Source organism: Medicago sativa, chromosome 2 (assembly GCF_051527215.1).
Source record: "Medicago sativa cultivar Bolivia chromosome 2, Bolivia_mono, whole genome shotgun sequence".
Lineage (NCBI taxonomy): Eukaryota > Viridiplantae > Streptophyta > Magnoliopsida > Fabales > Fabaceae > Medicago > Medicago sativa.
In genome coordinates, this window is record NC_140750.1 from 53,280,148 (window position 1) to 53,419,297 (window position 139,150).

General features: G+C 33.6%; 10 protein-coding genes, 1 long non-coding RNA gene and 3 pseudogenes across 15 annotated transcripts in view; 4 read left to right on the forward strand and 10 right to left on the reverse strand.

Annotated features, from left to right (window-relative positions):
* Positions 1–11,417, reverse strand: part of LOC146948856 (ent-kaurene synthase-like 1) — an 11,753-nt pseudogene extending 336 nt beyond the window's left edge. The window contains exons 1-10 of the transcript XR_015028064.1: positions 11,137–11,417; positions 10,821–11,001; positions 10,084–10,301; positions 9,953–9,993; positions 4,048–4,127; positions 3,735–3,832; positions 1,797–2,019; positions 1,406–1,518; positions 595–868; positions 1–362 (exon numbers count right to left, since the gene is read on the reverse strand). The exon at positions 1–362 is cut by the window's left edge and continues 336 nt beyond it. The product of XR_015028064.1 is annotated as an ent-kaurene synthase-like 1 (transcript). The remainder of the gene's footprint in view (positions 363–594; positions 869–1,405; positions 1,519–1,796; positions 2,020–3,734; positions 3,833–4,047; positions 4,128–9,952; positions 9,994–10,083; positions 10,302–10,820; positions 11,002–11,136) is intronic.
* A 9,978-nt stretch (positions 11,418–21,395) lies between these two features.
* On the reverse strand, positions 21,396–23,713 carry LOC146948857 (hypothetical protein At1g04090-like). Its single transcript, XM_085745043.1, has 2 exons — positions 23,580–23,713; positions 21,396–23,403 (listed from the first exon to the last, which is right to left on the reverse strand). The coding sequence occupies exons 1-2, from the start codon at positions 23,671–23,673 to the stop codon at positions 21,872–21,874; spliced, it is 1,626 nt and encodes a 541-aa protein (XP_085601169.1). The 5' UTR covers positions 23,674–23,713; the 3' UTR covers positions 21,396–21,871.
* Positions 23,714–24,532: 819 nt separating this feature from the next.
* LOC146948858 (uncharacterized) lies at positions 24,533–28,591 on the reverse strand. 2 transcript variants are annotated; one of them, XR_015027055.1, is made up of 5 exons: positions 27,994–28,591; positions 27,753–27,883; positions 27,502–27,621; positions 25,357–26,199; positions 24,533–25,192 (listed from the first exon to the last, which is right to left on the reverse strand). It is a non-coding gene; the product is annotated as an uncharacterized LOC146948858 (long non-coding RNA). The 2 variants fall into 2 exon arrangements; XR_015027054.1 differs by having other exon boundaries at positions 24,533–25,227.
* A 3,565-nt stretch (positions 28,592–32,156) lies between these two features.
* Positions 32,157–33,063, reverse strand: LOC146948859 (uncharacterized). The gene has a single exon (XM_085745044.1). The coding sequence runs from the start codon at positions 33,036–33,038 to the stop codon at positions 32,157–32,159; it is 882 nt and encodes a 293-aa protein (XP_085601170.1). The 5' UTR covers positions 33,039–33,063.
* Positions 33,064–33,103: 40 nt separating this feature from the next.
* LOC146948860 (uncharacterized) lies at positions 33,104–41,403 on the reverse strand. Its single transcript, XM_085748438.1, has 15 exons — positions 41,384–41,403; positions 40,699–40,747; positions 39,968–40,435; positions 39,274–39,492; positions 38,933–39,015; positions 37,946–38,076; positions 37,769–37,858; positions 37,542–37,649; positions 37,319–37,441; positions 37,068–37,211; positions 36,932–37,000; positions 36,405–36,838; positions 35,355–36,327; positions 34,081–35,298; positions 33,104–33,816 (listed from the first exon to the last, which is right to left on the reverse strand). Exons 1-15 carry the CDS (start codon positions 41,401–41,403, stop codon positions 33,104–33,106), a joined length of 4,842 nt encoding a protein of 1,613 aa, XP_085604564.1.
* Positions 41,404–42,471: 1,068 nt separating this feature from the next.
* Positions 42,472–47,152, reverse strand: LOC146948861 (uncharacterized). Its single transcript, XM_085748439.1, has 12 exons — positions 47,056–47,152; positions 45,545–45,706; positions 44,648–44,744; positions 44,441–44,562; positions 44,231–44,315; positions 43,989–44,124; positions 43,634–43,788; positions 43,411–43,531; positions 43,114–43,317; positions 42,913–42,990; positions 42,733–42,819; positions 42,472–42,642 (listed from the first exon to the last, which is right to left on the reverse strand). Exons 1-12 carry the CDS (start codon positions 47,150–47,152, stop codon positions 42,472–42,474), a joined length of 1,515 nt encoding a protein of 504 aa, XP_085604565.1.
* Positions 47,153–50,214: 3,062 nt separating this feature from the next.
* Positions 50,215–61,137, reverse strand: ALDH5F1 (aldehyde dehydrogenase 5F1). Of its 2 annotated transcripts, XM_085745045.1 has the most exons (20): positions 60,955–61,137; positions 59,554–59,667; positions 59,243–59,342; positions 58,462–58,510; positions 57,689–57,776; positions 57,469–57,579; positions 56,728–56,790; positions 56,506–56,616; positions 55,784–55,849; positions 55,624–55,701; positions 55,368–55,445; positions 54,157–54,223; positions 53,496–53,581; positions 53,178–53,210; positions 53,036–53,068; positions 52,380–52,480; positions 51,089–51,174; positions 50,833–50,939; positions 50,670–50,747; positions 50,215–50,554 (listed from the first exon to the last, which is right to left on the reverse strand). In XM_085745045.1, the coding sequence occupies exons 1-20, from the start codon at positions 61,081–61,083 to the stop codon at positions 50,516–50,518; spliced, it is 1,617 nt and encodes a 538-aa protein (XP_085601171.1). In that variant the 5' UTR covers positions 61,084–61,137; the 3' UTR covers positions 50,215–50,515. The 2 variants fall into 2 exon arrangements, with proteins under 2 accessions (XP_085601171.1, XP_085601172.1); XM_085745046.1 differs by lacking the exon at positions 53,178–53,210.
* Positions 61,138–82,612: 21,475 nt separating this feature from the next.
* On the forward strand, positions 82,613–83,469 carry LOC146948863 (uncharacterized; annotated as a pseudogene).
* A 1,961-nt stretch (positions 83,470–85,430) lies between these two features.
* Positions 85,431–91,199, forward strand: LOC146948864 (uncharacterized). Its single transcript, XM_085748440.1, has 13 exons — positions 85,431–85,489; positions 85,942–86,101; positions 86,176–86,901; positions 87,009–87,215; positions 87,298–87,378; positions 87,475–87,561; positions 87,637–87,777; positions 87,858–87,979; positions 88,046–88,158; positions 88,358–88,421; positions 88,527–89,209; positions 89,409–89,729; positions 91,108–91,199. Exons 1-13 carry the CDS (start codon positions 85,431–85,433, stop codon positions 91,197–91,199), a joined length of 2,856 nt encoding a protein of 951 aa, XP_085604566.1.
* Positions 91,200–94,751: 3,552 nt separating this feature from the next.
* On the reverse strand, positions 94,752–96,405 carry LOC146948865 (protein FAR1-RELATED SEQUENCE 7-like). Its single transcript, XM_085748441.1, has 3 exons — positions 95,803–96,405; positions 94,856–95,695; positions 94,752–94,766 (listed from the first exon to the last, which is right to left on the reverse strand). Exons 1-3 carry the CDS (start codon positions 96,403–96,405, stop codon positions 94,752–94,754), a joined length of 1,458 nt encoding a protein of 485 aa, XP_085604567.1.
* Positions 96,406–97,763: 1,358 nt separating this feature from the next.
* On the forward strand, positions 97,764–103,533 carry LOC146948866 (ALA-interacting subunit 3-like). Its single transcript, XM_085745047.1, has 8 exons — positions 97,764–97,960; positions 99,413–99,471; positions 99,590–99,664; positions 99,758–99,871; positions 99,982–100,052; positions 101,104–101,401; positions 101,762–102,051; positions 103,306–103,533. The coding sequence occupies exons 1-8, from the start codon at positions 97,870–97,872 to the stop codon at positions 103,358–103,360; spliced, it is 1,053 nt and encodes a 350-aa protein (XP_085601173.1). The 5' UTR covers positions 97,764–97,869; the 3' UTR covers positions 103,361–103,533.
* A 4,912-nt stretch (positions 103,534–108,445) lies between these two features.
* On the forward strand, positions 108,446–114,349 carry LOC146948867 (ent-kaurene synthase-like 1). The gene is made up of 14 exons (XM_085745048.1): positions 108,446–108,523; positions 109,100–109,155; positions 109,254–109,539; positions 109,809–109,989; positions 110,319–110,536; positions 110,630–110,750; positions 110,835–110,932; positions 111,461–111,684; positions 111,772–111,884; positions 111,981–112,079; positions 112,149–112,364; positions 112,458–112,599; positions 113,283–113,528; positions 113,687–114,349. The coding sequence occupies exons 1-14, from the start codon at positions 108,475–108,477 to the stop codon at positions 114,035–114,037; spliced, it is 2,400 nt and encodes a 799-aa protein (XP_085601174.1). The 5' UTR covers positions 108,446–108,474; the 3' UTR covers positions 114,038–114,349.
* Positions 114,350–116,095: 1,746 nt separating this feature from the next.
* LOC146948868 (uncharacterized) lies at positions 116,096–119,187 on the reverse strand (annotated as a pseudogene). Its single transcript, XR_015027056.1, has 2 exons — positions 119,035–119,187; positions 116,096–117,023 (listed from the first exon to the last, which is right to left on the reverse strand). The product of XR_015027056.1 is annotated as an uncharacterized LOC146948868 (transcript).
* A 5,618-nt stretch (positions 119,188–124,805) lies between these two features.
* ZIP1 (zinc transporter 1 precursor) lies at positions 124,806–127,983 on the reverse strand. Its single transcript, XM_085745049.1, has 3 exons — positions 127,298–127,983; positions 126,895–127,044; positions 124,806–125,427 (listed from the first exon to the last, which is right to left on the reverse strand). Exons 1-3 carry the CDS (start codon positions 127,916–127,918, stop codon positions 125,122–125,124), a joined length of 1,077 nt encoding a protein of 358 aa, XP_085601175.1. The 5' UTR covers positions 127,919–127,983; the 3' UTR covers positions 124,806–125,121.
* Between the last annotated feature and the right edge of the window lie 11,167 nt (positions 127,984–139,150).

Genomic DNA, 139,150 nt, shown 5'->3' on the forward strand with positions numbered 1-139,150 from the left:
TTGAGATAGGAATCACATCCTAGAGCTTTTGATGAAGGGAGTTACTTAGAATCCCCCAACAATTCATTAAGAATAATTGGTTCTTTAATTACTGAATTAACAGTAGAGTGCATCTCTTGTGAAGAAAATTGATCAATCTTATTGTAAAATAGGTACGCCGCTCTCGTCATTTTCCAAAATACATCCTTGCAATCTCTTGGAACTAAGCTTCCCTTTTCCTGCAAAACTAATCTCAGGAGTTCCTTTCTGTTTTCCTCGATAACATCCTTCATTTTATCAATGGCGTCTTCATAAGTAACAGCTCCATTACCATGAATCATATGCAAAGCCAATGCATTCAGTTTCCCTTGCTCGTATTCTCGCTACAGAACAGCAGAGACCAAAATATTAGTCACTATGAAAGACTACAAACTAAACATAGAATTGCGAGGCTGGAATGGACTTTTTTTATAAAACAAAAATTGGGAAAGGGGAAATGGTTGTTAATCAAAGTTGCACTAATGACAATTTTACAACCATCTCTACGAGATTTAAACTCTGTCCCTTGAGGAGGTCAAACTCTTATCACCGAACCGACAAAAATGTAATTTATACCTTAAAACTTTTAATATCATTGAGAAGACGCCCACAAATGCACGCGGACTTTAAGAGATGATTCATTTCCTGATTTTCAGCAACATCATACGAAAGCTTAGGCCCAAGGAGATAGATTGCTGTAAGAATAATTGGTTCAAAGCCAAATGATACACATGCATTTTGCAAATAATCATCAATTGTTGGGATGGTCTTGGTTCTCGCCCACTCATCTTCTAGAAACATAGCCTTAATCGTATTTAACCACTGCAAAGAAAACAAAGTCAATCCATTATGTGTTCATGATACGATGAATATTTTCTTGTCATTGAAGGTAAGCTTCATACTAAAGTCTTGCTTGATTTGAGAAAACATATGCTCTTTTAATTTTAACGGTCAAATAAATTTTTATCCTTATTTAAGTCCCGGAAGAAATTCCTTCAAACTGTTGTCTCACATCTGTACATTGATATATGTGCAACCTTTAATAACGAGGTTTCAATTTATTGACGAAAAACATTTAGGAAACTTCTGTTTGAAAACAAAGCATGTCTCGACTTTTAGAAATAAAACAAAATTTGTTTGGTAATTTTGGTTATTGTTTGCACTACAAAGTATATCTAGTTGTCGATTTTAAAAAGAATTGAAAGAAAGATATACCTTTCAAGTTGTTTCATTTCTTCATTGTGTATTGATTGGCACATATTGAAGTCTTCTACTGCAAGCTTCAAACTTTCTTAGTTTGCAAGATTGCATGATCTGTTCCACACAAACAATCAAGATTTGACAAAAAAAAGAGACCAATGAAAAGAAAAGAAAAAAAAAGGCACACCTGTATGATGTTTTTAGAATCCTTGTTTCGTCTACAATGTAATGCTCCACTGCTCTCTTGCTTAATATACGCTCCAAACTTTTATGTTGTGGAAAAGTTAGAACATCATTGACCTATGGTACAGAAACATTCAATTTTTCAGGATGAATTGTAATACGGTATAGCGTATCCTGTATTGTCCATGACATATGGCGGAATATAATGGTAGACTAAAAATCTGTCATATAAACACACCATAGCGGCCTATGTCGGTCTGGTACAGCCATGGCAGAATCCCTTTACAAGTTTTCTATGGTTGCTGTCAAAAACTCCACCACGCCATGGCCGCCATTTACCAACACTAGTTGTATATACGGAGATTAAGTGAATGAAAGTTTGAGAAATAAACTACCTCATTATCAACATAAATACAAGTTTATCAGCATATAATTTGTAAGTGGAAGAATCTTGCTTCAGAAGATTTGTTGTCCATGATCTTTGATTAACCAAAACTGATTCATCGGGATGTATAATGAATTGTGAAGCCTTATGTAGCTCTAAAACAGCACTAACATCTTTCAAATACCCTTTCAAAGAATTGCCAAATTTATCTTCTGAATATTGATAAAATGGATCTTACCAGACTTATTTAATGAAGGATATGAGATCTTACCAGACTCTAACAGGTTAGACATCAGAGAGGAGGACCGAAACTATAACTATTATCGTCGGATTCAGGAGCACGAGGTGAAAGAAGCGTTGAAAAGGATGAGTAATGGCAAGGCAGTTGGGCCGGACAACATACCTATCGAAGTGTGGAAAAGTCTTGGCGATAGAGGAATTGGGTGGCTGACAAAACTTTTCAACGAGATTATGAGGACGAAGAAAATGCCGGACGAGTGGAGAAGAAGCACCTTAATTCCAATCTATAAGAACAAGGGGGATATACAAGATCGCGCGAATTATAGGGGAATTAAGCTAATGAGTCATACCATGAAGTTATGGGAAAGGGTAATTGAGCGAAGACTAAGAAAAGAGACTCACGTTACGGATAACCAATTTGGTTTTATGCCTGGGAGGTCGACTATGGAAGCGATCTACTTACTTCGACGCGTGATGGAGCGATATCGGACGGATAAAAAAGACTTGCACTTAGTTTTCATTGATTTGGAGAAGGCGTATGATAGAGTACCTAGAGAGATTTTGTGGAAAGCCCTGGAGAAGAAAGGGGTGAGGATTGCCTATATTAGAGCTATCCAGGATATGTATGAGGGGGCTTCGACTAGTGTGAGGACGCAGGATGGGGATACCGGAGATTTTCCCATAACAATAGGACTGCACCAAGGGTCAACCCTAAGTCCTTATCTTTTTACTTTAGTTTTGGATGTACTGACGGAACACATCCAAGAGTTAGCACCGAGATGTATGCTTTTTGCAGATGATGTAGTCTTGCTTGGTGAGTCGAGGGAGGAGTTAAACGGGAGGCTAGAGACTTGGAGGCAAGCCTTAGAAGCGTACGGTTTCCGCCTGAGTAGAAACAAGACGGAATATATGGAATGTAACTTCAGTAAAAGGAGAAGTGGGTCTACCTTAGAGGTGAAAGTTGGAGATCATATCATACCCCAAGTTACACGGTTTAGATATCTTGGGTCCATAGTACAAAATGACGGAGAAATAGAAGCTGATGTACATCATCGTATTCAAGCTGGGTGGTTGAAATGGAGAAGAGCCTCAGGTGTTTTGTGCGATAAGAAAGTACCACTTAAGCTGAAAGGAAAGTTCTATCGGACAACAGTCAGACCGGCAATGTTGTATGGTACGGAGTGTTGGGCGGTTAAGAGCCAACACGAGAGTAAAGTAAGCGTAGCGGAGATGAGGATGTTGCGTTGGATGAGTGGTAAGACTAGACATGATAGGATTAGGAATGACATCATTAGAGAGAGAGTGGGGGTAGCACCTATAGTAGAAAAGTTGGTAGAAAATAGGCTTAGATGGTTTGGACATGTAGAGAGAAGGCCCGTAGACGCCGTGGTAAGAAGAGTAGATCAAATGGAGGAGAGTCAGGTTAAAAGAGGTAGAGGAAGACCTAAGAAAACTATTAGAGAAACCATTAGAAAAGATTTAGAGGTCAATGAGTTGGATCCAAATATGGTCTTTGATAGAACATTATGGCGGCATTTGATCCATGTAGCCGACCCCACTTAGTGGGATAAGGCGTTGTTGTTGTTGTTGTTGTAATATTGATAAAATGGATCTGCAATCACAACATACAAATCAGATTCTTTGTTTTTTTTCCCTTCTAAATAAAAGAAATTCTAAACATGCACTTAAATGTTACAAATGATCCAACCTGAAGATACATCATAACCCTTGGAACGCAACATTCGAAATGCCATTGCACAAGTTGTTGGGTCTAGAAAAATATCTTCTTCTCCTTGTAGCCAATATCTGTTTTGTCACAAATTAAATATGTGGATAAATCCAATTGAAAGAAGTCCGAATCTCATATGAAACAATTGTAAAATGATCATTGGGGCCACCATTATTAATAATAATTTCTCATTCCTCAAATTTGTTTTTAATGTGACGAGAGATCCAATCGATGAAAATGAAAAGTTTACGTGCATGTACATATATTTGAGTGTCTAAAATGTCATTATTACCTGTATGTTTCAACCAATACACCTTGAATTTCCTCTTCAAAATGACGATCGATTCCCAAACTTTTAAGACTATCAATCATACAGAGACGTGTTGGAACAAAATGTGTTTAACAATGAACCTCAAAGAGTTTTGATGATAACAAGGTATTAAAAATTGTAAATTGGACTAGCTAATATTTGTTCAAGTGTACAGGACCACAGTTAAAAATTTACTTCGTTAATTGGTTCTGAATGAGCAAATAAAGAGCAAAAGAAAATGAAGCTTAGATGATTCTAAAGGCAATACGCTCCTGAAAGTAAAAGCGCTCCTGAAGTCAAGCTGCTCCTGAAGAATAGTGCTCCTGAAGACAAGAGGTCCAGAAGCCACATTATCAGAAGCTGCATCATAAGAAGCTGCATCATCAGAAGCTGCACCTGCAGAAGCTGCATCATCAGAAGCTGCCTCATCAGAAGTCATTTCACCAGAAGCTGAAGATCAACTGGATTTGCAAAAGATTCAAAGATTGAAGAATCTACATTGCAAAAGCTGTCTATTGGATTCGAAAACATAGCAGAAAACTAGTGGAACATTGCAACGGTCACTTCAAAGGTGTTTGAAGGCATGTGCTTGCAATTTTGGACGAAAGCGTTGACATTGTACCACTGTACGAACTGTACAACCACCTTGCAATTCTGAATAGTTGAATTAGTGGAAACGTTGGAAGTTACTTTTTAAAAGTAACTTCTGGCCCACTAACTTGGTAGTTACTCTGTGAACTTCTTACGTGGCCTGTATGTGTTGGTGTATAACTAAAAGGGCAATGATGATTTAATAGCTTTGAAAGTACTTTTCACGCGCCCCCAATTTTGTCATTAATGTTATGTTTGTTTGTCTCTTTTGAATTGCAAACGTTTTTACTCTTAAACACTTTTTCAATTCACACACTACTCACTCACAACAAACACATTTTGCTCTCAAACCTCTTGCGAAGTAAGCGCAAAAACCTTAGAACCCTATATTCTCTAAATCTTCTTCAATCATCATCAAATAGCATCATCAAGCTCAAAAGTTTCAGAATCTACGTCAAGCAAGCAAGGCGCATTAGGATCTGGGTCAGTCTACAAAGAAAAGACTATGGATATTCCATGGAAATCCGTAATTGTCCAAGTAGAATCGCCAGTGGACTTCGCTTCACTTAAGAAGTACGAAGTGGACATGGAAGGTTATGTAGAAACTCAGAAGCTGTCCAGATACTTCAAGATGCTTAATGGGCCAACTTATGTGAACTTGGTCAAAGATTTCTGGTTGAGAGCTGAAATCGTAAATGGAAAGCCTGTGAAGGTAGCAGGGAAACAAGATGGGTCGAAGAATAAAAAGATGGAGATAGAGCTGAATCCCACTTCCTTCAGTAGCCTTGAGATAAGGTCTGAAGTGATGGGTATTCCTGTAATCATCACAGAGGAGATTATCGCTAAAGCATGCAGAGTGGATGCAGAAGGAAGATTCCAAGAAATAGTAAAGGCGGAAGATATCCTTCTGAAAAGCTACTGCAACTTGCTCTTGGGTGGGAATTCAAAAGCCAAGACATCAGAGATGGAGATTCGCCACAGAATGTTGGTGAAGTTTTGCACTGATTGTTTCTTTCAGAGAGGAGGAGGATCTGATCAACCAAATTTCCAACAGAAACTAGCTATCTACTTCATGGCAATTCAGAACAAGATCAACTTCCCAAGATATGTCATGGATCATCTCTGTTGGGCAATCAATGAAGGCACTATCAAAGGAAGAAAGCAAGTACCCTATGGAAGATTATTGTCTGAAATCTTCCACCAAGGAGGAGTACTGAAGGTTCTAAAGAAATCAAGGGATGCATCTGACAAATGCTTCAAGGCCTCTACTGCTGAGAAGATTATCAGTAGCATGACCTTGCATTCCATGCATTATTTTAAGACAGCCCCTAAAGATGAAAAGTGGTTGGAAATGACTACAGCTGAATCTGAGATTATCAGGGACTTTCCTTCCATCATTAAGGAAAGCAATCCTGAGATCTTAGCTAAATCAGCAGCTGAGTATGTCTTGGAGGAAGAGGAAAGTCCTCAGGAGGAGGCTGCTCCTACTAAAGGAAAGAGGGCCAGAACCAGTACTGAGTCAGAAGCTGCTGTTGCTAAAACCAAAAAGCAAAAAGTTGCTAAGTATGAAGCTGAATCTGTTTCTGCCAAGGATAAAGGAAAGAGGCAGAAGGTTGGTGCTGCTTCTATTCCTCAGAAAAGAAGAAAGGGTAAGGCAGATCTGGTAATCACCGAAAAGCAGCTGGAGGAAGCTCTTGAAGAAATAGAAAAAGAAGAAGCAAAGCCTAAGCTGAAAAGAAAGAAGGCTCCACTTGACAAGAAAAGCTCCATGGTTCAAGTGACTCTAGCCATGAAGAGAATGGCTAAGGAACATTCTGATGACTTTTTAGCAAATAGGCGAGAAGTGAAAGCCATGAAAGAACTTGAAAGAGAACAGGAAGGAGAAAGAATACTAATCGTGGATGAAGCTGATGATGAAAATGTAGAGCAAGTTCAGAATCTTGGAACTTCAGAAGCAGTAGATAACTCAGTAATGTTATCTAAGGTACCTCAAGTTTCTCACACATCTTGTACCACATCCTCTATTCCTTCTGAAGACACTTCTTTTTTAGATCACCTAGAAAGTCATTATCTAGGTGAACTACCCCAATCTAGCTTTAACTCAACCTCAGAAAAAGCCTCTGAGACAACTCCAGAAGCATCCGCTGCATCACCATAAAAAGCCTTTTCACCCCCTCAATCTGCACCTACAACTTCATCACCCCCACAACAACAACCAATTGTTCCTGAACCATCTGTTCCTGAGCAACCAATTCCTCAAAAGACCGTTCCTGAACATATTGTTCCTGAACAACCAGTTACTCAACCCATTCCTGAACCTGCACCTGAAACTGCCGCTCCTGAACACATTGTTCCTGAGATAACCTCTGCTTCCATAACTCCTTCACCAGTACAAGTTATCAAGATCACTCATCATACTGGTGTATGTGATATGGACACAGACTCTGAGGATGATCAAGATGATCATGCCTCTGATATGGTAGTTGACCCCACTCCTGACCAACCATCAACTAGCCAATCGTTAACTACAAATGACCAATCATCATCAAACCTACCCATTGTACACTTAGCCCCTCCAAAACCCTCTAAACAACCTTCACCTCCCACCATTTACCTGGACTCTCAAGTACTACAAGATGTGTGGGAAGATATTGCTTCTGAAGTTCTCAGACTGATAGCGGGAAGAAATGACTTGGGTCATCAAGTTAGCTATCAGAAGCAATGGAGAAGGATCAAAGAAAGGGTCGTCAACCTGATTTCAGCTTTGCATGATTCCTGCATTGAGGCTCAAGAGCAAGCCAAGCAGAAGCTGGAAGATTGGTTGAATGGAATAGAAGAGAATACTAGAGATGTTGAAGTTCTTGGTACTTGGGTGAAGAATCCACTCAGTATGAGAGGTAAAGAACCTGATGAATTTCTGCCTAAGGAGCTGCATCTGATTATTCCTTCTGAGATCCTGGAGAAGATTGATGCACCTAACCTGGCTCTAGCTCAGGAGAACAAGGTGCTCAAAGAAGAAAATGACAGGCTTGAAACAGAGCTACTAGAGCAGAAGCTGAAGATATCAAAATTGGAAGCTGATATGCAAGAAGCCAAGATCAGAGAAGACAACTACAGAAAAGATATGGACAAGAAGTATGCTGATGTTCAAGAGCTTCTGAAGAAGATTTTAGAGAAATAAGCCAAACCCATAGTTGCACACTTTTAGCTTATTTTTTTTGTCTCTTTAGGCTTTTAATATTCTTTGATCATCTCTGCTTCTGATTTAGTTCTTTTCGCTTCTGATATTATAAGCTTCTGAATTCTTCCTGCTTCTGAAAATCTTTAACTGTGTATACCTTGTGTGTTATTATTTGCTTTGATAATAATGCTTGTTATGCTTGTTTATTTAATCTTTGAAGATGGTTAATATGCTTTAAAATAATTTGAATTATGCTCTGAACCTTTAATCTTATGTTTTTCTCATCTCTTCTTTTTGTTTATGTCTTTTTGCTAATGACAAAAGGGGGAGTATATGTGATAGTATTTAAAGGCTCTGAGCCCCATTAATAATATTTGATAATTTTGAAAAATTTCTATCTTTTTGTTTTACCTTAAAACGGTGTATCAAAAAGGGGGAGTATCAAATTTCAAATAAAAATTAATTGAACCATTCTTCTTATCTATAAGTCAATTCTTTCAATTTTTTTAAGCTCTGATATTATTGTGCGAAAAATGAATTTAATTAACCTGGGTAGAACTTACAAACCTCAGACTCTGAGCTTACAAACCTCAGACTGAGCTTACAAACCTCAGAAACCCCAAAGTCAACTCGTTAATTAGATTAACAACATTTGACCAATTTTAAATACTATTGTTTGTCATCATCAAAAAGGGGGAGATTGTTGGAACAAAATGTGTTTAACAATGAACCTCAAAGAGTTTTGATGATAACAAGGTATTAAAAATTGTAAATTGGACTAGCTAATATTTGTTCAAGTGTACAGGACCACAGTTAAAAAGTTACTTCATTAATTGGTTCTGAATGAGCAAATAAAGAGCAAAAGAAAATGAAGCTTAGATGATTCTGAAGGCAATACGCTCCTGAAAGTAAAAGCGCTCCTGAAGTCAAGCTGCTCCTGAAGAAATAGTGCTCCTGAAGAATAGTGCTTCTGAAGACAAGAGGTCCAGAAGCCACATTATCAGAAGCTGCATCATCAGAAGCTGCACCTGCAGAAGCTGCATCATCAGAAGCTGCCTCATCAGAAGTCATTTCACCAGAAGCTGAAGATCAACTGGATTTGCAAAAGATTCAAAGATTGAAGAATCTACATTGCAAAAGCTGTCTATTGGATTCGAAAACATAGCAGAAAACTAGTGGAACATTGCAACGGTCACTTCAAAGGTGTTTGAAGGCATGTGCTTGCAATTTTGGACGAAAGCGTTGACATTGTACCTCTGTACGAACTGTACAACCACCTTCTCCACTACTCTGTTTTGTGTCCACGCTACAAGACAAGAAAACAGCTTCAGAATACGGCTTCGCCTGCAAAGATGTTCCTTTGGATAAGGAATGGATTTCAAATTTGTTCTTCATAGGACAACAACCAAATCAGGAAAAATATCATTGGTGAAAGATCAAGCTTCAACAACGACTCTTTGGTGTGCTGGCAATTTCACAACGTCTCTTTCACACCTCTATATAAAGGAGTGAAGACCTAGAGATTTGGTAATGCTGAACGAAAGACTCACAACATTATTACAAGTGCCAAACCTCTGCTGAAATTGTTCTGCATTCACTTAGAATTTCTGTGTCTCAAAGTCATTTCTTAGAAATTCTTAAGTCCATTGAGTCTGTATCTGATTTGTATTGTGAGCACCTCTGATTGTATATCAAGTGTTCAACCTTAAACAATTTTCTGTGTAATTTTGTTTAGTTAGGAAGTCTCTCGCAGTTGTGCTTGAGCAGGAAGTCTCTTGATTGTGTTCTTGAGCAAAGGAAGTCTCTAGCTTGTGTGCTTGAGCAAAGGAAGTCTCTTGCTTGTGTGCTTGAGCAACTGTAATCAGATATTACTCTTAGTGAAATCTCCTTGGAAGTGCAAGGGGGACTGGACTACTTCCGGATTGTGGAAGGAACCAGTATAATTGTTTTGTGTCGTTCTTCTTCTCTCTCTCTGTTTTATTCCGCTGCATTTAGATGCTGATCATCACTTCAGAAGCTGTCTCACTTAGCTTCTGATCAGTGTGTTCAGTTTTTAGGAGAAACGAAGAATTTTTCAAAACACAATTCAACCCCCCTTCTTGTGTTTTTCTCACCTTCAAGACGGGCATATATATCCAGAGGATAAACCGTTGGAACTGAATTTTTGAAAAGAGAAAACATAAATTAATGCACAAAAAGGTTAGTAACTATGATAAATTTGGAGAAACATAAGTCTAAAAATTTACCTGCATTCCCAAACTTTTGTAATACTGATTTGAGGTAACTAAGACAGTCAGCATTGTTTAAGTGCTGAAAAACAGCTGCTGTTGTAGCAGGTGAATTAAAGAAAGATCCATTCTTTCTTTGATACTTCATTACTGTATTCAAGTTCAATGAGTTCAACATTCCTTCTGATACATATGCTAGATATGCTCTCCACCCTTCTGAGTTACTTTCAAAGCCTCTATATTAAATCAAATGCACCAGAAATAGGTCAGTTTGGTGATTTTCTATTATATATTTTAAACCTCTAACCCATTTGAGGTTGGCCTAGTGGTTGTCTTGGAATCTTGTAGTTTGCTCCTCTCAAGGTCTCAGGCTCGATTCCCCCTGGTGCCAATTTTGGTGAGCAAGTCCATAAATGGGGCCCCCGCATGTGGGAGGTGGGATTGGTCCCCTCAGATTAGTCAGTTATTGGATCGGATACCTAGTTTTTTTTAAAAAAAAAAAAATTAAACCTCTAATTCCTAGGCGAAAACGGGCTCCAGCAATCCGTCTAGGAGGTAAATCAAGTTTGAGCAACGATTGCTCCAGCAAAGATTCAAACTAGGGTACTCTCGATCGATTAGTCATTAACTAAACCTCATTAACAACTTGTAGTCAACCTCTTTGAAGAATTTAGGCTTAAAGAAAAATAAGATCTCTCTACTTTTAAAAGGAGAAAAACTTGAAACATATACTCTAGAGAAAATGAAAATACTACCTTTGCAGCTCTTTGTCCCGCTTTTGGATCATTGCTTCCACACTTGTAGCTCCAGTAGCAATGTTAATGCCCAAATTTTGTGCATATTCAATCAATGAAGGAAAAAGTATATCAAATCCTATGGGATGGTGTTGTTTGTCATCATTGATTGAAGTCAAGTTTGACTCAATAAATTTAAGTCCTGCAAAAGCGGACAAGAGAGTATATATTAAACAAAACACCGTAGCGAAAAGCAGACAGACGGACACGTTAGTTTTTGTATTTCTAAAAGCTTTTCTAACATCAAATGAAGATAAATGGGAGAAGATTAAAGTACCCTTATTCATCTTATCTTCACCAATACCCCATTGCTTTAATGCTAGGATACATGCTAAGGTAGACAAGAGAGCATCATTGGTCAACAATGGATGGCGATCGGGAAGACCCCAGGAGCCATCGACAAGTTGATTATCCAGTAACCAATTCAAGCACTGAGGGAAAAACGGGGCATGAAGCGACGTTGAAGAAGGAATCATTGCCACCAAGGCTGTATCATATGATGAAACTGAAAGTTCAACCTTGTTGAACATGTTCTTGATTCTTTCTTTACAGTCGTCAAAACACTACGTACAACAACAAAAATGATATATATCTTCTTTCCTTGCTAGTCCTCCAAGAAAGAAAAAATATTTATGTTTATGTTTATGAAAAAAACTTAAATATGCATGTCATACCAAAGCTGAAGTATTGTTCTTCTTCTTCTTCTCTAGTAGAGTTGATGTAAGCATAGAAGAATCTATATATGAGTAAAAAAAAAAAAAATTATACACAAATAACCAGGGCTGGCCCAACAGATTAGGAGGCCAAAAGCAAAAATTTTAATGTGGCCTTTAAAAATATTTTTTTTAAACAAAATATTTATATAAAATCAATTTTGTGGACACCAAAATTTGAATTCATGACCAAAAGTAATTGATGTCTTTTTAGTAAAATCAGTTAAGCTATGCAAATGTCTGTAATTTATCAGTCATATAACATACTTATAACGAAATTAATTTTTTAGAGGCCTTTTTTTTCACCCAAAATTTTGAGGCCTAAAGCCCTTGCTTGGGTTGCTTGGTCTTTAGGCCGGCCCTGCAAATAACGCTTAATAAAATATGAGTAAAAAATAAATGTTGAAAGAATATATATGTGTAAATATTGAAAGTTTAAGGTGTGCAGCGCAAATTCACACTCTTACTAATATGTGGACCCGCTCAAGCTACTAAAGCAAATATTGACGGCCTTTTTTTTTTTTTGTGTATGTTAACTTTTGATTTTTTTTTTTTAAGAAATGGTCTTGATAATCTGGAGTTCGACGGAGAGGTAAGTAAAACACAGTAAAATATTGTTTCACCTAAAAATTTTGATTAAATTCTATTGAGTTGAAGTTTGATTGTGAGTCGGGCGTTGATGGTAGTCGATCAATTGAAAGACCCAAAAAGATTTATGGGGCTAGGTTTTTAATTTCAATAATTTTTTTTTATATAAGGTTTTTCAAGAAAATTGTTTAGTTTGGTTTAGTCTAGTGACAATTTGTGTGTGCCAACATGTTTGAGTGTTATTGTCTAAAAGGAAAATGTTTCCACGAAAATACCAAAATATATTTTACTAAACAAAATAAGTCCCTCCACATAAGGTGTGTGAGAGCCCAACGAAATTTACATAATTATATTACAAAGTACTATCTCCGTTCTAAATTATGTCACTTTACAATATCAAGGAATTACTAATGTTTATTTTCTTATTATGTCTCTTATTATTTTTTGCTTTATCTTTTTTCAATTCTTTTAATTTATGTTTTTCATACAATTAATGAAGGATGTTTTTGTAAAACAAGTCACAATTACTCTTTTCTATACAGCATTAACTACATTTCTTAATCTATGTGAAATTGTTAAAGGAGAGATGCTATTTCTCCCGAGAAAAAATCAGCGAAATGGTCCCGAATGCATTGCAGCCGTTGGATCTCTCACTTGAGTAACATATATATGAGCTGATGAAAATTAACAGGGCCTACCACCCATACAAATTTGCACGTCGTGATACTCTCGGGATAAAGTTTCTCGCGATATGTATCTTTTTCCTTGTTAAAGTGATATATAATTTGAAATGGATAAAGTACAACCAAGAAACATCAGTCGGGGAATGGGGTTAAGCCTCCAATAGTAGTAATCAAAATTAAAAATGAAGTATTTCGATTTTAACCACCAAAAATAGTGAAAAATAGTGAAGCTGATCTTTTTTAAAAAAAATATGAGTATTTAAAAAGTCATCTTTACACTTCGTATATTTACCAAAAAAATTAGTCTTCAAGGTTTTTACCGTAGGAGTCATATTTAAAATATTCAATTCTAAATAAAATAAAAAAAGTAGTGTAAAAGCCATCTTTATAGTTCATATTTTTTCTTCTCTTTTACAATGTTTGCGAGTTGGATTTTAAAATGCCAGTTTTATATTTTAATATATATTTGGTTTTTAAAAAAAATTAAAAGAAAAACATTATAAATGATAGTGTAATACTTCTTTTTTTATATAATTGATCGTGTAATACTTCAATTATACTTAATATATTTTTTAAAAACATTGTGTTCTTATAATTTAAAATAGAAAAGTGTTTCCTTCTACTCGGAAATTCAACCGGCAAAGAGAGTCTAAGTTTATAAATAAATAGTGTAGTAGCACTCTAACAATTGTTCAATGTAGCAGCTTCACCAAACTCTCAACATTAACACAAAATTAAGAAAATACAAATATTTCCATCTAAATAGTAAAAAATAACATGGCCCTTTAGCACACAAAAATAGTAATTAAAAAGAGTAAAACTCAAGAGAGAGCTCTACCTGAAGTTGAAGAAGTGCAAGAGAGAGGAGTGATGAAGCGTGAAAGAGACATAACTGAGTTAGAGAATATGGAATCAATAGTTAGAGTTAAACCTCATTTGGTACGGACCTAGGTATTTATAACTTTGAAACTTCATACATAACTCTAAATTGAGTACTGTATAGATGTAGTATTAAAACAAAAAGAGGTATATATATGTTATCTTTATATATGTCATCAAACTTTCACATAGTTGTGAGGTCTCAGATTTGGATATCCAACTTAAAAATATCGACATTAAACTATCATTACGGACATTACGGACATTAGCTATGTCATTTAATAGCATATGTAGAATATTGACATGTGTCTCTGTAAACTTAATTCAATTGATAGAGATAATGCATTGTTATATACAGGGATGAACAATGCAGGGGTGAGGGCTCAAACTCACACTTCTAGTACCCTACGTGACCAAAAATAATAATAATAATATTGATGCATGTACAATAAGGCCAAATGCTATTAAGTTCACGATACTATATTTAGATAAGACCCAAAATCCTGCAAGCTGCATATTAGGAATTAATTAGCATATGCTATATGCTATGTAATATTGTAAAACAAAATGAAATCAAAGCAAGTGGAGTTAGTTATTAGTATATTTTTGAAGCAAGTGGCGTAAACATAACCGTCTTTTCCGCTAAATATCCTTTTTTTTTTCTTTTGTCAATAACTAAATAATAGCAATAATTGATTATAGCCACTTACGACATATGGTGAATTTGTTTTTTTGGTTGTCGTCCTATTAATAGCATCTGCTGAACAGTCGTCTACGTAAGATTAGAGAATCTTTGTCACAAAAGATAATTGTAAAACTGGGAATAGCAAACAAGATAAAACATCCTTCCTCCGTCCCATAATACTTGACATGGTTGACCTTATTACGCATGTCAATGCCTAATTTTGAGCTTAAATATCTTGAATAATATATTAGAAAAAATTATGAAAGTTTGATAGTTTGAAAATACTCGTCGAGACAAATCTAACGATATCTTATATGATATTATTTATCTTTGTATATTAGTAGGAAAATATGATCAAAGTAAGTTAGGTCAAAATTACAGATTTTCAAATGGTCATCTATTACAGGACGGAAGGGGTAATTGATTACATCTAAGTATCCAAATTGAAGTGTCTGGTGATGGTGATATAGAATACATAAACCGCTAACGATTAGAAAGAAAGAAAAAAATCGAAGGATACAAAGACATAAATCTGAAAACATAGTAACTAAAGGATCGGCTAATTATTGCTTTCATGAATCAAGTTAAGTTTTTTTTTTTTTTTTTTTTTACGTTCACAAGTTAAGTTAAGACCTAAAAGGGATATTAAAACATAAGCTTGGTGTTGAAAAAATAAGGGCCAAATACCTATTTTGATAATCTCAGGTTAGTTAGTTTGCTAAAAAAAAATCTCAGGTTAGTTTTAATTTTTTAAGGTTTTAAATAAGTCTTTATTACCTTTTTAAGAATTTATTTGAAACTAAAAACAATTTAAAGGATTTATTTGCAACTTAACAAACTTAAAAGAACTGTCCCGATACTTTTGTCAAACTTAGAGGATCAAAAGTGGTATTTTGCCAAAAATAAATTTTCAAGCTTTCAAAATTTTGGTTATCATGTGTGTGGTGATTTGGTGTGAAAGAAATGCTCAGATTTTTCGTTAAAAAGATGAATCGTTACAACAATTTCTCAACAAAATTAAGTTACAATCTTATTGATCAATGAACACAACTATTGTCGGAGTATCATAATGATGCAAGGTTTTCTCTGCAGCATCCAAAAGGTTCGTTCTCACCATTCCAGAATCATCAAGGGACAAGTAAAAAGAGAATGTAATGTATCTTCAATATCGTCGCCACACATAACACATTCAGAGGGGCATGTTACACCTCTTCCAAGAAGGCGTGTGTGAGTTGGAAAGCAATCAAGACATGCACTACAAACAAGATTTTTCACCTTTAGCGGCGCTTTGATCTTCCATATATAATTCCAATGTTCCGGCCTTCGTAAGTGTGTCGTATCTCGAATGGATTATGTACATATCCGATACACACTTCGAATAGAAGACCGGACATTCTTTTCTCCCTTACACAGCAAAGTATCAACAGTAAGTTGCAGAGAAAGAGGAATATTTAGGATTAAATTTGTAGTATGTTGATCGAATAAAGGAGAAACAAGATAGGTTTTTCGTGTCTTGGACGACAAACCAATCAGTTCATTAACATAAATTAAGCAAAATTATGTGTTACTTGTCTGTGTTGGCGAGATGCTATCACATGTTATTAGCAAAGGATGGTCCATCTATAGAATCTGTGTACAAGTACCTATACACATCTGGCACCTTGCTTCACCACATCCTTGGTGCTAAAGATACTTCGTCAAACATAACTTGGGCTTGTTCCAATTTCACCTTTGCCTATGCAAACCTTTAAAATCAGAAAATAAAGTTAACCCAAGATAAAACTTTTGTGGTTTGAAGTGAAAACAGAAAACATTGTCTTTAAGTAAACATCCCATAACATTTCATTACATTAAGAACATAAGGTCCTTGACAAGTTCATGTAGGGAAAATATTTATCTTTAGAAATTTTCTTTTATTTGGGAGACATAGACGCCAAACGATTCACATTTCATATTCACTTAATTAAGAGGAATATATGATACCAATATCACTTGATTTTATTGGAAAGCAAAATAGAAGAAGCAGAAAGATGAAAAAACATCTCACAATCTTGATAAGATTGTCTTTTATATTGCGCCCTTTCTGCTTGACAGGTTTTTCTTCAATCTAAGATATTGTGTTACAAATTGCAAAAAATATTATTTTTACTGCCTCAGAACAATAAACAGGACTGACATCTACTTCCCACCTGCAGTTGTATTTCCACGGTATTACTATTTGTTCAGAAAATTTTGAGAAAGAAATTGAGATGGCACGACATTAACTACTGAGACTAGGAATATACTTCTCCATCAGTTGAATAAGGTTCACTTGCTCTTATTCAGAACTTCCAACATCAAAGAAATCATCAACAACTGTTGTGAGCAACGCATTTTTAGCCCAAGATATGCGACCATCAAAAAGTTCAGGTGAAAAAAGAGTTGCTACACTGGAGAAGTAACAACATGCCAGCTTCTGCCTTGGAAATTTTAGTTTGTCTAGTTTGCTTTCAACAATTCACCTGCATAGTTCAAGTAATTGCATGATCCTTCTGCAGAATTTTGAACATGAGTCCATGACATTATTTATGACACGTATTTGGATAAATTTTCTAGAAAGCATAGGAAACTAGTTGCCTCAACAATTTAAGGTTATGATTATAATTTTTCTATTTGGATCTATAGCAAGACATACACATCTGAAATTTTTAAAAGATTCAAAAGAAATATATACCTCGCTATTTGTTTCAACTCTTTATTGTGTATTGACTGGCAGAGATTTAAGTCTTCTACTGCTAGCTTCATAATTTCTTGGTTTGCAGGATTGCAAAATCTGTGTCATACTAAAAATCAAGAATTTGACCCCAAAAAAATTAGAGGAATGAAAATTAGGAATCTCTCATAGGAACATACCTGTATGATATTTTTTAAATTCTTGTTTCATTTGGATTTTTAATTTTTTTTTTAAAATTCTTGTTTCATTTGCATCTTACGGTTTTGGCTGGGTGCGTTTTAGGAAAAATGCACGACCGTGCGTTTGTAACGCACAACCGTGTACAGACCCTTGTAGCATGAAACTTCAATTTTACGTTTTTTTTAAGGTATCCAAGGCATGTGTTTAGGTCTTAAGCCCCTAAACTTGATTAATAGGAGTATAATTTGGCATGGTAGGAGTATTTCCCTAAGCTTATGATGGAAGTAAATGTAGCAATTAGAATGGCTATTATTGAACTTGTGATTTCACTATAATTGAATTATGAAATGATTGTGAACTTATTAGATGATTAATGAAGTATACTTGATAAGTAGAATGATGTGTTACGAATATATGTTGGTGATTTCCAAAATAATGGAATTACTTTAGAACCAAAAGTTATAACTCTTCACCAAGAGTTGTAACTCTTCATGAGAACCTTTCATATACATTAGAACCTTTGGCAAAGGGGTGCTTCATGAACCTTAGCATTGATTCAAGTGTATATGATCATAACCTTTGACAAAAGGGTGCTTAATGAACCATAACATTGATTCAAGTCAAAATGGTGCTTTCTCTCATGTGAAGAGTCATATAATGCACTATAAATACTTGGCATTTGGGCATTAATTTGACACACACAGAACATGAATTTTGTTGCATTAACAACATAATTCTCCCTCATTCTCTTACTCTAAATCATCCATCAATTCTCTAATGCATGAGTGAATTGTTGGAACCATAAATCTGTAAAATAATGTTAGGAGATACGCTTGGTGTGGTTGTGCAATACAAGTCAATGAACTCATAGTATCCTGATGGGGATTCACCGGTCATTCCTATTGCATCCAATATCTAGTTATTGGTAGGGGCAAATCAAACCTAAAGGTTAGTGTGGCAACCCCATGCGCTTTGAGTTTTACATGCATAACCATTAAACTTTGGCTTAAACACACTTTTGGCCCCCGAACTTTGCACTAGTTACGATTTTGGCCCCCTAATGAAAAAAAAACCACATTCCAGCCCCCTAAGTTTCCCTTCTGTTGCAACTTTTAATTTTTATCATTCAAAATCAACCATTCAAGACATTAAAAACAGATGGGGTATTTTGTTGAGCAAGTTTCAGATTTACAACACAAAGAATATGGCTTGGAACTGGTTTCTTGATCTTCTATTGTCGTTAGTGGTTGATTTTGAATGATCAAAATTGAAAGTTGCAAAAGGGAGGAAACTTAGGGGGCAGGAATGTGGTTTTCTTTAATAGGGGGCCAAAATCGCAACTAGTGCAAAGTTAGGGTGTCAAAAGTGTGTTTAAGCCTTAAACTTTTCAGGTTTCAAGTGCAGCAGCATCTTTCCAACAATCAAGATATATAACAATATACAATGATGGTGATGTGAATATGTGATAATGTGAAGACATATTGATATGCTTAATGAGATTAGGTGAATAAATGATATAATGACATTGATTGATGATGATATAATGATGATGATATGATGATGATGTTGATATGATGATGGCGAGTATATGATATGACGATGTTGTTGATGTTAATGGTCGAGTCATATGAATTTATGAATTGTCGAGTCATGTTCATGCATTCATGATCAGTCAAAGCGATGATGAAAAAGGATGATGTAGCGACGGTGGGATCACTCAGAAACATACCTCTGGATCCAAAAATGGTATCAAATGCATATAGAGTCGAGTTAGGAACATGACATACATGTGAGTCTATGTGGAAGATGTGTACTTGACTATGTGTAACTATGTGAAAGATGTGTGATTTGACGATGGTGATGAGGTGTGAATGTTATGTATTCAACTTGATGATTATTTGATGATGTGACTACTTGTTTATATTATTGTGATGATGTTTGAAGTTGTTATCTCCAATTAACAATTGAATCAGAATACATGTGAATATTGTATGCTTAAGATGAATATGTATATATGATATGTTGTTGATTATCCTGAATCTATACATACATTCATATTATCCTTGTGTTGAATATTTCTCACCCTACTTGTTGCGGGTTGGATGCTTATGCCCTTGTGGTGTAGACTTGCAGGTTGAGGACACATAGTTGCCGTGAGTTTTCTGAGGAAGGCTTTTGGAGCCTACTCGTCTTTTACCGCTTCTTTTGGAGTCTTGTCTAGTGATGCTTTGATAAGGATAGTTTGGGGTTTTTATGTTATTATCGGATTATTGATGGAATTTTTATGTTCATTTTGATGATGTGTCTTGAGATATGATAATTGACTCTATGTTGTTGAGATTTTATTTTCGACTGCGATGTGTTATTTACATGATGAACTATGTATGTATTGAATTAACGAAGAGTAACACCTTAAAGTATTTGATATATGTTGCATTTTATATTTAAATGCTATATGTGGGGTTTAGGGTGTTACAACCAACACCTAAAACCATAAATTCTCATGATGAAAAAGTTGTATTCATTTTTCTTAAGCTCTTGATAAGATTGAATAATCCTCAAACTCTATATATGAAATATCCATCTACAGATAAACTTATCTAATCATCCTTTTAGTAGTCAGTTAGTGTTTAAGATCAAGAAGAGTTTTTTATTTGGATGTCACAAGAGAATGAAATTCAAAGAGAAATGAAAGTTCAAAGTAGAATGAATGAGTGAGGGTTTATAAGAAAATTTGAAAAAATAATGTGCATGGTTTAGATCACATTAGTAGGTTCATTCAAATCAACATTTGCTTAGATGATTTGAATGATAGCTTTCTTACGAGTTCTTATACATGAACCACTTTAGGTGGCATACACCCTTTTATAACCACACACATTTATGACATGTGGCAGAAACATTGAAAGAAAAGATGAAAAGGGGTGATGATGTGATGTGAAATTACTAAAATACCCCTGACACGTGGGGTGTACATGAGAGGTGTATAAAAAAGGATGTATACCTATCTTTTTCCCTTTCTTATTGACATTCAGTATCCAAAAAAATTTAGATGATTCGAATCACATAGTTAATTGCTTCAAATAAGTGCTAATTGATTGGTATCCTGGAACAAAAAGGCTTATGCAACTCACCATTAAGCATGATTCGAACCTACATTTTATATCAAATTTTAGTCTCTTCAAAATGAATGTTTTTTTTATTTATCATTTTTACATCGTACCTTTTAGAAAAATGAATGTTTTAGTTCATACAAGTCTGGATACTCCAAACATGTAGATGTACTTGTATTGAATATTTATCTGATTCTGATACTTTGCAGATACGTACCAAAAAATATCAGAATTTATTTTTTCAAATTTTAAGGAATACATGTTTGATCCACGTTAAAAATATTGAAATTATTTAACACATACGGCCATTTTAAAGAACTAAGCCATCAAACAACAATAAATGGACCCCAATCAAATGACTTGCATCTTTCTCCATTGTCCTTCGAGAAAGACTTGTGTGGATCAGGACCACACAATTGGGTTTGGTCACAGACATAGTTTTTTTCTTTCTTTCTTTACTTTTTCCATTTTCTCTCTCTTCTCTCTTCTCTCTTCTCTCTCTTCTCTCCCATTTCTTTGGTTGTGACCACACAATGAGGTTTGGTCCATGGTCCACACAAGTATTTTCCTTGTCCTTCAATGTTTCATAACAGATATACACATCCTCAAACTACCCTTTACATCCACAAGTCCTTTTACTAATTCTTTTCCATTTTCCTAAACTTTACCGACAGATCACAAAATGTTACTTCAAAAAAAGATCACAAAATGTTTTCCAAGGAAATTATTGAACAAATTCGATGCACAATTGTAAATTTCTAAACTTATGCATTGATTCTTAATTAAATTAATAAAATGGTATACGCTTGCACCTATAACTTTGGAGGAAAACAATCACATGGTTGTTAACGTTAACAAGAACAAGCTGGCATACAAATACAACAAATGCAAACTTTGTCAATATCATTATAGTACTAACACTTGTTTCAATATCAATCAGAAAATAATGTGGATAGTGTTCATCACAGATACTAATATTAAATACACACAACAACCCAAAGTCTTCTTTTTAATTGATTGGTCCTAATAATGCCACTTGACACGCCATGGTTTTAAATTTGCCAACCACGATGAGAGCATTTTACAAAAAAATTAGAGATATTTGCAACGTGCAAACATATCAAATAATTGTAGACACATTTGTCACTAATTTATTATAACACAAAATAAAAAATTATATTACAACTACAATCACAATTATTACTCAAAAAACAAAACCTACAATCACAATTTAAAATCATGTATCACACGAGACACAACCAATTATTTCAATAAAATTGTTTTTCCCACCTAAAAAGTTACTTAAAAACACATCGAAATAACTAAAAGATTTAACGGTCGTTAACTACAGCTCACTTCAAAAGAGAAAAGGGAGTTGTATTTAACTATCGTTATGATTTTTTTTGTTATTATGTGTTTTTAATCAACTTCTTACGTGAAAAAAGCAATGTTCTTATTTCAAATTTCATCACCAAACCAATTTCTCTTCTGCTTAGGTCCAGTGGGCCCTTCTTCACCTATCAACTCATTGGGCAATTTCAAGCCAGGAACCACCTTTTCCAACTTCTCCAACTCATCACCTAAATTATAAGTAATTTTAGGACCCCATTGTCTAAAAAAATTCACCCAACCTGGCTCAACAATTTGATTCCCCAAATACTCCCCAGAAACAATTTCAAAATTAACTCCAAAATCAATACCCAAGTCACTTTTCTTAGTTTCATTCTTTATTCCAATCTCACTAGTACCTTGAAGAACCAATCCAGGTTTTGGATAAATAGCATGACCATTTAATGAAGAATAAGCCACTGGTTTATTTCCACTTTGAAATTCAACTTCTGAAGCATCAACCCATTGACCATTACTATGTTGTGAAAAATAAACACTTTTTAACTCTCCATTGAAATTACTTACCCTTAAAGTTACATGCTCCCAATCACCAATATGTTCACCAATCTTACCAAGTGAAATATTATCTATAAGCCCAACTTTTAATGTGCCAGGCCCATTAAAAGGGTAAAAAATCCACATGGCTAAATCAGTAAATGTTCCACCAAACATTGGTTTTACATGAAAATAACCTTGACAATTTTTGAAATCACCTTTTTTGACTCTTTCTCTATTAGCTTTATCTTTTGGAAGATCCAACCAATAAGCACCATCATTGCCTCCACCTTGAGGAAGATTTGAGCCTAATGGATCAATTTCCATTGGATTTGATTCTTCTCCTTTCTTATAAAGTAATGCCCCATTTGTGAAATACCACTTAATTGAACATGGTTGAAACTTTTCATTAGGATGCAAGTACATGAAAGGAGAATAAGCTTGTGCTAAAGCCTTAATTTGGGGTAAATTAGGCATTGATGAAAAATTCATAAAGTTGAGATTTTTCAAACAAGAAATAGGAAGAGGGCTATTTGTAATTTCACCAACATGTGCTAAAAAAGTTCCAACAAGAACACTAGGAGCTTGAATACCTCTATTGATTGGTCTAACATAATGAACATTGAAACCTTTTTCATCAATTTTTTTATCTTTACCCCAAATCCATGAATTAATCTCACATTGGTCAGTAAGATCTGATCTCACACATTGGATTCTATCAAGTGAAGGCTTTTCAGGTGTGGTTGTGACAATATGCCCTAAAGGGCTATAACCATTAGGTGCTATTGGTAACCAAATGTAACCATCTTTATCTTGTTTGATTTTTTCTGACTTGCTACTCCAAACAAGTGTGTAATCAATTGGTTTTTTCAATGCTCCATTTGACTCATCTTTGGCAACTAGAACCCAACCAAAGAGAGGTTTGTTGTTTGGTTGACTATAGTGACCTAATGTGAAGAAACCTTGAGGTATTCCTGTTGGTTCAAAGAAAGTTGCTCCTAAGTCATCTTGTCCACCTTCTAAGGTTGTCCAGATTTCGTTGAATGTTGATATTTGTGACACTTTTAGGCCACCTAGATCAATGATTCCATTACCAAATCCACCACCTATACAAACACATATGTAAAGTTATCATTAAGAAAAATATATTAGAAATTAGAATGACACAATTATCACTACTAGAACAAGAGAATTATCGACAGATGTTTATCTTTTCTGTCGATAATTTCTTGTCGGAATTTGGTGACAACACTATCAAGAAGGAAGTGAAAGAGATGAGTACCTTGTGGCAAAGTTGGTATGTTAGCTGGAAGCTTAAATGTGGTGTCAATGGGAAGAGGCTTTTTCTGGTTAGAAGAAGATGAATTGTTCCCCATTATTGAGCTTACTTTAGATAAGAGATTGAATGCTGTGTGTGGGGCAAGTGTGTGACTAATTGGTCGTTATATATAGAGAAACAGCGAATGCAAGAAGCATATACCCTTCACAGTCATTTTGGCGTGTTAAAATAGTATATGATATTTTTATATGAATTTTTTTTTTGTGAATAGTTTTTCTTTGATATTAAATATGCAAAGTCTGTAACCAAAAAAAAAAAAAAATAAGCAAAGTCCTAGCAAAATGTACAAAATAATTTGGAAATAAAATTTAATACTTGTGACTTTTTTAAAGGCAAATTGAATTTAAGATGTAGAGTACAAGAAGATACTCTTGATGACTAGGTAAGATAAACACAAATAAAAGAGTGGCACGAGGATATGAGAGTTCGTTTGATAGTTAAGATAAAATAGACATGATAAACATTTATATCATATTTAATTTAATCCATTCTTTGATGAATTAATAGTAGATAGATGGCAAAAAAACATGTACTTAAATCATATTTAATTTAACCCACTCCTTGATGAATTAATAGCAGAGATGGAAAAAAAAAACATGTACCCTCGATATACCCATGGATAAAATCTACCATGAGTATTGGCGGGTAAGTTGTTTAATTAGGAGTACTTGCAGATAAAACAAAATAACTAGAACTTGTACCCGTGCTACCGCCCGGGTCATAAATAATGGAGAAGCTAATATATTTATAATAATTTCTCATGTCTACAAATTTCACAAAATTGCTTTAAACACTATGATTTTAATATTTATACAATAAGAAAAATTGTTCAAACTTTTTAACTCAACATTAAATAAAATTAGTATATTGTAAACAAAAAAAAAATATAGTTGCAATTTTGGTCTCCCTAATCGGCAAGACACTCAAAAATCAATTGCGGATAAAGTTAATAAGGCAAAATACAAATAAGGTGTCGTATATAGACGGATCACCGGACAAAATCAAACAAACCTCCCAACACCCCAAAGAAAAAGCTGCCAAAAAATCCAAGCAAAACAGCAACCCAGCCAAAGCCAAAATAACATTATGATGTGGTATAAATGAGAACAAAAGGCCAAACATGACAACAACTATATAGTCATCAAAACAATAGCATACCCACGAATACTCATGCATCACAGTCATCACTATAGCAGAAAGAACATGGAGGCATAGCAGAACCGATAGGGAGATTTCAGCACCAAAAGGAAAGCCAAAGGCAGCCACCACAGCTGCTGAAACTGCAGCAGCACCTAAACCCAAACACGCCAACCAACATCACCCACCAATCCACATACACAATAGCCTCTCTTAAAATATTGTTCTGTCTAAAAAAGAGGTTTGATTGAAGGATTTCCTATAGGTGTGACTAATCTAGTTCACAGACCAAATCGTAGGGCAGTCCTCACATGTATGACATTGTTATTAGATGCTTCCAAACTTGATAGACAATCCTTCAAAGAACCTTCGTACTTTGCAAAAATTAGCCCACTCTCCAAAAATTGTGCAAGTCATATCTGAATCATGGAGAAACTTCAATACACATTTCCATCTTAGCCAAAGTAAACCACCAAATCAGTTATGTCTCATTATTTAGCAGAGCAGTTCGACAAAATCCAAACCAAGTTTAAGTTTATTTTCATATTACAAATTAAAAAGAAACTTGAAACTAAGTGCATACCAGAATTCTAGAAGTTACATCAGTCATCAGATGCAGTCAATTAGTTGTTGGTAACTTTGTGAGTCATCTTATATTACTCACTCAAGCCATGCCATGCCAATCATCCTTGAAGTATAATTTACCATTAGTCTTTTCAACCATTACCTAAGTTTCAATTTCATTTGAATCCGCAATGTTACATATGTAGCATAAGCAATTTACAACTGAAACTCTCTTGCAAAGCATGCCGATAACTTCGCTTTTCTCTATTTATGATTTAAACAAAAAAGTTTTACCACCAGATCGCATACCATACATTAATTTTTAGAACCAAATCATAGTAGCATAAAATCTTAATATTAAAAAAAACAGCACCATAAAATATTTTTCTCTTGCATATTTTAATATCACCATATATTTCAGAGTGCACAACACAATTTGTAGCAGTCTACAGTAACATGAAAAGACAATGCGAAAACATGGGTATATGGACACTTGTTAGTCTCCAACAAATATTGAAATTTTAAATGTGGAAAGAAAATGACATTCAACCTGCCTTTTTTATTCATTTGATTTGCTAATCAAACCACATTTCACGTCATACGTAGAATTAGAAACTTTGTCAACCGATGTTCAAATGATTACCGAATTTGCACGTTCAAGTAATGTGTATTGTACCATATTACATATATCGAAATCTTCAAATAGAAAATCCAAAAATCAGAAATTGAACAAAAAAGAAACAATGTCAAGGCTTGTGTAAAATTAAACCTTTGTCTCATGGTTGCTTAATGGATTGACCATCTCAGATCCAGAATTTAATGTTGCATGATGCCTTTCACATCAAAAACTTGGTCCATAAATCTGAATAACAAAAAAACAGTGTCTTCATAAGAAGTTTCACAAATCCTATTAAACCATGTAAATGACCAACTTATCAACATTTAAGAAAGAGATAAGATGTATACATGTGAAAACAACTCTAATAGGTACTACTGTCATACCAGGAACATTATCATATTTCCATAGCAGTCATTCTTCATTCAAGGTTCTACCCTCATCACTTTGTATTAGTTTCATACATTAAACTTGTAGAAGATGATAAACAAACAGAGATTAAACTATTATAACTTAATGTCTACTATAGCATTCTTTAAAACTAATCACAACATGTATAGGTAGTTTAAAACTAATCACACTGTGAGTTGTGACATATCACAAATCCAATTTGACCGGATGAATTTAATCAATCCACTCCAGGTATTTATGCTCAATAAATCTATACCAAAGCAAGTAAGCAAACGATGAAGATGCCCAAGTTCTTAAATAGAGATGTAAAACTCATTGTAATTAAGTATATCATGTTATAGAATGACAAAAAATTACAAAACTTTTCCAAAGAAACCATGTTAGCAGATGGATCAGTATAGTATGAAATTTTTGCAAGAGAAATAAAAACACTTCATATTCATTCCTAAAAATCAAATGTCAATTAACTGACTGTAAATTTCAAAACTGCACATTTAATTTTTGTGTCGAACTTGTTGGAATTTAGTTAAATATGGGCTAAATAAACATAAGCTCTTCATAGTCGGTTATAGTTTTTTTGCTTACCGGAAACCATTAAAAAGTTTGTAGAAAGAAAGAAGAAAACTATCTAAAAAATCCATTTTCATACAAAGTCATGTAACATAGCAACAAACACATTGGCATCAAGTAAGCCGTCTCGGCTATAGAGATATATTTTGTCAAACAACACTTGATTCTAAAGCTCGTGTTTCATGGTCTCCATTATTAAAACAAAACCAAAATAATCGTCATAAGTAACAAAAACAAAGTAAAATACAAAGCAAACAAAACATCATGAGCAAACACACAAATAAGATGTCATCTCATAATAGAAATTATATTAAACAGAAACTCACAAACTCATTTAGTTCTTCAACTATTTTTAACTAAAGCTAGAAACTTTTCAAAACAAAAATTAAGAAACAACCAATCTAACAAATGGTATTGCTCAAAATGTTACAAATGAATAGAGAAACCAACGATTTTGAGTTGAAAAGTTCACAGTTTTCTTCTACAAACTTAAAAATAACAACTTTCATGCAGATAGTTAGGTTAAAAAATCACAACTGAATTTTTTTTTATAAAAAACTCCACTACCTGGAAACACCAATTACTCTATCTTTGTTTTTTTCTTTCCAAACAGCTGCATTTCTTGCCAAAGGAAAGCTCTGATGTAGAATCCATTTTGACAGAACCATGAGTAAGATAAATTCTGACCTAATAGAAGAGGTATTGAAGATTCAATGGAGAGAAAAAGAAAATGTTTTGCAAAGATAAAGTGGTGGTAGAGATTTCTAAACCTTAACAAATTGATAGAAATTAATTAAAAAAAGTGAGAGAGGGAGTACCTAAAACTGATGCAAAATATTCAATCTGAACCATCGTACTCCAATCATCACACTCTGATACTTACAATTTCACCGAATTCCAATTGAAATATCACCAATTTACTCTAGAAATTTATCCAGAAATTAAAATCCTAAAAAAAACAACACAATGCCAAAAATATCAAGATTCCACAGTTACAGAAATTTTGTTGGCAACGAAATCAGAAAAGTGCAATGCGAAGAAGAAATGGATGGAGCGAACCTTGAATTGAAGATGATGATTAGATTGACGATCGTTATAGAAGATGGTGCGATTACCAAAGAGGCTTGACTCGGCGGATTCGAACCGTTCGAGATGAAGGAATGCTTTGGTTCGTTGTGAAAACTTGAATCGATCGAAGAGAGAAAGAATGAAGAAGATGAAGGTTACAATTTTGGTTTGAATTTAACCGTACATTGTTTGTTTTACGGTTACAGTTTTTGGTTATTGTTTGACCATTCCAAGGAGTAGTAGGTTCACTGCACTATGTGTTGGAATAGAAAATAGTCTTTGGAAACAATATTGGAAATTTAATACAGTTAAATGCTACCTCCACGTTGAGGAGTGTGTTGTTATTATGGCCTTGGAAACCAACTCACTTTAGTTGAAAGTCTTCATAGGGGAACTGATAGCAATTAAATAAGGGTAAGGCACTTTGAATGAAGTAATAAATTACAGGGAGCAGCTCAATAGCTTGGAAATCAACCGTTGAGATGTGTTTGGTGCCTAAATCAACGGTCAACAATCATTCCCGCCCAAAACATTAGGTTTAGGGTTTTGCAATGTTATTAGCTATGTTAACAAAGATTAGAAATAAGTTAGATAACAAATGTTAGTATATTAATTGTGAGTGGGGTTGAACCCACAACCTCTCTTCTCAATCCACTCGTTAACCCTCCATTATCCTAGTCAATATTCAGTGCACGAATATCATATTTATCTAATGACATGGGTAGTAAATAACTACTACTATCGGTACTCAAGAATATCCATCATCATCCCTAGTTAATATGATATGATAAGTAAATCATGTCACTTTATTATATCGCGTTTATGCTAGTGTATACTTTATACTAAGATGATAGTTGAGATGAAAAGGATATAGGATAAGAAATTACGAGAGGGTGTCGACTAGCGTGAGGTTACAAGGTGAAGACACCGCATATTTTCTATTAAATCCAAGCTGAGTGGTTGAAATGGAGGAGTGTCTCATGTGTTTTGTGTGATACGAAAGCACCACTAAAGTTGAAGGGCAAATTTTATTAGACAGTTGTAAGACTGACGATGTTGTAAGGGACAGAGTATTGGACAGTAAAGAACCAACACGAACATAAATTAAGTGTAGCACAGATGAGAATGTTGCGTTAGATGTTGGTAAGACTAAAACTTAACGGATAATTGTTATGGATTTTCTATGACCGATAGAATAACCTGTCAACTAAAAAAAGACCAGATAGGATAACATAGTGACAAGTTATATATGGTAATCATCAATCGTCATACTTAAATTTATTTGAGCATTCATATGTATATGTTTTGATAAATAAAATATCGATCATCAACCTTTGCTAATTTTATATCTTATGTCTTTGGTCCATGATCAACTTGATATAGTATAATAATGAATGATAAACGTGTAGATCAAAGTTTGTTTTCCCATACGATAAGAAATTTCTCGTTGACAAAGGTAGCTTGTCCCACCCTTCCTAAACCTAAAAGCATATATCTGTGAAATGAACGCGTCTCTCTCTTTCAATTATTTTCTGTGGTTGTTGTTCGTTATTTATGTTATGAATAACTCACGTTGCATCATAAATATATTAAACTTGTAGATCTAGCTGCCAATGTTGACTAAGCAAAACAAAGCATGAATTATATGATCAATTGAACGTGTCAAGTACAATCAAACAACTACCAAATTGTAACATTTTACTGGTACATGTTTTGCTAGGTTTACTTTTTTTTTTTTGAAGTAATGTTTTGCTAGGTTTACTATTTCATAGATAATTATGTTATGAGAAATGATGACTTATGTCTTCAAGGTATAAGTTAAAAAAACTCAAAATGAAAATTCTATTTTTGAAATTCTTCTAATTTATTTCTCAAAAAATTTGAAATTAACATCTTTCAATAAATAATTACTATTTATGTAATCTTTAACATCTATCTTAAGAGCATATGTTAGGATGATCCTTTTTTTATTATTCAACAATACATAAGTGCAACAATGTTATTATGGTTACGAGATTTATAATTATATATTATAGATTATTATTGATACTATATATGCAGACAGACTTATCCCATGAAAAATCAATCATTTGGTTGTTATATGGGTCTGTTTGTTTAATATTCTTACAAAATTCATTTTTCATGTTTGATTAGAGATTTTTTTAAATAAATTATGATTTTTTTGTTTAAATATATAAAAAAAACATTTTGGTATATACACGCGCATTGAAAAGAAGCGGTTAATGAGCTTCATCGAGAACAAATCGTTTTGGAGAATCCTAGTTCGATTTTTATGTGAAATTTTTTTGTCAACTCATCTTTACATCACTGCCAAACTTTGGTTACATCACTGCCAAACTTTGGATCACCAAAGCCCTTTTCATCTGAAAACCAGAATTAACGAAAAAATATTATAAAAGCATATTTAATATATTTGAGAAGAAGTGGAAGTTTCCAATATCATAGGAGTTTCACACACCCATACACACGGTTTAAAGTTAAATAATCGTCACATGATGCAAAACGCGCCTAAATGTTTTTTCACATATGATGGTAAAGTGGAAACTTATTAAAAAAGATGAAAAACAAGCAAGTATAATGAGCAGAAACTAAGGAACATGCCTAGAAAAAGATGTCACAAGCATGTCTTGCACAATGATTAAACCAAGTAGAGGACAAAACCTTGTCGAATAGTCCAGCTGAACCCATCATGGCCAGTTGGCAAAAAAGGTATCATCTATTTTATTTTGTTTTTATATTCTAATAACATGGTATGTTTTTATTTTGGCAAAATAACATGGTATCATTTCATTTTTTCCTATTCTTTAAAATAAAAATTCATTTTTCCTATTATATGCTTCTCTCGATCAGAATCAGATCCTACATTTGATCGCACAATCTTTTTAGATGAATTTTCTGTTTGAGTTTTAGATGTATTGTATTGGATTAGGAGTGCACATGATCAGAGTGTGGTAGATGAGAATAATTCAAACTGGTTAGTGGTTAACAATTGTTTGCTATACATTAATATATAGGTAGTTAAAATTGATTATAATTGCAACATTATGATACATTTATCAAATCTCGTGTTAGTTCGCTTAGAGGATCAAATCTCGCCTAGTGAACCGTCTTTGGCTTTTCTCCCTGGGAACTCTCTGATTCAGGGACGAATCAATTCATAGGCTATGTGTGGCTAAAACTACACATCCAACTTCCCTATAAAAAATAACAGTAATTTGACACTTATCGTTGTCTCACTATGATACTCATGCAATAGTAGACCTCCAATCAACTATGCAGTAGGCATGGTGAGGAGATACATGTGTGATCCTAAGAAATATCATTTGATTGTAATAAAAAGGATCATGAGATACATCAAAGGCACATTGGCTTACGGATTGGTGTTTCCTAAGACATATTTTGGAACAATATGTTGATGGGATACTCAAATGTAGACTGGTGGGGTGGGGGGGATATGGCCGATAGAAAGAGTCTGTGGATAGACCCACTCTTGTCTTGAAGGACATGAAAATTGAAGTGCATAAATCTTTGCATTTGCAGATTGATAACAAATATGATTGTCTCACCCCAATCCTTTTATTTATTTTACAGATCAGCAGGTTGCTCGTAGAAAGAGGAGGCATATATACAGCTGAATGAGTTATTGTCAAATGCCTGTTTCATTAGATTATTTCTTCATGTATTCAAAAATGTATCAAACTAGTATTTCCACCCGTGCAACGCACGGGCTGACAATTTTTTGTGGAGTTAACAATTATATTTATGAACATACCACCAAAATACAAATTTATAATGCAGTGGTTAGACAAAATCGGGCTATGTTGATCTAAATAAAATCAAAGATGTCATCTATCAAAAATTAGTTCAATTAAGTTAGAATCAAATACATATCATTAACAAATAACAATGAAGCCTACTTGTTATATGTAACACAAAATAGTAGGCCATACTTTAAAGCGCAATCAATCCAAAAAACATAACCCTTATTGTAGATAGATGCATCAACTATACTTAGCTCCAAAGTTATCTACAAAAATAAACAAAGGTTTTTGCATGTTAGCAATGTACTTTCAATAAAAAAAATTGACAATCAAGCTTAAATATAGACAGATTCATACCTCATAAGATACTTTCTACAAATTAGAAAAGACCTCCGGATAAACAACATTTAGAGTTGAGGTGCATGGATTGCCATCTTCATCCAAAATCAACATTTTCAGCCCCTTCTTCGTGGTTACCCTAGAAACAGCTACATACAATTGCCCATGTGTAAAAACAGGTCGAGGTAGATACAATCCAACCTTCGACAATGATTGTCCCTGGCTCTTGTTTATTGTCATAGCAAAGCACAATGAGATCGGAAATTGTCTTCTTGAAAATTTAAATGGAAATCCTGAATCTGTAGGAACCAAATCCATCCTTGGGATTAATACCTTTTGTCCAATACCCTTGCCAGTAATGACGGTCGCAGTAATGATATTTTTCCCAAGGTGATTGACTTGTAGTCGTGTTCCATTACATAAGCCACTGGCTTGATCAATGTTTCTTAGCAGCATGATGGGAACTCCGGTCTTTAGAATCAACCTGTGGTTTGGTATTCCAGAACACTTTATGTCATTCAAAAATTCTGTAGTGCACCAATCCCCTTGAATATCATAGTCTTCATCAGATTTGCAAGTTGTATCCGAACTTAAGTACTCTGTTGCTTCCCCTTCAATTAGTGACAAAACATACTCATTGACTTGTTCAACAGCATCAAGAGTAGGAGCAAGTATCGCTTTCTCTTCAAAGATCCTTCGATTGTCAATGCTATGAACAATACCTGGATAAACAAAATCAACCAATGCTTGTAGAGGATTGTTGCACGGAGGAATGCACAAATCCTCTGGAATATCAATGATGCTCTCTCCATCTTCATCTGCAACCATATCACCATTTCCAATTTTCAAAATCCATTTTGCAAAATCTCTGATCTCATTTGCATTATCACTTGTGCCATCACCAATTAACCTCATGTTTTTTGTGAGCTTTAAGACCTTACAACTATGCCAAATATTAGAAGAATTAACAGAGGACTTCATTATATCACGTTTAGTGCTTTCCTAATGACAGGTAAAATTTGCCTGAAATCACCACCAAGAATAACAACTTTCCCTCCAAAAGGTTTTTTCAAATTATCCTCATCTACAACCCTCATTATATCACGCATAGTACGGTCAAATGCTTCAAAACAGAATTTGTGCATCATAGGGGCCTCATCCCATATTATAAGACTTGCCTCTCTAAGCAACTTGGCTCTAGGATCTTGTTGTTTCACATTGCAAGTCGATTTTTCATTGATTTTCAATGGTATACAAAAAGTAGAATGCGCAGTCTTGCCTCCAGGCAACAACAAAGATGCAATTCCGCTCGATGCAACATTAATGACAATCTTACCTTGTGATCTGATGGCTGCGGATAGTGTCTTCCACATAAAGGTCTTTTCGGTTCCACCATATCCATACAAAAAGTAAAACTGCCCATCCTGTGCCTCAACAGATTTCATGATTGTGGAATAAACACCATACTGCTCATCAGTGAGTTTTTCAAGAAGGGATTTATGTAGCTGACCTTGCTTATCTTTGTCATAGTTCAATTCATCGGCAATGAATTTATTTGCTTGGGCAAGCAACTCATCGAACACTGGGTAAGGCAAAGTTTTGTGATCTTTCAATGACTTCCCATTACACATCAACAACTTCTCAATCACAATAAGGCAAAGATTTTGCAAATCACTATCAGGAATGCACAAATCTGCATAATTTATTTTACATCAAACAATAATTATGGTCCAATATTATAACATATATAATGATGTCGTGTCAGACATGTTATGAATAACTTTGCTAATTTTTTTTTATAGTGTTCATAACGACATGTAGGTGTTATTGTCTAATACAAATATAAGCAAATTTAATATAAAAACAATCAAGTTAACCATATGTAAAGTATAATTCCATTTTAATGTAATATTTGTTAAGTACATTGTTGAGTAAGGTTAAAATAAAGATTACAAACCTGGAATATTGAGCATCCTTCGTCTTGTATAGAGAATTCCATCAGCTAATAACTTCCAAGTAGCTTTCCATACATTATCAGGCTTGTGCATTGTATTCATGATTAAAAGTCTAACAAACAAAACACGGAGCATCTGACCACTCTGTGATCTAGAAGCTTCAATAATTCCATCTATGAACTCTTTGTCATCGGACAATAACCCAAGTGCATAGCATGCATCTTGAAAAGTGTCGTAGAGCTTGCCATTAACAGTCTTAATACAATTGAACCCCTTACAACCCTTTTGAAAGGTCAACAAAATCCGCATGTAGTAAAGTTCACCTGAGCCTACAGGAATGTAAGAAAGCCTCCCAATCTGAAAACCCTTTTTCCTTGGAAGCCATATCCTCTTGTCAGGAAGATAAGTAAATTTTGACGGAAATTCAGCATATGTAAGATGTCTACCCTCACTGTACTCTTGGTTTGCAACAAACCAAGCAAGAAACATAGTTGGAACTGACTGATGATACTTCACAACATTTTGAAGCTTTTGATTTTCCTTGAACCTAACACATTGCTGACCCTCTAGGTGTAAAGCTAATCTCATAACAGATGGCCATTTCTCATGGATATCAAACATGAAAATTCTCCAACATGCTTCACATGGTGACACATAGCGACAATCATAGTAACGCTTAATTTCATCAATCGGCCCTTCTTCATCTTTGTCTCCTGCTTGTTTTTTAATATGGAGGTTTGCTCTATCAGGACCTTTGTTCACATATTTGAATAGATACTTGATTGCATTTGACTTGTTGCAATATTCAGTATTAACATGTGCTTGATATCTCATCAGGAGTGTTGGATTGTAAGGAACAACATACCTATTGTCCAAAGGAGTTCCATTTTTGATCACACTAACACCATTATCTTTTCTTTTATATACCGGAAAACCATCTTCATCAATAGCAGTGGCCTCTAAAAACTTCTTTGGAAAGTATTTTGAGCATCTTTTTCCCTTCATGCAAGGTGAATTCAAGTTCGCACCTCCGCATGGTCCATGCATCATGTATGTTGAAACGACCGAGTGCAACTTTAGATATAGATGTGGATGAGGAATCTCTGCTGATATAACCCTATCTATTTCCTTAGTTGTATGCAGTTTGTTGACACCTTCTAACCATAAAAGAATGTGTGCATGTGGTAGCCCCCTCTTTTGAAACTCTACCGTATACATACCTATGATATATTGAAACAGTTTAATAAAAGATTTAAAAACTATATCGTAAACATACCTGCTTGCACTTTCCCAAACATTTCATTCTTCTTAAAGTCTGTCATCAATTGATCAAGCTTCATCTTGAAAACTCTACAAATTATATCGGGTCTGTCGGATGCACTAAGGCCTCTCTGTGAAACAAAGTCCTTGATTTCTTTCCAATTTTGGTTGCAAGTTATTGTGATGAATAGGTCCGGGTAGCCAAATCTCTTACAAATTGCCATTGCATCTTGGCAATTATTGAACATGTACCTTGGTGAACCTGTAAATGAATCAGGAAGTATAACACGCTGTCCAGCTTTTCGCGGGTCATTGTCTCCCAATTCAACTTCTTCCTGTAATCCATTCAACAAATCTGAATGAATATTTCCCTGATTATTCCGAATATAAGATAGCCTTTGAGCTTCAATCATGGTGTAACAATCAACGGAAAACTGCTGAAGCAATCTTCTTCCAAGAAGAATATTTCCAAACTCACAATCCCTATCTTGCAAGCGAAATGCAATGTACTCTCTAATGGCAACTCTTTCCCTTGAACCTCTTGATTTTTTTTCTTCATCTTCAAATTCCCTATAAGGGATATCTTCCTCATAACCATAATCACCCTTAGGAAATACTAAAGGATATTGAAGTGGCATGTATAAGCGATGTGTCTCGTGTATCCTTCGTAAGCCTTTCCTTACATCATCCACTATAATATCTCTTCCCTGTTCGGTCTCATCATAATCACCTATTATCAACCCAGCTACTTCATCTACCGTAGGTAAATTGTGCATCCTTGAGTCTTTATCCGTCTTTCGAAACAATCTTAAAGCCATCTTGGGAGGTGGACTCTGTTCAAACATATCACGGATCTTTCTAAATGATTTGCACAAAGGGTTACAATCATCCAACATGTTTTTTAGATCTTCCACCAATGAGATGTCAAATCCACCCTCACCATCACTTGCACTGCAACCCAATGTAACAATACCGATCACAATAAACATCTAATGAGAACATAATCAACATTTAATGATAACAATAAACAATCAAGGGTAGGAAAAAGTAGTACTTACTCAAAAACTTTGGTTCTATTTTGAATTTCATTTTGAGTGTCATAGATGTATAGTTGCGCAAATTTTGGAGCACTTCCAGGCTCAGGCAGCAGACTTCCAATTCTATGATAATTCTGTCCGCTTAAGATGAATTGAGGTGGTCCATTTCCATTGTTGAGCTTTGTGAACACTTTGCCTCCAAGGGATGTAAAGGCAAACATACTGTTGTATGCTCTGATGTTGGCTTGATAATGCTTGCTTCTAGGTTCACTTCCATCCAACAATGATGACAGTAATTTAGGCGGTTCCTCTACAAATGGAATATCAACATATCCCTTTTGACAACATAACGAAAACTCTACATCTATGGTCGGTGGTCTAGACTTTGTTGCCCTCTCTTCTATCCAAAGTTTAGCTTTGCACCATTTGCATGTGATATCTGGAGATCCAAAATCAAGGGATCCTATGGATGGTTTTTTAATATATATTAGATATCAAAAATATCATTAAGTGGTTAAAGTATATTTAGTTACACAAATAAAAGTTCTAGACGAACCTTTTCTCTCAGCATCACCATATATATCAACTTTGAAGGCATCCAGAATGATATTTTCTTGATTAACCACTGTTAGAAAATGTGTTAATTTAACTACTTTTTGTGTAATATAGAAAATTTAATATTCAACACTTACCATTGGCTGATGAGTTTGATGATGGACCACCTTGTTCAAATACTGAATCAAAATTAAGTCTTGTAACAGGAAGCTCTTTAAATCTCCTTCTCCTTTGAACTCTAGTTTTTTGTCCCTTTTTGCTTGTATTTAGAACTTGCGGCACTGCATATGTGCATTTGTGTGTGTTGATGATGCCAACAGATTAATGATATGACCCAAGTAAGTTAGATGCTTTAATTTATTAGCAAAACAATATTTTAATGTCTTACTGCCAAAAGGAACACATTCAATGTTGGTAATGTTGGATAGTGGACTTCTTTGTGAGGTTATAGGTTGAGATGATTCTGCCACCTTCCTCTTAGACAAAATGCTATGACTTAGTGTTGATGGAACTGTTAAAATATGATCATAGTATGTCAATGGTTAAAATATGTAACTGTGAGACCAATCTTGAGGAATAAGAATATTGATTCAAACATATAAATAACTCACATGAATTCATAGAAGATAGAGACGGGTTAATTGTTGATTCAGATGATCTCATCATTTTTGACGTTGAATCATTTGCTTGCTCGATAGTTGACAATGCTTCACTTGAATCTACATGGTACCAATTTCAATTATGTCACATCATAAAAAAACCTTTGATAGAGTTTGACCATACTACAACTTGGAAGACTATTAAATTTTGTAGGCAAAATCACAATCTATATAAATACCATTTATCAATGGTGATATAGGATTCCAGTGTGCCTCCTTTGATAGCCTCTTTTTATTATATCTTAAAGCATAGTCCGAATCCTCATTCTCTGCAATTTAATGTGTCAAGCATACTTTGATGTTATTCACATTCCTTCGGTAATTTATAAATTATAAACATTTTATACCAAACATACCTTTATCATTTCTTTTTTCTTTAGACCCTCTTCGCAACATTGCATGTTTTCTCTTCATCCTTGCATGTGAGGAATCGGAATTACCAATGGATGGAGGACTTATTGATTGAGATGGAGATGCATTGGTATATCTAAAAATTAATGTCAAATAAATTTGAGAACCCTAATTGCAAACTTCAAATGTTTGTGGTACAAACATAAAATAAGAACACTTGGGAATATTTTATGGTGGGATGTGATATGTCAAAAATAAAAATTATGCAAAACTAAATAAGTAGATAGATAATATTACCATTCATCAATGGAGAAAGAGGACTTCTAAAAGGCTCCCTGGACAACTTGTTAACTTGATTCATTGTTGGTTTAGTGGAAGACATATTCTCTACAATGGTATTAAAGAAACATAGTTATCTTGATTGGAAATTCTATTATACATTCTCAAGCAATATATATTTGACATGGTGATTAACATTTGGACATACCTTTGTTGATACAACTACTTTGTGTAACCATTAATTTTTTCTTCATCCTTCTACTTGATGGATCATTTGGTTCCATTGTTGAAGGAATTTGTGTTAGAGAATAACCTTGAGTTGGTGATTTTTACACGGATAGGTTTGTGTTTGATTAAAGGATAGAGGACATATTGTGTTGGAAAAATGAAACACCTTTTTGGCCTATACACTATGTGACAAAATTAAAGCTTTGCCAAAACATTGATATGTCATTGTCAATGAATTTTTCTCTATAGACAAACACAAAAATGAAATATCCAAATCAATTGTCTTCTTTGTAGGTATATTATGGCCCACACTAAAGCAACCAAAGACATGCTTTAACGTGAATGTCATTGTTTAATGTCTCAATAAAAGACAAAGTCCATATACCAAGTTGTAAGCATTATCATGAAAAAGAATGCCTTTGCTTTTAGTTTTTTCATACATGATATAATATCAACTACCAATTAAAGCTGCATCAGACATGTACATGGGCATAAGTAATATATAATTAGCTTTGAGCATGACATTGGAATTAACATCATCAAGTTTGTCATATAATACAAATGAAAGCTACATCACACATGCACATGTGACCCAATTGCCAAAAGCATACATCAATTAACATTACATACCAAAAAGTTGGATTTTAACATCCAAACCAAGTGTCATATACATTGTCAAAGTCATATTTTACATAATAAAACATCCATATCCACCCCCAAAATGAGAAGCCATTTTCAAAATCCCTAGTCCAAAAAACAGATTCCAAGATATTTAAACTACCCATCAAGCAATATTATGCCTCCTAACCACTTGAACAAACAATACCGTAGGAGGCCGATCCAACTCAAAGCAAAGTATGTCACCTTCTTTTAGGCGACGGTCTCTGACAAATTTCAACCATTCTCTTCCTAATGCTTTTTCGAATTTGTTTCGTTCAGCCGTGTTGAGCCGGCACTTGTACTCTTTGAGTGTTTCCATATCAACCAAGAGAATCCACTTCCTTGGAGCAGTCAATATCTCTCTAGAAACACGGTTGGGAAAATGCTATACCAAAAGTGACAAAAACACCTTAGTAAATTGCACATAACAATTTTAGTCATATGTACATCGTGGAATTTATGTATTCAAAAAAAATAAACAACCGAATATGTCGCATATTGTTGTAACTTGTAAAACTACTGAATGTATATCTAAGTTATTCTACAATCTCCATACTTATTATATCAGAGTTAAAATAATAACCTTCATATGGATCATGGAACAACATAACTTGACATGTGAAATTTTTAATTCATATAATCCTGATCTTAATTCAAATTTTCTCTTAAAAGGATTTTGCATATTTGAGTAGTACAATATATATTATTCAAAAACTAACATAATGTAAAAATAGAATTAAAAGTGTGAGGAATAATAGAAATATAGACATTGGTTGACCATATACAGACTGAGCCATAGTAGCATCATGTGAAAATAGAATTGTAATTATAAAGAGAAGGTTTTTTATTGTATAACTTACCATTGGTTGACCATATACAGACTGAGCCATAGTAGCAGACACAACTTGCTCAAAACAGTAGGGATCTTCCTCTTGTTGCTCACCTTCATCTTGCTCTTCGTCTGAACTAATATCGATGACTTCTTGATGGGGATCTTCAATGTCAACAACCTCCTGCACGACTTGTTGATTTTCATCAGCATCTTGCACTAACTCCACATTGTTTGCAACTTGTGGATTAGCATCAGCCAAGCGGGTAACAAAAAACATGTTCAAGGGACCTAGATATTCAAATTTGGCAATAGTAGGAATGTTGAAGCCAAACTTCCGAGCGATTGAGGCACCGTTCTTCATTGAAATTCCAGATTGATCCATATCAAAACGGATAACAATGCCTCTGTCATCTTGATCCCTAACAAATCCTTGCTTGTTAACTTGAAGTGTGTCTTGATTTCTTAGGTAGAATTGAAAATCCACAGGTACTTTCTCCTTAGAACAACAAATATAAAGGGTTCAAAAATTCATATAAAATACGTCATATTTTAAAAATAACATGCTTTGAAAATAATTATAATTCAACCAAACTAATAAAGACATTGTTTCCTTACATTCATCTGAACATCATCATGATAAGTAAAGAGAAAAAAGGCATACTACATATATATATTTATGTTTTAATCGACATAACCAAACTGTAACACTTGAACTACATATTAAATATTATGAGTCAAGATCAACAATATGTTACATACCTCTTCTGGGTTGACCTCGCTTATGAAAAAATCCCTTTGCCGCCCATTGCTGCGAAAATCAATGAAATGAGCACATCATATACATGTGACTTGAATCGACTAATTTCCTGAGTAGTGATTGAGCTTCAATATACATGTGACTTGTATCAAAAATAATATTTCCCTCTATTTATCAATGTAAAATACACAATATTCCTTTAGTCATAAAATTAAATGAAAGTTTAATGTAATATACAAAATTTTTCCCACTTAATTTTATATATAGAAAAAAATGAATATTTGTTTAAACCTTTTTAAGGTAAATTGTGCATGACCACCCAAAATACTTTGGTTACTGATATTACCAAAAAACGATAATGCATGACCACACAATATATTCTATCATGCACTTTTATTCCTTTTATAGTTGATTCTGAATAAATGTGAAAATAAAACAATCATAAACCAGATCTAGGGCAAACTATAGATGCAATATATACAACAAAAAAATTGCAGAACCAAGATGAAGGTTTGACTATTAATCATCATTGAAAAAAAAGCAACAGAAATTGATATATAAGCTTAAAGGCCATCGATTGGGAAGGGGACAGTTGCATGTTTCTGTCCGAAATTGAAGGGAAAATAGCCGATATGAGACAAAAAGGGATTACGAATTGAGACAAAAAGGGATTAAGAAAATTTGTACCCTTGGTTTGCCGCAGCCATCGTTGTCGGTGGTCCCCTGTACGCACGTACGAAACAGAAATTGGAGGAAGGAGTAGTAACGTGTTTCTTTGTTGAATGGGATCTGTGTTGCTAACCCTTTATATGATACAAAGTTCCTCCTTTTACAGCAATATTGGGCTTTATTGGGCTCCTGATTTCCTAGTTTTCTCTGCTCCAAACTGTTGCCTAATAATTTGCTATTTAAACACCTCTTTTTTAAAATATCATTTAAAAACAATTCTGGATCCATGGTTTTTGTATTCATGATGAGAAGTGTCATATAATTCTTAGTTGTATATATTTTAAAGAACTATAGTTGTATAATTCATGATGAGAAGTGTTAATTAGTTTTAATTCATATTATTTAATAAACACCTCATTTTCCTGTTTTGAGCAGGTACCCTAATTCTTGTTTTTTAGGTTGGGTGAATTATACTTAAGGTTTTTCGTTAACAGAGAAGTGTACTAATTAATATTCATAAAGAAATAGAGAAGCAAGTAAAGTATAAGGAATAAACCATTGTATTTATTAAATAATATTCTTGTAATATACAGCTGATGAATACAAAGCTATTTGTCTAATTTACACATTCACTAATGGATGCAACTAAGAGCAATTTAACTTGTATGTAATTGACTATATTAATGATCCTTTGCTGTGCACATGGGACTATAAGTGAAATTTCCATTATTGAAATCTGTCTCGAAACCTGCACTTAAAAAAAAATTGTTATTAAACTTCTGAAATTGCAGAATATAACTCAAAATATATATCATAATTAAAAATAGGTTACTCAAATTATTTTTGTAACCCACATAGTAACAAAAATTGTAAAGGGCAATAAATGTAGATTAATACTAATAAATATTAAAACAGGGGAATGCAATTGTCAAAGTTAATATTACAACCCAACTAATGTACCAAAATAACTTAGAGTTAAGTACCAAATTATTACAACTTATACAAAAATCATAGAGTAAACATCACATTAGATGGATTAAAACTTAATAAGCTCTATGATTCAAAAAACTGATGCTCATAAGAGGTTCAGCCAAATCCCTCTTGCACTAATTCTTCTCAATTTTGATTCTCCTCTTCATGATCTTAAGTGGAACATCCATATCATCCTCATCATTGCTGGGAGATGCCATTTTGCTGGTAGCAGTTGCAGAAACTGTGGGAGTGATAACTTGGCAATCAGATTCAGAATCAGCTCCTCCAAACTTAGGCAACAAATCCTGCATTTGTGCATAAGCATATAAGAAACTGTAAGCAAACAGAATATGTGCAAAAGATAACATATAATTTATGAATGTATAACATATAACCTGTTTAACAACATCAGGCACAGATTCAGCAACCTTAGCAAGCTTGGCCTGAATCTTCTCAAGAGGTTCAGATAAGGGGATTAGCTCCTAAAAACATAAGACATTTACACTGTGTCAATGCAGCCACTTAATTGAACATGAATGCAGCACTTAATTGAATTTCTGATGTAAAGTTATTACCTGGGATTCCAAACTGGATTCTCCAATATGCATAGGGCCTTTGCCCTTGTCCATCAACACGCTTAGAGAAGCACTCTCCTAATAAAAACCAAAAAATACACATTAGCTTCAAGTTGAGGTAAATCCACACTTTACAATATTTATATAAACACTACAACTAATTTTTCAAAATAAAAATCTCCTATTTATGAATTAGCATACATTAGTGAGCTTGGAGAATGAAGCCTCTTCCTTGTCCCACTTAGACATAAATTCTTTGATGATAGAAGGGTCATGACATATCTTCATAACACGGAAAGACTGCTCAAATCTGGGATTGAATTCTGCCTTTGTTTCCACTTTGAAGAGATAAGTTTTTCCAATAAGTTCAGCAAGTTCAGGTGCCATTTGTCCCTCATGGATAGCCTACACAAATTTCATATAAAAGGGTTATAAACAGTTCAAATTAAGAGATGCAAAATATTTTCATTATCCATGAAATAAAAACTAAAGATTTACCATTCCATGCTCAGCAAGGAGATCAGCACAACTCTTATTAAAGATAGAAGTACAATCTCTGTCAAAGATGACCAGTGTTGCACAATCACTTTGGTCAATTGCTCTTACCTTCAAGCAATACCTAAGACATTGGATTTTAAAAGGATATTAGATTATAGATAGATAATGCATGTATAACTACCCAAAATATTTACACAAACAATAGCATTGATAAGTAAATTACCTAGGAAACACCTTCCTAACGTGCTTATCGCACTTTTCACAGAAAAACATGGCTGAATCAGGTATGACAGCCTTGGAACACATACAGGCAGTGTACCAAAAATTCTCCTTGTTAACAATCCTCTTTATGGTGCCAACAACAACAAACACAGAATCCTACAATACATAACCAATACTTAATAATTTCATTTTAAAAAACTAATTGACTTTAAACTAATAGTGGACATATATCATTAAACTAATCCTGTATCTAGATCAAAATTCATGGAAATGAAACTATAATTTCTATTGAGGTGGATTTAAACTGAAAGAATAAATAATCAAGCTGTTTTGCACGAAATTTATACATCACTTACAGTTGAGGCATCCTTAAGTCCCTGCATAGTAGTCCTAGGTGTGTTGTACAAAAACTCCTCCTTTGGGTCAACTTTGGTTTCAGGTTGCAGCTGTGTTATAGTCAGTGGTGAAGGTGAATCATCACTTTCAGTCATCCTAAGAAACAACAATAAAATCTATTAAAACCAACATCCAAATACATTGATTGAAATAAATTTCCTATTTGAATGAATCAAAATAAAAAGTCAACCAAAATGGGTACCTGCTCCTCATGCTAAGACCATCAGCACATGTTGGGTTGAAAAGCACACGTGTGCAGTTCAAGCAATTCTGAACATGCAGCTTTTCTACATTAAACAAACATAAGGATCTTAGAATACATTTCAACCATATAGTAAATGGTACATAAGAACAAATATAAAATACAATCATGACTTTAATACTTGAAGTTGTTAAATATTGTATTGCTCACCTTGGTAAATTTTTGCTTTAGCAAGCTGAATGATCACAATGGCATTCTGAATGTCTCCAGTTGCAATGAAATTGTTCAAATCTTCCACATAGCTTCCAAAAAGAGTACATTGAACCTTATGCCTTAAATAAAAATAAAAATTTGTAAGATACTTAACTATAACTACAAAAGAAAAACTAAACCACAAAATAAGGATTAGATACTTACCCTCCAGACTCCAACTCAATCACATTCAGCTTGCTTGTGATACCCTTCCTTTGAATTTCTCTTTCAATACCAACACCACTCAATACTCCAATAAGGTCTGAAATTAACATCAAACCACAACTACTTCAATGAACATAACAAAAAATCTCAAAATGATTTAAACACATGAAAAAACTTTAAAAACAACTTAAAACACAGAGAAAAATACCAGGCAAGTAATCAGTATCGTAGGACCCTCCAACAATTTCAGAAATAGAATGAAGTTGTATGGTGACTTAGTGATTTTGAGATTTGGTATATAACCAACCTTGCTGCTAAACTGAAAGTTCAGCTTAAAGGAGTGTCTAGTAGTCCTATAATTACCCCCATTGTTAGCCACCCCCATGTTTTCAAAAGTGTAGCATTTTCCTTCAAAAATGTCATTTTTGAACTTATAGAGCAAAGTTTTCTTAATGGTAGCATGAATCCTGTTGCCAGCTTCATCCATCAAAACCATTTCAGTCGAGAATGGCAAGGTGTTTCTGCTAAAGTCAGGAACTTGCCATAATCGAATTACCTTTGCCTTGATGTTCCAAAAAGTTTTTTCAGTAGAAATTTCAGAAATTGGAGAGAACTCAGGAAGGTTAGCCATTTTTCTTGTTAAGAAATTTTTTTGATGTTTAGTAATTAAAAGTTTAAAGACCCCAACACTAAACTAAAATGAAAGTTCAAATTAAAATGAGGGAGAAAGAAAGCAGTGCAATGTTAACACTTTGCAATGCTGGGGCAAGTCTGAACAGACACACACTACACCCTTTTATACTAAAAACCTAGGGTTAGGGTTGAATTAAAAAACTATAAAATTTGGGATTGATTTTGGGGGGAAAATTCGAAATTGGAATGGGTGAAATTTTTTACCTCTTGATTTGAATTTAACCTCATCCTTATCTTCAATCCCATCCTCCAATACTGATTTTCGCAGATTGCTTTGAAAAAAATCTGATTTCCCTTGGGTTGAAATAGCTGTTAATGGAAAATATAGATTGAGGGTTAGAAGCGACGGTGACGGGTTGGAGATTCCTTCATGGATTGGGAAATAAAATAGCTGGGCTAAACAGAGGGGTTTTGATGGTGTTTGTCTCTTAGCATCTGATTTTTTTCATTTTGTAGAGTAAGGGTTTGTGTATCGGCGGAGAAGAAGGGAAAGGGGACTCTCTTTTCAGACTTTGCATTTAATGACCCTGTAAAAGGCTGACCCGGGTTGGACTTTTCACTGGGCCGGGTTTGCAATGGGCTGGTATTCAATTTGGATTTTTGTTGTTTTGCTGAAAATAGGCCCGATAACACATGTTTCTTGGAGGGAAATCTACTAATTCAAATTTTACTACCATAAAATGCATTTTGATTATTTTTAAATTGTGGAAAAATTGTGATTACATAGTTTTCTGCTCCAACTTGCTATTATAGATCATAAATTGAGCTTATAAGAATTATTAAAAAATTTGAGGTGGCTTAGAATTGTGACACATTGGATTGGAAGAAATTTTTTTGCTATTTGTTGTTCCATGTTTGTATATTATTAAGATACATGTATATGACAGTTAGAACAAATGTCTGAGAGCTTAATAGGACGTAGGAAGAATGAAGCGTATGAAGACCAGAGGCGGACCTCTTCAAGGCACAGTGTGGCAAGTGCCACACCAGCCTAGGTCCCCCCTTTTTCTTTTTCTTTTTTTTAATTTTTTTTACCGGTTTATTGTATAATTTTATTCGTATATTAATACAAACTTAATTTTTTTATGTTTATACATATGCCTATATTTCAACTTATATATTAATATGAAGATATATTTTTTTTTGTAATTTATACATGTGTCTATATTTTTACTCGTATATTAATAAGATGACCTATTTTTTTAATTTATACATGTGTCTATATTTTAACTTATATATTTACATGAGGACCAATTTTTTTTTTAATTTATACACATGTCTATAATTTTACTCATATTTAATACGGAAATAAATTTTTGTACAATTTGTACACATGTCTATATTTTTATAATTTTTACGCAATTGCGACTTGCTTTTAAAAAAAAAAAAGCGCAACACACTCACCCGTCCGTATGCACGTGTATCATGCAAGAGCATTCGATTCATCTCTTGTAACCTATATAGAATGAGATGTTCTTAGAACAATTAGTAATGATATAATTTTAGTTCATTTTCAACAAATGGAAAATAAATTATTTTCTTTCTAATTTTGATTGCTACAACTATTTTTAAAATAACTTCTTACTAAATACAATATTATTTAATTATTTCACAAAAAAAAAAAGTTGCCCCACTAATATTTTGAGTCCAGATCCGCCCCTGATGAAGACGAGTCAAGATGTCAGAACTCAGGACAAGTAATGATGTGGAAGTACTCAACGTCAAATGGTGGCTGATAAACTGTGAAGTTGAAGATGAATATTTTTCCAGTAACGCAGAGGAAATGACAAGATTAGGATGGAGTACCCCCATATTATTGGACACGTGGTTGATTGGTACTTCCCAAGTGGAAAAGTAAGAGACCCTGGAATATAATAGGATTAACCTCGAACCTTTAATGGTAGTTGTAGTTGAGAGGCAGATAAGATGCAAAGTAAAGCTGCAGTCCTGAGCGCAGATTCAAGGTTGCAGAATAGAAATAGAAACTTGGAATGAGGTGGTCATCACACGATTGATGAAATCAGTAAGCTCTCAGAAACAGTAGAGTATGTAAGAAACGAAGGACTTGAACGCTCGAAACGAACGAGGTTTTGATGTCTGGGTTGTTAAATGAATCAGCTGAGAAATAAGTAAATTCTTAAGGAACAAACGAAGTTAACTTCTCAACGTAGTTATTGGGCGGACAACGTAAACTAGATAAACCATATCGATACTTTCCGCAAGGATGGCCCGCAAGACGACAAGATACAATATGTTTAAGTCGTGTCTTTTGTTATCCACACTAGTGGGATACGGGAGGTTCACGCTAGTGGGACGGGATACTTTCCGTAAAGAGGGCCCGCACGACGACAAGAGGAGTCCGATGTCAGCCTCAGATAGGAATTTCACCGGTTATGTATGGGCGTTACATTTTGTATATTAACTTAGCTAAGAATTCGGTTTTCCATGCCAAAAATAGACATGTAGAGACTAGATTCCACTTTTTTCGTGAACAAGTAACTGGTGGAAATTGAAGGTGATTCAATGTCCAATTGAAACTCAAGGTGATCATTTTCTCAAAGGCAGTAAAGGCTTACAAGATTGAGAAATTAAGAGTTGGATTGGAAGTAACGTTGTTGAAGAAGCAATTGTTTGAATTATGGGAAGATGTTGAGAATAATTCAAATTCAAACTAATGCATTAGGATCAGTTAGGTAGTTAACAAATGATTCCACTATATAGTTAGTTAAAACTGACTATATGGCACTATAAAAGTGCAACGTTGTAAATTTATTCCATTCCACAATTCAATAAAATCCCCATTATACTTCTTATTCTCTCATACTGGTGTGTAATCGTTTTGTTGAGGGGATCTTCTTCAACTTTTGTTCAATTATTTTAAAATCTTATACTTCATTTATGGTCAAAGAAAATGAAAACGATTTGTGTTAATAAAACACAAATTGATTAAAATAAGTAACGTAGGGATAATGTTTTGCTTAAAGCGTGCACAAATCCATCACCTGAATTAGTCAATATTTAGCAAAAGCAATTAAACAAAGAAAGTATAAACAATAATCAGTTTACTAGTAAATGTGGTGAAATACGCAATTTACAAAAGTTGATACATAGAAGAGAGAAAAATAAAAACACAAATAAAATTATGGGTTAAATATGTTTTTGGTCCCTATAAATATGTCAACTTTTCGTTTTAGTCCCTCTAAAATTTTCCTTCAACCTTTAGTCCCTATAAAATTTTCAATCTTCACTTTTTGTCCCTCTTTTAAAGTAAACTCATATGTAGAATTCATATTTTTTAATAAAATTTTCCAGAAAAATTCAAAATATTATAAGAATCACTCCAAAAAAAATTTAGAATTTTTTAACAAAACATGAATTTAATATGAATTTTTATATTTTTTACGGTTAAAAATTCATATTTAATTTGTGTTTTGTTAAAAAATTATAATTTTTTTTCAGAAAATTGTTTTTGAATATTTTACACATTTCTGCACAATTTCATTAAAAAATACATAAATTAAGTTGAAAATAGGGACCGAAAGTAGTGATTGAAAATTTTATAGGGACCAAAAGTTGAAGGAAAATTTTAGAGGGACTAAAACGAAAAGTTGACATATTTATAGGGACCAAAAACATATTTAACCCTAAAATTATATTGTATTGAAAAGAGTAATCACGATGCTAACATAGATCACCCTACGCAAGCAAGATAGAAGAAACTTTAAAACACTTACATTACAGCTTGGATACATAATACAAGTGCACATCAAACTAAGGATGTCGATAATCATCATATTTTCACGAATTTATAATGTTTTCTTACTTTTTTATAATATTTTTGTAGATGCTACTTCAAGTAACATTTAGAAGTAACATTTAAAGTTATAATTTATAGTTTTTATTTTCAATTTTACCTTCATTATCTTAAATTCTTAAGTGACGGTTATCCTAGAATCTCATGGTTGAAAATCAACCCTTAATGGCCTAGGTTCAATAATCTGGCACATAAAAAATAAAAATAAAAAATCTTACGTGAAAAAAGTAAATACTATTTTAGAATAACATTTTTTTTTTTTTTTACATAATGGATAACATATGATGTATTGTCTTATTGTGATATCTATCTATCAGGGGTTACCTAATAAAAGGGATTTGGATTTCCTAAATTCAAACTCCCTCAATTTCCCAGCATTTAGGTCATTGACAGAGGTTTTGTTTTACCTTACGATATCCAACACATTAGACTCTAATATCTCTATCGACAAAATTTATATCAACCTTAAAAACTGAAGTTAAATTCAACAATACAGAATTGTGGTCTAAGGAAATGAAAGAGAGAAAAAAAAATGAACCAGGGAAATGGAAGCTAATATGTTTGTAAGCCTGCAAATGTAGGGGAGAGTCGACATGTATATCTACTAGGCCGGTTTGGGTTGACATATTTAAGCTTATCTACTGACATAAGTTTTGTGAGACTATCTGGGAGAACTTATGAAAGCAGCTTGTGACAGTTTTCACAAGCTTTTTGTGGCTAATTTTCATAAAATCTCCAATAAAGTTTATGAAGACAGCATATAACATATACAAAAATAATTTTATTTAATTTTATCTTTTTCGATAAAAATAGCTTATGTAAGCTTATGCATTAGCACATATAATGATAAATGTTTGTGTTAAAAATTGTTTATCCAAACAAGCCCAGTGTCCCATAATGACTTTTCTAAATTGTGTTGGTGGATGAAGTTGGTAGTCATTTCATTAACATAAGTGAATTTCCTTTTTAAATACAAAATGTATTTTAAAAATACAAGTTGTGTTAGTGGATGAATTTGAGTGGATTTAGTCCTTTTTTGCTTTCAATTTTAGAATAATAATTTTTAAGGCTCAATGTTTTAGCATAGTATTTTCATTAACATATAACTTATTCAATGATTTTGATTGATGTTTTCAATCAAGGGACTATTTTTATTTTTACAAAATTGAGAAACTAAAATGCTACTTTACTCGATTTATTTAGTTGGCCCCTGCCGTGATGCAAGTCTCCCTCGGTCTGCATGCATCTGCTGCAATTGATAAACAGAAGGTAACCCCTCCAACTTCCAACCATCCAAACACATTTAATCAGCAGCCGAGTACCGTATAAGCTTAGCATCACCTTATACATGAACTCATACTTCAATCTTTGTTCATGTTTCCCAGACAGACATACTTGATCTGAAAAAGTGATAAGGATGGATTTCAATCGTGTCAGAAATTGAAGAATTTACTTCTAAAAAATTACAAATAATGGGGGAAACTAGAGCAGTGAACAATTTAAATTTGTTCTTACCTCCAAATATTCATCCATTCCATATTTAGAACCTTCTCTTCCGAGGCCAGACTGTTTAACTCCACCAAATGGAGCCACCTGCATCATCGCACACACATAGATAAATCCACCAAAAAAATATCCTATTTCTGCTTAATCTCATTTGATAAGGAATGAGATTCACCTCTGTTGAAATTACTCCTTCATTAATACCCACAAGTCCATATTCAAGAGCCTCAGCCACACGCCATGATCGTGGAATACTGTTTGTAAATACGTATGAACCCAAGCCTTCATATGTACCGGTATCGTTCCATATTTATAAACATTAAACCAAGAAACATCAGATATGCCAAAGTTAGTAAGATTAGAGAAGAAAAAGAACTTGTCTTCCAGGCTACACAAAGAACCAAATTAGAAAATAGAGCTGCAAAAACTACCTGCATTAGTGTCGTTAGCAATTCTGATAGCATCCTCTTCAGTTTTGAATCTCAAAAGGGGTGCGACAGGTCCAAATGCTTCCTGTCTAGAGTATCACAAATATGTGAATCAACAGAAACAGTCCTCAAAAAATTAACGATAAAGTTCCAGCTGATTAATTCAATACAATGAGAAGAAAAAAAATCAATATTTCAATAAATGTATAATATAGGCTTTGTGCATCACACCCCTGGAAAGCTATCATGGTTTAAAATTCATATCACTATACTCAGACGAGCACTACCTTTTTAAAAGAATAAGTTTGCATAAGAGTGTTGCACAGTTGTGCATGCATGCATGCATGCATGCATGCATGCATGTATGTATGTATGTATGTATGTATGTCCCGATTACAACCTGTTTATTATCATAAAACTTTAAAACACAGTAAAATGAGATCTTTTTCAATTTCCATAGTCACAAACCACAATCCATAAAACAATTGTTTTTAATGGTTAATGTTTATATAGTTAGTATTATGTTGGGGGCAAGGATCCACTCCTCTCCCTACTTATTGTACTCCTTAACTTCTTCAACCCAACCACCAAGTCAACCTTATATGAAGATTCAGAAAACAATCATGAAAGTGTTTACCCAAAAATCAATAGTGATCAGTTGGGGAGTGAGGAATGCAAGAATTACACTAATGAATACGCCGTTAATATTTCTCAAGTGTCTAGCTTGGAACAATTGACATTGACACGTATTATTTTCATCCTACAGCCATTTCACTGTATCTCCATCTCTGTGTCTCTCTTTGATTCTGTAACGAAACCTTCTATCTCTTTCTAATTTTCCAACAGGATCTACCACTACCAGTACACTATTCTAATAATCTGATTGAGAATGGCCTCAACTGTAATGTTATGACCAACTTTTTCATTTAGTACAATTAAAATCAAGAAAACACAGGAAACAACGTTCATAAGTTTGTGCATATCTATTATCAAACTGTAATTCTTCAATACCAATCATCATGTTAATATTATACATATCTAAGAATTTTTTTTGACAGTGGACTATCTAAGAAGTTGTTAGTTTAAATTCACTAATATAATGCAAGGGCATGAAATATCAAATGTGTAGCAAAAGCTTCCATTTTAGAAGTCCGGATATCACCCATGATTTAGGTATGGTCATTATGTCTACATCAGTTAGTCTAGAAATTACATAAAATATCATGTGAAAGTTGCTGGTTGTATAACGTAAGATACAAGCCAGAAACACTAGATAACATCTTAAAAGCTTTACCTTGATATATCCATCTCATTGTCGACATCAGTGATGACTGTTGGCTCATAAAAAGTTGATCCAAGGCTATGTCTTTTACCCCCAAGAATAACTTTTGCCCCCTTCAAATAAAAGCAATTGAATCATCAGAACTATTACCTTTTGTTATTTGACTTGCTTATCCATCGTTCTATAGTTTCTAAAGAGAAGATTAATGGTATACCTTATATGTACATCTGAGCAAACAAAAAACCAATTTAAATTTATATTCTTCTGCTCAAGTATACATTCCAGGTATAGAATAACAAAGAAAGATTGGGGAGAAATCATTAAAAACAAATTGGCATTGTTTGACTGATGTAACGAACCTTGCCTAGTGAGATAACTAAGGTGTTGTTCAAATATAATTAAGAGTAGAAGAAAAAAATCATCACAAAAACGTTGAAGAAACCTAGAATTTCCCTCTTGCAGGGATTAAACATTTTGAATGGACGCATAAGTTGCACTACTAATAAACAATAGTGATCTATAAGGGGATCTCAGATAGATGGTGTAAATAAATTTGTAGATTCAACTCTTAGCTTCATCATATAGACTTCGAGAGATCAAGATGCCATATAAATGTCTGGGAGGATGAAGTGGAGAATCAGACTGGTAGAATAGAAAAGATGGCAAACCTTTGATTTAGCATCGTGAATCAAGGATTCCACCTGTAAGGAAAATCATAAGCAAACCAAGAGGCATATAAGTTTCCACGAGTTGGAGGAGAATCCCTGTAACGGTGCATATAGAAAATCAATTACTAACAGAAACACAAACCTTTTTTACAGCAGCTTCATTGATCAGAGGGCCCTGTTTAGAGATGAATATAAAATATAGTTACAGGGTGGTCTCATAAAGCTTTAACTCTCATATATTTCTATCAAATTTGAGAGATAGCTCTAGAAAAATAGGGACAGTAAAAACAGATTGCTACAGGAATATAATAAAAGAATTATCATATCCAAAAGTACTCTCTATTATTAATTTGTGAAAATCACATACTGAGTGAGAAAAATGGTGATGCAATGCAATTTAGGCAATTTCCATTGTTGGCATAAAGGAAATATGGATTATTAAATTTAAAAATAGACCTACCTGAGCTACACCTTCACTAAAACCATCTCCAACTTTCATACTCTGAACAGCATCGAGCAATGCATTGGCAAATTTGTCATATATACCTTCACAGGAATTGGTTAAATAAAAAAATGCAAATGTCTTAAACACTGAAACAAATAATGTATCTAAATGGAAATTGAATTAGTGTGAGATAGAAGGAGCCAAATAATCAATAGGACTACACTAACACTACTAATAAAGAAAATCTCTTATAAGAATGTTAGTTCAATTTCCTTAGTCTTTATCTTCTGTTTCCTTGTTTGCAATTTTTTTTTTTTTTAATTCAAAACAATTCTGGATTACATGTCATAATTAAGTGACAATTAAATAAGCAAACCCATGCTGAAATCCCAACCATTAAAATTGGGGTAATAGAGGGCTACAAAATGCTATGCAAGAGTCCTGAAAATATTTCTTAATGTTAACTTATAAGGCACATTATACGAACCAGCTAGTATGTGTTGCGACACATTCCTACATTTTAACACCAATTAGGAGAAGGAACTTAGAACAACAAGTTTCAAGTCTCCAATTAGTATTTATAAATTGGGGAATCATTGACAAACAGTCAAACAGAGTTTGGGGATGGCAGATCAGAAAAATGCATTACAATAGTTTGATATCATTTTCATCTAACCTTCTTGCACAAGAATTCTATTTGCACAAACACATGTTTGTCCGCTATTACGGAACTTTGCTGCAAGCTGCACACACAGGAATTCATCATTACTAGTTGACCAAAGCAGAAGGCCTGAGAGAATCCTAAATTCACAACATGCACCTCAACTTTCAATTTTACCAAAAAACCCAAATTCAATTTTTATTGCATTATTCATCATAGGGAGTTGTTAGCATCCCATGCTGAATTGTCCCAACCACATATCTACACATTCAACCCTCTATATTGAAAATCAAAACATTTGACTAATAAAACAACTAATCATCAATCATGATGACTTTTCAAGAGAAAAGATCTACAAATTGGAAAGAAAAGAAAATAACAAAAGGTTACCAAAAGGTAGTTCAATTATAACTTCAACTCTGCAAGATAGATAAGAATTTGAAGCTAAGATAGTAATCATATACTTATACTTCAACAGTTTACAATTATATCGAGTGAAATCCAACTGAAGATGCTACATAATGTCTAAACGAACACAACAGAAGTTTGACTAGTTAAAAGGTATTTATTTAAGAGTTGGGCTGATTGACACTGTTATTCTAGGAAGTAGAAATCAAAGATAAAATTAAAAATAAACAAATATGCCCGGGAACCAGAACATTCACTGTTATTCTAGGTATGTACTCAGTGACTTGAAATATATTTAGCTACTTTTACCCCTCAGACAAAACCAGCAGCTGCGATTAAATTTGAAACTAGGACGTGCGGAACCAGAACATTCACTTCTAAAATTGTAACTTCCTAGCCCAGCAAGCCCAGCAAACAAGCTAACACCAATATCTATTGTTTTGTGTTAACCCTCACATTGATACCAACACATAGACATAAACTTCCATTTCTGGTAGATTTGCTACAAGAACTGCTTGGGGTTTCTAAATCTGCAATTTACTCGTCCTTGCAGAAGAAAAACATGGAGTAGACATCTCATTTCCAGAAAAAAGATTTACATACTACCCTCATCCACTTTTCAGCATTGGATTAATTAGATGCATTTCTATGATTTTCATATAATTATTTGGAGGAAAAAAAGTGAGAATACGAGTATTATCCACAATGGAGTTATCATAAAAAATCCAGGTCACTACAAATGCACACACCCTGTATAATAACAGCTTACAGAAACACATCATTACAGTCAACATGTGTCGTCATTCTTTGTAACTTACTGTTCCTTTCACTGCAACATCCAGGTCAGCATCGTCAAAAACTATGCATGGAGCGTTGCCGCCAAGTTCCAGAGATACCTAGAATTTTAAAAAACGCATATATAAGGGATAAAAATCCATATGAATATAATGATTTTTAGATCTGCATTGAGAAAAAATCAACATAGGAAATCTATGGTGACTATGAAAGCCTACAAAATAAATAATGAGGAAACAAATACCAAATGTGGTTACAATTAAGAGCATCTAATCGTACTTTTTTAACCGTCTCAGCAGAACCTGCCATCAATTTCTTTCCAACAGCCGTTGAGCCAGTGAATGTAATCTTCCTTACCTATAGAAGGTTATAATTTCTTTCTTAGATGTTCAGTTGCATTTAAAGGGTAATTGCTTCTTAATTCAACTGCTGATAGAACCTGTGGACTTGCGATTAAAGCGTCTCCAATATCAGGAGCATTTCCCATAACCACATTCACAACACCCTACATCATCAAATAATAAACTTCAGGCTCAAAATTTCAGTAAGATTTATGCAATATAGTTGAAGAAAGTCAAAACTTATCCTAAGAATCCAACTTAGTATTTCTCTTCGACAGATCCACTTCAGATTTACATTATGTATGCTCCATGAACGTTAAATGCATTCTACAATAATAAACTACAAAGACTTGTGTATTTGAAATGGGACCACAATGTTACAGTATACTACAGTATGAAAGTTAGTAAGAGATACAATCAAGGAAACTACAATAATAGCACATAACCAATGTAGTTATCACATGAAGACATAGCAAACTAGATGCCAAAATATCATAATTTTTATATAATCCTCACAAGTAAGCTCCAGATGTACATTTTCAAGCTTGGATGAATATTTTCAATTAATATAATTGCTAAATTACCAATCACCATAACAGAAAATTATTATGTAGCACCGGCACTACTGATTGAAGGCAAGTCTCGTGTCTGACACGAAACTGACACATGGTCACATTCATTCACTTCCATATTCTTAAATTATTACCGAAAGCTACGTGTAGTGTTGTGTCTGTGTTTGTATCGGTACTTCATAGGGACCAGTAAGCCAAAAATGCAATGGCTACTTGTTACAGTCATAAATGTTGGTTTAAGAAACTACCGCAGGTATTCCAGCTTGAATAGAGAGTTCAGCTGCAGCTAAAGCAGTCAGAGGCGTAAGTTCAGAGGGCTTTATGACCACAGTACATCCACATGCAAGGGCTGGGCCAACCTAATGTAAGGAAAGACAAATTTTGAAACGATTGTTATTTACTTACTCCTGAAACAATATCAAGTGAAAATGGATATTATTTGGATAGTGAAGACCTGAAACTAAACACACCTTTCGGGTAATCATAGCAAGAGGAAAGTTCCAAGGTGTAATTGCACCTACAACCCCTATAGGCTGCAAACACCAAGAAGAGGTAAAAAAGAGTTCTGTAGTCAAATGTCAGGATTTATGAAACAGAAATTGATTATTAAACATTAGAAAATATTTCATCTAGAACATACATTATAAAAGGCAATTGAAAGCATGCTTTCTTACAGCTTTCACAGACTATATTATTGGAAGTCAGGACAAGTTACTCAAGATACACAAATATATAGCTACAGTTCGCTATAACCTAATCCCATTTTCTTTTAACAAAACAAGAATATACTTTTCATTTGCTGAAAAAAATGCCTCCTTGGACTCTACTTGACACATGACCTCAAAATAGAACACTTGGCACTACTCAGACAGTGCCATGTTTTGGCTACAATTATTAGCTATGTTTCAACAACAAATCTTACACCCATGGTATCCACGATTTCCATTGAATTGCTAGTAAGTGAGCCTACATTCAAAATGCCAAAGCAAATCTTACACTCATGAACTATCCTTTTTAATCACACATTCCTAACAATGTGCAACGCTAAGACTTTGACATGATTTGTAACGCTAAATACCATGCACCATTTACATCCCATAAACAAATATAATGAAAAGAATTGATGTACCATAACTATAAAGTTTCTCTACGAAATTTCTTCATATTATGAAATATAAAATTTAAGACAACAAATAAACCTTGAAACTTACCTGCTTTAAAACAAATAACCTCCGATCAGATAGAGGTGCAGGAATTATATCCCCATATATACGTTTTGCCTCCTCTGATGCAAACTCAATAAAGGCAGCACCATAACCTATCTGCAAACAGTAACTTTAATAACATAAATCCTACTTGAGAAAGAACATACAAAGAAAAGGAACGATAATTGGAAAAGTACTCAATAACAAAAATTCAACCGTCTTGTACCTCACCCAGAGACTCTTTAAGAGGCTTTCCTTGCTCCAAAGTTATAAGTTGTGCTAACTCTTCTTTGTGTGCCATTAGTAAATCATACCTTGAAATAGATTAAGAGAAAATTAGTCTTTTACCGTGAGACACTACTTATCTTAATGCTTGATAATACAAAGTCATACAAATTGTGGCAAATCCTATATTTCGTGAACATAGCAAACATACAAAGGTGGACTAGGATTATATGAGAGAAGCCTTAGCCAACCAAGTTATCTTTCTTTTTCACATTTTTACTTCTCCTCAAGTGGTTGATATCTTAACCAGGGCCATGATTAGAAAGTAGCATCAGTTTCTTGTCGACAAATTATTGATGGTTAACCAACTAGCATCAATTTGAGGACCAATGTTAATGTAATAATCCAGGATGTGGATATGTTTAAGACTTTCATATTTATCACGTGTCTTTTAGGCTATCATAACTATTATTTCATCCATATGTTACAACTGTATTATTTTATATAGACCTAATCTTAGGAATTTATTTCCTATCCTGTGAATATGCGGTAAATATCTGTTACATTGCTGGAAGAAAAAAAAATCTTGTAAAGATGCTGAATGACTATTTAATGGGGATGGCCCCAGTCTTTTCCAAACAGAATCCCAGATTATTTTATATGTTTTTGTTATTTTCCGACACGCAAAGGCTTAAATAAAATACACGACAGCAGCTAAGTCAAATATTTCCATCGAAGCAGGTTGCTCATGAAATGAGTAGACAACAATCATACCATTTCCTCAAAAGTTTACTCCGCTCAGAAGCAGTGGTTTTGCTCCATGCTACACAGAAGAAATCTTAGTTATTATAGTATTGTGAATAATCAAATGATACCAACAGCAGAATTTTTTAGTTATTCATCATTTGTTCCAAGTAAAAACGATGCATATGTATGAACATAATTCTAGAACCAATGGAACATCAATCCATCAACAATAAGAAATTGGGAAAGGGTACAACTAACATGGTAAATCCAACTAAACTAGGGCAATACTTTCCGTTGAGTGTAAGATTGATCGAAATATGTATAACTTGCAATTTATGCTAGTCACTCTAATAAACCATACTACAAAAAAGAGTTGAATGTTACAAACTGAACTCTGGCTTATTCACTTTCAAAGTTGTAAATCTTTTAAAGCATACTGCGCGTAATATCTAACCTAATTTGAATTAGCCAAAGCTAATGCTTTGACTTACAGCAAGAGATGTTATTCCTGATAGGTCTCCAAGTTCATAAGAAAAGAAAACAAAAAAATAACCTGAGATTATCCAATTCTTACACTGAACTTTCTATTGTGCAACACAACAATCTCAGACATAACCAAATTCACTCCAGATGTTATAAATAAATAAATAAATGGACAAAGAAAAAAAGAAAAAAAAATCAGTACCTACATAAGCTATTTGATAAGTATACACTAAGTATCTTACACAAAAACATGTTAACCCTCTCTTATTTCTGCTTCTAGTCCAAAATACATGATATTATAGCATGAAAATGTGAAGTTTCTTACATCTATATGCATCAAAAGCAGAGGAAATTGCATCATTTGTTTCCCTTCCACCCATGCATGCTACATCTGCTATAGATTCACCAGTTGCTGGATTATAAACCTACAATAGCATTGCATTTATTATGTCTGGCAGACAGTACTACCATGCAACTTATAGCGATAAAAGAAGAAAAGAAGAATAAGCAGCAGCGAACAGACTATGACCAACATTACTAACTGAAAGCAAATCAGCACATCCCCCTCTTTAAACTTTGCAAAAAAAACCAATTGAAGAAGAAAAGGAGTCAAAAATAACAGCAGCTATGGCATACCTTTATGGTTTTTCCATCATAAGCATCCCTCCATTTCCCTCCAATGAGGCCTTGAGTTCTCAACAGCCCAGAAGTGTTAAGCTGGGAGGCAATACTATATGCATCCGTGCTCATCTGTCATTCAAAAAAGACCCTAAACTCATGCACAGATAACAAGAACATCCCAGAATAATAGTTATAATGATGATGATGAGTAGACACTCATTTTTATAAAGGTACAAAGTTGTATCCCAACGTTTTAGTTACATAGCAATCCTTATTCTTGAAGAAAACTATGAACAAGTGCAACCAACGAGGGCATTGCAGAAAGTTATGATCAAATGAAACCGATTTGTTCACAATTACAGTCACAATATGGTTGCAGAAAGCACAAAAGTTTGATATTGCTTGCAGACAGAATTTAGTTGTTCATTTTAAAACTTTGAAAAGTCGTTTCTTTGGTCATTTTGTGGTCTCGACCCTCTGGTTCCCAACAGAAGCGCCCTGATCATCCGAAGTTTGGACGGGAGGTAAGTAAAGATTGGCCAACAATTGTAACAACTTCGAAATCAGGTCTCCAAAAATTTGTTTTTAACTCGAATTCATTCATTAACCACTTGAGTCCTAGCATTGACACAGACACGAACACCACATTGATATTGACACCGGTAATAGTTTGAGAAAATGAATTAATTGATCGTAATGACATGTGTCGGACACCAGACATGCCTTTTGATATCAAATTGGTTCACATTAATAATACTATCAAACACAAAAATCAGCAAGATCCAATTCAAAATTCTCGCTCTTGAAACAGACAAAAGGTTTACATTTTGAATCAAGACAGGAATATCATCAAACAAAAATAATTAAAAAAAAAATTATTGTTATATACATCTTTGGATTAGTGGCAAGTTTTTTTGTTTTCTTAGTACAACTCTAAATTAAAGTTTTTGTCGAAATCACTGTCAATGCACATAAATGTACAATATGATTTTTTTGTTTAGGAAATAAATGTACAATATGATTGTGATGTACCATGAAGCACATATACTCCTTGGATTAGACGTATCCTAGTGTCAGATACATATTGTGTCCAACACAACACCAACATCAATGATTACATTGAATTATGTCATTTTTCTCAATTTAGTACCAGTGGCAACGTGTCCGTGTCGTATCCGGTATTGGTGTCTGTGATTCATAAGTGATGACAGTTATATAGTGAAGTCACATTTATCAATCTAATCTAATATAATAATAATAATAATGTGAAGAATTGCATATAAATGATATTGACAGTGACATGAAAAGAAAAAGGAAAAACATCAAAAATTACGATGAGAGAAAGAAAACATAAAATTCAGTGAACACATGTGCGTAACTTCATTTCAGAGAGAGAGAGATAGAGAGAGATCGTACCTTGCGAGTGAGAGGAATTTGCATGAGAAAATTGGCAGAGAGAAGATGAGAAGAACGATAGAGAAGAAGCGCCTTTGATGATGATCGGAGTGCGTTCCTCATGCTGCCACCAAACTTCATTGCTGCCATCACCACTGCAATCGTGTCGCTTCCAAATTATCTTTGTTGTTTGTTGTTGTTTATAGAAACGAATAACAATAACAATTCTATTCTATTCGTTTTTACACTTAAAAAAGAAAGAATGTCATGTATTCTTACATCACTCGTGTAATCGTGTCATTCAAAGAATTAAATATCTTAACAAGATATAATATACTCCCTCCGTTTTAAAATGAGTGTCGCTTTAGTCAAAAAAATTTGTTTTAAATGAGTGTCGCTTTCAGTTTCCAATGTAATAATAACTTTTTCTTTTCAATTGTACCCTCCAATTAATACTCTGCACACTACTTCCAAAGTATTACTTTTAAAACTAACCAATAGTTAATAAGGATAATTTGGTAAAATAATCATTCTCTTTCTTTTAATCATTGCATTTCTTAATATGTGTGTCAACACCTAAAACGACACTCATTTTGAAACGGAGGGAGTAGTTTTCTTTCTTTTTGGTACAACAAGATATAATATAGTTATCCTAGTATATTTATTTTTGGGTTAAATATGTTTTTAGTCCTTACATTTTGCGCTCATTTGAAGAATAGTCTCTACATGTCATTAAATATTTTTAAAATCGTCACATTTTATCTCCGTTATGAAAATTAGTTTGTGTTGTTAATTCTCTAATGGAATGCTGATGTGGCAGTTAGCAGGTCCTGATTATTTTAGGGTTAAACATGTTTTTGATCCCTACATTTTGCATGACTTTGAAGAATGGTCCTTATTATTTTAGAGATTCTAAAAACATTTATTGAAATGCAATACTATTTCTCAAAGTCATGCAAAATATAAGGACCAAAAACATATTTAACTTTAAAATAATTGGGACCCATTAACTGCCACATCAACATTCCGTTAAAGAATTAACAACAGGGACTAATTTTGATAACAGAGATAAAATGTGATGATTTTAAAAACATTTAATGAAATATGTAGGGACTGTTCTTCAAAGGGGCGCAAAATGTAAGGACTAAAAACATATTTAACCCATTATTTTATGGAGAATGTTAACCAGTGTCCCCGGGGCATTGGTTAAGCACCAAATAAACTAAGTTTTTATTAAAAAGTAATGTAATTATTACTTAATAAAAAGTGACAGTTTATATTTCCAATACAGAAAATTCTATTTATAGATTCCTTAACCAGTGCCCCGGGGCACCGGTTAACAAGACCCTTATTTTATATGTCCATGAAACGTGGATCTGAATGTTTTATTATGTGTTTGAGACTTTTTTTTTTGTCTAGTCTAGTAGATAGAAATTCACCACCTGACGTAAATAAGTGGGGAATCTGAGATTTAAACTTTGACCTCCTACGTATTACAATGTTTCTACCAATTGCGTTATATGCTCACGAGAACAAAACTAATTTAATTAGTCTTTTTGATTGTTACTAAAAAACTAAAGGGAATCGGGTTTTGACATTGGATACTAACGGGAGGAGGATGAGTTAGAGGCGGAGGAGGTGCAGGAGTTACATTCTTGATTTTAATTAATCATTTATCTTATCCTCTTCTTCATGTGTGTCCCTATTTTTCAAAAGAAAAAATCAATTCTTAGCACACCGTAATTTCTATGCAGGTTAGTGTTTAGGGTCGTCAATCTTGTAGGGAGATGCACCTTCGTGCGTAGAGGTATGTGGGATTCTTACTCTCTCAAAGGTATTTGAAGCAATGACTTAAATTTGGGTTCCTAAATTCTCAATGGTCATAAAGGTTCCCTCATCTATTGAATCTTAGAAGGACACATCAACATGTTCTCCCTCTCGGTAGTTCTACAAACGGGCAGTCGTATCTCGTCTACCTTACTAAGGATGAAAGAAGAATAAAGTTACTATGCTGATGTAATTCCCTGAAGTTACTATGTTTTCCTAATTATCGTGATATGTTATCTTAGTTACTTCCTGATTTCGGTATGTTTGCACCAATATTAGGTATGTCATCTTCGTAAGTACCGTTGTCTAAGGGTTGATTCGCTATAGAATAAAAAAATCTTATGCTTTAGTAAAATTAAATAGTATTCATAAAATAAATGAATAAAGAACTTAAATTAAATAATCCAACAAATAAAATAGATGTTCATCTTAGAACCCTCCTCTAATAAGGTTTAGTTACTCATGGTAACTAATGACATATTACAAAAGAAATAAAACATATCATAGAGACGTAGAGTGAAGAGAGACTCCTCCCTTGAAGCTCCTGGTGCTTGACTTCCTCATGAACCGCTTTGTTCTGGATGAGAAAATGCGAATGAGAGGAGTTTGCATTTATAGGCAAGTTTTCAACTAGGTCAAGGTAATCAGAACCGGACCGGTCTTTAAACCGGCGTACTTATGGGTTTGAGGTTTTAGGGTTGGACCGGGGTTCAACCGGGGTCGGACCGGTATTAAGTAAATATACATTTTAAATTTTAGATAAATAAAAAAATACAAAAATGATATAATATTCATATTTTTGTACAAATTATTTATATAAATTAATACATTTTTGGGAATAAATTAATTTTTTTAAAAGGTAATATAAATCAATATTTATAGTTTATATGCATTGATACGTATACATTTTAATTTAAAGCTCATACATATATATAAACAAATTAGTAAACTTTTTTTTTGTGGTAAAAAACAAATTATCAAAATTTTAGTCATGGTAAACGATGCTCAAACCAACATCTTCTACTTTTTTTTAGTGGGTCATGTAGGTTGGTTAGGCCCAAACCACTAATATAAAAGCCGTAAGTTGTAGCCCTAATTCAGTTTATCTACTTCTTTTCCCAGTGTGAGCCGCACATCCTCTCCCCATTTCCCAGTGTGAGCCGCACATCCTCTCACCATTATCAGTTTATCACTGTTCACTTGCTATTGCCTCACTCACTACATCTCTTGTCTCTCCAAATGATCTTCTTCTTTCTGTATCTACGTGACCCAACCGTATCCACACCAGTTCCAGCAACTCATGATCTATTTTTAATTTTTTAAGATGTGAAAACGGAAAACCGACCTGACCTGCAAAATCGATCGAACCGGCGGTTTTTCGGTTTTTTCCGGTTTTCAACCGGTTTTCCAGTCTGCTATCTGGTTCTATAAACTAACGGTTTACGGTGCTAACGAACCGGACATTGATCTGGTTCACGGTTCAACCGATTGAACCGGTCGGTCCGGTTCGGTCTTGATTACCATGCTAAAAAAACAGGGCTTTTCCACTTAAAATTCGGAAAAAGTTGTTCTGACCAGTGCCACAGCATGCCAAAAGCGCATGCTGAGGCGCATGAGTGCAAAAACCATGCCCCAGGCGCATGAGTGCAAAAACCATGCCCCAGGCGCATGGCAGCATGTCTGGGACACATCATTGTAATTTCCTGCGTGTTATCGTCTTTTCTTCATCTTTTTTGGATCTTTCCTTTCATATAAGATGTCTTGGGACCTGGGAACGAAATTTCTCTCTTTAAAATGTCTTCTGAGGCCAATTGAATCTCCATTCATGGTCTTCCCAATATCTTCACAAGTCGATTTTCATGATTTCTTCTTTAATTACATCAAAACACCCTAGAATTGTTATGTTTCAGGAAAAGCTAGAATTACATGATTCAAATAGAAAATATTACAAAATGTCCTGAAAACCATAGGCAATTGTTCTAATACTCCTTTATATTAGAGAAGAATACATATCCATTTGCAATTGAATGGTTTCTTTCAACCCCATTGGTTAAGACGTCAGGTAGAGACCAACACTCCTCACTTGTGTTTTTTCTTCCACCACAATAACATGACACCCAGTCTCCATTTCAACCAACTTCTTCTCACATTCATTTGCTTACTCAACAAGATCACCGCACTGAACTTCAAATTTATCAAATGAATCTAGATTTTGTTGGAACAAAATAAGTTTAACAATGCCTCTTAAGTTTTGATGATAGTAAGGTATTAAAAGTTCAATTGGATATGCTAATATTTGTTCAAATGTGCATCACCATGGACTAAAATTTATAAGTTTTAGAGCAAAGTATTTGTTCTGGAAGAATAAATGAGAGCAAAGGAATTTTCAAAGTTGCAAGTCACAGTCGGAAGACCATCCAGAAGTTGACTGTCAGAGTCTGAAGTTCACCCAGAGTTTGAAGTTCATCAGAGTCTGAAGTGAAGAACCTAAAGTTAGTTATTATGGATATTTGAAGACACAAATATGTAGAAGGAATAGAAGACTGGTGTAACACTCTAAACCCTTAAAGCGATAAATTACGCAAATAATATAAATCATACAAGGATCTAGATGTTACTTCTACAATAAGTTCAACATGCCTCAATATTTTTTCTCATAACATCACAGCGGAATAATAATATCATCTCATCAACAACTAAATAAAACATCTACAAGCAACCAGGTCACATAATCATACTACATCACCAATTATAAATTCTCAACTCAACACACTGAGTGAATAAAAATCTCCACAAGACATAATAAAATAAACAGACAGACGCTCTAAATTAGAGCCCGACTCTAAAGACTCCAAAAGCAAAACGAGGTAGCTCCAAAGCTAACCTCCAGCAACTCACCAAGCTAAATCAAACTAATCATGCATGTCGTCTACCCATCCATACGAATAAGGTAGACGATCAACCAAACGGGCACTGGGGGTTAGTTCATAGTTCATAATTAAACATAATCAAATGAAATAACATATTTCAATTTCACATGATTAATAAACTCAACATAGTTTTATCTTGGTTTTCGGGTGTCAAACATTGATTACGTTTGAACCTTTTTAACCGGTGATATCTTATTTTTTCTTGGGAAGGGAAAAAGTAAGCAAAACCCTTGAGAATCGAGGTCTGGGAGTTGATTTCGCTATGGGAAGGTGTTAGGCACCCATAACGACTATAGTAACCTATAGGAACCATCTTTAATTTCTACGCGCGCGCCTTATTTTTAAATGCTATTTGAAAGTGTTTGTTTAAACCTAAGAGTTTTCTAAGTGAAGAATTGGAGGGAGAAGAAGATGTTTGAATTTTTATTTTATTTGAATTGAAGGAATTTTGATTCCTTGCCTACGTACCCGTTTAAGGGATCAAATCCACCGTAGTTCTCTTCCAAAAATGTTTTTTTGTTTTTGTTGGTTGATTTTAAGTTTGAAAATTGGAGTTTGAAGAATGGAGATTGAGAGGCCTCAAGGGCATAAGATTGGAAAAAATGTGAGGCGGGATTAGTTATTTTGCAAAATGAAAGTCAAAGTATGATTAAGATTCATTGAAATTTGATTAAGAAAATGAAAGGGAAAATTACAATGGGATTTTGATCCCAGGGTTTATTTAGAAAATGGTTTGAATGATATTGTTCATGTTTTTTTGAAAAGAGGTTTTTCTAAGGGTAAATCCTAAGCATTCATCTAAACATACAATCCTAAACATACATCTAAACATGCATACCCTAGCCATATACCTAAAGTGATGTGTGTGCATGTGTCGGTGCTTGTGTCGGTGTACATCATTAGAGTCCATTGTCTTTTACATCATTGGCCTAGATACATTCTATGGTCTTGCAAGAAATTAAAAGCATAAGAAAAATATTACAAAATTCCTAAGTTTTACATTCTAATTTTTGCATGAAATTAAATTGCAAGAAAATAAAGACTAAAAATATAAGAAGGAGATGAAATGCTCATGGATGAATGAAACATGAAGTAAAATGGTTAGTAGCATAAGGCATGAAAATGATGAGATTATAAGCAAAGAGAATGGTATAGGAAGGTAGTGAAAGTTAGAAGTAAAAATAGCACAAAAAGGACCTAAAAAGGCTAATGATACTAGAACCAAGATCATGACCTATGATTGTTCAAGTCGTGCTTGTTTTCAAATAGCTTTAGGTACTGTAGCAACTTGAACAATTATAGGTCAAGATCACACTAAAAAAGGTATGAAAACACATAGATATCATCCACACATTTATTCACACATTTACAAAATGAAATGTAACTTGTAATGCAAGAAAACAAAGGATACTAACACAAACAGTGACCTAAGCATGTCACCATGTAAAGAATGCATCACAAAATCATATATCAACGGTCAACTTCATGTATCAAATTGCTAAAGATCAAAACATACCAAAGAGAATACAAGTTGTACAAAAGTAGCAAAATATTCACAAGAAATTCACATGTATTTTTCATCTATTTTTAACACATGGAAATATCATGAAAACAACGAGGAAAATATCAAAGTTATGTAGAAAAAATTAACTAGAGATTTAATGAAAAATTTTAACCGGCAAGAGGTGCAGGAAGCAACATTTGCGTGGAAAATAGCAAAAAAAGGACAGAAATTAGGCCCAGTAACAAGAAGCAGCCCAAGCCCAAGCACGCATGGGTCTGGATCATCCAAATGCCTCAGAGGCGTTGGATCAATCCAGACCTAGATCTGAAGGTCAAAAACGAAAGGGAACCGAACCAGAAACAAACCGGACCGGTTCAACGCCTTTATATAAGGTGTGAGACCGGTCCAGTCTCATTTCTAACACACCTCTCTCTCTCTTCTCTCGTTCTCTCCTCTCTCTAGCTTCACTGGTTGTCTTCCCCGGCGGGTTTGACCACCGCCGATGAAGTTTCCGGCGACGAAACCCTAATTCTACCCAGAAACTCGAATCAAACACATCCAGATGTTCGTAATTCTATCCTAAGCATGAATCTGCAACTTGATTTCATAAAAGAAGCCTAGAACGGCGTAGATCGGATCTATAACCTTTCGGTTTTGAAAAATATTTTGAGTTTTCATGATCCTTTGAAAGAACATGTTCGATCTACTCCGATCTACACCGTTTGAGGACTTAGAACACACATGCAAGGTATAAACAACACGAATTTGAAATGGCAAGGCGAAGTATTCGAAGAGCTTGAGATTTTACCTCGTTGAAGCTTTGAACGAAGGATGAGGAATTTCGTCAGAATATCCTTGCGAAGTGCTTCGTCTCTTGCTTTCTTAGAAATCTTCGATCTGGAAACCCTAACCGTTACGCTTTGGTTTGCAGGTTCAGTGACTTCTTCGTTTTCGAGCTTCTGGTTCGATATACGATCTGAAACCCTAGGGTTTTGGATTGATGTGAACTGGATCTTGATTTCAGAGACTCGTGTGATTTTCTGGATTCGGTTTTGATTTCTGTTTGATTCTTCTTCTTCTCTTCTTCGAACTTATTTTCGCGATCGTATTGGCTCTCGTATTTCGCAATTGAGCCGGTGCTCGAATTGCGAAAGAAAATGCTCGATGATGAAGATCTTCGATCTCTGAGAGCTTGATTTTTCAAAGAAAAGATTCTGTTGCTTTTTCTGCCTATGTATTCATGTTAATTGACACAGGAATGGTGGATTTGGATGATGAATTCAAGTTTCTGGTGATTTAGGGTTTCGGTTAGGGATGAATGTTTTTGAAGTTTTTCTGGAATTTTTGTGTTTGATCTTGATTTTGCTGAAAGAGAAACTGGATTTATGTTTGTGATGTGGCGTTGATTCTGTGGCCAATTCTGACACTGTGCACTATTTATAACCTGCCATGTGTACTTGAGACCCATTGAAATGGTGACATGTGTCCTGGACCTTAACTGATTCGGCCTGGGCTGATTTTTGGACTTGAGGGCTTTTCTGCAAAAAAATAGAAGTTGTGGACTACACTGCAAATAATAAAAAAGGACTTAAAATAAAAAAAAGACTTGAGGACTGGACTGAAAATAAAATGGAAAATGGACTTCTTTGCAAAAATTGACAAATTTGGGACTTGACTAGAAATTTTAAAAGTAAAAGGACCAAAAATAAAAATATAAAAGTGGACTTAAAATGTAAAAAAAAACTTGAGGACTAAAGTTAAAATAATAAAATTGGGTAAAATTGGTAATTTTGATTAAACGTAAAGTGAAACGAATAAAAATAACAAAACGGACTAAAACGAACCAACTACTTAAATGAGGTACTTTAAAGTAACCTCTCTTTGTCGAAATTTCGTGTGAAAAGACCAAAATGCCCCTAGGGACTAAAACGACTCAAAATGAGTCAGATGCAATTTAAAATGGATTTTTTAACAGGAAATTAAAGCAAGAGCTTATACAAGCAAAATTAAAAGACTCAGAGACAATTTTTTGGAAATTAAACAGAGTTTTAACACATGAAAAGACTAAAATGCCCCTAGGGGCTAAACTGACTCAGAATGACTTCAAATGCAATTTTTAAAATGGATTTTGACATGCAATTGAAATAAAAACTTATTCAAACAATTGAAAAGACTCAATCAGTTTTTTAAAGGACTAAAATGAGCTTGGACACAGGAAATGACTAAAATACCCTTTTATGTGAATTTTGCAAGTAATGGTGAAATGAAATGTGGAGAAAGATGTAATTGATCAAAGACAGTTCAAATGACTTGAAATGCAAGAAAAGAAGAATGAAGCTAGTATTTTTTAGGTCCAAAATTAGGGTATAACAAACATCATCATAAATAACAAGTATACAAGCACAATCAAGTAATGCATACAATTCACCTCGTTCAAGTATTCACAACAATCCCAAAGATTCACCAAATGCTCATATACACCGATTCAAGTATTCAAATATGATTCGACTCATCAATCAATGTATGCATGCAATGTTTTAGACTCAATATATGTATGTGAGGAAAAGGAATGGTTTAATTTTGGGGTTGTGATGACATGTTGTCATTGCGTAATATTTAGGACTTTTTATTGACATTTTGAAAGAGTTATGAGGCAACATGAGCTATCCAGGGGTGTGAAAAGCAGAAATTCTGGAATTCAAGAAAGTAAGAAATCGTGTCACGATTTGTCATAATGTGGCACGATTATGGGTCCATAAAGAAGGTTTGATTCTGCCAAAGAAATTGTGACACAATTTTTGGTGGCGTGACACGATATTAAAGAAGGACCTTGAAGGAATCTAGGGTTAAGTAAGAAATTGTGACACAATTTCTTGCACTGTGGCGCGATTTTCAACACGGTAAAAATTTCCTATTTAAGTTGAAGCCAGCTCCAGAAACAAGGGTTACGATTTTTAAAGAGAAAAGTGCGATTTTGAGACCTGAAGACTGCAAAGGGGGCGATTTCATCATCTCTTAACCAGTTCATGTATGTTTTAATTCTTCCATTGATTATGCTATTTGTAAACTCAATTATGAGTACTAAAAACTATCGAAGTAATAAAATTAATTTTGTATCCACGAGGACTGTGTTAATCTCAATTTAGCAATAATGTTAATATCTAGGATGAGTAAATTATTTTAGTGCCCGAGGCAGTAGGTTTGTGTACATAAAAAGTAAATAAACAGAAAATAAAGATTGATTTAAAAAAATAGAGAGAGATGAGACTAAGTCTTTCGAATCATCTGAGTTCCCCTAATTGATACATTGCACCTATTTCTCATGAATATTTCTCTAGTTTCACGATGGCCAACTAAAGTAGCTTTAATCAACCCCTTTACGTAGGACCCTCTTCTCATATTACAGTCCCTAATACCTTATGTGATCTAATATTCTTTGAAGGTTTTAAGAACGTAAACCTAATATCACAAATAAACGATTATCCATTCCTATACTAACCCTGTTTATTTGAACAATTCAATTAGGTCTAAGTTGAAAGCTATGGTCAGTAGTAATTCATTCTCACGAATTCATGTTATATGTGATCAGTATATAAAAAGCATTAGGAACAATTCAATTGAATAAAACTAGATTGATATTCACAATAAATAGAGTTTCACAACAATATGTTTCAATTAGGGTTACATCAGAATCATCTCAGACCTAATCTCTAAGAGATTTACCTACTCATAAGTGAGTTTACAAATAGCATAATCAATGGAAGAATTAAAACATACATGAACTGGTTAAGAGATGATGAAATCGCCCCCATTTGCAGTCTTCAGGTCTCAAAATCGCACTTTTCTCTCTAAAAATCGTAACTCTTTGTTTTAGAAACTGGCTTAAGCTTAAATAGGCAATTTTTCTATGCTGAAAATCGTGTCACGATGCCAAAAATCGTGCCACGATTCCTTCATTAAATTCAAATTCCTATTCTGGTGTTGTCAAAATCATGTCACGATTTTATAGGCATTGACAAACTCCAACTTTTTGTAATTTCTTGCTTTTTGCACCTCCAGGTTGTCCAAAAATGCTCCAGACTCAATAAAAACATCAAAACAGCTGCTAAAAACATGTAATGACAACACGTCATCACAACCTCAAACTTGAATCATTCAATTTACGTGTAAAATTGACAAATGACAATAAAATAACAATTTAACTAACCAAGTGATAATACCAAAAGTTCATCTCCCTGCTAGCCAATTGATGGGCTAGTTTGACTTGCTTGCATCCACAATTCACAACTCCACGCAACAATTTGATAAGGGTTCACGTAGTCAATGTGCAGGTCTACATATTACCTTACGCTTGAAAAATTTGTAAACGTCAATCAAAGTCCATGTCATTACACACTTTAAGGTCTTTGAGGGTTATAACGGAGCTTAGGTAAAGGTGGGGTAATATTTGGATAAGTAGGCTACATAAAATTTGAGTTAGACACTTCTACGAAAATTTAAACACAGATTTAATCCCCTCATTCACCCTTGAAACAATAATTTTCAAAGGTACTAAAGAACATTTGTAACTTATCAGGACAATTGAGTTTGTAAATATTCGGATTTTTCATTGTCTGTCCCTTTTGCTTTTCATTTTTTTAATACACTTAATTGTGTGCATTTTTCATGATTTCAACTTCTATAAAGTTCTTAGTTCTCGAGTACCCTCACCCAAACTTAGTTGGTTGCAAATTCAAATAGCAACCCCAAACTTATTGTTTACAAACACCCTACTTAGCCTAACTCAAAAATAAATCTTTGGGTCAATTCCTAAAAGTCTCTAGGTTTATGTGTAGTTTATTACCGAACAAAAAGATCTAAACCTAAAATGGATAACTTCAAATAAAAAATCAGGGTAGACTTTAAAGGTTCACCCAGACACTTTGTTTTAGTGTGTATATGACAAGGATCAATCAACAGTAAAGAAACAATGCAAATTTTAGAAATGTAGTTGCATGGAACACTCTATATCAGTAAATTGAAAAAAAATGGCTATGAACCTTACAGTTATGGTATCTGGGAGTATTGACTACCTATCACACATGTCGTACACTTCGTCTTTGAGATTCAAGTCATTACCTCCATATGAACTTTTGGAATACCACTTGATCACACAATTGATACTAAACTGGAAAAAGTCAACTAAACAAACAAATTCGTCAATAATAAACAAGTGCAGAATTCATTACAAAATAGGAGTACAACTGAGTTATTCAAACACATTGACAATTGTTTGACTCAACAATAGAAATAAAATACTAAAACAAAAACATTTGAAAAAGGATGGGTTGCCTCCCATCAAACGCTTTCTTTTACGTCATTGAGCTTGATGCTTCAACCAATGTTAAGGTGGCAAAAATGACAGAAAAATATATCCTCCTTCCTCTTCCTCTTGTTTGGTAGGAATTCCATGAATTTGGCACAAAAAATTAGATGCTCCCATGCACCCACTGATAAACATTTGGAATTTGAGTTCTCCCACCTTAGAGAATGACATGTATCCATTTGCGCATGAGTTGTTTCTTTCAACCCCATTTATTGAGACTTATGGTAAAGACCAACATTCCTCACTTTTAGATTTTCTTCCACCACAATAGCCTGAAACCCAGTCTCCATGTCAACCAACTTCTCATGAGACTCGTATGCTTTCTCAACAAGATCACTACACTGAACTTCAAATTTCACAAATGAAACTTGATTTAATCTCAAGAAATCATCTAAAATATTTTGAAGCTGGGTATTGTAATCGAAGTTGATCGGCTCTTTCAACCCTTCACAATCCTTACCCTGATGACTCGCCTCATAAAAATCACATCTCACATTTAATTTTGAGATCTTATCATCCTAATGTTTTATCTTGCGAGATAGCAGATATTTTATTTTTCGTACAACAGGGTAACTACCTCTCCAGTATCATAAAGGCATAATCTGTCTAACATTCCTACAAAACTTGGATAAACTTTTTAGCAGCAAAGTACAATGAGATAAACATGAAGAGCATAAATCATAATTTTTTTTCTTCAAAATTCTTCAATATACAAACAAAGACGTAAATGACAGAAATCCTAAATAATAACCAAATTGCCTCATTGAAATGATTCAACAGTCCCCGGCAACGGCGCCAAAAACTTCATAGACTTTTAGCAAGTGTACTAAAAACTATCGAAGTAATAAAATTAAGTTTGTATCCACGAGAACTGTGTTAATCTCAATTTAGCAATAATGTTAATATCTAGGATGAGTAAATTATTTTAGTGCCTGAGGCAGTATGTTTGTGTGTATAAAAAGTAAATAAACATAAAATAAAGATTGATTTGAAAAGACAGAGAGACATGAGATAGGTCTTTCGAATCCTCTGAGTTCCCCTAATTGGTACACTGCACCTATTTCTCTTGAATATTTATCTAGTTTCACAATGGTCAAGTAAAATAGCCCTAATCAACCCCCTTGACTTAGGACCCTCTTCTTAGATTACAGTCCCTAATACCTTAGGTGATCTAATATTCTTTGAAGGTTATAAGAACGTTAAGTTAATATCACAATAAAACGATCATCCATTCCTAGACTAACCCTGTTTTTTTCAAGGTTGGTTACCTTTGTGTCCTGATATATGTTACAAAGCATGTTCAAACCAACCTTTACCTCCACGCCTTCTCCATTGTTGCATACTGAATCTCATTCTCAAGAGGCTCCTGCCATTGATGTTGGATAGAAAATTCATGCTAAAGATGCAGAAAGTTCTAGTCATAATGTTGAATTGGTTGGACCAGCTAATACTGTTGAACCTGAAGGGGATCGACCGAGGGATGATCTACCTTCTCTTCCTTTCGTATTAGTACTTACGGTCTATTACGTCTGTTGAATAATAGTAGATGTCTTGGATCCGTATCTGGAAAATATGTTTATGTTGGTTAAAATTTTCAAAGCATTTGTTGGTGTGTTATGTTTTTGCCTATTATTTGTATAATTATGTGTGGTAACAAGTTCATTGTGTCTGTGAATATATGTGTTTGATTGTTGGTAACTATGGACAAGGATGATATATGTTTTTGACATTGAATCTTTAGTGCTTGGTTCTCTTTTGTTATGTTTAAAACAAAAGGCATGATGTAATCTATTTGGATGCATTGTCCTACAACATATAATCAAATGTAATGTGCAACATATTTGTCATTGTACCAAAATTCCCAAGTTTTGCCCTCTTTCGTATGCTTTTTATCTTTCAACAGTGATAATTGGTGTCCTTTGTATCTGGTATGTGATGGAACGTGCCATTGTAGGTTGTGGTTCAACTTCTATACATCTGAATACCCGATAGGGTTACTCATTATGTACTGCCAGGGTCTTTTTAAGCTTATTATGTAATGGTCAGCAACTTATGTATGTATTAATAATGGAAATTGGAATACAGAAAAGGGATGTGTTCATGTTGTAGAACGCCAAGCAGTTTTCATCAGCAAAATAATTATTGACCTTGTTGTATTCCCTATGTATCTCCTTCAAATTAGAATTTAAAAATAAAAAATTAGTGTTTTTCATATTCACAATAGTGTCATCTGCACTTTCACATGACATACTTATTAAAATTATCAGTGTTTTCAGTTTGCAAACCGTAAGTTTAATTACTATATATATATATATATCAAAGAATATAAAATGGCCAAAGTATTATATAATACAATTTTGGAGTTTTAAAAAATTCAAAATAGTGTCAACTGCACTTCCACTTGACCTCCTTATTAAAGTCATCAGTGTTTTCAGTTTGCAAACCGTAAGTTTAATTACTATATATCAAGGAATATAAAATGACCAAACTATCATATAATACAATTTTAGAGTTTTAAAAATTGTTTGTGAAAGAAAAACAAGTTACTTCCCACTATGTTTTCTACTCTTCAAAATACCATCAATTTAGATCATTCTTCTCAACTTAACTTCATAATGCGACTCATATCAACTTTCTCACATATTACGACTTTCTTTTAGCCGAGTTAGTGTCGAAGTAACACATTGGTGATAAAGTCAAGGCAGATCACAAAATATAATTTCATTTCGTTAATATGCTAAGGGGACATTTTGATCATGTTAGGGATCAATGTCAAACTTCATTTCATTGTTCTATTGGTTTGGATGTTTAACTATATACATGAAAGGCGATTTATCAAAAAATATTAATATGTGAATATGTATTTGGGTATACTATATATTGGGTCTTACAAACGTAGACCAATCTAGATTGGTTATTTCAATCTGCTTTGGGGTTCAATTTATTTGTTTAAACCTCAATTCACATATGACGTATAATAGATTGGTGGATTTTGTATGTATTGTTGCAGAATACCATGGTTTACTGTTTGAGTTGTGCCCAAAGTCGTAGTGTCTGTTAAACGTAATGTCGTTGTAGATAAATAGTGATATATTATTTATAAAGCGTGGTTCAATTTGTCGACAAGAGTGTCTTTCAATATTCAAGAGTGTGGTTCAATATTTAATTGTCAGGTAGTAGCTAATAAAAAATGGAAAATAATATTTTAAGTAAGGTTTAATGGTCGTAGGTTGGTCCATATCCTATGGTTTTATGTTTGACAATGACATAGTTATGCTAATTGGGGTCTATGCAATACTAACTAAAAGAATTGATGCTACAACACGATAACAAATTCATGCACCAGCAGTTTCTTGTGTAAGACAACAAGTATCATATCCTGCTAGTTCCTTCTTTTGTGTTTTCACTTCATCTTTTTTCCTTCTTTCTCGTCAGCAAGTTAACAACTGTAATGGCACATTAAGACATGCATGCCATATTTATTTGCAATTCACAAGATAGTTTGACTTTTTACCCAATCCAACTTTCCTTTTTTGAGAGAAAGAATGAGATAACAAAGAGAAGCAATTTCCTATCCAATGTCAAGTCCAACCAAAATTTGATACTGTAAAACTGCAAGCTGCTACGGTGCACAGTTCTGGAACACTAAAAAAATTAGGAAACAAAAGCAATGATAATATTAAAAGACAACGTCTCTTCTTATATGTGTATGGTTAATGATGTGTTACTTTGTATTTTTTTGTTGAATGTATCAATATATCAATAAAGACAGTAGTATTTGCCCAAACTACAAACCAAATTCTTTGAAGGTTTGAAGTCCTTTTTGGGCGGCACTTTTTGTAATATTTGTCATTTATTGATATTCTTAAGGTGAGAGTATCGTACCAACTAAAAAGAGACTGCCAAAAACTGAATTTATTGTCTAGGTCCTAACAAAAAAAATTATCCTTTTTATTTGAAGTTCATATAGTCCTCATTATATGTTTCTACGTAAAATATTTCTATTCCATTCTAGCATTTGGTTTGGACTCTTCTTTATTCATATATAGAGCCATACTTATTTAACTTTCTTTTGAAAATTATAGTGTGAAGATGTCTAAAACTTTTGTACACATAGTATAGCACTATATAATACAAGAAAACTGGTCTATGAAGATTGATACGATTCAAAGAACTATGAATCAAAGCAACAAGGCAAGATACAAGACCAGAGGAAACGAGTGATACAAATCAAACTAATTTGATTTGATTCATGAATGATATGATTCATCAATTCATGAATCAATTCAAAATGCACAAGACATAAGGAAAAATGGTAGAAACATTTCATGATATGATTCAAAACATTTTGAATCGAATCAAACAACTTGAAAAATGGGTTGACTATGCAGAATGAAGAGTTCTATATATAAATAACACTTTAGACAACAAGCAACCATAGGACATAATGAGGCAAAAATTGCTAGGTGCTTTAACATGATTTTAGACTATAACTGCCAATATTTAAACATCATCAAATAAAGTTATCTAATGAACATCATCAAAACACAAACCTATAACCACACATAACTTCATCACCCATGCACCTCGTTCATAATGAATAATAGTATCATTCTACCATGGTCTAATGTCATACAAAAATTCAAAGAAATCAGCCACTTTATTAAACAAAGTCATCACATCCACCTATCCATTACGGTGCAAAAATACATTATCCTTTCCAAAGAGATGATACGAAAATCCAAAAGACCATCATCCAAAAAAGTCTGTTGTAACATTGGGATACAATGATCATTGGTAAAAAAAAAATCTATCATCCGATCTTACTTCAAGAACATCCTCAATCAAAACTTGTGGAACACCCGCCCCAGACACCGAACCACTCCTACCTCCGTAACCTTTGCCAAAACAGACCATCCATCTCCCTTAATTTTTGTCCCCTTTTCCCTTTCCTTCTCACTCTGAATAGCTTCCTCTGTCACCCCCGCCAATTCTTTTTTCCTCCTCATCTCCTTCCCCACCTCTCCTTATTATATCTCCCTCAATTTTTTTCTTTCCCCATAACTTTTCTTTTTTCCTCCCTCCCCTTGAATAATTTTTTCTCCCCCACCCTTACTAAAACCACCTCCGTCATTACAAACAAAACTATCAAATTTAGCCACATTTGAAAAACGATGATCCCAAAAATACACATTATTAATAACTTTTTTGAGTTTATCAACATCCCATTTTTTTATAAATTTTGTAAAGCCAAATATCCATCATCTAGAATTCCGGTTCTTAGAAACATAAACACTTGCACACGTCGAAACCCTTTCTCAACTCATGAAACTGAAGATGTTATATATATATATATATATATATATATATATATATGGGGCTGCTAACTTGCACCCACCTAAAAACACTAAGGTGCAAGTCAACAAGTTACACCCACTTGTTTTTTTACTAAAAAAACCAACACTATCCTTTTACCAACTACTCAAATATGGGGTATTCATGTGATTTGATATATATAGATTTAGTTTTTGTATTTATCTCTTCTGCTTTAATTATCTTCTTCCCCAACAATGTTTGTCTCCTTTTTTCTTCTTCTTATTCTAGAACAAATTGCACATAAATGCTTCCGTCATAATTATGAAAGAAAGAGCTTGAATATCAATAATATAAAAATGTGATGATTTAGAAAATCCATAAATCATTCATGATTGATAATTCAGTAAAGTATTTTAAAACATTATTCAATTTATATAGATTAGAAAATTAACAAAAAAAATAATTTTTTTTACGAACGTACAGTGATTGTTACGACAAGGTACCAGTCAGGGAAAAGATAAACATTTGCTAGGGAAAAAATAAAGACAACATTTGCAAAAAATTAAGAAAACAATTATCTGGAACAAAAGGAAAAGAAAATAGGTATTTATGTTTAAAGATAAATTTACACAACTACCTTTAGTTTATACTAGTTCAAAAATAGTGGATAATGGGTTTTTAGTAAAAAAAACAACTGGGTGTAACTTGCTAACTTGTACCTTAGTGTTTTTAGGTGGGTGCAAGTTAGTAGCCCCCAATATATATATATGGGTTATGTTACAAGCCACCCTTTGGTGGTGTCTTTTATCAAGTCGCACCTTAAGGTGTGATTTTCACTTTTTAGTTATAACTTTGATAAAAGACACCTTCCTAAAAGTAAGTTGGTATCTTTTCGCAAATGCTCGTAGAGTAACTTGATAAAAGACTCCTTCAGGTGTCTTCTATCATAACCCTATATATATATATATATATATATATATATATATATATATATATATATATATATATACCTATTATTATTTTTTAATTTATACACGTGTCTATAGTTTTACTTATTTATCAACACGAGTACTTAATTTTTATTTAATTTATACATGTATATTTTTACTCTTTTTTTTTTTACGTTATGTATATTTTTACTTATGTGTGAAGGAAATGTGATCACAAGTGAGTGCGTAAATTGCGTTATACTCATTGTATGTGAACTATCTTTGGAGGTAGAGTTTAGAATGCACAAATGCAATATTTGTGCACCAAACACAACTTGTGCATGTAAGGTCTGACAGCTATTGTGAGCCATTGATATATTAGTATTATATTCAAACAGATCCTGACCATTGGAAAAATGAGAGAGGCAACCTGCTGCCATCAAGTTGCTTTTGTGCAGGTGGGACCCACACGTGGAATAAATTTGATTATTTTAATGGTTTTTTGGCAAGAGTTGTGTTGGACCAATTTAATGGGCCGATTTTGTTGGTGATGATGAATATTGGGCTGATTTTGGTCCTATACAAAAAATTAATATTGGCACACACTAAATAAAAAACCTTAATAATGTATTAGTATTGTCAAAATAACATATGATAAAATACATTTGTATTACAATTGGAAATTTCTTTTAGGATTTTTACAACTGACATATTATAGAATATGGAGAGAATATATTATATGAATAACTAATAATCAATTATATCCCTTTTTCTCTAAAAATAAAATCAACGGTATCCCGTAAAAAATAATTAATTATAGTAGCGTTATATAATTTTATTTTCTAAACAAGATAATTTACTTCTTTTTATTGCCATATTCTCTCCTTGACAGCTTCCACAAACCAATAACGCGTATTTTTTGTTGTTTGGATTAGGAGCAATTTTTAAAGCACAAAGTCTATCCTTCAAGGTGTTTAGGTTTAATAATCAGTTTAGGTTTAATAATCATGCCTTCCAACGAAAATAAAATTGGTAGGATTTTAATGGCACACACTAAAATCAGTAATTTACTTAATATGACTGGTTGAATATTTTTTATGGTTGCATATATTATATATTGTCTCTACCTACTGAGCTAAGTTCGTAGGGACAAAGATTGATCGAATATAATCCTAAAAAGATATAGCAATTTTCCTTTAATCATAATATAAATTAACTATACAATAAATCATATTTATAAATTAGAGATACAATAGATCGAAAATGAATAAAAAATTAGGAGAAGTTGTCAATAGGGTTATAGTTGTCATTAGGGTTAGAGTTGTAATCTTGGTTAGTTGATAATATGAGTTTGATTAGTAATTGCACGTTAATACAAGTACTTTGACTCCAAAACTCTTTCAGTTTGGGAAAGAGCTGTGAGTTTGATCAGTCGTTTTGAAATCTTTGAAGTTGGTTAGGTCAAAGAATCTTGTCATTAGGGTGATAGTTGTGAGCTTAATTAGTCAATAAAGAGTTTGATTACTCAGTGAACGTTCATTAAAGTACTTTGACTCCAAGATTCTTTTAGTTAGGGCAAGAGTTGTGAGTTTGATTATTCGAAAACGGAATATTTGTATTAGGTTAGGTCGAAGAATGTTGTCCTTAGGGTTGTAGTTGTAAGCTTGTTTAGTCGATAACAATAGTTTTATTACTCAGTGAACGTCCATTTAAGTGCTTTGACCCCCAAGATTCTTTCAGTTAGGGCAAGAGTTGTGAGTTTGATCAGTCGTGTTGAGATATTTGTATTAGTTTAGGTCGAAGAATGTTGTCATTAGGTTTATAGTTGTCATTAGGTTGTGGTTGTAAGCTTGTTTAGTCGATAAAAGAGTTTGATTAGTCAGTGAACGTCCACACAAGTACTTAGACTCCAAAATTCTTTCAATTAGGGCAAGAGTTGTGAGTTTGATCAGTCGAGATGAGATATTTGTATTAGTTTAGGTCGAATAATGTTGTCATTAGGTTTATAGTCATCATTAGGGTTGTGGTTGTAAGCTTGTTTAGTCGATAAAAGAGTTTGATTACTCAGTGAACGTTCATTCAAGTGCTTTGACCCCAAGATTCTTTCAGTTAGGGCAAGAGTTATGAGTTTGATCAGTCGTGTTGAGATATTTGTATTAGTTTAGGTCGAAGAATGTTGTCATTAGGTTTATAGTTGCCATTAGGATTGTGGTTGTAAGCTTGTTTAGTCGATAAAAGAGTTTGATTAGTCAGTGAACGTCCACACAAGTACTTAGACTCCAAGATTCTTTCAATTAGGGCAAGAGTTGTGAGTTTGATCAGTCGTGATGAGATATTTGTATTAGTTTAGGTCGAAGAATGTTGTCATTAGGTTTATAGTCGTCATTAGGGTTGTGGTTGTAAGCTTGTTTAGTCGATAAAAGAGTTTGATTACTCAGTGAACGTTCATTCAAGTGCTTTGACCCCAAGATTCTTTCAGTTAGGGCAAGAGTTGTGAGTTTGATCAGTCGTGTTGAGATATTTGTATTACTTTAGGTCGAAGAATGTTGTCATTAGGTTTATAGTCGTCATTAGGGTTATAGTTGTAAGCTTGTTTAGTCCTTAAAAGAGTTTGATTAGTCAGTGAACGTCCACACAATTACTTTGACTCCAAGATTCTTTCAGTTAGGGCAAAAGTTGTGAGTTTGATCAGTCGTGTTGAGATATTTGTATTAATTTAGGTCGAATAATGTTGTCATTAGGTTTATAGTCGTCATTAGGGTTGTGGTTGTAAGCTTGTTTAGTTGATAAAAGAGTTTGATTACTCAGTGAACGTCCATTCAAGTGCTTTGACCCCAAGATTCTTTCAGTTAGGGCAAGGGTTGTGTGTTTGATCAGTCGTGTTGAGATATTTGTATTAGTTTAGGTCGAAGAATGTTGTCATTAGGTTTATAGTTGTCATTAGGGTTGTGGTCGATAAAAGAGTTTGATTAGTTAGAATATTAATATTTTTAGTATATAAATATATTTACTTCTATCCAATTTCTATTCAACCAAACAATTTTTGTAAACAAACATACCATATAAATCTTATTTCCATCTAACTTTAGGTACTACCAAACAAGTATTTAATGATTTTTTCTCTCTCTTTTAGAGAAATTTATTTCCATTCCTAATAACTTTCCAATCCAAACAGATGAGAAGGGTTGCCATTAGTGGTTGATATAAGAATTGTTGATCTCTCAATCCTTCCATTTCAGTTACGTTTTTGAGCTACCATCTTCCATAAAATTCATCTTCCACGCGAGGTTCACCATCTTCCACGCGAGCTTCACAATTTTCTTCTCTTCATCCAAACTTTTGCTTCACATCGGTATGTTTCATTTACCTTGTTTCATCACTGTTTCTATCTTCAATTCCTTTAGGATTTACTTATAATTTCGATTTTGAATTTGGTTTTGTAATTGGAATTTTCAAACTCTTCGATCTTCTTCTTCACCGTTTCTATCTTCTTCTTCAATTTGTATGTTCTTGTTTTGTAATTTGGATTTTGAATATTATGTTGTTTTGTAATGAACGTGAGGTTTTGTCATGAAGTTCTTTAATTTAATTATTTTTTTTGAAATTGAATTATTTTTTTGAAATTGTGTTGTTTTATAATTTGTGAAATTGAATTATTTTTTGAGTTGGTAATTAATTTAAGTTGTTTTGAAACCTATATTTTGGTCATGGGGTTTTGTAATTAATTTAAGTTGTTTTGAAACCTATAATTTGAAATTGAGTTGGTTTGTTATGCTGATAAGTGATAATGTGATTTTATCAGTGAACCATGAATGTATCAAAGGCCTCATGAAGCAAAAAATGAGGTTGGATCAGATATGCCAAGAAGTATTGCTTCTGTCAAAATGTAGCTGCGATTAAGGTCGCAATGACTGTGGAGAATCCTAATCAGTTGTTTTACCGTTGCAAGCACGAAGAGCCAGAAAAAAATGTGGATATTGGCAATGGTGTGAATCTGTTCGATGTGAAACAGAAACTACACAGCAGTTGGACATTAACATGATGGATTTTGATGATGAATTAGATGGTGCACTAGTTGATCAAGCTTTGAAGTTTGATGCTATGAAAAAAGAGCTTGAAGGTAAGTTGGCTGAGATGAAAAAAGTAATGGAGGAAGAGATCGAGACTGTGAAGAAGGAATCTGAGGTGGAGATATCAAAGTTGAAAAAAATGATAGAAACTCAAGTGCAGTTGGTCCAAGAGGGAAACAAAGAACATGTGGTTGAAGTGAAAAAACATGTGGAAGTGGAAATTGATAATTTTAATAAGATAGTCATGGAGGAGATGGTTTCAGAAGAAAAAAAAGTCGATACGATGAGTTATCTTTGCTGAAGGGAGAGCTAGGAAGGTCAAAAAGCTCATTGTGCAAGGTGAAATGGGTTGTGGTTATGATGATGGTCATGGTTGTTTGGCTGGGTTTCTTGAAGAAATGAGTGTTGGCACGGTCGTGCACCATATTCACACGGTCGTGCTATGGAAATAGGAAGAAGATAGGGATGACACCAGTGAAGTGAGACACGGTCGTGTGCAATTGGTACACGATCGTGCGTTCTGCTAGAACAAAAAATGCTTGCATCCAGTGCAGATGTGCGCGGTCATGTCTATAGGATGCACGGTTGTGTGTGATGTTCAGGTCACTATTATGAATTTTATTTAGAATTTCTTTTAGGTTGTGAGTTAATTAAGTGATTTGCTAATTATTAGTTTAGTATTTGTCCACTGGTAATTATAAATTAATTATGGAATTAGTGAAATATTTTGGTTATGAAATTAATTAAATATATTTGATTTTTCCACTGGATATTGTTTGATTTGGTTATTGAACTTGTGAAAATTTAAAATGAAAGAGGGTGGGAAGAGTCAAAAATTTCAACAGCTTAAAATTTTTTAGGATTTCAAAATCAAAATTGTAGAGGGAATGGAAAAAAATCTGTAGTGGTCAAACATTTAAAAGTACAGGATGAAGTGTTATATCTGCTGGATAATAGCATTGCATCTGATACTTTGACAACAACATAGTAGTAGGTAGCTGTGATGTGTCTCAGATTTAGGGAATCAAATGTACTTTTGGTTGGTATTTTGGGCAAATGTGACATATTTAAGTTAAAAAAAGACAAAAGTTGGTTTTGGAGGTACATTTTTTATCAGAAATTGAGTTAAAAGTTGTTCAAAAATCTGTAAAAGGAGATAGTGTTGTATAGTTGGGCAAAGAAAAAGCTGTTTTTATTTTGCTTTTCTTATAACATTAAATTTATAACATTAAATTTGACAGATTTTTGGATAAGAACACAAAATAATTAATATTTATCAGAATTTGTTGGTTACATATTAATTACTCATTTATGTTACACACCAATAATTTTTTGTAACACTATATATACAAGCACAATCTCACAATTTTGCCTAATCTAAGTCTGAAAAATTGAATTTGCATAATATAATTTCTTGTCAATTCATTTATTTTTTAAAAAATTAATGTTCTTATCATGATTTAGGTTCAAGGGTTGCTGAAGCTATTGGATATCATCAATAAAAGGAAGCATGGATTTTGAATAATAGGAGTTCGTCATCAACATGAACAAATGGTATGAAAACTAAATCTTATTATTTGGTTTTCCTATTTTAGTTGTTTTTTAGTTATTTATTTGTAATTTATTTAATGCCTTATCTTAGATTTTTTTTTTTTTAGTTTTGAAGATTTATATAAATATTCGAGCATAATATATTTTTTTGAATTCATGAACACACGACGTAATTTTTCAAAACACGATAAATTGAAAATAGAGTAATATAACATTAAACGGACGATTACATGAAGTTAAAATTACAATTGCTAACATTAATTAAAAATACGAAACATTAAGATAGATGACAAGAATCGATAAAAGCTACTAGTCGAATATCTGACTTGTAACATACAAGTACAACGGGTCTCCCCCGTTTGTCCTCCATTGAAACATGTCTTGAACATCAGAGTCGCTTTCAAGACTCTCAAAACGATAACTTAATTTCCAGTCGTTATGGACAGCTTCCAACGAGTAATATTGTGTTATGACAGAGATTTTCCTCACCTTACGGGTAGGTTCTTGATATCTAGTGAAATACTCGTTGAAATAGCCAGTTAGCTCCGATAGCGTATCGACCGGAACTAAGTACCAAGAGTCAAACTGTTTAGCAATATGCTCAAATATGACGGTGCAACGTATTGCAATAGGCGGCGGTGGTGACATGTTGAAAATGAAAACTGAATAAGTTTAGTGTGTGAGCAATGTGTGAGGGTATGTATGTATGTATTTATAGGGAAAAAAATAATATTTAAACTAATACTTATTAAAAAATATTTGGAAATTATTTAAGTAGTCGGTAGTAAAAGTGGTTTAGGAAAAAACGTGGGGCCCTAGGGGAAAGGTGATTTTCAATGTTTTAGAATAATAAAATAAAAGAATGTCAACCTAGTACCTAGGGGAAAGGTGATTTTCCATAACACCTTTTGAGTAAGGTTACCACCCAACCTGCCGTCAACCCTCATACTCAAAAACCTAAAGTTAGTGAAACTCAAAAAACTCAAAAACTTGAACCTCTCTACAATGGAAGAAAGTAATCCTGATGTCAACCCTCAACAACCTGAACTTCCTTCTGCATTGCCGTGAGTTACCCTCTTATTTCAAGTATTTTGTGCATTCATGAAGTTTCATGTTTCTTGATGGTTTTTTTCCTTCATCTATTTAGTTTTTTTTATGAAATGATAGATATTTGGAAAAAAAGGAATAAAATTTCATGTCTTGAGCTTTTGGTTGATGTTGCCATGTATGAAGTTTGATATAGATTGATTTTTTTTTTCAACTTGTTAGTATATTGATGAAGTTGAAATAAATCTTCAAGTTTTGATAATTTGTTTGATGATGTCATGTATGAAGTTTCATGTTTCTTGATGATTTTTTTCTTTAACTTTTTAGTTTTTTAATGAAGTGATAGATCATAGATATTTGAAAAAAAAGAATAAACTTGAGCTTTTGGTTGATGTTGCCATGTATGAAGTTTGATATATATTGATTTTTTTTCAACTTTTTAAAATGAGAGCTATTTCATATTATGTAGTCATGTGACAATAGAAGTAGATGATGCCACTTTTGGTTGTATTGCCAACAAGGAAGTTGTCGGTGATAAAGTACTTGGTCTACAAGATGTAGTGCAAGAGATTACCTCATTGAAAGTCTTGCTCACCGAAGTGTCGAAGAAACAAGAAACTCTTGAAACGGTATAACATTTTGTTCTTGTAAGTACCTTTCATGCGACTGTTACTATAGTCCTAACGTATTTACGGTATAATAGGCATTAACCAAGGAAGTACACTTATTGCGGACTAACGTTGTGGCGATTCAAACCTCTATTGAGGTTTTTGAAGTGTTAGAAACTTCTAAATGTGTTTGTAATGGTCACGGTTCATCAACAAGCTCCGACAAGGAAGAATTTAAGGAACCACCTGAGCCAACCGAACAAGACCGTTTTGAGAAGGAGCTAGTTGAATTAGGGCTGAGTCATGAATCTGAGAAAGTTGATGAATCTTTCGGCAAATATATTCATCAAGGTTTTGTCCGAGAAGATTTTGCTGAGGGAACATATAAACACAAAGTGTTTAATGGTGGGAGCAGTAGTGCTTTTGGTGGAATGGAAACATTTGACAATTATGATGTTGATGTCAACGTTGCAAAGACTAATTTTTCAAAAAGTGTTGGAAAAGCTTTCGTACCGGACCATTGGCTGGAGGAAGAGACACCGGCCAAAGGTAGGACGAGTGCTAAACAAAGTACTCTCATCACAAAGAGCGACTACAAAAGAAAGTATCAACATTTTAGCCAAAATGCACCAACCATGGTCCCTCAAAGTGGTGTGAACAAGAGATTGAAATTTCACACCCCTTCGCCTACACTGAAGCCAACAGAAAGTCGTTCTTCGAAAAAGAGTGCCAAATCTAAGAGATCGCCGAAGAATTTCAAAGGACAATTGGAAGAAGCTACTCCAAGAACTGTGAAGAAGAAAGGTGGAGTTACAACTAAGGTAAAAATAAATAATATTCAACTAATGCTTTTATTGATTATGTAATATGATAACTATATATGACTGGTGTTTAGCATGCATATAACAATCCAATGTTTACACTGCAGGGAAAGGAAATTGCTGTTGACACCAACAATGTTGCTCTTGACGAAAGAACAAAACAAGCTCTTAGGAATGCTAATGTTTGCGCCTTCCTTTTCGACAAATCACCTGAAGTTAATTTGACTAACGAGACACTTGTGTTGACCATGGGTCTAACAGCTATAAGGTCTGAACTTCAGTGTCTCCTACCTGCTGTACATGTAACTGAATTGGTAAGAACACGGATGACCTTGTATTTGAATTTCAGTTATTTTGGCAAGATTTGGTCAATTTATAAAATGTATACATTGCCAGGTCATTGCATTGGCAGCGGCAAGGGTAATAGGTATACACACCTTGAGGCAGTCTTTTTGGTGCCTCCCTCCATCATTTGCGGTTTGCCTATACTTTTTCTGCAATGTTAAATTTTGTATAAGTTATTTCAAAATCAAAGCAGTAGCATAACAGGGGAATTATTTTGTTTACAAATAGTTTGATTTCGAGGAGGGATTAAAGTTACCAGAAATAAGAGCGAAGTACTGTGGAGACTGGATGGTACCTTTCGCTAAAGTGCAGTTTGTAAGTATACAAATCAAAGCTCTTAAAAGATTACTCGTTGTGAATCTAATACTTTTGCATCATTTTGTATTACAGATATATATCCCATTGAGGGGTGCGGAGGGTCATTGGTTTTTGATGGTGGTACATGTTCCAAGCCGAATCACGTATCACCTTGATTCTAACTGTCCAGCTGGATTAACCAATCACCAACGGCATTACAAGATTAAAAGAATGGTAAATAACATATAAACTATTTTAAATAGATACTTACTATTACTTCTAAAACATTGACATTGTAGTCCACTTTATATTAGGGATTGTTGTTACATCGCCTTGTGGATTGTAATGAATACTCCACGCTCTTCCCCAAGAAGCTTAATGAGTTTGAAAAGTTTGAAATTGTGCGGCCTAGTGTAATGCCTAATGCCTGTACTAGGTAAGATATTGTAATTTCCAAAATTAATGAATCAATTATTTTATTTAGTTATGCGATATAATATAGTTGTTATCACTACATCACCGAAAACTCTGGAGCATGGGTGTTGCACTGGTTAAGTATGAAACATTACTATAGGCCGAAAAATTTTCTTACCATCGGAAAATTTTCTTACCACCGTAAGTTTTTTTTGTGGCAATTCATGTTTGTATATGAATTAGTTATTTTATTCGTTTGCAATTACAATTTACCCATAACCCTAATCAAAAGAGAAGAGGATTTTTTATTGTTGTTACTAATACTGCTATCATGGAAAATGAAATGTTAGTAAAATGAAATGTTAGTAGGACTGTGGGAGTGGTTTGTCTTTATTTGTAGTGTATGATTTTTCAATTAGGATAATAACGTATAAGGGTATGTGTTTGTGTAAGCTTTCATGCGAGTATGCATTTAAGATTGATTAATAACATTTTTTTTTTGGTTTGCGACAGAAAATCACAACTTGAAAAACGACTTCTAAGAGAAAGGCAATTGATGCTGCTGGCAGTTCCAACGGCAAGAAGAAGAAGGGTAGCGCTAATGAGCTGAGAATTATCCTGAGCACCAAATCTGAAAAGACGAGGTTTAACAAGCTTGCACACAGAGAAATACAACCAAATAGGTATCTCGATCCAGATGCTTTAGATGCATTAGGTATAGAAGCCGATGTTATGACACTAATTAATAACATAGGCTGGATTGAATTCGTAGGAAAAACACACTATACCTATGAAACCATCACTCGTGAATTCCTGAGTGCCTTAAGTTTTGTTCAGGATAGAGACAATGTGACAGACCCGGAACACAGGGTTTCATTTAGTCTGGTTAACGTTGAGTTCAGCATGTCACTAAAAGAATTCTATGACAAAATGGGTTTCGCTAGTGCGGAGCTCATTCATGGTTCTCACAATGAGGCTACTAAGCCTCATAATTATGATCAACGGGAGTTTTGGTTAAAGATTAGTGGCCAGGACCATTATGAATCTAAAAGTGCAAAGGCTAGTATGATACACAACCCCGTTTTTCGCTACCTGCACAGAATTAAGTCTTGCATCATTTTCGGTAGGGCTGAAATGGGAACGGTGAGGGATGATGAGCTTTTTATCTTATGGGCTATGGTTAACAAGTGTGCTGTTAGCACTGGCTACTACCTTTTGAGCCATATGGCATCTGTGGCGGGGGCACATAAAGGTAAGATAGTGGTGGGGGGGGGGGGTGATTAGTTTCATTACTTACAAATTGGGGTTGCTTTTTCCAGATGAAAATGCAAACGTTGCGAACTATGCAATTGATATTGATTTTTGTAAAAATATACATATGGTTAGGGATCTAGGGAATAAAAAGAATTTTTAATTGTTGATATTCGGTAAAGATTCAATTGTACTGCCAGATCCATCGAGAACTGACATCACAAACGTAGAAAATTGGCTTTATCATGATGTAGCACCACAGATAACACAAGAGCAGCATACGCAAGATGAACCTCAAGAGCAGCATGCGCAAGATGAACCTCAAGAGCAGCATCATCCAGATGAAGAAATGGGTGTTGACCACGAAGTACAACAACCGGTCGGAGGCATGGAAGATGAAGAGGATTGGCGTCGAAGGGTGGAGGCAAAGATCAACAACCAAGGACAAATGCTTCTTGCAATAATGCAACACTTGAACATCTTCCTCAACCTGGTCCAGAATGAACACGTTGCACCACTCGGTTATTTTAATGTTATTTTTTTTATTTTGAAAATGCTCCTTTCAGACTTGTGACCCTTATTGGAATATGTTGTGAACAATAAATCCAAGTTCCATTTTGTTGTAATTTGTCTAGCTCTAAACTTGTTTGCTAAATTTGTTCCATCTTGAAAATTAATTTGTTCTTGGTCTGTACAAGTGATGTAGGATTTCTACATGTCATATAACTATGTACACGTGAGTATATATAGGATCGTTTTCCACAGGGAGTTGCGTTAATCATAAGCATTTTCACAATCTTTCACATTAAGGTATCGTTTATAAAATGTTTGTTTGTAACACTATATCCAAAAATGACATAAAAGTAAAAACGAGAGAGGAACGAACTATTTCGCTTGCGGTATAAGATAACACGCAAGCATAACAACGGCAATCTCTCGATCGATTAACAGACTCTAGCTTTATAACCAATATTATTACAATCATTTCTACAACATCCTTCGTGTCCAAAGCGACATCGTTATTTCTAAGTTAGCGTTTAAACATTCGTGTCCAAATCCCTTAAACGATAACAAAGTCGATCGGATAACTTAATCGACCGTGTCCAGCCTGATTAAGTATCCGAAAGCATTAAATTCTTGATTAAAAGTAATTATCAAAGGTTTACAAACTTGTCAAGAGTGTTATAACATAAGATAGATTGTTATTCTAGTTCTAGATTCAAGAGTTTGTGTCCAAATCATCTTGAATCTCATTGAAAGCATTAAACATAAGAATAACAACAATATTGAATCATTAAGCTAGAACCTTATACATTAAAAGATCAAAAGATTACATAATAGCTTGTTTGTTACCTCAATACTACAAAGAAGATGATAGCTACACATAGACATGTATACTATACAAGGGATGAAGGAAAGATGAAGATTCCATGTCAAGATCCTTCGTGTCCAAAGTGATCTTGAGTTGAATCTACTCCTAAACCACTTGCTTTGTGTTTCTCTCTTGGAAATAGCTCTGACCTCTCTCTTAGAATGTATAAAAATATCTAATGGAATAGTGAATGACCTAAAAGAGAGGTAAAAATGCTATTTAAAGGGCCTGTGTTTTTGTACCTGCGCTAATAGCGCAACTCACGCTAATAGCGTGGTAAGTTGGCCTATAATCTGGCCAATTGGAGTGTGCCATGTTGGTACATTTTGCCCTGCTTCGCTTAACCCACTCTAATGGCGTAGCTTTCTGGAGTATTTACGCTTATAGCGTAGATTACGCTAATAGCGTGTTTCTTGGACAGCTTCTCCTTTGCTTCGCTCCAGGTACGCTATTAGCGTATCTTTCTGGAGTGATTACGCTAATAGCATATCTTACGCTAATAGCGTGTTTCTTCACATGTGCTTCAGATCCACTCTCCTGGTGCGCCATTGGCGTATCCTTCTGGCCTTTGGCATTTCTTGATCACGCTAGTAGCGTAGAACACGCTAATAGCGTATGACATTGAACTTTGACGTTTCTTGCTCCTTGCTTGTATTTTCCTGCACAAAAAGGGTAGAATAAGGTTCAAAAGCATAAATGACATATTTGCATAATATTTGGAGTTTTCCATGGAGAATCTTGCAAAACAAGTCACTAAAATGCCTAAACTCCCATATGAAATATATCACTTTTAAACACTTATCAACAAGGAATGTATGCACTATTTTATGATGAATGGCATGTCATAAGCTAGTTGTTGCATCAAGGAACAAAAATCCTTATTTTTCTTGATTGTGAAACCCTTATTATGTCATAAGCTAGTTTCTTGGTTTGTATAAAGACTTACAAGGAATGTATGCACTATTTTCTTGGTTTTTACATCCCTTATTGCATGAAGGAACAAAAATCCTAGTTATGTTATTTCTAAGATATATATAAACTAAATTGATATTTCATAACCAAATGTCTTTCCACACGACTGTGATATGCATACACACGACCGTGCGTTACAATACTCCAAATTCTAATCAGGACCAGTACCTTCCCACACAACCGTGTTCTATATACACACGACCGTGTGCTTTAGACTAAGATATAAAGGTTGATTCTTCGTACACGACCGTGTTCGACAAACACACGACCGTGTGCTTTAAACTAAGATAAAATGGCAGGGTCTTCCTACACGACCGTGTTCGAAGTGCACACGACCGTGTGCTTTAAATTAACATAAATATTCCATTTAAGCCCACCATTCACTCATTCTCAACAGTTTCAACAAACTTCACTCATTCCATTTAAGCCAACACTATTCACGACCTTCTTCTCCAAAAATTCATCATAACCACCTAAGTCTTTCAAGACAAAAGCACCAAATCAATCCAAGTCTTCCTTCTTCTCCCATACTTCCTTATCTCTCCAGATCTTCCTTGTAAGTGACTATAAGTCTTATTCTTCATCTTTATTTCTACAAATCTTCCTTGTTAATAAATTTGGGTTTTTTTTTTTTGGTGTGTTAAAAAAATAACATGATTCTCAATTCTCATTATTTATTTATTTATTTAACTATTGAATGATATGGGTGTATTTGAAAGTTTGGGCAATAGAATTGGAATTTATTCTTTTACTCACTAAAGAAAATGATTTGATTTTATACATGCATTTTTTTATTATGAATCAGTTTTGTGCATGCATGTTATCACTAAAAGCCACACATTTCAAAGTTCAATTGTTTGATCTAGCAGTTAAAATTGTAAGTGTGTCTATGAATATATGCATATGAATTTGGTTTTTTTTTATTTGGGTATGAATTTATTTTTTTTATTATCAGAAAATGTTAATAATCTTGTGTTTGTGTTTGTATATAAATTTAATCATAACCCTAACCCTAATCAAAATATAAGGACCCTTTTGATTGTTGTTACTAATACATCTATAATGGAAAATTAAATGCCACCGTGGGAATGTGGTAGTGGTTTCTCCTTAAGATTGATTTATAACTGGTTTTTTACTTTGCGACAGGAACAAAAGTGTTGAAAAATGGCTTCTAAGGGAAAGGGAAAGGGAGTTGATGTTGGTGGCACTTCTTACGGCACTAAGAAAAAGGGTATACATAATGAGAGGGGAATTATTCTGACCTCCGCATCTGAACGGGAAAGGTACAACATGCTTTCGAACAGAGAAATTTGTGTGAATAGGTATCCCGATTATCGTGCTTTAGAGGCATTCGAGATAAAAGCCAATGTTATGACACTCCTTGATAACATAGGTTGGACTGATTTTGTAGGAGAACCACATTACACCTTTGTAACATCTACACTTGAATTTATGAGTACCATTTGTTTTGTTTCGGATAGAGAAAATTCCACCGTTTCATTTAGTTGGGTAACGTAGAGTACAACATGTCACTTTCTGAATTTTGTGACAGAATGGGCTTCGCAAGCACGGGGCTCATTCATGTCTTTCGTAACCCCATTTATAGGCCTCAAAATTATGACCAACACGAATTTTGGTCACAAATAACTACTGGGCGGGGCCATTTTGAATCTAAAACCGCCAAGGCTAGTATGATCCAAAACCCTGTTTTCCGCTATTTACATAGAGTTATGGCCTGCATCATATTCGGTAGGCCAGAAACAGTAACGGTGAGGGCTGATGAGCTATTCATTCTATGGGCTATGGTTCACAACCGTGCTGTAAACACTGGCTACTACCTTCTTAACCATTTGGCATATGTGGCGGCTCAAACCAAAGGTAAGATGACAGCGGGGGATTGATTAGTTTCATCGCTTGGAAGTTGGGAGCGAAATTGGCAACTGATGAAATTGGCATTGAGGGGAAATACACCATTGATATTGATTTTTGTAAAACTATACATATGGTTAGGGACATAGATGGTGAAGGCAGGAATTTTAGATTGTTGGTATCCGACGAAGATTCAATTTTGTTGCCGGATCCATTGAGAACTGACACAACAAATCTTGCAAACTGGCTTTATAATGATTTAGATCCACAGGTACCTCCAGGGCAGCCTGCGCAAGATGAAGAAATGGGTGAGGGACAACAACAACAACCTATGGAAGGAAGGGAAAATGACGATGATTGGCGTCGAAGGATGGAGGCTAAGGCTGACAGGACGTATGAGGAGGTTACACTCATCAGACAAATGCTTGCAGAAACGATGCAGCGACTCAACATGCAATATCCTCCAGCCGGTCCACAATAATCGACTTGCACCTATTGTACCTTATTTAGCTTTGAACTTCTGAAAAATTATCATGTTTTTGTAATTTGTTGTAATTTATTTAGCTCTTAACTTATTTACCTCGTACACATCCATGATGGATACTCTCGTATGTTGTCTAAATATATAATGTTAATGATTGTTGGTTCAATTGGATATGTGCACTTGTTAGTACAAAAAAAGTTCAATATAGACATGTTCAAATACTAGATTGTCACACACGACCGTGCCAAATGCACACACGGTCGTGTGTTTAATGCAGACACACTACATACACTATCAGATTATCACACACGACCGTGTCAAATGTATGCGCGGTAGTGTGCACCTGCCATTACAAAATAAATGAAACAACCAATGAGTGAACACACGACCGTGTCAACTGCACACACGGTCGTGTGGGTTCCCATATTAAAAAAAAAAACCCTTTTTTACTTTCTTTATATGCACCTTTTTCAATTTTTTCCGCACATTTTCCCGATTTTGTTATGCGAATTCTGGTACTGCTTAATTATTATAAGATGATGTTCCATATTTGTAGATTTATAGTGCTTAAAAACATCGACATAATATTGAGTACATACCAAGCCACATACAAAATAGTCATAACTTCAAGATAACTACTTTTGAGTTTCAGGGAACTCAAACAACAAAACACACAACGACATAACTTTAAATTTAATACAAATTCGAAACTTTAAGTCTCAGCACACACAAACCTACAAACACGATTTTAACAAACTACATAAAACAATCAAATTCTTCGATTCATGAACATTTCCACTTTAACAACATTCTTCAAAGTTCAGTCTCCTCCATCACTTATCACACTTAATTCAAGTCCTCCTACATTGTCAAAAAATATTTAATTAGTTTAAAACTTTGATAAGAATATGGACATTTCTAAGATAATACAATAACAACTTCATACATACCATAGGAACTTTCCAATCCTCGTTGTCATCATAGAATTTCTGTTCATAATGAGTTTCTGAGCCTATAGTTGCTCCGTGACGGAACCGACATGACACGCAGTTGTGACCCTTTCCTCCACATACTCCACATTTAGGCGTGTTTCGTTTTTTGTTCGCAATTGCATTTCGAGTTGAAGAATCGGCTGTTGCTCCACCTCTTTTCCTACGCCGCTGCGGATTACCTAAACTTCTTGCTGTCTCTGGACCCACACCAAACACCTCATCAACTTGACCCATGTTGAATGATTCCAATGTCTCAGTGTGTTTTTCAACCATTTCCATGGTTTTGTGTATATAATCTGGATTGCCACACTTTAACACGGTGTTTGCCATCCTATTGCAACGCTCCACAAACATAACATATGTAGTTACAAAAGCAGGATCCCGGTGACTTGAACTATTAGCATTTTGTGCATTGATTATATCTTTAGCACGTTTGGTCCATCGTTCCATCACAACAGTTTCCGGCAATTTTCTTATGTTCATATGCACTAAAACACCTACGACATGTTCACAAGGAATACCAAATGTCTCCAATCTCTTGCACGAGCATTCAAATTTTAATCGTTCTTGGCAATATGAAACAGTCCAATGAATGTCATCTCTAGGGTATTTGAAAACATTATAATTATAAATCGAACCATTGCACACAGTTTCTTCGATTTTACAACGACAAGCTCTCTCCAATACAGGCCTAAAGATCTTGAAAGCAGACCTTATGTAGATTTTTGCAGCTGACTTCTCTAAACATTTAAGTTGAGTTTGCAAAACGATTTCACCAAAGGAAGATGCATAATCTGCCTCTATTTATCTGTATCTCACATAATTAAGCCACCGGAGAAAATGATTTAAAAAATCCACCAGATTTGACAACACACTAACATATTTTCCAAATTCAGAATGAAGACCTTCACATCTTGTGGTTGTTCTAAAACCAGCATAGAATGTACCCGAATGTGGGCAGTTGACCATTGATTCCGCTTCTCACACAGCTCATGAATCCACTTGTTATTTTCTAACCCAAATTCACCGACCAAATTCTCCCACCTACTTTCAAATTCTTCGATATCAAAATCACCGAACATACATCGTTTGAACTTCGGGACAAATTGTGGATTTTTGATATTGCTTGCAGCATTTCTTGCCAAGTGCCAGGCACACAAACGATGATGAGCATTTGGAAATACTATTCTAATAGCATTTCTCATGGATAAATTTCCGTCAGTTATAATCGACACAGGTGCCTTTCCGTCCATTGCCTCAAGAAATCGTTGCAAGAGAGACACATAAGTTTCCTCAGTTTCATCACTAACAATTGCACTGCCAAATATTACACTTTGATTGTGATGATTTACTCCAGAAAAAATAACCAACGGTGTGTTATATTTAATTTTTTTATAAGTAGCATCAAAAGCCAAAACATCTCCAAACACGTCCATTCGGCTAACACCATCGCACCAAAATAAATGTCTAAGTGATCCATCTTCCTTAACAGTGTGTTTCCAGTACATCATATCGTCCGTACTAGACAACCCATGCAAGTAAACGATCCGGAAAATGGTACATCATAATGTCATCAGAACTTAATTCATTGAAATTAATTTTGTCAAAGTCAGTCATGCAATCAACTGCAAATTCATCATCAAAACTGCACCCATACATCGAATTGTACGTGTCTTCCATATCATCATCCGAGGAACGCACGACACTTTCCGAAGAAGAGCCACTGTCCAAGTCCTGTAGAATATAACATGCTAAATAACTCAGTAATTGCAAAACCTACAAGCGTAATTACCGTACGCTTTTTGCTAATATATGCAACTTCTATAATATTTTAGACAACAATGTAATCACTTGAACATACCTCTGAACCTTCCACACCTATGTTGCCTTCCCCCATTATGTTGCTCACATTTGAAACTTGAAAAATTTCAAGAATTTCACTCATATACATTTTGATGTTCCTAATGCATACATAAATTGAATTAGACACAATCACTTTTATAGCCAACGACAGGAAAACTAGGTTGGATATACTATTAGAAGAAAAAAAAAACTTATTCAATGACAGTAACTCACACACGACCGTGCCACAAATCTACACGGTCGTGTGTCTGCTTCAGTACAGATCCTACTAATAACCAGTGAGTTTACACACGACCGTGTGTTTAATCCACACGACCGTGCATTACTGCATAAAAGTAAATCTACAATTCGAAAATGAAGAACACTCAAGAACAACAACTTCAATGGTGACCATCTTGTTCAAAATGCATTTCTGGTATAAAAACTAGTGCTAGTATTCAACAAACATACTTCATCATATCTACTAAGCTTATACGTACCTTCAAGTTTAAAGATTTTAGAATTCTACCAACACCTTCAATGAATCCAGATATACAAACCAAACTAAGATCCAATCTCCAAACTTCAATAGAAAAATGAACTGATATTGAACAATATTGTTGATGGGTAGGTTGGTTGATGATGAGTGAATATTGTTGATGGATACTATGAAGATCATGATGGAGGAGAAGAGAATCAAGAAGGAAACCGTAAAAAAAAAAAAATAACAAATGTGAGAAACTAATTTGGTGATGTGTTGTTGTGAAATTACTACTCTCAATGTTCAAGTTTTGGGGGTGTATACAGAAAAAACAATAAAACCAATATTTCCCAATATAATATGTTTCTTTTTATTAATTATTTATTTTTAGCAGGTCATTGGACCCCACCAAAACCGTCAGCTGTCGATAAATGCACAAGTTGTGTTTTGTGCACAAATATTGCATTTGTCCATTCTAAATGCCACCATCTTTGGAGGTGTCGCCTTCCACTTTACACCAAACTGCCCAAGTCAACTTTATTCAATCACACACTCTCTCTCACTAACTATCCCCAATTCTCTTCATTTTCTAGGGTTTCGATTTCCAATTTTCAATCTGAGATCGATTAAATTCGATTCCGATTCATAAATGGCGTCTTCCAGCGCAGCAGCAGCAGCAGCAGAAGCTCCTGGATCTGCCGATTCCACTGCTCCAAGAAGAAACACAAAACGACCCAAGTGTAATGTTCTCTTAATCTCTACGATCCTTCTACTTTTTGGCTTTTTCAGCTCATTTTTCAGTGACCCATTTTTGTTTTTTGTTGAAAGTTTTCATTTTTAATGGAATTTATGCGTTTCTTTAAAAAGGGGTATTGGGAATGTTGATGATCTTTTGTGATTTGTGTGTATGATGTGATTCTTTGATAGTTTTGATTTAATCCAGGTGTTTCTTTAGAGTTAAATTGAGTGGATGTTGTGAAGAAAAGGGATATTGTGCTTCTTGATGTTCTCTTGTGATGTGTCTGTATCACTGTGATTTGATACTTTGATAGTCTGTATATGGAGTGAATAATAATGGGTATGTTCCTGCCAGAATTAGCCAGGGGTATATAGGTTTAACCGCTTCTCGAATGCAGAGAGGCGGATGGGGATTCGGGTTGTATTAGAGTCGCCTCCTATATATATATATATATATATATATATACAGGCCTGGTTAGCACCGAAAGGTCTAGGCTGGTGGGCAGGGTCCCATGGTCTCGGATTTCTGCCCACACGATTAGTCCCGCAGTATCTGAGCACTGATTGCTCTGGCCGAGTCAGCAATGACACTGACCAGAGCTGTACATGACTAGGAGGGCCGCTAGGACTTGAGAGTGAGCATACTATGCTCGGATGCAGGTCATGTAGTTTGGATATATGCCTTAATGCGTAGGGGAATTGGGTCGAGTCATGGTCCAAAATCCATACCAGTACATGGTAAATAGTCCTTTTGGTCCTTAAATGTGTGAGTGGTTGCGGCAAAAGTCCTTGATTGTATTAAAATTACATCAGTTTAACATTTCTTTTTTTAGTCATTTTGTTCATTGAATGTGTCTGTAGTTAGCTAATTTAGTCATCAAATGTGTTCTTTGTTATTTGATCCATGTATTCCACCCCACTTAGTGGGATATGGCTTGGTTGCGGTTAATGTTTAATGTGTTTTTCGTTTGTCAATTTGGTCCATAAAGTTAGGGACTATTCTGATGGTGCCTCACATATTTAGGGACCAAAATGATGATATGCCCGAATAATAATACTTGCATAGAAGCACCTGTTTGTGTGGTTTAGCTCTATACTGGGAATACTTGTATTGGTGGCTAGAGTTTGTCAAAATCGCAGTGTGATGCTGATTTTGGCAAAAGCTACACTTTAGAGTTTTAACAAAATCATAGTGTTTCTTTAAAAAAAATAAAAAATCATACTTTATGTAGCGAATTTCCACCCCATTTTCATTCTATTTTGATTTTGTAGTTCGTATTTGTTTTAAAAAGTGTTTGGGGTGCATATTGGTTGTTTATTGACCAGATGGAGAGATGTATGCCGATGGATAGTATGTGCTCATTTACCAATAATTACTGTTTTATTTCTTATTTTGGGTATGAAGAGTAATCTGAACTGACATGGAGTTTATCTCAAAATTTAATATCTTCTAGATTCAAAGTTTACTCAGCAAGAACTTCCAGCTTGCAAGCCTATTCTTACTCCTCGAGCGGTAACACTACTAGATACCTTTTTGAATTCATTGCTCATGGTTATATATTCGACTAGTGTCTTCAAATTGTTATTGATGCAGTGGTAAATTTGTACTTAATTTAAGTGTCTCCCTGCAGGTTATTTCGGCATTCTTGCTTGTCAGTGTTGTGTTCATTCCTATCGGAGTTGCTTCGCTAATGGCTTCAAGAAAGGTAAGCACAAGTGCTATAATGAATTGAATTTATGTGTACAGTTACAGATACATGTAAGGCTGAGTATGCCTTTCACTTTCTTGTACCTATCAGGTTGTTGAAATTGTTTATGGGTATGAGTCAGACTGCTTACCGGATGGCACTAAAGACGAGGTAGCATTCATTCAGAGTCCTGAAACAGATAAAACGTGCAACATAACACTGAATGTAAGTCTCCTTGGCACCAGTCTAGCTATGTCCCATAATTCATGAAGTTCAATGAAGTTCACATTGCGGCAATCTTATAATCTTTTCTTGAACTGTGTTCTTATGAAAAGGTGACCAAGCACATGAAATCACCTATTTATGTATACTATCAGCTTGACAACTTTTACCAGAATCATCGCCGGTATGCAATATCTTTTCTTTGGCACATATCAGACATTCTTTTTTATTTTTCAAGCGTTAACTTGTTAATTCAATTAAAGTATTTGTCAAGCATATACTCTATTTAAACATCCTAATGAAATTTCATATAGCCTATCATGTAAGACTGGAATCCCAGATAGTGGCCCAGAGCAAGCAACCCAAAAATGAATAGTGGTGCATTGGATAGTTGAATGAGTGCTACAACAAAATAGCAGATACAGAACATATTATCTTTAAGACTTTAACACTAACAAAATAGCAGCACTAACATACAGATGCTTAAAGAAAATACTTAAAACGTATTCATAATTAAAAACATCTATTGAGTTCAACTTTCTTATAAAATTGGTTATTATAGTTTAATGAATACAATTTATTTTAAAGTCTTGGGTAGATGTAAACACAAGCTTAGTTTTTTTTGTTATTTTAGACAGTATATAAGGATTTATCATACTCAATTCACTTTATCACATTTATTTATGTCAAGTAATTTGGTGGAGTTGAACAAGTGGCCTGGAGGGAAATGTACCAAAGGTCTGTGCAGGAGCAGTAGGTCTCATATGCCTAACTATCTTTGGACAGAATTGTGAAATTAAATGAGCATTAAAAAAGGATGAGAGGGAGTGGTTTGATTATAAAGAATTAATTGAGTAAATAGATAGGTTATTAGATAACCTACTAACTCAGTAGAGATGAACACATGGCCTGGAGCATGGTATGTAAGGTGCTGTGCACGAACACCAAGTCCCACATACCTAACGTTTTTTTGAGGGAGTTGTAGAATTAGAGGGGAGATGAAAGGATAGGAGGAATTACAAGAAGTTGAGTGTGAAGAATCTGTATAATCTCCCTCCTTTCCCCTTCTTTGGGATCTATCTTATTCCTCTCTGGACTCCATTTCTCTTTGCATTTCCATGCATTCATCTTGTATTTGCAGTAGTCTATTTTCACCCTTTATATATTTGTAATAATTGATCCATCATGCATGATTTTTCATATACATATAATCATAGTTATCTTCTATAATTTAGGTATGTTAAAAGTCGAAGTGATGAGCAATTGAGGAGTCCTAAGGGAGAGAACTCAGTAAGTGCTTGTAAGCCTGAAGATACTGCAAATAACAGGTCAATTGTACCTTGTGGTCTCATAGCTTGGAGTTTATTCAATGACACATACAGCTTCTCCGTCAACAATACAAATTTGACGGTGAACAAGAAAGGCATCTCCTGGAAGAGTGATAGGGAGCACAAATTTGGAAAAGATGTTTTTCCCAAAAACTTCCAGAATGGTTCTATAATAGGTGGCGCACATCTTAATGAATCGATACCGGTAAGTAGCTTCATGATGTCTTGTTTTGATGAGTTAGTTTCTATTTTCATGTATACTTATCTCTCTTCACAAGACTCAGCTATAATGTTTTAACCTCTATAACACTGACACTTCAAAATGAAGGTGTGTCTAGTGTCTGACATGACACTGACATGTTATTACATTTAATTAATTCATTTTCTCAGATTATTACCAGTGTCAGTGTTTCATATTTTATGGGTATTACTCATATTGTACATATAGAAATGACTTTTCACATGGAAATTTATGTGCCAAACACCTTTTTCATCTTAAACTTTCAATAACTTCCAATATTTATTTTGTTCACCATGCTCACCTTTTGAATATTTTATGGAACAGTTGAATGAGCAGGAGGATCTTATTGTCTGGATGAGAACCGCTGCCTTACCAACTTTTAGGAAGTTATATGGAAAGATAGAGGTGGATTTGAATCAAGGTGACCTCATAGATGTAACACTTGAAAATAACTATAACACATACAGTTTCAATGGCAAGAAAAAGCTCGTACTGTCTACTACTAGTTGGCTTGGTGGGAAGAATGATTTCCTTGGCATTGCTTATCTCACTGTTGGAGGATTATGCTTCTTTTTATCGTTGGCTTTTACCATTGTATATTTTGTCAAGCCAAGGTACGTACTTGCATTCTCTATTTGCTTTTAGACTATACAAGTTCCTTTTGAAACAGCGCAAATTCATGTGCTTCTACATTTTTTTTGCTTGATCAGTGTTGAATGCATTTCTTTGTTGCATAAATTAGCACATGGAACATTGTATATTAGGCCTAACATTTAAAATTTCAATCCATTCACCCGTTTTAACCCTGAAATTGGCATTTATTATATTTGTCAATTTGATTAGAATCTAAATATTAGAGTGACTTTTATTTTATGTAGCCGATTGGCTGATTCTGAAATTAAATTACTAATACCTTTCTTTATAAGCTCCCTTTAGTGAGTCTGCAGTCTGCACATAGTTTAGAGATTAATGATAAAAAAAAAAAAAAAAAAAAAAACTGTGGCTTGAAGTTGCTGTGAGGCCTATGTTGCATAGGTATGGGTACGGTACCCAGTACGATATGGGTACCGGTACGAGAATACGGTAATTTTTAAAAATGAAGAGCACGGGTACGTCAATAAAATCATGAGTTTTGTTATATAATACAACATGAGAAAGCTAAATTCTTCAACTTACAACAAAATCATCACGATAAAAGTTTAAAAAGTCGAAAAAGTATAGTTGGTTACAACAACAAAAAAACTCACATGCACATATAATACTACATTAACATGTTAATATATAAGAGAAAGCCACAATTTTCACCCACAATAGAATGATGAGCAAAAATGCATACCCGGTACGGGTACTTCATATTTTTACAAGTACCCATGCTTCAGAGTGTGAGGTTCTTGTGTTAACAAGATTTATTGAGCTCAGATACTATCCTGCATCAGCAGACAGATGCAGCCGAGAGATCAATGCTCTCGGCCGTTGTATGAATCCAATGGCCGACCTCTGGCTGCATTGGCAGTCAAGGCAAGAGAGGATCTTGATACACATTATGCATTTTTTCTAATATGTCCATTGTATAATTTAAATTTTATTGATATTTTTTATTTTATTTTTTAAAATAGGAGAATGCTGTTGTATTAGTTGTTATGTTGGGGATATATATTTTCCTTCACCGGGGTTTGAACCCGGTCCTTTAACTCTTTCAACTCCTTTAAATCTCAGAACAGTTTGTTTCAGACTTTCAGTGCTTTTCTCGTTAGCTAAAAACGATTTCTGGAAATCAAATTCTCTGTTTCTTCAACAGCCACTTGAAGTGGTTGTTTTGAATTGTTATTGTTAGTTCCTAATCCTAACCTATTTTTCATTCTTTGTAGGCAACTTGGAGATCCATCATATTTGTCATGGAATAGGAACCAAGGAGGGCAGTAAACAAAAATGCATATTGTGCTATGTTTGTTATTTCCCATTTTCAATATTACAAGGCTTGGTTATTCTACAGTGGCAGGTTTAGCTTTTGTACATCTACTTAACTACTTACTGGTAACACTTGTGTATTTTAGGTGTTTTATCACCCTAAAAAGAAAAAACAACAATTATCTTTCTTTCTTTTTGCATTATGCATCAGAATTTAAATACACTGGTATGTTATAATCTCGTGGAGTACCTGAAACAAATGCTCCCTCTCTCCATGTGTATACTCAATCATCTCTGCTTTCCTCTTTCCTTGATGTTTTTAGCATTTCAATTTTGTTCTCAAACTATTGATGTTTTAAGAACTCAGTACCCAACTAATATTTCTTTTCAATTTTATATTTATTGATTTAGGCCTATCTAAAAAGAAAAATTCATTGATTTAGAGAGGTGATGATTATTCACTCTTATGCACAACCAGTGTGTATGTGTAAAATATGAATTAATGATTTCTTATCTTAACTTTATATATTAAAAGAAAAAGTAACGGTGTTCATCAGCTTGGATAAAACCAAACCAAACTGTGATCCTAAAAAAATCGAAAGTAACGTTGTTCGCAGGCTGGTTTGGTTCGATTTTGAGTGATTTTGTTGCTCAAACCGATCAAAATTTACACTCACCTGAGTCTTTCACACCAATTGTACCATAATGCAACGTCAAAACATCAAAACTTCGAAAATAAAACACTTAAAAGTGTGTTGCCATTTCTTCATCTCCCTGTGACTTTGAGAACGAAATTTTATTAACTTAATATTAACTAATGTAAGTATATAATAGGTAAAATCTTAATAAAAATTCCGAATTAGACATGTGAGTGACCGAGTAATTTTTTTTTTTTTTTTTAAATATGTTGCCTGAACCAACCATGACTGTGTTTGAAGAATGGAAAATGTTAACTAGTGCTCTCGGGATGCTAGTTAAAAAATTTAAATGTTAACTTTTTATGAAAGTTAGGGTAATAAAGTGCATTGAAAATTGACAACTTAGACATTTTAAAAAATAATTACTTAATTTAAAATATATTTAAATATCTACATCAATGAATATGACACATCACATGGAATTCGATCACTCGTCAACCTCCAACGATGCATGGTCTGCTTTACTTTCTGGAAATTCATCATCGTTAGAAAATAGCAATAAATTCTTGTTGTTGTGCACTCTTCTTCCTGCTGAGTTTAGAAAAATATAGCATTGGTGATGTTCATGAGACATCCCTCGTCCCATCATCATAATCATACATATTTATTACCTTAAACACGATTTAGAGGTGGCCAAAAAGTATTAAAAATACTCTCTGGTAAAAATATCAACAACTACAACTAATGTATAAATAAATAAAGACTATCCTTCAAAAAAAATAAAATAAAGACTAAACTATAAGAAAAAAGATAAAATAAAAGATGAATATAGTAATTTTTGCATAAAAATGTTATATGTTTAATCACTATTTATTATCATGTTGTAATACTGTTTTCTAAAATTTGTTTGCACTGCGACAACATAATGAAACGTGACTAGATGTCTATGTAAAATTATTTACTAGCGTGTATAAATTAAATCACAGAGATTAATAACAGGGGAAAATACATTCACCTCCCTTTGAGGTTTATTAAAATAACACTGACATCCCCTTTAGTTTTAAAACTTACACTGATCTCCTTTAAGTTCCCATCAAATTGATAAATACCTCCATTCTTTGTTAACACCATTAACTCTCCGTTAACAAATTTTTAAAATGCCGGAATGCGAACAATGAAAATGACGATGTGAACGACAAGAGCATATTGTTTCTTATTGCTGAAACAGAACGTTCTAACATACATATGTTTTTAGTTTTCCAGAAATCAACCTAACACATGAATGAAATTAATAGACCATTAGACCATCTAATAACATACATAAATTTTTATTTTCAAGAAATCATCAAAGAAAAATCTTTAATGGAATTTTAGCACATTTAAATCTCCAAAACCTTATATTCCAACAAAATTAGACATACGATTCAAATAAGTTCACTCGATTAATTCCATTAAAGAAAATTTCAAACAATTCAAGAACATCATGCGACATGCGACAAAATATCAAAAGTATCACCATATCTTTTTCACTTTTTGACACTTACATTTACCCTGTTATTTATGCATGCGCATTTTTAATGGAATTGTTGTTATTAAACTCATTTCATGTGTTGTTCATTTATGAGAAGCTAAAAACATATGTATGTTCTCTTTCAACAATCATGAAGAATATGTTCTTGCTGTTTGTGTTGCCAATTTCATTGTTCACGTCGTTGTTCTTCAAACCAAAAAAAGATAACGGAAAATTAACGATGTTGATAGATAAGGGAGGTTGTTTATTTGATAAAAACTTACGGGATGTTCGTGTAAGTTTTAAAATTAGAGGGAATGTCAGTGACATTTTAATAAACCTCAAGGAAGATGAATGTAATTTCCCCGTAATAATAATAATACTAGTTCCTCTAAAATAAAATACAGTAGTTATTCAAAATGAAGTTGTATTAAGTAATAAGTTTAAACTAATTGCATCTACAATGTAATAAGTTTATTTTTGATAGAAGAAAGTTGAGTGGGAAAATGTTACTCGCCCGCAAGGTTGTGAGTTTAATTTTTGCTACTAGCTTTTAAACCTCTTTGGTTAGTGATCTGTAAATACTTTTGTTAGCGTTTGTTGAACCTGCAGGCCTGCTCCGACTCTAGTTAGCCTTTAGAGTCCAACTCACCATACTTGCTAAAACATGACTAAAAACATGGTGACAACTTGCAATAGCTGCTCTAATCAGGAAATGAGCCGATACGTTTGCTTGTCGCCTGTATATTGAACTAGGTAACTGGACTTAAAATTGAGAAGCCGTCGACACATGCGTATATTCACACCGTACTCTGTAAGACCTTTTGAAACAGCACTAATAAAACCAACAACCAATTTCATTTTCAACAGCTTTTTGATATGATGAACTAAAATAGAGATTTTTCGTTAAACTTGAAACTGTCAAAAATCATGTCGATAAATATCTTAGAGTTATTTTCTACTATAAGATTATCAAAATGCTCCCGGCAAGCCATGTCTATGCCCAAATACAACCCCAAACAATATTATAATATATTTTTTTTAATAATATTATTTTTGAAAAATCTCCAAAAAAATAAGATATAATGAAATGTTCACATAAAACTATTTTATATTGTTAGTATATAAAATTAAATGCTTAATACATTTATTATACTGATGATAATTTGATTGAAGAGGAATGCTAGCAATACATATTTTAACACGCACTTTTGAACACACTCTCTTTGATCGATTAAAAGTGTGTTGAGTGAAGTTATTATTGGGTTAAAGATAAATTTCCAACTACTAGACTATTTGGACAAGAAAAAAAAAAGTTATTATTCACTCCGTCCTACGATGAGTGTCACATTTCCTTTGTTTATAATAAATTAAAGAAAAATATAAATATATGAAAGAAATTTAATAACTTGTTAATGATGTATTTATATTAATCTAATATTCATTAGAGGGTACAGTTGAACAAATATAATATACATTGTGAATCAAAAACAAAAAATGCCATAATTTTAGGACAAACTTGTTTAGCTAATGCTATTAGAAAAGTGCATGTGGGCATACAGTAAAACCAAAACCCAAATAAATTTCCAAAGATTCCAAATGGAGGAGAAACAATTGGAAATTGCTCTTCTTCCTTTTGTTTTTGTTTATTCACATATGCCTATGTGAGTTAACTCACATTGAAAAATGTCGATATAATTAAGAGAATGAGCAAGTTTGAAAAGGAGAAGAGCAATTCTCGGGACAATTTGGCAGATACATTCGTGAAGTCCACCTAGAACAATTTTTTAAGGCCAATATTTTTTTTCCTTTTTAGAGGCGAATGTTAGTATTTTTCTCTTTGAGAGGACTTGAAACTTGAAATTTGAATTGCCTCTTTATAAATTAGCTCAAATGGTCAAACCTGTTAAACTATCTCGACCAATGTATTGTTCACTTGTTAGAATATACCTTATTGAATTGAAAGACCACCTTCTTACTAGATTCCATATCAAGGTCTCCAAATTCTTTTATATTTTTTACAATTCCAATTCTGTATATTTATATCATTAATTTTTACTATACTATAAATATAAAATATTTTTTTTTTTAGAAAATGAAACAACCTCTATATATGTATATATTAAAAAAATTACACTGACAATAATACAAATTAATCCTACAAGACCATCACGACAATTTCTTAAAGGGCTTCTACCGTAAGATCAAATCTAGTAGCTCTATCTTTTCATATGATCAAAAAATGGCATATCACATATACTCCTTTGATCCGAAAGCAGCTTTTTTGCTGTAACAACATGAAGTTGTAAGGCATGTGAGCCGTCCGATCAAAGATAAGTGGCTGAGATTAAACTGTGTGAAAACTAACTGAATAATCTGAACCGTTGGATCAATGTTCAATGACTGAGATCGACCACTGCGCGAAACTGCATGAAGCAGTTACAACAAGGGACCCGTGTCCCTTTGATCCATCTTCTCAACTTAATCAACACTTTGTTCATAGTAGAGATTAGAAGAGTTCGATTTATTTTGTGTCGAGAGAAGCTAATTATCATGCTCTTGGTCAATGTGGACACTCAACACCTTTTTTTCTTACTATTTTTAATTATGTTTCCGCTTATTTGCCGCATATTGTAATAAGTGATGTTTGCGGAGTTCATCCACATCAATTAAGTTAATAAATTAGCCTCTTCTATATATATAAAAAAAAATATTCTCCTTTATTATTTCATTTTAAAGTCGATTTTCAATAAAAATAATTTTTGTCCCTCAAAATTTTTTATTTTTTTTTTTGAAAACCAATTCAATCAAAAATCAAATTTAGTCGCCCTTAATTTTCTCAGCTTACCAACTTTTTCACAAAAATGAAAAAGTGCTGACATGGCAGAATCTAGTATTATTTATTACACGTTCGAAGGTATAAAGAGCACTTGATATTGAAACACCAACAGTTGATTCCATGCTGTCTCATTCTCATCATCATGTCTCTTTCACGATTCATCATTCCTCTCTCTTGCATTTCAACTTCAGGTCTCTCTCTTCTCTTTGTCTCTTTGTTTTCCTCTCAATTTTCAAACTTTTCTATGTTCTTTGTGCTAAAGGGCCATGCAAATTTCTACTTTTTAGAGGGAATATTTTTTGTTGTTTTATTTATTTTTTTTGTTTTTAAGAATTTGGTGAAGCTGCTACATTGAACAATACTGGGAAAATTTTGGTGTTTGCTGTGATGATAAAATTACACAATTGAAATTTTTGATTTTCAACTGTTAACTCCAAAATGAGATATTTATTTCTTGATTAACGGTATCTAGGAGTTGAATTTACTTTTACAGCTAGTTATTGATAAAAAAATCATAATCATAAGTCCAGAACATATGTATTGAATGTGTGTCCGGTGTTTGACACGTGTCATTGTCAATCACTGCCACGACACTGACAAACGACATTAACACGCGTACTTACGTTCAATTATACCATTTTTGAAACTATTACCGTGTAACTAACTAGTTGGTGTCCGTGTCTGTTTCAGTGCTTTGTAATGATGTGCATATGAAACATGCATTTATCGTTATATGAAGGGTTTTGATAGTTTTTCCTTCTTAACAGATTCTTCGATGATAACATCAACTGCGAAGAAGAATAAGAACGCTACTACAGCTTTGGTATGAAATGCAAAATTTGAAGTTTTTTCTTAAATATTCTTTTATTTTCTGCGAGAATTAGTGTAAGGAAATAATAAAATAAGTGTTATTGCTTGTAGTGTTTTGAAGACACTAATCAAAGAATCAAGAACATGTTCAACAAGGTTGAACTTTCAATTTCTTCATATGATACAGCTTTTGTGGCAATGATTCCTTCTTCAACGTCGCCTCACGCGCCGTTTTTCCCTCAGTGCTTGAATTGGTTACTGGATAATCAACTCGTTGATGGCTCTTGGGGTCTTCCCGATCGCCATCCGTTGTTGATCAATGATGCTCTCTTGTCTACCTTAGCGTGTATCCTTGCGTTAAAGCAATGGGGTATTGGTGAAGATAAGATGAATAAGGGTACTTTACTCTTCTCCCAGTTAACTTTATTGGCTTTTTCTATTGTGCTTCGTTGGATATATATTTGATTATGTTTTATTGGATAATACTCCCTTTAATTTGATTATGTTGCTTCAGTTTTATAATATCTATGACTTTATCTACATTTCAAATTCGATACTCATGTTGTATGTTTTAAATTTGAATTTGGAAAAAATTGTGTTGTTAAGGGTAGATTTGTACATGAAAGGTCCTACCTAAATTGATTTTGGAATTCCGTAATTTTACAGGACTTCAATTTATCGAGTCAAACTTGACATCAATCAATGATGACAAACAACACCATCCCATAGGATTTGATATAATTTTTCCGTCATTGATTGAATATGCACAAAATTTGGGCATTAACCTTCCAATTGGAGCCGCAAGCTTGGAAGCAATGATCCAGAAGAGAGACAGAGAGCTCCAAAGGTAGTATTTTTGTTTTCTCTTGTAATACGTTTCAAGATTTTTCAAGCATATGGATGCAATGATTCTTTTAATAACTTCCAGATACTTTAAAGTCAAAAGTAGAGAGATTTTATTTTTCATTTTGCCTAAATTCTTCAAATGGTTGGGCTGAACTAGTTAACGAGCTTCAGTTAAGGTCAAATTTATTGGTAGTATATAAGTTCACACCCCGACTGGAACAATCCTTGTTCAGACCTTACTTACCTCCCGACCGAATATCAAATTACCAGGACCCCTAAGAAAACAAAATTCCAAACTGACCTATTTCTGGTGCATTTGAATTAATATAGAGGCTTTCAAAGCGATTCAGAAGGGTGGAAAGCATATCTAGCATATGTATCAGAAGGAATGTTGAACTCATTGGACTTGAATGCAGTCTTGAAGTATCAAAGAAAGAATGGATCTTTATTTAATTCACCTGCCACAACAGCAGCCGCTTTTCAGCACTTAAAGAATGCCGACTGTCTTAGTTACCTTCAATCAGTGTTAGAAAAGTTTGGGAATGCTGGTATGATTTCAAACTTACATTTCTGGATACTTATTTTAGCTACTAATATTTTGTGCATTAATTTAACCTTTTTTTCCTTTTTATGATATTCAGTTCCGACGGTTTATCCTCTGGATATCTATGCCCGTCTCTATATGATTGACAGCCTTGAAAGGTTGGGTATTAATCATCATTTCAAAGATGAAATTCATAGTGTATTGGAAGAAACATACAGGTGAGATGCATGCACCTGTTGCATTGAAACTTTTTATTTTCATGTATCGGAACTATCCCCACATTTAATTTGTGAAAAAAACAGATATTGGCTACAAGGAGCAGAAGATATATTTTTAGATCCTACAACCTGTGCAATGGCATTTCGAATGTTGCGTCTCAACGGCTATGATGTCTCTTCAGGTTCGATCGTAACATTTAAGTGCATGTTTGGTTTGTAGTTGGCAAGTTATGTTTAGAGTAAATATGTACTTTTGTAAAACAAAATGGACTTTGAACTTTATGTTTGGTAAACCCTTTAATCTTCAAGTCCATTAGCCAAACCAAGTTTGGCTTCAAGCTATGTTTGCTTGGAAGCAAGATTCATGTTACTTTTCATTCTCATTTTTCCGATTGAGCGGTTTCGTTTACCATATTACCCTATATCTCTTATACTATCTGTTTGGTAATTATACACTAAAAAGTACTTTTGATAAGTATCATCCAAACAAAATATATTTTTCCATACTTCCATTTGAGAAAAGTTACCCAAACATAAATCACATTTGAGCAAACTCAGTTTCACCGAACTTTGTGCCAAATGAGGTTTAACGAAAAGTAAATTTGTAAACTTCAATCCAAACATGTGCTAAGTAGTTTAAAATTTCTGTATTTTTTTTTTTTTTTAAGATAAAAACACCAAAGAAACTGATCTTTATGTTGTTTTTGTAGATCCATTTTATGAATATTCAGAAGATAAATTTGCCAATTCCTTGAAAGGGTACTTGAAGGATGTTAATGCTGTTTTAGAGCTATATAGAGCTTCACAAGTCAATTTACATCCGAATGAATCAATTTTGGTAGAACAAAATTCTTGGACAAAAAATCTTCTGAAGCAGGACTCTTCTTTTAACCAATTATACGCTGATAAAATTCGCATTTATGTTGATAATGAGGTAGTTTATTATCTCAATCTTTCATTCAATTTAACGACATGTATACAATATTACAATCCATCTTGAAAACGAAACGTTTTTGAACAGGTCAATGGTGTTCTTAAGTTTCCATATCATGCGAATTTAGAGCGTTTGTTAAACAGGAGATCAGTGGAGCATTACAATGCAGATGAAACAAGGATTTTAAAAACATCCTACAGGTTGGCCTCCGCAAATTTGTTTCCCATCTTAGGTTCATTTTTTTTTTCATTCCTCTCTTTTTTGTGGTCAGATTCTTGATTGTTTGTATGCCACAGATCTTGCAATCTTGCAAACCAAGAAACTCTGAAGCTGGCTGTAGCAGATTTCAATCTCTGCCAATCAATACACAATAAAGAGTTGAAACAACTTTCAAGGTATATCTTTCTTTTGGTTCTTTTTAAAATTTCAGATATCTAGATATAACTATTGTCTATCATCTGCAGGTGGATTGTTGAAAGCAAACTGGATAAACTAGACTTTGCGAGGCAGAAACTGGCATATTGTTACTTCTCCAGTGCAGCTACTCTTTATTCCCCCGAACTTTCTGATGCTCGCATATCTTGGGCGAAAAATGGGGTGCTCACAACGGTTGTTGATGATTTTTTTGATGTTGGGAGTTCTGAAGAAGAGCAAGTGAACCTTATTCAACTGATGGAGAAGTATATTCCTAGTCTTAGTTAATGCCGTGCCATCTCAAATTCTTTTTCAAAATTTTCTGCACAATTAGTAATATTGTGAAAATGGAACTGCAGGTGGGATGTAGATGTCAATAGTGTTGGTTGTTCTGAGGCGGTAAAGATAATATTTTCTGCAGTTCGTAACACAATTTGCGAGATTGGAGAGAAATCTGTTGAGCGGCAAGGACGCAATGTGAAATACAATGTTATCAAAATTGTAAGATGTTTTTTCATCTTTCTGCTTATATTTTTAGACTAATGCTAAATATTGTCCCTGCAAGACCTTGAGAAGGACCTCATGTTCTGAATGTAATGAAATGTTATGGCATGGCATGTTTACTCAAAGAAAATGTTCATTTTTCACTTGAAATTGAAAAAGTGTATATTGTTTTTACTTTATTTCCTGATTTCAAAGGTTTGTATAGCAAAAACTGAAATTATTTTTTATTGTTTTCACATTTTCTTTTTACAGATCTTTGAAATGTAAAAGAAAAATTAAAACTAGGAGGTGTTTTGTTATTAAAACTAAAAACAGATTATGTTTTCTCAACTTGGGGCCTGCCTGTTTGGATTGGCTTATTTGTGCTTATCTACTGACATAGCTTATCTGTTCTTATCTGCTGACATAAACACGTGAAACTGTTTGGTAGGACTTATAGAAACAACTGATGACATGTACATAAGCTGTTTTTAGCTTAATTCCATAAACTCTCCATGACCGTGTTGACTTTGTTTTACATTTTATTATTGAAATAGCTTATACATAAGCACTTAGTTAAGTTGTTTATCCTAACAGGGCCTTGCTTCAATGACATGAAAATATACGTTGTAACATAAAGACATAATGGAGTTTTCCCTTTTACGAATTTTCTTAATGGATTGAATTTATTCTCTTTGCAGTGGTTAGATTTGATGCGCTCTATGTTTACAGAAGCTGAGTGGTTGAGAACCAAGACCATCCCAACAATTGATGATTACATGCAAAATGCATATGTATCATTTGCCTTAGGACCAATTGTCCTTCCAGCACTCTATCTTGTTGGACCTAAGCTTTCAGACGATGTATCCGAAAATCAGGAACTGGATCATCTCTTCAAGACCATGAGTACTTCCGGGCGTCTTCTTAATGATATTCAAGGTTTTAAGGTATACAGTTCATTCCTTCTCCGTTTATGATGTGTTGGCTCAGTGCTAAGAGTCTGACCTTATAACCTTTCGGATAATGTCCATCACTGCTATGTGGTTCTATTTTTGGTTTTGAGTCTTCCGAGGTGACTAATATTTTTGTTATTGCTGTGCTGTAGAGAGAATCTGAGGAAGGGAAACTGAATGCAGTGAGTTTGCATATGGTTCATGGTAATGGAGTTGTTACTTACGATGACGCCATTGATAAGCTGAAGGGTGTTATTGAGGAAAAGAGAAGAGAGCTCCTGAGATTAGTTTTGCTGGAAAAAGGAAGCTTAGTTCCAAGAGATTGCAAGGATTTGTTTTGGAAAATGATGAAAGTGTTGAACCTATTTTACATGAAGGATGATGGATTTACTTCAAATGAGATGCACTCTACTGTTAATGCGGTACTTAAGGATCCGATTATTCTTGATGAATTGTTGGTAGATTCTAAGAAACACCCTCTGCCAAAGGCAGTAGAGGTGTGATGCCTTAGTTCATTAGTGAAAGATATAATAAGCTAGAGCTGCAATTGCTTTTGGCAAAGAAATAAAGTAAAAGGGAAGTCTCTTTTTTTTGTGTTTTGTTTCATTATAGAATTATTCCATTTCTTTTAGATATTGATAGATTTGATTTTGAAGAGTTTTTTCTGGTTCTGCGAATTTTAGAGTTTCTCATGTTTAGACGGAAGGTAAAACTTGTACAAATAAGTTTGCCTCTTTAGAATCAGAATACATAGTTTGATATACTGGGATTGGCAATAGATTTGATCTTATACATGAGTTCGGTTTATGCTCTCATATGCTTTTTGTTTTTTTTTTACATGTTTTTATATTTTCTTTAGTATTCAGTTAAAAAATTATATTTTTGGTGTGATGCACATTATTGGTAGGCTCTATAGCACCAACACTTTTGATTGAAAACATGTCTGGTGTCTGGCACGTGTCCAACACCGATACATTTGATTACATTCAGTTATGTTATTTTCTTAAACTAATGCTTGTGTCAATGTAATGTACGTGTTTGTGTCGATGCTTCATAGTTGTTAGGGGCGAGTTGCTTCAAAAAATTTAGAAGCATTGGCTTTTAAAGAATTGATTTTAAAAAAGTTGATTTCTATGTCGTGATGATATTTTAAAAGTGGAATGAAAAGAATTGATATTGTTTGGATGATAATATATAATCACACTTTAATAATTTTGCAGTCTTTACATCCAAGTTTAATTTTTATTCAAAATAAAAGTTAGAATGTTTGTTTCCATCAGAATCAGTTTTGCTTTTGTCACCCAAGAATCAATTTCAGGGAAAAACTTTCCCCACTCTCCAACATGTTTGAAAGCATATATCTGGAAAGACAAGATTTTGAACATAAATTATGTGAAGCCTGAAGAAGGCTGAAAGGCTAAGGATGAAATATTCATTTGACTGTTGAAGCTACCAACCTAAGAGTGTTGATGATTAAAATCTGAAGTTGTTAAACTTCCATTGATAGTTTATGATCTCACTAATAATCTTGCCAAATACATTGAAAATTTGAACAAACTCTTAAATGTCTAAACATATACATGCACAAAAACAAAGATGTGACACGACAAAGGTAGAACTTAAGAGAAGCAGGGGACTCTGCTGATAATGTTAGCATCGAAGGTTCCTCAGATACCAAGGGATGTGAACAGGTCACAAAGGAGCTAGAGTGTTCAGCAGAAGGTGCATTTTTGGTCGCGATGCAACAAATCAACACATAAAGATTGCATAGTTGCAGTGTCCCAATCTACGACCATGCCCTGCAGTTCGAAGAATTAGAACTATGCATTTGGATCTGGACAAGTCTGAGAGGCAAGCATCGTAGACAAATGCAGAAGAGGCCATCATAAAAGGAACTATATTAGTGACTGATACAGTTTGTATGTCTCTAATGAAAATAACTAACAAGAGTACCAATTTTAAAATGGTTTGTTCCTACCACCCCGAACGGAGTGTCTTTCAGATAAATACATTCATGAGACCATCTAAACAACACCTATTGACATCCTTCCAATAGGTGTTGTTTATAAACTCAAACTAAAAGTTTCATAAATCTGCAGGAACCTAGTGAGCAGATGCAAGATTTACCATTGGAGATGTTGAACTAGAGGAGCAAAATTTATTGAACAGTATGAACTGCAAACATATTCAAAATTTAAAAATGTAAAGACAGATTCAAAAGCTGGAAACAAGGTGAACTTCAAAACAGCTTTGTCCGTCTTCTTAACAGATCACTATCTTTTTCTGTAATACAATAACAGATTTTTTTTTTGTTGTCTCTTCATGTTTTGATGCATCAACTAAAATATAGAGCACACTGTAATAAGTTACAGAAAATGGTGTTTAATACTTTGGTTGATGCCTTTCATGTAAGGTCCAACTAGTAAGGTTCTCTGGTTCAAATATTTTAAGCACCATAGGTGGAAAGCACCTCAAAATTCAATTGATAAAAAGAATGAAGTCTACAAAACACTTATTTGCTTGTAAAAAGTAATGTCACTGAAATTGTGTGCAAATTCCTATAAGTATCAATACACTTTTATTACATCCAGAGGGAAATGAAGGATATTGTTTCATAGCAGCAAAAAATGAGCAAAGCTTAGATGACAACACTACAAAATTTTGCAGTATTCTCATGCAACAATACAAAAATTTGTAAAATTTCAGATAAGTTATGAATATTGGAAGAAACATCGCTCTAAGAAACGCAATACATTACTTCACTCCAAAACAACATTAGCACCAAGTGCTTTCATTTTCTCTATTATCTGTTCTCCTTCTTCCTTTGAAACACCTTTCTTTATAATAGACGGTGTTTTTTCGACAATATCCTTTGCCTCCTTCAAACCTAAATCGGTAAAGCCCCGCACCTCCTTGATGACTTTAATTTTGGAAGCTGCTTCATACGACAACAGTTTCAATTCAAATACAGTTTTTTCTGGTTTTACCTCCTCTTGGGCTGCAGTTGTGGCTTTTGTTGCCATTCCGGCCAAATTTGCAGACCCTGCTTTCATATATCCCACATTGGGCATTTCTTTTATCCCCATTTTCTTCATCAAAATGAGACCCAATTCCGCACCTTCAGCTAGCGTTAGAGACGCCACTTCATCAACAAGCCTGAAAACTTTCTCTGATGGAGGGCCACGATTGTTATTGGGATCAAATGTTGCAGGATCAAAATCAGCTGGGAGACTTCTTTGATCAATTTCCACTTCCTCTACGTCTTCCTCCTCCTCTTTTCTTGCAACTTGACCAAAGTTTCTCAAAAATACATTTAATTTCCTAGCATTAAGCCCTAATACGCTTTCATAAACTGGTTGTCTATACAAACCATTGTGTAAACGATGCCTTATTCTCAACAGCAAGCTCATTCTTAGCTTGTAAAGATTTCTCCAAATTGGCAAATCAGCTCATTCAACATACATTGCGAACTTTATTCAAGCACACAGCCTGAAAGCAGAATGCAGCAGAACATTTGTTTAAATATTATTATACAAAACTTATTGAACTGTTGAATATTTTATATGGATTTAATAGTGCAGAGTCATCAAACATTGCATAATGTTGAGACTATGAGTAAATAAAAAAATAATGAAGATGGACCCGCACCGTGCATATTCTCATGTTATGGATGATTTAGAAACTACTCAAAGTCAACAGCATAGCAAAATGGAAATACAAGAATGACGACCAACCAGACAGGAAACAAATGAAACCACAAATCACATGCAAAACACAAACACAGGCAATAGGGCTAGCTGACAGTGCTTTTTGCTTTTCAAAACCTGGTAAGGAGTCTAACAATAATAAATTTGGAATGTTCTCATTTGTGAAAGAATAAATTATTTTTTTTAATGGGAAAGAATAGAATTGATTCAGATGTTACTCACTTTAAGTTCTTTGCTTTATATTATTACTTGACATCCACAAATATAAAGGTAGTGTCTGTAGGTGTCATTACTTAAATTTTAATAACTTGAAGTTCACAAAAGTTTGATAACATGCTCAACTTTGAATACTTTTAATTGTGGTATTCTGTTTTGTCGGCTGTGTTAAAAATGCAATGATCTTAACTAACCTTATGGGACATTTTGATCCTCTGATGATGCAAACAAGACATTCACCATGTAAATGAAAAGGCAGAATGAAATCTACAAGTTGATACATGAAGATTCTCATATTTTGGAAAAATTCATCGAGTATTATTCTTCTGTTAAAGAAAATCCTATCATAATAACAATAAATTAATTTACTTTCAATTCAAAACTTAAGCCAATGACAAAAAGCTTCTCTCAACTCTCTGTTTTAATGTATATGCAACTGTGTTGTCAATCGCCAAACTTAGAAAATAGCAATTTGTTCAAGTTCTGCTATCCTACAATGCTATAGTGCTGGTATAGCCGTCGTTTGACAACACTTTGTATTAAATCATGTATGGCCACTATTTCATAACACTGATATGTAATGTCATACACGTTCCCTATATGATAAAATCAATATAGAGGAACCCTACTCTCGACTCTCCAGGTCACACTCTAACATAAAGATCATGATTCACCGCTGTAAAAACAACACACAATTACACATTAATCATCTCAGCCATCAGTTTGAGATAAGTTGGTTCAATACACCTTAACCAAATTATCTTCAAATAACCAACACCATTGATTAGAGATTGGACAGAAGAACAATAACCGTGTTACACATTAAATGGGTGGAATCCTAACCCAAAACATATACACCCTCCGGTCACTGTAGCAAAAAAGAAACACTTTTTAGGTTCATTGAATAATTGATGTATCAGACCAGATACATCACTTATTCAATGAATCTTAAAAAAAAAAAAATTTGCTTTTAATAGTGATCCGAGGGTGTACCACTTATCCTATATCTTCTAAACTAGAGACCTCCCAACTTCCAAGTAAAGAGTATTTTCTTGCTCCTAAACAATTGAGCATAACCAAATACTTTCAACCAGACAATTCTTTTTCCATAGGTTCCCTTCACTCCACTTGAGTTAGGACCTGTTTGGATTGACTTATTTTTGAGCTTATGCAAATAAATAGGCTTTTATGTTCATTCATAAGTTCTTACTAATGAAAATTGTATCTTCATAAGCTATTTTTTTTTCATAAACTACCTTGACAAGCTTATCAATAATCCATAACAGCTTATTAATATGCATAAGCTGTTTTGCATAAGCTCAAATTTAAGTTGATCCAAACCGGCCCTTAATCTTATTCATCATACACTAAAATGTGGATACCTGGTATTCAAATCTTGGTTTTCCATGGTGTGGGAATCTAACTCATTCCACTAGACACTACCAAGACAAATTGATTAATAACAAAAATTCATTCAAATCTAATCTAATCTAATCTTAATTCTTACAAACAGAAAAGAAATAACAACAATCTCACATTTAAAATTGTATCGAGCGAAAAAAAGATAGAAAGAAAACCTGGACGGCGTATCTAACTGTTTGTGGCGGACGACAACGAACTCCGGCGGCGTTTCCCGGGCAGTTGAGGTCAGTCAGTGCAAGTTGTTTGTGATACGAAAAAATTAAATGTCGTTTTGATGGAGCTGAAGAGCTTCGTTGAGTTTGAGTAGGGTTTTAGTTTTTTTTTTATTATTAAAATAAAATAAATTTTTTAATGATGATGGGCCTCTTCCAAAAAAAAAAGTGGATTGGGTATGGGATATCTATTTTTTTGTTATGATTTTACTAATTACACTCCCCATTTTATTTTATTTATTTATTATACACTCTTTGCATGATTATATTTAAATAACAAATTGTCCTTATAAAAATTATAGTTCATTTCCTGAAAAATTTCAATTAAATACATTTAAATATAATAGTATTGATGTTATATTTGCCTAAAATTTTGTATGAATGATCTATATGATATAAACTTATGATCCAACGATCAAATTTAAAAACTATGTATCGAGTACAACGATATTGAGTGGTGTAACATTACATCGGTGTAATTTGATCTCTCATATATATATATATATATATATATATATATATATATATATATATATATATATATATATATATATATTATGTGTGACAGGTTATGGGGCATCAGACACGGCTCATCATGTGTTTCTGTCATGTCCCTCTCTTGCTTCTCTTTGGAGTCTTGTTCGGTTGTGGATTGGTGTGGCATCTGCCGAGCCGGATCAATTAAAGGACCATTTTGTTCATTCTTCAGGTGGTTTACGAGCTCGTCGCTCCTTTATGCAGCTTCTTTGCCTTTGTTGTCCTTGGGTTATGTGGACTGAACGTAACAATAGATTACTCAAGACCATGGAAAACTCCGCTAACAAGCTCTTAGATAAAGTTAAATACTTAAATTACATTCTTATTGGTGGGTGAAAGCTTATAATGCAGATATTGGTTTAAACTTTCATATGTGGTGGTCAAACCCTTTAGTTTGTATGATTATAGGCTAATTCCTTTTTGTTTCCTTTGATTTCGACTGATTTGTATGTAAACTTTTGAGGTCCTTGTCAGCACTCCTTGTACTAATAAGGACTCTTTGTTGGTATTAATATATTTTATTCTTATACGTTAAAAAATGATTTTATTTTAATTTATATTTTATAAAGTTAAATCAAAAAACTGTTTCTTGATCCTTATTGTAATACTCAATTATAAAATAAATTAAAATTTTAAGTTAGTATAAAGTATTTAAATGAATTGTTTGGATCCATCTATTATCACCTAATTCTAAATTCATCCATTTCATCTATTTTGCCACTGTTAATCTTGTTTTGATGGTTTCGAACCCAACTTCCACTTCATTATATGATTTTAACTATAGACATAAGATATGATAATGTAACATGATTAACTTATAAAATCTTATGGATTCACAAAATACTAAATACAGCTAAGATTTGATGGTTTGAGTAAAAAAATTAGATAGAATATAATAGTTTATTATATCATGTTTCTTTTATCCTCACCATCAAACAAGCCCTTAAAATCTCTTAAATATTCCAACTTAATGGATACAAAACGGAGGTAAGTATCAACCTCACCATGAAGGGCCAAATATCATAAGCATATCATAAGAACGTTGGAATAGACAGACTTCCATTCTTTGACCCACAAAAGCCATTGAAAGTGACACACATACATAGACCTTTATCATTATTACAAGATAATACTATCCTCCTACACCAAAGATGGACAAGAATAAACTAAAGAGAGAAAAATAATTATTGTATCTATGCTTATTCGATCGACAAATCTATCTGGTGGTCAATTTCTACAAAAATAATTCAAGGGCTTAAGGCTTGTATGCATGTCATGCTCATTTTGTTATCATAATCAATTTGGCTTAGCTATGTATCATTATGTCATATGTTTATGTCATCTATATGCGTAAGGAGTTAGAATTGTCCAAGTCACAAGCTTAACGTTAAAAGTTTCACATTATTTAAAAACGTGAAGGTTGAATAATTTATAAATGAAATAACATATAAATTTATTGTCTTAATGTTTTTTGAGTTAAAGTGTGATGTCTCATTCACTTATTTAGTTGCTCTGAACTTAATTTAAATGGTTGCTTTGAGCTCAAGACAAGTCAAGTGTTTGATTCGTAAAACAATAATTACTTGACATAACGGGACAAGACAAGTCTGAACGTTACAAGACAATACATATTACATAACGGTATTGCAAAGAGATAATATTTGTTATACTGAAACATAAAAAATTGTATTTATGTATTTTTGATAGTTTGTACTCTCAACAAAAAGTTGCCTCATAATTTAGTGATGAAAAAGAATACCTGATTTTTTTCTCATCCTTAGTACCCATTTTGTCCAATAAAATGACAAGTTTTTGAATCAAACAAGTACAAAAAAGTTGTCAAGTCCAGTCATTGTTTTTTAGCTTATCAAACGCACGTATAAGCAAATACTAATATTTTTTTCAAGTGCATTAAATAACATAAGCAAATAATATTTTTTTTTCAAGTGCATTAAATAACTTAGGTATATGGTCTATATTATAGACTATATACATGAATTATTTAAAAATGTAAAAAAAATCTTTATTTATATATATAAGATCGGACCTAAAACACAAAGCTAACATTTGACTAATTTAAGAGTATCAGGTTCTCTTTTAGTAGACAAAATGTTGACTAATTGTAATGTGCGGAGCTAATTAGAAGAACTTGTTCTACTGATGCGACCCTTACGACCGGCAAGCAACACAACAAATTAACGCAGTTTTTGTTCCATTTGTATATTCCATTTTCTTTCTTTTTGTATTCTAAATAATTCCATGATGAATTGGCATTCAATGTATTGAATATTGTAAAAAGTAAAGGACATTCTTTCATAAACTTGGTTATATTCACACTTTATAAATATCATAATGAACAAAAAAAGGTATAATTACTTTTTTTTTTTTTGACAAAAGGTATAATTACTGTACACTTACAAATATTTCAAGGAGAATAGATTGTAAAGTTATTTACAAAGAATCCATTAAAGCATTTATCAAATTCATGGAGATACATAAGATTGGGAAAATTTTGTTGGAACAAAATGTGTTTAACATTGCCACCTTAAGTATTGATGATAACAAGGTATTAAAAAAAAATCAATTGGATATGCTAATATTTGTTCAAGTGTGCAGTACCATAGACTAAAATTTCATTAATCTTAAAGATATTGGTTCTAAAAGAACAAAAGAGAGCAATGAAATCTACAAAGGAAGCTTATGTTGCAAGTCTGAATCTGAAGACCACCAGAGTCTGAAGGTTCATCAGAAGCTGACAGCCAGAGTCTGACTTCACCAGAGTCTGAACTTCATCATAGTCTGAAGTCAAGAAGATGTAGTTAGTTAAAGTTGGTTGTTTTGAAGACACGTGATTGCAGAAGGAATAGAAGCCTGGAGCAACGACTATTTCAGAGGAATTAGAAAGCATTTGATGCTTATCAACTGAAGAGCGCATGAAAATGACAATAGTACAATTGTACAACCACTACTCCACTATTCCACTACCATTTCTGAACATAGTACTGCTACAGCTGTGTCTACGCTGGATAAATCTCCAAACAAGGAATGAATTTCAAATTATTACATCCTAGGACATTAACCAAATCAAGCAACATATCATTGGTGATCCTGAAGTTCATCAGAAGCTGACTGTCATAGTTTGACGTCACCAGAGTCTGAAGTTTATCAGAGTTTGAAGTCAAGAAGCTGGAGTTAGTTAAAGTTGGTTATTTTGAAGACACGTGATTGTAGAAGGAATAGAAGCCTGGAGCAACGGCTATTTCAGTAGAATTAGAAGGCATTGGATGCTTATCCACTCAAGAGCGCAGGAAAAGGACAATAGTACAATTGTTCACCACTACTCCACTATTCCACTACATGTCTGCACATAGTACTGCTACAGTTGTGTATACGCTGGTTAAATCTCCAAACAAGGAATGAATTTCAAATTATTCCCTCCTAGGACATTAACCAAATCAAGCAACAGATCATTGGTGATTTGATCAAGCTTCAGTAACGACTCTTTGATGTGTTGGCGTCCTCTCAACCTCTCTTTCACACCTCTATATAAATGAGTGAAGACTTACAAATTTATAGAGACTCAACAACGTTTTGATAGTGCCAAAACTCTGCTGAAATTGTTGTGCATCATAGACTTAAAATTTCTTATAAACTTTCATATCTTAGAAATTCTAGAGTCTTAAGAGTCTTATCTGATTTGTATTTTGAACACCATTGATTGTATATCAAGTGTTCAAACCAAACATCTTTATGTGTAATTTTGTTTGTTTGTAAGTCTCTTGCTTTTGTGCTTGAGCATAGAAAATCTCTTGCTTGTGTGCTTGAGTATTTGAAGTCTCTTGCTTGTGTGCTTGAGCATTTGTAATCAGATATTGATTTTAGTGAACTCTCCTTGGAAGTGCAAGGGGGACATGACTACTTCCGGATGGTAGAAGGAACCTGTATAATTGTTTTATGTCTTTTCTCTTCTCTCTCTCTCTCTCTCTCTATATATATATATATATTTACATTATCTGCTGCATTAGACTTTGAACATTGTTTTGGAATCTGAACTCTATCAGACTCTGGACTTGGACTTAGTTTAAAAAGAAGAAAAAGCTAACACAATTCAACCCCCCTTCTTGTGATTTTCTCACCTTCAAACTCCTCTTCTCCCATCACACTTTGCTCACTTTTAACTGAACTTCTGAAAATACCCATCACGCGACTTAAGTCACGCATGTGTTAAACCCAACAAGACTTAAGTCACGTTCGCTTAATTGGTACATCCCACGTGAGTTAACTCACGTGAGCCAACTCTTAAACTCTCCTTGCCAAAAGCACAAGGATGTTGTGATATGAATGTTGAAATACATTGAAGGTGCTCCAAAAAAAAAGTTTGATTTATCAATACAGAGGACATATACAAATTTGGAGGACAGCTCGGGCTGGCCCAAACAGGATCCGAAAGGCTACAATGATAGGCTCAACAGGGCCGTGGAGTAGGCATGTGGTTGGGAAAGTGAAGTGTAATGTTGATGTTATAAATTTTGTTTTTGATCAAATCATATTTAATATCGGAATATGCATCCGTAATGATCAAGAACAATTCATAACAACCAAGGCTCAAGTAAAAAATAGTGATCTAATGGCTTTAGAAGATTAAGCATGAGGTCTCGTTGAAGCCATTAAATGTTTTGGTGACTAGGACTTTGACAATGAGTCTATTGAACCGGATTACAAACTAGTGGTAATGGAATTTTGAGCAATACAAATCACCATATTGAATTTGGATTTCTTTTGGAGACGTGTAGATGATAGTCATCATCCAAGTTTTGGTGCAAGTTATATTAAGAGACAAGTTAATTGTGTTGGTCATGGTCTTACGAGGGCATCATGGTATTATGTCAGTCTTTATACTTTCAATTGTATCTCATATGCTATTAAACTTTCATGTTGAATGAAATGAGTTAAGTTTGATCCGGTAAAAATAAATGTCCTATGACAAATATTTAAAAGAGTTTTCATCTATGTATGTCGCCCGAATTTGTTATAGAAGTTTATTAAGAATATGTGTTGGTTTAACCTAGTTAACATCTTCAAAGATAAATGATTAATTTACTATCTTTTATCGTTATTTAACTGTTTGATTGAAAGGAAGAAAAGTTAAATAAGATTCCCCTAAAAAAAAAGTTAAATTAATAAGATTGTAAAACAATTAATATTCAAATTTGAATGATTGGTCGATATTTTAGGATTCTGTTCCCCACCATCAATCATTGAAGGTCTTGACTGAAAAAGGATCCAATCCCCTCCCACCATTTGTTTCTTTTGTTAAAGGCCCTTAATTTGCACAGGCAACTGCATTTCTAACTTATGTTCTAGCAGTGCTTATTTTGGTTTAGCACTCTAACATCATTAGTAAAAAAACAAAAAATGAAATAAATATAATACTTGGAGTAGGAAGAGAATACTAAGCAAAATATTCTTAAAGGGATCTAAAACACTTAAAACTTATGCCCATTTAGCCAACAAGGACATGCAACCTGAACCTAAAAGAAGTGAAATATTTGCTCCTATTTGGATCTTGAAATTGTTTTGCATCCTTGGACTCATAAAATCAGCTGCAAGTAGGTCAACTAGTGCCATGTAAATCAAGATTCCAGCTGAAGCAGAATTGAAAACACCTTCAACAATTAGAGATGTTGGGCTATTGTCTTTGTACACACTTGATACTCCCATCCCAATTGCTATCCCAATTGGTGTTGTTAGGGAGAAAAATGTTGCCATAATTGCTGTGGACCTAGACTCAAATTTGGCCTGCACACAATATGGCATAGTCAGTGATTGAACCACTTAAGTAAACACATACACAAATTAGTATTTGCTTTTAGTAAATACTGATTTTGATCGCCAATATTACATTAGTCTGAAAGGAACTAAACTCTAATCATTTAAGCAAAGTCTCGGGTTCAAGTACTATAGATGAAAAAGTGTGGTTGACAAGACAGACTCCACTAAAAGTGGTCAATGGTTAGCCAAGATCTCTTACGGAGATTAATTATCGGCAAAGTAGAGGGTACTTCACACCAATCACATGGTTATTATTTTTTTTAACCTCTCTAATAAATGTAGAATCAAATATAATTAAGCATGTAGAGAAAATTACAAATAAGCTAAGCTAGCAAAATTAATTATGAGAATCGTTATTTTGACACAAGAAACCAATATTATATGTCGGACACCATATACAATACACTCCGAGTTAGTGTTTTTTATCTAAGAAGAAAAGAAATACTATTAAAAATATTATTACATTCGGTCTCATTTATAAGAGAAATTACTTTTTAGATTTATTTAATAAATGATGTATCTAAATCTTTACGTAGACTAGATACATCATTTATGAATGAAACTAAAAAGATAACTTTCATTTGTAAATAAGTCCGGAGTATTAAAACCTTATAAACTGTGTCGGCTGTCAGGATGTGTACAAAAAATCATTTTCAATTATAAAATCATGAGATATTGTCTTTTGTGTTAAGGACTAATATGTCATCATGGATTGTTTCTAAGAGTCAATTAGGTGCCACATTTTTTTTTACAAAAAACTAAAATGAGTCTTTAGTCTTGATTTTTATTCTATTCTTATATCTAACTTAGAACTATTGGACTCATATAGGATGAACAAACAGCTCAATTCACTAGTGACTTTTAGGTCTTTCTCTCTTCATGGAGTAAGAAGTTTTGTTAATTTGTACTACTGAGTAGGAGGATGTCGTCATAATGGCAACATTTTGCAAACCTACTTTCCAAACTGCAATAGTAACATCCACATGCAACTCACTTTTTCTTGCACTTGAAACTTTTCCATTTTAGGAAGTTTGATTATAGCTTCATTTCTTCACTTTCTTAATACCTTATATGATTTAATTTTGCAACAATGAGGAAGAATTGCAAAGTTGCAAACGTTGAAAGTAAAAGAAATAAATTGGAAAATTCAATACCAACCCATAAGGGTCTTGCATATCCACTAAAAAAAGAATTTAGATTCTATGCTTTCTCACACAATAAGGCAACTGACAATTTGGACTATAATATTTGGTAAAATAAAATTGGACTATAATTAATATCAAAACAACTCATTTTCTAACTTTGTATTTTAAATCTAATTCACCTAAATCTGAATTTAAATTGTCTGATCTTGATCTACCTGCTCAAATTGTGTGACTATGTTAAATGTATAAAAGGAAACTCTTAAAATACAATAATTAGAAATTAAAATACCTGAGATATGCAGCCACCAAGCCCCATTCCCTCAAAAAATTGATGGAAAGACAAGGCCACTAGGAGAGGCTTTATGGTATCAATGCTTTGTGCAGTTCCTAAAGATATTCCAATAATCACTGAATGGACCACTATTCCTAGCTCCAATACCTGATACACAAAATAGAACCAAATTGAATATTAATCGGGTACACAAATAAAAAAATTAAATAATGAACAAGTCTTTTGGCTCAAGTAATTAATAAGTTTCGGTTAATTAATAACGATTACGTAATTATTGGTTAAACTTTACTTAAATTTCAACCGAGCTTTGGATTACGGAGTCTTTATTTTCATGGAGAGTTAAACAAAAAAAAAATGCATGTATCTATTTTTGCACATAGAAACAATTCAGTGAGCTTACTTGTGATATGATCCTTTGCCTAATTAATTCAGGTGATATGGAATCTTGAGAAGAGGTAGCTGATCCATGAGCATGACCATGTGTGGCATGTGTATGAACATGTATGTGACCAACATGATCATCACCTATTTCTTCATCTGCTGGAACTTGTTTAGAAGGATTAAAATGTCTCTTTTGATAATAGCTAGATGCAAATGAATCAACCATCAAAGTTGCTATAGAAGACAACATAGCAACAAGTCCAGCAAGTGGAAAATCACCCCAAGGTTTTTCCTTAAGACAAGGTGAATTCAAACTCTCAAATGCATCCGGAAGTATGTGAATAAAACCGGTTGCCAAAATTACACCGGCCGCGAAGGCTTTAATCATGAAAAATATGTCATTTTTAGGGCTTAGAATTGGAATTCTTTTGCTCAATAATGGAAGGCTTACACCAAGAGCACCACAAACAAGGACAGAAGCAATTGAACCAAGTTTGTAATGAAGGGCTTCATTTTTTTCACTATTTCCTTTGGTTTGTTCAGTTTCACATGTGCATGAATCGCATGAAACAAGAGTTGGGAGGACAAAAATCACATAAGAAAATAAAAGCTTTAAGGTAGTAGTAAGAGAACTCATCATTTTTTTTGTAATTGGTGTTTTGGTTTTGGGAATATTGAGGAAGAGAAAAGAGGGTGTGAGTGTATGAGAAATGTTTATACTAAGATTGTTGTATTTAAAGGGTTTGCAAAAGTTTGTTAAAAAAAGGGGGTTTGCAAAAGTTTGTGTATTGAATTTATATTTTTATTTTTAAGGAAAGTTTGTGAATTAAATTGTTATTATCTTATTTGGATCGAAAATTTACTATATATAAAAAAGGTCAAAAGGGAAGAAAATAAAAGCCACTCTTAGAGGCTCAAATCGTGAGCATCTTAAACAGCCTATTATACCACCCTATCAAGCTCAGCAGGTTAGATACTTCTTCTATATTTTAGAAAAAAAAATAAAAATACTTTTAAGGAAGGAAAAAAATAGACAACGTTTCTATGGAGTTTTTAAATTTCATTTACTTTTTTGAGGGATTAATGGCATAGTTTTACTTATTAATTATCAAACTTTTCTATTTTATTTATGGACTCAACCAGTCTGTTGGAGTTAACACGATGCTGTTGTAACAAAAATTCCAAATATAATCTCGGACGATGATAATTTGTCACTAACAGAACCTTTCACTTTCGAAGAATTTAAAGTCGTTGCGTTCTCAATGCAAGCTGAAAAATGTTCTAGCCCGGATGGTTTCAATCCTGGGCTTTACCAACATTTTTGGGAGATGTGGGGTCATGAGGTTTACCAAGCAGGTTGTGAATGGCTTGCAAGTGACACTTTTCCTCCGCATTTGAACTCCACTAATATTGCTTTAATTCCTAAGGGCGATACTCACACCTCTACGAAAAACTGGAAACATATCGCTTTGTGCAACGTGGTTTACAAAATTATGGCTAAGGTGCTTGCTAACAGACTCAAGCCTATCCTCCATAAATGCATCTCTGTCTCTAAGTCCGCTTTTGTGTCGGGGCGTTCTATCCTTGACAATGCTTTAGTTCCCATCGAATTAATCCATTATATGAAAGGGAATACTAGAGGAACTCAGGGGGATATAGCACTCAAGCTTGATATCAGCAAAGCCTATGATCGTCTAGATTGGGAATACCTGTGTGATGTTATGATTTAGATGGAATTCTCACCAAGGTGGGTCAAATGGATTACGCTATGTGTGGAAATGGTTGATTACATGGTGTTGGTAAATGGTGCGCAAGTGGGGCCGTTTGTTTCGGGTCGAGGTCTCAGGCAGGGTGATCCACTCTCCCCTTACTTATTCATCATCTATGTTGAAGGTTTGTCAGCTCTAATTCAGGATGATGAAAGAAGAGGTGTTAGTAATGGTACACTCATCTGTAGAGATCATCCTTCCGTATTGCACCTTCTATTTGTGGATGATTGTTTTCTCTTCTTCAGGGCGCCTGAACAAGAAGCAATAGTTATGAAAAATATTATTTCCACATATGAGGCTGCATCCAGACAATCGATCAATCTTCAAAATCAGAGATATATTGTAGCAGTAAAACACCTGCATACCGCAAATAGAACATAGCCATCATTTTAGGGGTGAGGCAAGTGCTTGGGACTGGCAAATATTAGGGACTTCCTTCCATGATTCGTAGAAGTAAGAAAGAGACCTTTCAATTCATAAAGGATCACGTCTGGAACAAAATTAACTCGTATAGTAGTAGATGTATCTCACAAGCAGGGAGGGAAATTCTCATCAAATCAGTCCTTCAATCCATACCTTTTTATGTTATGAGTATTTTCTTATTTCCCGATACTTTTCTCAATGAAATCGAAGAGAAGTTGAACTCATTCTGGTAGGGGCATAAGCCTGCAAATTCTCGAGGTCTACACTGACTATCATGGGAACGTCTTTCTATCCCAAAGGATTTTGGAGGAATGGGCTTTAAGAGCCTTAAAGCTTTTAACCAACCAATGATTGGAAAACAAGATTGGAAGTTGATAACTAACCCAGACACTTTTATCACTAGGCTACTCAAACCTAAATATTTTCCGCATAGTGACTATTTTGGTGCTTCTATTGGGCATAACCCGAGTTATGTGTGGAAAGACCTATGGAGTGTTAGAGGAATGGTCTACTAAGGCCTGCATTGGAGTATAGTGTTGGGAGAAACTATGTCGATTTGGGATCAACCTTGACTTAAGGATTCAACGTGGTTAACACCCATCAACAAGTTGCAACACATGTGGGACGGACTGGCGGTAGCTCATCTGTTTAAACTAAACACAAAACAGTGGAATGAGAATTTTCTTAACTATGTTATCGATATTGGAACAACGAATCAGTTTCTAAACACACCACTTCTAGCTTCAGTTCATGTTGATACTGCCACATGGAAATTTGAAAAGAAAGACATTAATCGGTTCGTAGTGTGTATAGAAATATCATCAATAATGTTGACCATGTAGTGCAGCATAGAGTCCCTAGATGTTGGAGTATATTATGGAAAATTAAACTCCCTCTGAAAGTTAAGAACTTCTTATGGCGTGTATGTTGGGACTCTTTACCAACTCGCTTGAGACTACAAGGCCATGGAGTACCATGTCCAATGATGTGTGCAATATGTAATGAGCATGATGAAGATAACGCCCATATGTTCTTTGATTGTCCTAATAGTATTCGATGCTGGCAACGAATGGAATTATGGCAGGCAATTCAGCTAGTTTGGCAGAACACGTCCTCATGCTCCACCAATATTTTTGCAATTCTCCAAAACCTTTATAACTATCAAAAACAACGGTTTGGGGTAACATTGTGGAGTATATGGAAGAACAGAAATAATAAAATTTGGGAAAACGGTGCTGAAACGGCTGAACAGATTTGTGGTCGTGCTGAAGCATTCTTAAATAGTTGGTGGAATGCGCAAGAGATGCGACATCAAGGTGCCAACAGTACGATTCAAAATTAGTTAGTGAAATGGATTAAGCCAAGTGCATGAAAGTTTAAGTGTAATGTAGACACCTCTTTTTCTCATTCTCTTAATAAAGTTGGTTTGGAGCCTATATCAGGGATGCAACAGGTAAATATGTCATTGCCAGAACTGAATGGGTGAAGCCTATTTTGGATGTGGATTTGGGAGAAGCTTTGGGCCTTATATCTTCCATGCAATGGGCAAGAGATCTTAATTTGGTGAACAAGGATTTTGAAACAGATTCCAAACTGATGGTGGATAGTATTTACAACAATAGTGATGGTGTCTCTGATTTCATTGCTATAATTTGGCAAACAAGGATTTTGAAACAGATTCCAAACTGGTGGCGGATAGTATTTACAACAATAGTGATGGTGTCTCTAATTTCATTGCTATAATAAAAGATTGTAGACACCTACTAATGACCGATTTAGCGAACTCTTATATTAAGTTCATTTGAAGAAAAGCCAACGGTGTTGCCCGTAGTTTAGCAAGGGCAACCGTCTCATGTTAGTCTCCATATTCATCGTAATATACCATTTTGTAATGATTCTCATATTAATAATAAAAAACTATAAGCTTTTATATATATATATATATATATATATATATATATGTATATGTATGTGTGTGTGTGTGTATGTGTATGTGTATATATATATATATATATATATATATATATATATATATATATATATATATCGTCGTTATAAAACTTTTTCTACATCAATTATTAAATTTTGATTACAACTAATTTTAAAGTCATAATATATTGGATGTAATTTGTGGACGAGATAAAACATTGTACAATGATATCAATATTAAATTAAAAATAGTGTGCAATTAATGAAGGAAGTAGGCATTTTTTGTTTTGTTGAAGGAAGTAATTCATTGCATTTTATTAACTAAAATATGTCAAATAAATCTGGGTACGTCACCGTAAATGTGAGAGCTAACGTTATATGGGGTTGTATGAGCTAGTTTATGAGTAACCTCGTTAGTTTACCTCCTATTGAATTCGACATGAAAGTTTTGAAAACTATTTTTTTTAGGGAAGTTTTGAAAACTATTATGTAGCTACTGTTAATAGGCAGATATAATACAACCAAACTCATTATTATCATATATATCCGACATAACTTGATCTATGACTTTCTTGGAGTCAAGAACAAAATCTACGTTATCGAATTGATGATCTGAAACCAATTCCAAAGCCATGTGTAGACCAATGGCCTCCCCCACATCGACATCACGGAGTGGAGCAAACCAAGTTGTTTTAACATGGATCTTGCTAATTTACACCTTAGTGTTTTTAGGTGGGTGTAAATTAGCAGCCCCTTGATAATTAATATTAGCATACACAATAAAAATGCTATCAAATTATCCCTATGGACATAAGTCATTTGTAGGGATACTACAATATACAAAGGTTGGGGTCTAAAGTAAACTTCATATTCCTTGCTTATCTCAAAGGGTGAAATTCAAACCAATAGGCTACTAAGGAAAATAAATACTAACCAATTAATATATGTGAAAATATTGCCAAAAGGATTTATAAGAAAAAAAAGAACGAAGAAAGTATGACAATGGGAATGTATCATCTCCAATAAGTGGATGGTCCAGTGAAATATCGGACACTTATCTAAATCTACAGAACCCATGTATGTGTTATTATTCTCAAAACTAGTTACAAACCCGTGCTTCGCACGGGGTTCAGTAACGTATTTGACAAAATATTATATTGGAAGGATAGATTGCAAAATGACAGATAATTATAAACCATAATACAATATTTGGAGTACTCTTGCATTACGGATTACAAAATTAAATCTTTAAAATGGCTTGATCACGAGTAACAAATGAAAACATATTTAGTCAGCGGTATAAACACTTTTCCAGTAATAATTGATATTTATCTATAAACCAATGAAAACCCTATTACCAAAGCTACCTGATTTATATCATTTTGACTTTCAGCTTCAACATATATAAATCCTTTCACATGATCTACAGCAAAGGCAGATATTAACTGCAATTTAGTATCCAGTTCTTTCAGGTGAACAAACTTCTGCATCAGACAGATAGCTGAAAGCCTCTCTACCTAATTTATATCATTTTGTGTTTTAGCTTCAACGTATATAAATCTTTTCACATGATCTACACCAAATGCTAGGGATGTCAATGGATACCCATGGGTACGGATAATATGATACCTGTCCCTGCCCCGTTGGATAAATATGATACCCGTGCCCGCCTCGTATCCTCGTGGGTACCCACTATACGGGTACTCATGGGTATTGAGGTATCCATGGGTATCCATGGGTACCCATGGAGTTTTGAATTTATTTATTTTTCGGTACAAATAATAAATTTTTTTAATTACCAAAAAACTTCAACTTTTAAACATCCATACATAATCCACTCAAAATTTCATAAATCATACATAATTCATAGAAAATTCATGATTATTATATAATCTATATGTTTTATGATGTGAATAAAGTGGAAACAGTGAACTTAATAAGATGAATTAAAAAAATTTAAAATAAAAATAGGTTATTATTGAGGATTTTTAGGTGGGCGGTAAAATTTTCTTCAATAAGGTATCAACTTTAAGTAATAAGATATAATATATAAAGATATATTAGTAATTTACTTAATTTATTATCGGGTATGGGTACCCATGGGTATGGATACAATCCAATCCGTGTCTGTGTCCATATAATAATGGGTAGTCAAATATCCGTTTATTATACCCGTGGATACCCGTTTAGCTACCCGCTCCATACCCGTGACGGATTTTACCCATGAGCATGAGTATTTTTGCCACCCATACATAGCAAAGGCAGATATTAACTGCAATTTAGTGCCACATATATAAATCCTTTCACATGATCTACAACAAAGGTAGATATTAACTGCAATTTAGTATCCAGTCCTTTCAGGTGAACAAACTTCTGAATCAGACAGATAGTTGAATGCATCTCTACTTGATTTATATCATTTTGCCTTTCATTTTCAACGTATATAAATCATTTCACATGATCTACAGCAAAGGCATATATTAACTGCAATTTAGTATCGAGTCCTTTCATGTGAATTATACGCACTTTTAAAAAACTTGTTTTAAAGGAGAGATGTTCAAATTACGGAATATTACCATTCTTCGTAAATTTGAGAATGAAGGTCGCATAATCCAAATATTTGTGATGCATGGTCTAAGGCATGGGGTTCAGTAACGTATTTCGTAAAAAAAATTGTTCCGAAGGAAAAATGAACAAATTAATGAATATTGCACAAAAATTATAAATATTTATCAAAATATTTATGAAAGCTTTATCAAGAGCAGGAAAACATCATAAATTACATATTAGTTAAAATTATAAAAGTGAGCGCTACTGTCATAGAGATACCAAAAAGGGATTAACAACAATATTTACATGATACAAAATGAACGAAAGAAACACGTTAAACTCTTTAGCGTCTTGTGTAGGAACTTGGTTATTAATAATTTGACCGTTAAAAAATAAAAAAAATCTCTTTGACGTCAAAAAAGTAATATTAGCTGAGCAATATTCAGTCTCTTCACATATGCTTAGTAATATTCAGTCTGAAAGATTACATTGAAAGGATAGATGGTAAAATGACGGATAATTGTGAATCATTGTAATATGTCAAAATATAAACCTTAAAAACCATGAACCATCAACTTAGTTTTAAATAGTTAAAAATAAAAAATTGTAAAATAGTTAAAAGTTTTTAAAAATATAAAAATTGGAAAATAGTTAAAAAAATTGGCGAGGTAGCACTCAACCAAGCAACACTAAAAAAATTATATGCATTAGCGTAACAAAAAAACAGACAGACGGACATAAAATTTTACTCTAAACGTTAATGTGTGTATATATTTGCGAGGTTGAAGAAAGGAGATAAAAATATTTGGGATCATTAAATGACAGCGTGAATAAAAATATTTGTGAGATTGTGATGATTAAACGATATTGAAATTAAATATATAAGTGATAAAAAGATAATAAAATTCCTTTGAAAAAAAGGTAATAAAATTAAATGGAACCTCCTTAAAAAATTAATGGAACGGTTAAAAAAATAAAGTTAAATGGAAGAAAAAAACATATTGAAATATAATATTAAAAAATAAAGAAAAGGTTCCCAGCGTGAGTTGAAAAGAGGTGCTTAACATTAAATTCAGAAGGTGTTATAATTGTAATATATTAATGTCTCATAACATCAACCTTAAAGAAATAGTTTCTATTCAAGCAATCTATGTGCCTTTACAGTTCCATTTTTGATTTCATATAGCATTTTCCAAATCAAATATCCAAAAAAGTCTTGAAAAGAAAGTATCTAAGGATGACTTTAGAAGATTTGGAAACACACAAGACATATAATTGCAAGGTTAGGACTGCTGGCAAAGGGAATGCTGAGAAAAATTTAGGTGGTGAATGGTTTAACTTCGTCGTAGACCGTGACTTACAAGAGGGTGATAGATTGATCTTTGATTTAGAGGATCCACCAACCAAAATGTATGTCAGACACATCCGCGACCAATAAACAACAAAAGGTACTGATTAAAAGTTATTAAAAATATAAAAATTAGAAAACAATTAAAAAAAATTGGTTAGGGGCAAAAATGGAAATTCATAGGTCAACCTTAAAAAAAAAACCCACCCTCCAATGATTGAATTACCAAAATGCCCCTTCTAGGGGCAAAATGGTAATTTCAATGGATATGTCTTTTTATATTAGTTATTTATGCGTTCAAAAAAAGTACTTTTTTTAGTAAGTACTTAATTGATATTGTATTCGGCCTAACTTCTCCTTAAAAATGTAGAGAAGTTTGAAAATAGTCGGGTCAAACGATACCTTGATCTCCCACAACGGCAATGTAGAAGCAATTAAATTTCGGAGGAAAAATTGAAAAATAGTTAAAAATATAAAAATTGGAAAATAATTAAAAGTTATTAAAAATATAAAAATTAGAAAACAATTAAAAAAAATTAGTTAGGGGCAAAAATGGAAATTCGTAGGTCAACCTTAAAAAAAAACCCACCCTCCAATAATTGAATTACCAAAATGCCCCTTCTAGGGGCAAAATGGTAATTTCAATGGACATGTCTTTTTATATTAGTTATAGATAGATATGACTATTCCAATAATATATGACTAGTTATATATTTTGAATATTCATACACAATAATCCAAATCTAATTATCAAAGAGCATTCCTATTTATCTAAAGAGTTTTTATCAAGAATCGATCATGAAAAGGTCTCAGCCAATTAAATTTGTTATTTGTCGGAAATCAAAAGAGGTAATGGTGTATAATTAAGGAAAGATGTTAGCAAAGCAAATACATTGTCTTGAAATTTTCTTGATACATTTTTTCATCGTATCTATCATTTTCCTAAAATCGATATGAAAGGAAAAAAAATGTTGATAACATATTTATCAGTGCATAGTTAATTATGGGTGAATTTAACTTCTTAAAGCGTCTGTGAAGTCCAACTTTTTTAAATAATTATTATTGTGAATTTGGTTTTCTTATAGAAATATATTTATTTATTCAAAAAAAGAAATATATTATTATGAATTTGTAACTTGTATACGTAAAAAAAAAAAGTGTACTGACACCCAAACTGAGATTTGTAATAAAAATTGTTTTATATTTAATGCTTTTTAATATGTAAATTGGTCCACTTGAATACTTTGATACTTTTTTTTGAATTATTAAAGATTTCCACTCTGTTAGGCTATTCTTATAAGATGGGATTCCAACTAAGGATAATTCATCAATAATGACAGTAGCGGATAATCTTTACAACAATTGTTTTTCTCTTGTCCTTCTTTAATTTGAGGAAGAATATTTATCTGGTTGCAGATTCAAATGGTTTTGCCACTTGGGGTTGGGGTGGTACAATGCAATTTGAAAGCCACTTGGGGTTGGGGTGGTACAATGCATCAAACTCGTGTCTTTATATCACTTGGTTTGTATTTGCATTTATGTGAAGGATTGGAAAACAAAGAATGGTATGTTATTTCAAAGTTAAAATGATAAATATGGTTGAAGAAGTGGAACTAGGTTAATTGAAAATAAAAACATAAATTCATTTGCTCCATTTCATAGTAGGTATGCAGAATCTATTTTTTTAGATAAGCAAAGATTTTACTTATAAGAGTATAAGGGGTACTCTAACACATTAATAAAAGGGAAATGTTAACCGGTGTTCCCAGAGCACCGGTTAAAGAGGCAAATATAAAAATATGATTTTATGATGACGAGATATTAGTGAAATAAAGAGAGAGATTGTGAGAATAATGAAAAAAGATGATCCAAATATGAATGTCTTCCCACTCCACAAATTAACCACCATCAATAAAGAATTTTTTTTTTTTTGAGGGAATCAATAAAGAATTTTGATATGAGTCACAAGTTTAATTAAATCTGCTATGGCTCCTGCTAGAGAGGCGACTTGTTTAGTGTGAATATATATACCATTATTTGTCCTCGTGAGATTAGCTCTGTTGGTTGGACAATGCATAAAAATATGCAAGGTCCGGGGTTCAAACCCCGACCACTACCAAAAATATATACCATTCTTTATTCTTCAGAAAAAAAAAAAAAAAAATCTGTTATGGCTCCTTTGAAGATTAATCTATTTCTCATTTCCAATAGACACCAATAACAGCTGCTAAACAATATAATGTATTCTCCCACACCATTAGCATGTGTGGGAATGAATTGGCTATCTTTATGTTACTAAAATAAAATATAAAAAAAAAAACATGAGTGTAAGAATCAAACCAATGGCTCGATGAATCTAAAGATTAAATGAAAACCAAGCTATGGCTCCTTTGAAGATTAATCTATTTCTCATTTCCAATAGACACCAATGACAGCTGCTAAACAATATAATGTATTCTCCGACACCATTAGCATGTGTGGGAATGAATTGGCTATCTTTATGTTACTAAAATAAAATAAAATAAAATAAATAAATAAAATAAAAAAAACATGAGTGTAAGAATCAAACCAATGGCTCGATGAATCTAAAGATTAAATGAAAACCAATTAAATTGGATCTATTTTTTCCATGTCCAAGTCTAAACCATATATACAAGAACAATCGGGGACCATCTCTTTTAGTTTGAATATCGATTTTACATTATTTAAAATCGATCACCTGAGACCCGAATCAACCCATTATATTTTAATTTCTACTATATCTTACACTATATTACTAATTTTATCTTGAAAAATAAAGTTAAATATGTATTTCATTCCATTATTTTAAAAAATAAAAATAATTAATCCCTATAATTTTTCCGACTTTTAGCTCCATAGTATTTTTGTTCTACAATCTTAGTCCACGTAAAAATCAAAATAAATCGATGTCTTATTAAAATGCCATCAACTTTTTTGATAAATTCTATGTATTATTTGGAATCTAGGCAAAATATGAGTGTGTGTGTGTGTGTGTGTGATTTCTAATTTTAGTTATTATGGTTTCTTGAGCTTTTGGTGTTTAAAAAATTTATATTTAATTCATTCTATAATAAAAAATTATAAATGTTTGGGGATGATATGTTTAAAATATTATTCCTTCAAAAAAAAATGTTTAAAATATTATAAACATGTTCGCGAAAAATCATTCAAAAATTCATAAAAGTACAGATTAGTTAACGACTTAATATAGTAATAACTAAAGTTGTTGGTGGAAAATATTGTGGAAACTAAAAATTGAAGATTAATTTTATTAAGACTAAAGCAAAATTTTGAAATTTATTGAGACTAAAATTATATCTAACCCTAAAATATTTTTTTTTTTAGAAAGCCCTAAAATAATCGTATTCATTTAATTTTTAATCATTATATATGATTTTTTTTAGCTTACATTTTTAGTTGGATGGATGCACATACTCTATAGTAATTTTAATAAGTAATTTAATATTTTATATTTTAAAAAAATATCAATCCGTTTAATAAGTAATTTAATATTTTATATTTAAAAAAAAAATATCAATCCGATCGAACAGAATCAAAACAACTCACTTTTCATTAGTTTTGCTTGGATTTCTTGAGAGAAAGATATGTTAAACGGAACCAAATGGCGTAAATATATGGCATATCCCAATAGTCATCGAATAAGCATGTGATAATGATCTCACGTCCGTAAGATAGTAGTTCAACTAACACATGATATTATCGTGCATGTCACTTCATCTATAGACCAAGAAAAATTCTGAGGTGAAATTTAAAATCCCAAACGTCACACAACTTTAGAGTTTACCTTATTACATCAAAATCAATAACAACT

Coding starts and splice junctions, on each gene's coding strand:
- LOC146948857 (XM_085745043.1), bottom strand. CDS start 23,673: ATGGGGAACAATTCATCTTCTTCTAACCAGAAAAAGCCTCTTCCCATT. Junction 23,404..23,579: donor CATACCAACTTTGCCACAAG/GTACTCATCTCT, acceptor GTGTTTGTATAG/GTGGTGGATTTGGTAATGGA.
- LOC146948859 (XM_085745044.1), bottom strand. CDS start 33,038: ATGAGGTTAATTGGTGATGGCACAAGTGATAATGCAAATGAGATCAGA.
- LOC146948860 (XM_085748438.1), bottom strand. CDS start 41,403: ATGGCTGCGGCAAACCAAGG. Junction 36,328..36,404: donor AAATTCAAAATAGAACCAAA/GTTTTTGAGTAA, acceptor TGTTCTCATTAG/ATGTTTATTGTGATCGGTAT. Junction 33,817..34,080: donor AAGGATGCTCAATATTCCAG/GTTTGTAATCTT, acceptor TAAATTATGCAG/ATTTGTGCATTCCTGATAGT.
- LOC146948861 (XM_085748439.1), bottom strand. CDS start 47,152: ATGGGGGTACTCCATCCTAATCTTGTCATTTCCTCTGCGTTACTGGAA. Junction 44,316..44,440: donor TAAAGCAAAAATTTACCAAG/GTGAGCAATACA, acceptor TGTTTAATGTAG/AAAAGCTGCATGTTCAGAAT. Junction 42,643..42,732: donor TGCCTGATGTTGTTAAACAG/GTTATATGTTAT, acceptor GCACAAATGCAG/GATTTGTTGCCTAAGTTTGG.
- ALDH5F1 (XM_085745045.1), bottom strand. CDS start 61,083: ATGGCAGCAATGAAGTTTGGTGGCAGCATGAGGAACGCACTCCGATCA. Junction 58,511..59,242: donor TGCTTTTGATGCATATAGAT/GTAAGAAACTTC, acceptor TCTTCTGTGTAG/CATGGAGCAAAACCACTGCT. Junction 55,702..55,783: donor CTTTAATCGCAAGTCCACAG/GTTCTATCAGCA, acceptor AACCTTCTATAG/GTAAGGAAGATTACATTCAC.
- LOC146948864 (XM_085748440.1), top strand. CDS start 85,431: ATGGAAGAAAGTAATCCTGATGTCAACCCTCAACAACCTGAACTTCCT. Junction 87,379..87,474: donor GCCTCCCTCCATCATTTGCG/GTTTGCCTATAC, acceptor GTTTACAAATAG/TTTGATTTCGAGGAGGGATT. Junction 87,778..87,857: donor ATTACAAGATTAAAAGAATG/GTAAATAACATA, acceptor ACTTTATATTAG/GGATTGTTGTTACATCGCCT.
- LOC146948865 (XM_085748441.1), bottom strand. CDS start 96,405: ATGTACTGGAAACACACTGTTAAGGAAGATGGATCACTTAGACATTTA. Junction 95,696..95,802: donor AACAACCACAAGATGTGAAG/GTCTTCATTCTG, acceptor AGATAAATAGAG/GCAGATTATGCATCTTCCTT.
- LOC146948866 (XM_085745047.1), top strand. CDS start 97,870: ATGGCGTCTTCCAGCGCAGCAGCAGCAGCAGCAGAAGCTCCTGGATCT. Junction 97,961..99,412: donor AAACACAAAACGACCCAAGT/GTAATGTTCTCT, acceptor AATATCTTCTAG/ATTCAAAGTTTACTCAGCAA. Junction 99,665..99,757: donor CGCTAATGGCTTCAAGAAAG/GTAAGCACAAGT, acceptor TGTACCTATCAG/GTTGTTGAAATTGTTTATGG.
- LOC146948867 (XM_085745048.1), top strand. CDS start 108,475: ATGTCTCTTTCACGATTCATCATTCCTCTCTCTTGCATTTCAACTTCA. Junction 112,080..112,148: donor GAGTTGAAACAACTTTCAAG/GTATATCTTTCT, acceptor TATCATCTGCAG/GTGGATTGTTGAAAGCAAAC. Junction 112,600..113,282: donor AATACAATGTTATCAAAATT/GTAAGATGTTTT, acceptor TTCTCTTTGCAG/TGGTTAGATTTGATGCGCTC.
- ZIP1 (XM_085745049.1), bottom strand. CDS start 127,918: ATGATGAGTTCTCTTACTACTACCTTAAAGCTTTTATTTTCTTATGTG. Junction 127,045..127,297: donor GGCAAAGGATCATATCACAA/GTAAGCTCACTG, acceptor TTTGTGTATCAG/GTATTGGAGCTAGGAATAGT. Junction 125,428..126,894: donor TTGGTGGCTGCATATCTCAG/GTATTTTAATTT, acceptor TATTGTGTGCAG/GCCAAATTTGAGTCTAGGTC.